Genomic DNA, 106,150 nt, shown 5'->3' with positions numbered 1-106,150 from the left:
TTTCTCTTCTTTAGAATATTTTCGGAAAATTTTCTTTTCTTTAGAATATTTTCGGAAAATTTCTCTTTTCTTTAGAAAATTTTCGGAACATTTCTCTTTTCTTTAGAAAATTTTCGGAACATTTCTCTTTTCTTTAGAAAATTTTCGGAACATTTCTCTTTTCTTTAGAAAATTTTCGGAACATTTTCTTTTCTTTAGAAAATTTTCGGAACATTTCTCTTTTCTTTAGAAAATTTTCGGAACATTTCTCTTTTCTTTAGAAAATTTTCGGAACATTTCTCTTTCTTTAGAAAATTTTCGGAACATTTCTCTTTTCTTTAGAAAATTTTCGGAACATTTCTTTTCTTTAGAAAATTTTCGGAACATTTCTCTTTACTTTAGAAAATTTTCGGAAAATTTTTCTTTTCTATAGAAAATTTTTTTTCTATTGAAAATTTTTCTTTTCTATTGAAAATTTTTCTTTTCTATTGAAAATTTCCTCAAAAAATTTGAATTAATTAAGAGAGAGTAAAAAGTTATTATCTTTTTTTAACAGATTTAGATTTATTGGGAGCCACCGCTGTTGAGGATGCCCTGCAGGACGAAGTGGCCGATACTTTAATATCCCTACAAAAAGCCGGTATTAAAATCTGGGTCTTGACTGGAGACAAAGTTGAAACTGCTCTTAACATAGCGCTCTCTTGTGGTCATATACCCCAAAATGCCTTCAATACTTCATCATTGAATGTTCACGTAAAGAAGACATGTTGACACATTTGAACTCTCTCGATCGGGAAATAATTTTCGGCATGGGTCGTGAATGTGCTCTACTTATCGATGGTAAAAGTTTAGCTGTAGCTTTGTCTGAGACACCCATGAATTTCGTGTGATGTGGCCATTAAATGTACAGCGGTATTATGTTGTCGCTTAAGTCCTTTGCAAAAAAGTGAAGTGGTATCGTTGATCAAGACAGCACCTCAGAATTATAATACTGCTGCCATAGGTGATGGTGCCAATGATGTTAGCATGATACAAGAGGCTCATGTGGGTATTGGTATAATGGGTAAAGAGGGTCGCCAGGCAGCACGTTGTGCTGATTTTGCTTTTGCCAAATTTTGTATGTTAAAAAGACTATTGCTGGTTCATGGTCATTATCATACGACACGTCTATCGTTTCTGGTTTTGTACTTTTTCTATAAAAAACATATTCTTTATGGGTATTATGTTCCTATTCCAATTTCATACGCTATTCTCCTCCTCGTCGGTCTATGATTCTTTGTTCTTGACTCTAATAATGTGATATATACTTCGTTGCCGATTTTCTTTATATCTCTAACGGAGAAAACCTATACGGAGGAGACGTTGATGAGGTAAGTTTCGAAAATGTTCAAAAGAAGTAAGATATATTTTAAAGTTCTGTTTTTCTTTGTAGGGAACCTGAGCTATACAAGAAAAACACCAATAATAAACAATTACAGTGGCCCTATTTCCTGGCTTGGATCCTTTATGCTGTATATCATACCTTGATCTGTTTCTATTTTGCCTTCTTTGTTTTCTCTACCAATGATGTTATACTTAATGTGGGACAAACGGCTGAGTTTTCTTGCTTTGGCACTCTGCTGATCCAACTAGTGGTGATAGTGGGAAATTTGAAATTATGGCTAGAATCCAAATATCTGAGCTATTGGTATATAGTCACTATTATTGGATCAATATTGGCATTTATGATTACCACTGTTGTTTACAATGTTATAGATTTGTAAGTTTTCAAAAAATTATAAAACATTTTCCGAATTTTTGTAAAATTTAATTTTCCGTTTTAGCCACTACGACACCGATATCTATTGGGCCTATAATAAACTTTTGAGCTCTATACCCGTTTGGCTGTTTTGTATTGTTACCACTGTGGCCTGTTTGCTGCCCGATTTTACCATCCGTATGGCCAAGAGAGGCTTAAATCTTCCCCAACGTAGATTCTTTCCGGGCAAAGAACGTTTACGTTTATTGCAATTGAGACGTAAAGTGGAATCAACCCATTTATAGGGTTTAAGAGAGAGAGAGAGAGAGAGAGAGAGGTAGAGTGTGTAATGAAAGTAAAGTCGTAAAGTATTGCTTTAAGAAAGTAGTTGAATTTTAACTGTTATTTAGGTTTAAGTTATTTTTTTTGTATTATTTATAGTTAAAATACGATAAGTTGTTTGTAATATGTTTATTAGCTTGTAAGAGTCTATTCAGTGCCAAAAAATAGTTTTTAAGAAAATTTTATTAATTTATTTTATACCATGACAAATCAAGTGCTGTAAATAAAGATTCCATTTGAAATATTGGACCTAGCTCTGTTCCGAAAACATTTCGGATTCAGTATAGATTTTATTCTTAAAAGACGAATATCAATTTCCCGAAATAATAGTGCAAATTGTTCAAAATAAAAAAAATCGGGAATTTTGATGAAGCAATGGACCTAGGTCTATTCTGAGTCCGGATTCAACATGTGAATTTACTAGAAAGGTGAGTTTCCAGCCTGATTCGGCCAGTAGTTTTCGAGATTTATGTTATGTTGTGGGTTCTTGTCTTGACTATTAAAAAACATTTACTAGCCAAGACAGGAACTTCAAATATTAGAAAAATCTTGATATGTAATGAAATTTCGTGGGATATTGGGTTCCAAATTTTTGAGCTGAAATTTTTAAGAAATATTGGACCTAGCTCAATTCTGAAAACATTTTCGGATTCAGCATAGATTTTAGTCTTAACTGACAAATTTCAGTTTCCCTCGGCCTTAAGATCCCAAAAAATAGTACAAATTGTTCAATATAAAAAAATTTCAGGAATTTTGATGAAACAATGGACCTAGGTCCATCATTTTATCGCATAATTTTCTTAAATTTCCTCTACATTTATGGGTTCTTGTCTTATGTATAGTAAATAATTTGCTACCTAAGGCAAGATCAGAACCATTACAGAACAAAAACTGAACTAGAACTGAAGAGAATTGATCTAAAACTGAAGTGGAATTGTTTCAGATATTGAACTGAATAAAATACTAAAAAATGTAGTTTATTTGTATCTTTATTTCGGATTGTTGTTATAATCTTAAGTATACATACATCTATTTGTATTGGCTTTATGCGATGTTTAATAAGCCTGGTTGTGATCCCATCATCATGATAGATGCTACCTACAGTTTCCAGTGGATCCACTGTAGAATCTGTTACATGCTCACCTTTAAGATCTAGTTTAAAAAACCTTGACCAAGATAAAAAAACGCTTTGGATATACAAAATCAGGGCTACTCGGGGTCAGGTAACTCACCACCCATACACAGCATTGAAGTTTAGAAGAGTAAAAAAAAACGATTGTCTAGAAATGAGGCTCTTCACTTGTTTTAAAACAAATATTTATAGTCGGACATGACAGACCATATAATACCCTACACCAGTGATGACGTTACAAATTTTGATTATTTGTTTAATAATAAAGTATTTAATTTCTATTTACCTTAAAACAGACATATTTTAAAAAGTTTTTGATAAAAAAAGAGATTTTCAAAAATAGGTGGTATATGGGGGCAGGAGGTTAATATGGTCCTATCCTTATAAAGTTTAGTAGAAGGATTTTCGTCTACGTTAGTTATTTATGCGTAATATTAGTGTTATAAAAGAATTTCAAGTCATTTTCTGAAAGTATGGGGAAAAGGGTGGAATGAGGCCCGACTTTTGAAGTGATACAAAACAGTTAACGTAAATATGAGCTCAAAAGCCCTATTCGGGAGTTAGTTAGTAGTTAGTTAGTAGTTAGTTAGTTAGTTAGTTAGTTAGTTAGTTAGTAGTTAGTTAGTTAGTTAGTTAGTTAGTTAGTTAGTTAGTTAGTTAGTTAGTTAGTTAGTAGTAGTTAGTTAGTTAGTTAGTTAGTAGTTAGTTAGTTAGTTAGTTAGTTAGTTAGTTAGTTAGTTAGTTAGTTAGTGTTAGTTAGTTAGTTAGTTAGTTAGTTAGTTAGTTAGTTAGTTAGTTAGTATTAGTTAGTAGTTAGTTAGTTAGTTAGTTAGTTAGTTAGTTAGTTAGTTAGTTAGTTAGTTAGTAGTTAGTTAGTTAGTTAGTTAGTTAGTTAGTTAGTTAGTTAGTTAGTAGTTAGTTAGTTAGTTAGTTAGTTAGTTAGTTAGTTAGTTAGTTAGTTAGTTAGTTATTAGTTAGTAGTTAGTTAGTTAGTTAGTTAGTTAGTTAGTTAGTTAGTAGTTAGTTAGTTAGTTAGTTAGTGTTAGAGTTAGTTAGTAGTTAGTTAGTTAGTTAGTTAGTTAGTTAGTTAGTTAGTTAGGTTAGTTAGTTAGTTAGTAGTTAGTTAGTAGTTAGTTAGTTAGTTAGTTAGTTAGTTAGTTAGTAGTTAGTTAGTTAGGTAGTTAGTTAGTTAGTTAGTTAGTTAGTTAGTTAGTTAGTTAGTTAGTAGTTAGTTAGTTAGTAGTTAGTTAGTTAGTTAGTAGTTAGTTAGTTAGTAGGGTGATCGATTTTTCTACATTTTCCAAAAACCGGGTTTCGAATAGTTCGAATAGTTGAAATTTAAAAAAAACCGGTTGATATTTTTCAAATTCAAAAAAACCGGTTAACCGGTTTTTCATTAAAATAAAAATATATTTTAGTTAGTTAGTTAGTTAGTTAGTTAGTTAGTTAGTTAGTTAGTTAGTTAGTTAGTTAGTTAGTTAGAGTTAGTAGTTAGTTAGTTAGTAGTTAGTTAGTTAGTTAGTTAGTTAGTAGTTAGTAGTTAGTTAGTTAGTAGTTAGTTAGGTTAGTAGTTAGTTAGTTAGTTAGTTAGTTAGTTAGTTAGTTAGTTAGTTAGTTAGTTAGTTAGTTAGTTGTTAGTTAGTTAGTTAGTTAGTTAGTTAGTTAGTTAGTTAGTTAGTTAGTTAGTTAGTAGTTAGTTAGTTAGTTAGTTAGTTAGTTAGTTAGTAGTTAGTAGTAGTTAGTAGTTAGTTAGTTAGTTAGTTAGTAGTTAGTTAGTTAGTTAGTAGTTAGTTAGTTAGTTAGTTAGTTAGTAGTAGTTAGTTAGTAGTTAGTTAGTTAGTAGTTAGTTAGTTTAGTTAGTAGTAGGTTAGTAGTTAGTTTAGTTCGGTTAGTTAGTTAGTTAGTAGTAGTTAGTTCGTTAGTAGGGTGATCGATTATTCGACATTTTCCAAAAAACGGGTTTCGAATAGTTCGAATAGTTGAAATTTAAAAAAAACCGGTGATATTTTTCAAATTCAGAAAAAACGGTTAACCGGTTTTTCATTATAAATAAAAATATATATTTTAGTTAGTAAGTTAGTTAGTTAGTAGTTAGTTAGTTAGTTAGTTAGTTAGTTAGTTAGTTAGTTAGTTAGTTAGTTAGTTAGTTAGTTAGTTAGTTAGTAGTTAGTAGTTAGTTAGTTAGTTAGTTAGTAGTTAGTTAGTTAGTTAGTTAGTTAGTTAGTTAGTTAGTTAGTTAGTTAGTTAGTTAGTTAGGTTAGTTAGTTAGTAGTTAGTAGTTAGTTAGTAGTTAGTTAGTAGTTAGTTAGTTAGTAGTTAGTAGTTAGTTAGTTAGTTAGTTAGTTAGTTAGTTAGTTAGTAGTTAGTAGTTAGTTAGTTAGTTAGTTAGTTAGTTAGTTAGTAGTAGTTAGTTAGTTAGTTAGTTAGTTAGTTAGTTAGTTAGTTCGTTAGTTAGTTAGTTAGTTAGTAGTTAGTAGTTAGTTAGTAGTTAGTTAGTTAGTTAGTAGTTAGTTAGTTAGTTAGTAGTTAGTTAGTTAGTTAGTTAGTTAGTAGTTAGTTAGTTAGTTAGTTAGGTAGTTAGTTAGTTAGTTAGTTAGTTAGTAGTTAGTTAGTTAGTTAGTAGTTAGTAGTTAGTTAGTTAGTTAGTTCGTAGTTAGTTAGTAGTTAGTTAGTTAGTTAGTTAGTTAGTTAGTTAGTTAGTTAGTTAGTTAGTTAGTTAGTTAGTTAGTTAGTTAGTAGTTAGTTAGTTAGTAGTTAGTAGTTAGTTAGTAGTTAGTTAGTTAGTTAGTAGTTAGTAGTTAGTTAGTTAGTTAGTTAGTTAGTTAGTTAGTTAGTTAGTAGTTAGTAGTTAGTTAGGTTAGTTAGTTAGTTAGTTAGTTAGTTAGTTAGTTAGTTGTTAGTAGTTAGTTAGTTGTTAGTAGTTTGTTAGTTAGTTAGGTTAGTTAGTTGTTTAGTTAGTTAGTTAGTAGTTGTTAGTTAGTTAGTTAGTTAGTTAGTTAGTAGTTAGTTAGTTAGTTAGTAGCTCTTTAATTTTTCAGTAAATGTTTTTTTTTCCAATTTTGGTTCAAGTTTTTTTATTATTAATTAAATTTTTTAAAATAAATAACAACATTAATTATAAATAAATTAGTTTATGTTAATATATAAAATTTAAATATTTTACACTAATAATTAAGTTAAAAGATATTTTTTTGTTAAGTTAAGTAATTTTTTTTAACGAAAATTCTTTTTTGAGCAAAAAATTCTTTTTAATTTTAATAGTGTGTTTTTCTATATAATTGCTAATTAATTTGCAAAGTTTTAAAGATTAGTTAACAATTTGGAAATTTTTATTATTTAAACAAATTAATAAATTATACAATATTACCTACATTTAACAATACAATATACACATACAATTTTGCAATAAATAATTGTGGCACAACGATTTTTTTTTTTCAATATGTTAAATTAATTAATTAATTTTGGAATAATTGGAAAAATTTAGTTTGTGGGAAAAAATTTTCCATTTTTAAAAAAATACAACTATATAAATTTGATTGTTTTAATATACATTGTTTAGATTTTAAGTTTATTTATTGATTGATTTTCATTAAATTAAATTTGAAAATGGAAATAAGTTTTTAACAATTACTTTTGTAAGACTATAAGTATTTAAAATAGTTTTCCATTATTTAGCAAAATTTAAATTTTCGGATAAAAATACGTTATTTTGGATTTAGAGAATATTTCCTTCGAACATTTCATAGTTTATATGATTTCAAATATTTAAGTATTAAGAATGTGAAGCTATAACTTAATATTGCATATGAATCTTTAATATGTTTTCTATTACAATCCTTTTGAATAATTTCAAAATCTACCATAGTTTTAAAGTTACAAGATTTCTTAGCAATTACTAGCATAATTAATATTAATCATACGCCACCATGAAGATATTTTTAAAATTAATTAAAATTTGTCTAAATATTCAAAAAATATAGAATTACTTTTATTTTTTATTCTAATTAAAGTAAACATTCTCCTTTTCATAATTTAAAACCAAATTTTTGTTTTAATTTTTAGAAATTATTATTAAATTTAATATAATTTTTGAGCATTTTAACAATTTTCTTATAGATTTCTCTTACTTCTATACACATTTATTATTTGCACTTTTTGTTCCAATCACTAGTTGCTAGTACCCTGAAAACCTGTGTGTGTTTTTTTAGCAAAAGAACTATAGTATAATCTTAGGTTATGTAGAAGTTATTAAAAAAAAAAAAACTGAAAGAAATTTATTAATCTATTGTTTAGTAATCTAACTGTGTGTGTATACAACTACCAACAAAATCAGGTACAACCCTCTGTTTTCTTATTTTCAATTTAAACCTTCTTGTAGAAATTTTTTTACCAGCATTCATTATTTAAGATTAATTTTATTAATTACTATTTATAATAATATATTGGTTAAGTGAGTTTTAAAAATATTAAAAACCATTTCATTTATAAAGGAATTTATAAAATGATTGTTAATTAAAAGAATATTTTATTTTTACCTCAAAAATATGTTTGCTTCTGAAAGTATGCAACATAATTTAAAATAATTAAACCTTGAAAATATGCTTTAATTTTTTAGCTTTAAATGTTTATTAATAACTCCCTTATAATGAAACTTTTCTAAAACATTTTATAATTTAATTTACTAACTCTTTTTAGAAAAATTACTTAGTTCCACAATTTAAGCACCCAGTATTTTCTTAACTGAATAACCAGGTACTGAGTAGACAAACAGCACAAAGAATAATGCCACAGCGCATAGCAGGAGAGCCTTCAGTATGGCCCATTTATAGTTGTGCCAGACTATATAACGTATGGATTTAAGGGATTTACGAACCACATAAAGGAGGCATCTGGACGACTGGAAGAAGATGCAAATAAGTTAAATTTAATATTAGTAAAATTATATATTTATGAGTCATTTCTACGAAAATTTTCTATAAAAAGAATTTTCCGATTTTTTTTATAGAAAAATAGGAATTTTCCAAAAATTTTCTACAAAAAAATGAATTTTCCGCTTTTCTTAGGAAAAGAGGTATTTTCCGAAAATTTTCTATAGAAAAGACAAATTTTCCGAAAAATGTCTATAAAAAAGAAGAATTTTCCGAAAGTTTTCTATAGAAAAAGAAAATTTTCTGAAAATATTTATAAAAAACAGAATTTTCCGAAATTTTTCTAAAGAAAAGAGGAATTTTCCGAATATTTTCTAAAGAAAAGAAGAATTTTCCAAAAAATGTCTATTGAAAAGAGTAATTTTCCGAAATTTTTTATAGAAAAGAGAAATTTTTCGAAAAATGTCTATAGAAAAGAAGAATTTTCCGAAAGTTTTCTACAAAAAAAGAAAATTTTCTGAAAAAAATTATAAAAAAAGAATTTTTCTTAAGAAAAGAGGTATTTTCCGAATATTTTCTACAGAAAAAAGGAATTTTCCGAAAATTTTCTATACAAAAAGGGAATTTTCCGAAAAATGTCTATAGAAAAGAAGAATTTTCCGAAAGTTTTCTACAAAAAAAAAAAAAAAATCTGAAAATATTTATAAAAAAGAGAATTTTCCGAAATTTTTCGTAACAAAAGAGGTGTTTTCCGAAAATTTTCTATAGAAAAGAGAAATTTTCAAAAAATTTTCTATAGAAAAGAGAAATTTTCAAAAAAAAAAATAAATTTTATAGGAAAGAGAAATTTTACAAAAATGTTCTATAGAAATGAGGAATTTTCCAAAATTTTCTATAAAAAAGATAAATTTTCCGAAAATTTTCTATAGAAAAGAGGAATTTTCCGAAAAAGAAGAACTTTCCGTTTTTCTTAATAAAAGGTATTTTCCGAATATTATCTACACAAAAGGGGAATTTTCCGAAAATTTTCTATAGAAAAAAGATATTTTCGGAAAAATCTCTAGGAAAGAGGAATTTTCCAAAAATATTCTATAGAAATGAGGAATTTTTCAAAAATTGTCTATAAAAAATTTCAATTTTCCGAAAATTTTCTATAAAGAGGAATTCTCGGAAAATTTTCTATATAAAAGAGGAATTTTCTATAGAAAAGAAAAATTGTCCGAAAAATTTCTATAGAAAAGAAGAATTTTCCGAAAAATTTCTATAGAAAAGAAGAATTTTCCGAAAAATTTCTATAGAAAAGAAGAATTTTCCGAAAATTTCTATAGAAAAGATAAATTTTCCGAAAAATTTCTATAGAAAAGATAAATTTTCCGAAAAATTTCTATAGAGAAGATAAATTTTCCGAAAAATTTCTATAGAAAAGATAAATTTTCCGAAAAATTTCTATAAAAAAGATAAATTTTCCGAAAAATTTCTATAGAAAAGATAAATTTTCCGAAAAATTTCTATAAAATAGATAAATTTTCCGAAAAATTTCTATAGAAAAGATACATTTTCCAAAAAATTTCTATAGAAAAGATACATTTTCCGAAAAATTTCTATAGAAAAGATAAATTTTCCGAAAATTTTCTGTAGAAAAGACAAATTTTCAAAAAATTTTCTACAGAAAAGACAAAAAACACAAAGAAAAGATAAATTTGCAAGAATTCTTTATAGAAAAGAGAATTTCTCTATAAAAAGACAAATTTTCCGAAAATTTTCTATATGAACGACAAATTTTCCGAAAAAGTTCTATAGAAAAGACAAATTTTCCGAAAAAGTTCTATAGAAAAGATAAATTTTCTGAAAAAGACAAATTTTCCGAAAATTGTTTTTATAGAAATGAGAAAATTTTCTATAGAAAAAACAAAAAAGAAAAATAACTTACTTTGGTTTCTCTAATGGATCGGGTTCATTGCGTCCATGACCGGCAGGATTTTGTTCGGCTTCCTCTTTAGTCAATAAATGAAATTCAGCTTCGACTTTGCCTGTCAGTTCCATTTCTTCATTTTTTCTTAATATAAAAGGGCCACCAACCTCGGACTCGTTTTTGTTTGAATATATTCACAGTGGGTACATTATCGGTTTTCAACATATCCAATGTACACAATTTGGAAGATTTAGCGCCGCGTGGAAAACGATTCAAATCGAAGGAAATGGCACCTAAGATAATACAAATATAAGTTTAGATATTGAATTTCTTTTTCATTTATTTAGTCCTACCCAAAAAGTCGTCTGCCGAAAATGATCAGCATCCCAAACTTGTAGCTCTAATCTGGCTGGAATTTTAACTTCAGTTTCATCCCAACTAAATAAGGACTCTCTGCGAGACAACACTATTCTCTCCTCGGCCGCCAAATTCAAAGGGATAAATAAAACGCCAATTGAAATTACCCTCACCGGTTAAAGAGCGATAATGGATATCGGTCGATTGACAATCTTGAGGACCCTTAAGCCATCTAAATATATGGGGAAAAATGTTTTCAAAACCAATTAAAATTCGAAATTTTAAAAATTTACCCTTTAACATAAATATCGGACATTTTTTCTCCTGTAAAGAAGGCATCATCTTCTAGAACCACATCATCTGTATTCCATATTATAATGCGCAATTCATAGGCCTTGGGTTTGCGCGGTGATATATCCACAGCTGGTCCCGGTAGCGGCATATCCATGGGAAACATATCCACCCACATTTCTATTTTACCTTGTTCTATTCCTGGTTTATCGGGATTGTAGAGCGGACGACTTTCTATATGCTCGGGAACAATCTTGAAAAATTTGTATGATTAAAAATTAGTATGGGAATACGATTTTGAATTTGACAATATCGGAATAAACATTTAATAAAAAAAAGGAATAAAATTTTGGAAAAAGTATTGCCTTAAAACATCCATCAATTCTCGATTTTTTTTTAGATAGATAAAAAATGTAGAGTAAGATAAAAATAGAGTAGAGAAAAAATGCAAAAACATATACAAAACATTTAAATACGTAGATAGTTTGATAATTAACTTGAAATTAAATAATAAAAAATAAAAGTGGCTAAAGGGAACCAATAAATAAATTGAATGAGAAATTTTCTGAACATTTTCTATAAGAAGAGAACTATTTCGAAACCTTTCTAAGTTTAAGAAGAGAAATGTTCCGAAATTTTTCTATAAAAAGAGAAAAGTTCCGAAAATGTTCTATAAATGAAATTTTCCGAAAATGTTCTATAAATGAAATTTTCCGAAAATTTTCTATAAAAAGAGAAATTTTCCGAAAATTTTCTATAAAAAGAGAAATTTTCCGAAAATTTTCTATAAAAAAGAAATTTTCCGAAAATTTTCTATAAAAAGAGAAATTTTCCGAAAATTTTCTATAAAAAGAGAAATTTTCCGAAAATTTTCTATAAAAAGAAAATTTTCCGAAAATTTTCTATAAAAAGAGAAATTTTCCGAAAATTTTCTATAAAAAGAGAAATTTTCCGAAAATTTTCTATAAAAAGAAAAATTTTCCGAAAATTTTCTATAAAAAGAAAAATTTTCCGAAAATTTTCTATAAAAAGAAAAATTTTCCGAAAATTTTCTATAAAAGAAAAATTTTCCGAAAATTTTCTATAAAAAGAAAAATTTTCCGAAAATTTTCTATAAGAGAAATTTTCTGAAAATTTTCTATACGAGAAATGTTCCGAAAATTTTCTATAAGAGAAATTTTCCGAAAATTTTGTATAAGTGAAATTTTCCGAAAATTTTCTATAAGTGAAATTTTCCGAAAATTTTCTATAAGAGAAATTTTCCGAAAATTTTCTATAAGAGAAATTTTCTGAAAATTTTCTATAAGAGAAATTTTCCGAAAATTTTCTATAAGAGAAATTTTCCGAAAATTTTCTATAAGAGAAATTTTCCGAAAATTTTCTATAAGAGAAATTTTCCGAAAATTTTCTATAAGAGAAATTTTCCGAAAATTTTCTATAAGAGAAATTTTCCGAAAATTTTCTATAAGAGAAATTTTCCGAAAATTTTCTATAAGAGAAATTTTCCGAAAATTTTCTATAAGAAAATGTTCCGAAAATTTTCTTTAAGAGAAATTTTCCGAAAATTTTCTATAAAAAGAGACGATTTCCAAAGAGTTTCTATAACAAGAGAAACTTTCCAAAAATTTTTTATAAAAATAGAAATTTTCCAAAAATTTTTTATAACAAGAGAAATTTTCCAAAAATTTTCTATAAGAAGAGAAATTTTAAGAAAATTTTCTATAAAAAGAGAAATTTTCCGAAAATGTTCAATAAAACTAAATTTATCAAAAATTTTTTATAAAAAAATGGAGAATTTCTGAATATTTTCTATAAAGAAGGAGATAATTTCAGAAAATTTTCTTAAAAAACAGAGAATTTCCCACAATTTTCTATAAAAAGGAGAATTATTTTAAAATTTTCTATAAAGTGGAGAAATTTTCTATAAAAAATACAGTTTTTCCAAAAATATTTTATGGAAAATAAACAATATTCAGAATTCTTTTTAAAGGAGAAAGTTTAAGCAACGATTCTATTATAAAGAGAAAAGTTTCTATATAAAGAGAAATGTTCCGGAAATTATCTCTAAAAGAGAAATGTCCAGAAAATTTTTCTATAAAAAAGAGAATAAATAAATTAAAAAAAGTTAAACTTTGTTCACAAAGTGGAATGGTAACTTTTGATTTCAAAATTCTTTGTTAACAAAGTATAAATCATAAACCTAACACTAAAAGAAATGCCTTCAAAACAGGCTTAGCAGTTAATTATCAAACTATCTTCGTACCTTTTTAGATGGTCGAAAAAAATACCACACCACACGAAGATCTTACCTTACAACCCACACCGGGTATTTCACTCCAACGATGTAAGCAAGCTAATGCTAAATGTTCATCGCGGTTACGGCAAGTACTGGACCATTCCAGGCTATAACCTCCTCATCGGAGAAAAGTCATACAGTACTTGCCAATAGCCACGCGATCTTGAAAATAATGTGGTGTATCCAATTTATTTTCTTTACATAATTTCGATAAGATTTGCGTAGGTTTCATGGGATCACGCCATTGGTTGTAACCGCAAACTGAAAGTAAAAGAATATACGTTAGAGGCAAACTTTAGAAGGTAACTTTCTCGATATACTTACTCTTCATATCTTAAGGCCAAACCACAAGTGGCTCGATGTCTGCTATAGAAACGATTTTCTAAATCTATGCGTGTCTCGCCTATCAAATCATCCCGAGCCCACTAGATCCCAATCAAATATCTGCACGGTCAACATGGAATCTTGAGGAAAGGTAACCTCTATTTCGAAACATTTACCAAACACCGGCATTCAGCTGTTTACTAACATAGTTATCCTTATCCGAAATACTTTACTACCCAAATGTAAAACAACATAGGGATCAGCTTTACCATTCAGATCCATGGGATGTAAATCGGTGGCCTTAACTATATAGACCCTCACTAGCACATGTATGGGTTCATTGGCTGGCAAATTGGGTATAGGATAATCTACACACCCTTGGGGTGGTGGTAGACGATATACCTTAATGGTCCCTTTGAAAAACCCACTGTGCGATTTTCATCCTCTGTAGAATCTCCCGTTTTCTTGCCTCTATATAAGGCAACGACTGTAGCCATTCACGGAAATTGTTGAATTCCGGTTGAGACTCCAAGTCGTTGGGATATATCTGAAAGTGAGGAGCACGACGTGCCACACTACGAAGTCGTTTAGACGAATTCGTTTGACCACTTACCTGACATAATGCTGTTGTACTATTGAGGGGTTTTGTTTTAGTCATATTCGTCGTATTATTAAAATCGGGCTTATTGCGCCCTATGCCTGTCATAGCTTTTGGGACTTAATTTTTGCACTAATTTAGCACCCTTTGCTCCTAGTTTATTGGAATTTTGTGTAATTTGAGATGGCGGTGGTGTTAAATATTTTTCAGTGTGATTAAGTGCTTTTTTCGGCTTTGGCATTGTCGATTAGCCGTTCATAGGACCAGAAGTATTTTGTCCACCAATCACGACTCAATTCATCGTCTGAATCTTGTTCTTGCATGAGATGATTTTCTTTGTTGCCTGCCTCGTCGAGAGGTTTTCTTTTTGGAATTTTGCTTTTTCAACCCTGTGAAATAAAAGGGGAACATGAAATTTAGTCCTGGATATAGTCCAAACTATAGTCCTGACTATAGTCCACACTATATAGACTACACTATATTAGACTATAGTACAAACTAGACTATATTCCAGGCTATAGACTAGACTATAGTCCAGACTATCGAGTAGACTATAGTCCAGAATGCAGACTATACTATAGATTAGACTAGACAGGACTAGACTATAGTCCGGACTACAGACTATACTATAGTCCAGAGTATAGACTATAGTCCAGGCTATATACTAGACAATAGTCCAAACTATAGTCCAAACTATAGTCCGAACTATTGTCCCAAACTATAGACAAGACTATAGTCCAAACTATGGACAAGACTATAGTCCAAACTATAGACAAGACTATAGTCCAGACTATAGACTAGACTATAGTCCAGACCAGAATATAGACTAGACTATAGTCCAGACCAAATATAGACTAGACTACAGTCTAGACCAGAATATAGACTAGACTATAGTACAGACTATAGACTAGACTATAGTCCAGACTATAGACTAGATTATAGTCCAGACTATAGACTAGACTATAGTCCAGACTATAGACTGTAGTCCAGACTATAGACTAGACTATAGTCCATACTATAGACTAGACTATAGTCCAGACTATAGACTGTAGTCCAGACTATAGACTAGACTATAGTCCATACTATAGACTAGACTATAGTCCAGACTATAGACGAGACTATAGTCCAGACTATAGACTAGACTATAGTCCAGACTATAAACTAGACTATAAGTCCAGACTATAAACTAGACTATAGTCCAGACTATAAACTAGACTATAGACTAGACTATAGTCCAGTCTATAGACTAGACTATAGTCCAGAATATAGACTAGACTATAGTCCAGAATATAGACTAGACTATAGTCCAGAATATAGACTAGACTATAGTCCAGACTATAGACTAGAGTATAGTCCAGACTATAGACTAGACTATAGTCCAGACTATAGACTAGACTATAGTCCAGACTATAGACTAGACTATAGTCCAGACTATAGACTAGACTATAGTCCAGACTATAGACTGGACTATAGTCCAGACTATAGACTGGACTATAGTCCAGACTATAGACTGGACTATAGTCCAGACTATAGATTAGACTATAGTCCAGACTATAGACTAGACTATAGTCCAGACTATAGACTAGACTATAGTCCAGACTATAGACTAGACTAGACTAGACTATAGTCCAGACTATAGACTAGACTAGACTATTGTCCAAACTAGACTATAGTCCAGACTATAGACTAGACTATAGTCCAGACTATAGACTAGACTATAGTCCAGACTATAGACTAGACTATAGTCCAGACTATAGACTAGACTATAGTCCAGAATATAGACTAGACTATACTATAGTCCATACTATAGACTAGACTATAGTCCAGACTATAGACTAGACTATAGACTAGACTATAGACTAGACTATAGCCCAGACTATGGCCTATTCCATTGTCTGGATATATATATAGCCCAGATTGGACTATATGTTGTTCATGTTGTCGAAATCACCTTACATTTTAGTAACACATGCCGCTCCATACAAAGTAAATTGATCACATGACGACCGGCGATTACCATAGAAATCCTTCATGCTGGCCTGTTGCAGCGAATCCAACATGGGCTGCATACCATAACCATCCACCAAATTATGAAGACTTTCCTCATTGAAAGGAGCTGATAAAAATAATTTGACCACCAATTGTTTTATACTTCGTTATATCCTCTTTAGGAGGTGGTTTATAGAGATAACGATGAATTGAAGTTATTTGATGAGTGCCCACCAATGTGTAACGGCCAAAAGAACGGCAATCTACACATCTTATGGTAATGGGAGGAGCATACATTTCTTCTAAAGGTAATTCCAATTCAATCGATTTTAACATATTGGGAAAATTGGGATTCTTCTTGGCATTCTGTATAATATTGGAACTTAAAATTTTGCCTGAACATTCCACGTCAATACGGGGTTTGTCGACAGACATTAGATGTACTCTCTTGAGATCTCTTAGGCCCCAGAAGAGCACTTCCAAACGAATTTAGCCAGATTTGGACGAACTTCTTTGGGCACTGGAAATATGGTATTCTGTGGGGTATATTATTGCGTTCTTTTTTCACTTCTGCCAAAACATTTTTAGGTTCTGTTAAACGAGGCATATCGGTGGAACCTAGTTCCAACATTTCAAAAGCAGCCAACAGTTCTCCGGCATTATCTGGTCCCCTAACAATATCAAACCATTCCAAGGTGGGTGTTATATAGGTATTCTCTCTAAGTTTAACTCTAGGTTGGGCAATGGCTCTTCCTATAAACTCTGACTTGCCCACCTTATCTTGATCGTATATTTCTATAATAATGGTAGGAGGATTTTTCTTGATTTCATCTTTAGTGCCATAAACTAATATTTCATCAAACACCAATAATTCATCCCAAGTGGGACTAAGAGTTTCTTCGATGACTTGTGTAGTTTTGGCAAATTCTGTTATATAAACCGTGGCATAAGGATCACTCAGGCCGGAGGCATCAGAGCCTATTAAAGAACGGGCTTGATAAATATGAGCTCTTAGTTGAAAAGTCTGAAAATTGTAAAAGTTATTAAGTTTTTCCCATTTCGATTAAGTTTATCTTACAGATTTCTCTAAATAGTGTATATTATTGGGTGCCATGGCTCCAGGCCTCTCAGCATTTCTCAGTTCATGTGATAAATCATATCCAATAGGTAGACCATCAAAGAAATGACCCTTATGATTTACCACTCCCAACCATAGATAAATGGAAAGTTTGGCTTGTATAAACCAACTAGCTGGTCCCGTTGATTGTTTACCCGGTAAACGTAAGGAATATCGTTTGTACCTTGCCACAATGTATGCCGCACTCTTCATCGGTAAGCGAGTAAATAAGGTCGCGGGCGGACATACGGTGATAAGCATAACGTTTGCCATTCGCTATCATCCAGAGGAATATGTCGGGTAGAGAATGTTGTGGCTGAAATGCAGTACATATAAGAACCTATAATCTGAATAGTTAGATGGGAAAACTCACATCATCAATAAGGAATTTCAGTTTTGCATATAGCTTTGAGCCTGTTTAAAGCGTTCATTGAGAGAGCTGCGCGTCACCAATGCTCTTAGATTGCGTGCTAAATTTCCTAAACTTTCCTGTTATAACGATAAAATCGTTAAGTTATTCTCTAGTTTAGCTATACTTGGTGCTACTCACTATTTCTCTTAGACACAACTTCATGCGCTCTTTATCCAATTTAGTTTACCGCTACCAGCACTCATAGAATTCGTTTTGGTTATTGTTTGATAGCGCAGACAGCAGATGCTAAATCTTCTAGAATGGATCGTAGACGTACTTCAGCTTTAGGATCTTCGTCCTCTATTAGACGTTTCGTTTCATTTATACCATCCTCCTAGATAAGATTAACCGTTTTAAAATAATTGTAGATGGGTTGTTATACTATGAAAGTTCTTGTTCGCAGGTTTCGGAATCATAATATAACTAACTAACTAACTAACTAACTAACAACTACTAACTAACTAACTAACTACTACTACTAACTAACTAACTAACTACTAACTAACTAACACTAACTACTAACTAACTAACTAACTAACTAACTAACTAACTAACTACTAACTAACTAACTAACTAACTAACTAACTAACTAACTAACTACTAACTAACTAACTAACTACTAACTACTAACTAACTAACTACTAACTAACTAACTAACTACTAACTAACTAACTAACTAACTAACTAACTAACTAACTAACTAACTAACTAACTAACTAACTAACTAACTAACTAACTAACTAACTACTAACTAACTAACTAACTAACTAACTACTAACTAACTAACTAACTAACTAACTAACTAACAACTAACTAACTAACTAACTACTAACTAACTAACTAACTAACTAACTAACTAACTAACTAACTAACTAACTAACTAACTAACTAACTAACTAACTAACTAACTAACTAACTAACTAACTAACTAACTAACTAACTAACTAACTACTAACTACTAACTAACTAACCTAACTAACTAACTAACTAACTAACTAACTAACTAACTAACTAACTAACTAACTAACTAACTAACTAACTAACTAACTAACTAACTAACTAACTAACTAACTACTAACTAACTAACTAACTAACTAACTAACTAACTAACTAACTAACTAACTAACTAACTACTACTAACTAACTAACTAACTAACTACTAACTAACTAACTAACTAACTAACTAACTAACTAACTAACTAACTACTAAACTAACTAACTAACTACTAACTACTAACTAACTAACTACTAACTAACTAACTAACTAACTAACTAACTAACTAACTAACTAACTAACTAACTAACTAACTAACTACTAACTAACTAACTAACTAACTAACTAACTAACTAACTAACTAACTAACTAACTAACTAACTAACTAACTAACTAACTAACTAACTAACTAACTAACTAACTAACTACTAACTACTAACTAACTAACTAACTAACTAACTAACTAACTGACTAACTAACTAACTAACTAACTAACTAACTAACTAACTAACTAACTAACTACTAACACTAACTAACTAACTACTAACTAACTAACTACAACTAACTAACTAACTAACTAACTAACTAACTACTAACTAACTAAGCTAACTAACTAACTAACTACTAACTAACTACTAACTAACTAACCTAACTAACTGTACTAACTACTACTAACTAACTAACTAACTACGAACTAACTAACTAACCTAACTAACTAACTAACTAACTAACTAACTAACTAACTAACTAACTACTAACTAACTACTAACTAACTAACTAACTAACTAACTAACTAACTACTAACTAACTACTACTAACTAACTAACTACTACTAACTAACTACTAACTAACTACTAACTAACTACCTACGACTAACTAACTACTAACTAACTAACTAACTAACTAACTAACTACTAACTACTAACTAACTACTAACTAACTAATACTAACTAACCTAACTAACTAACTAACTAACTAACTAACTAACTACTAACTAACTAACTAACTAACTAACTAACTAACTACTAACTAACTAACTAACTAACTAACTACTACTAACTAACTAACTAACTAACTAACTCTAACTAACTACGAAACGAACTAACTAACTAAAATATTAACCTACTAATGTGTTCAGAACCAAACTCTAGCATTATTACATGTGATTTTATATATTATAAGATTGATCTCTTGCAGGTCCAATGAGTCTTTGCACTGACTAAAGAGCTAACGCTTTCACAAATGGATTGCAGCCAATGATATTATTCAAAATTTCTGAGTAGCTAATTGATTACTCTCATTGACCTTTGTATCATTCCCCCAAAACTACTTACAAATTTCTCTGCCATTTTCGACAACATATTACTGTTATACATGCGTCTCCTTAAATCCGGCAAGGTACATCTAACATCCATACAGGGCTTATAATCCCAATATGGCAAATAATAATGATTCTTATCATGTGATATGGGTTTGCAAGCATTAGTAGTGCTACTAAACGATGTTGTATCCACCGTCTCTAATACACAACCATCTTCACCATCATCCAAAGCAGTAGCAAAACTTTCATTATGACCATCCAGTGAATTGCCAGCATTACCCATACTCAGTTCAAAGAATACGGTTTTATCACTGATTTTCTTGTCGATCATAGAGGCCTCGACAATAGAGCCAAATAAAAAGAATTCTTCATTGCGTGAATAGGAGGATTCGGATATTAGTTGGGTGGGTTCAAGTTCAACATTCTTTTCGGTGGTTATTTCGATGTTATCGGTGATTTCAGTGCGTATGGCTATAAGTAAGCGGGCTCTGTAGCTAACACCTTCCCCCAGACCGGTATTCAAATTGGAATGTTGATCTAAGAGACTGTAGTCACGTGTAGAACCATACAGGTGAATGAAAGAGGGACCAAAGGTGGGTAAGAAACCTTTTTCACCATCATTGGAGATTTGTTTTAAATCTATATAATGTGTACCGATAATAGAAGGTTTCATGGGATCGGCATCTCTAAGTTGGATCTGTAAGTAAAAAACATTTAGTGACAAAAATATATATCAATGCTTTAGTAAATATTTTACCTTAATTCTTTGACATAATGGTGGAAACATTTCGGTAAATACTAATTGTTCATTCCATACCGGAGCATAGGCATTTTTCTTTACTGTTGTTTTACCACTTAGACCCGCAAATGAAACTTGTACATAGGGGCTAACTAAATCTTTAGATTCTCCTGTAAGAGCTTTTTTAACATTAGCCATTATGGAAGAATTCATTCTAGGCAAACCATCAGCTCTATAGATTTTTACTATAAATTTAGCTCGTTGTCTTTCTATAGGTACACCATCCGGCAATAAAAGGTTTCTGAAATGATGATATAATAATTTAGAGTATAATATAGTTTGAGAGAGAAAAACTTACGCTTCGATATCATCTGGATCTTTTTCCGATTTCTGTGGCACTTTAACAGTATCACCTTTGCCAATGATACCAATATCACATTTTAAATAACCTTTAGGGCCACTATAGAAATCTTCGGGATCCGTTAATAAGGCCCATTTATGATAGAATTGATGATCTGTTTTTAATAGGGTGAGACAAATTTTATAATTATTTTTGTTTAATTATTTCACAGAGAAAGATAAGAGTAAATTTGCAGGCCTTATTAAATAAAGTCATGCTTGTGAAAAATTTGCAATAAGAAATGGATGCATTATGAGGGAACTATTATTCGAAATTTAGAGAATAAGAAGACAGAAAGGTTTGGAAAAACTAAAGCTACATTATATTAATATAGTGGAAAAGAAAAAAAGATATTATTAAATGCATTCACCTATAATATTGTATAAAACAAGGGTCTGGATAATGACTATAGAGATATATAAATATCTATAGTCTAGTCTATAGTCTAGTCTATAGTCTAGTCTATAGTCTAGTCTATAGTCTAGTCTATAGTCTAGTCTATAGTCTAGTCTATAGTCTAGTCTATAGTCTAGTCTATAGTCTAGTCTATAGTCTAGTCTATAGTCTAGTCTATAGTCTAGTCTATAGTCTAGTCTATAGTCTAGTCTATAGTCTAGTCTATAGTCTAGTCTATAGTCTAGTCTATAGTCTAGTCTATAGTCTAGTCTATAGTCTAGTCTATAGTCTAGTCTATAGTCTAGTCTATTAGTCTAGTCTATAGTCTAGTCTATAGTCTAGTCTATAGTCTAGTCTATAGTCTAGTCTATAGTCTAGTCTATAGTCTAGTCTATAGTCTAGTCTATAGTCTAGTCTATAGTCTAGTCTATAGTCTAGTCTATAGTCTAGTCTATAGTCTAGTCTATAGTCTAGTCTATAGTCTAGTCTATAGTCTAGTCCTATAGTCTAGTCTATAGTCTAGTCTATAGTCTAGTCTATAGTCTAGTCTATAGTCTAGTCTATAGTCTAGTCTATAGTCTAGTCTATAGTCTAGTCTATAGTCTAGTCTAGTAGTCTAGTCTATAGTCTAGTCTATAGTCTAGTCTATAGTCTATAGTCTAGTCTATAGTCTAGTCTATAGTCTAGTCTATAGTCTAGTCTATAGTCTAGTCTATAGTCTAGTCTATAGTCTAGTCTATAGTCTAGTCTATAGTCTAGTCTATAGTCTAGTCTATAGTCTAGTCTATAGTCTAGTCTATAGTCGTCTATAGTCTAGTCTATAGTCTAGTCTATAGTCTAGTCTATAGTCTATCTATAGTCTAGTTCTATAGTCTAGTCTATAGTCTAGTCTATAGTCTAGTCTATAGTCTAGTCTATAGTCCTAGTCTATAGTCTAGTCTATAGTCTAGTCTATAGTCCTAGTTTCTATAGTCTAGTCTATAGTCTAGTCTATAGTCCTAGTCTATAGTCTAGTCTAATAGTCTAGTCTATAGTCCTAGTCTATAGTCTAGTCTATAGGCTAGTCTATAGTCTAGTCCTATGTCTAGTCTATAGTCCTAGTCTATTAGTCTAGTCTATAGTCTAGTCTATAGTCTAGTCTATAGTCCTAGTCTATAGTCTAGTCTATTAGTCTAGTCCTATAGTCTAGTCTATAGTCTAGTCTATAGTCTAGTCTATAGTCTAGTCTATAGTCTAGTCCTATAGTCTAGTCTATAGTCTAGTCTATAGTCTAGTCTATAGTCTAGTCCTAAGTCTAGTCTAGTCTATAGTCTAGTCTATAGTCTAGTCTATAGTCTAGTCTATAGTCTAGTCTATAGTCTAGTCTATAGTCTAGTCTATAGTCTAGTCTATAGTCTAGTCTATAGTCTAGTCTAGTCTATAGTCTAGTCTATAGTCTAGTCTAGTCTATAGTCTAGTCTAGTCTATCTAGTCTAGTCTATAGTCTAGTCTAGTCTATAGTCTAGTCTAGTCTATAGTCTAGTCTATAGTCTAGTCTATAGTCTAGTCTATAGTCTAGTCTATAATCTAGTCTATAGTCTAGTATAGAGTCTAGTCTATAGTCTAGTCTATATTCCAGTTACTAGTCTAGTTTATAGTCCATAGAGTCTGAAAACCTTGTAGCGTACAATTGTTTTTTTGATATCGTTCGATGTATATAACGAATTTACGCTATCCTTCTTGGTGCTATAAAAATTTTGAAATTTTTGAAAAAAGTGCACCATATTATATCTATAGTGTGTATGTTTGGTGTAGTGTGCATAATCTAGGTGAATGTTTTTAGCAGATTTTTCTTTTACCTTTTTGATGCCACACTGTTGCTACATCCAATTAAAGTTGCCAATCAGTTTATTGCGACTAAAACATTACGACTTTGTAAAACCTTATTGTTTTGAATTATAATTTTTTACAAGTTTTGACACAATAATAGTTATTTCGTGTTTAAGTGTAATGGAAATAAAATTCAACAGGTTTTTTATATTTTTAACAGAAATCAATTTTATACATAAATGTTTTGGGGGGTTTTAAGTCGAAAAGAAAAGAAGGAATATAGAAAGAATAGAAGAAGAAAAAGAAAAGACAAGAACACCAACAATATTCATTCAAATAAATTTTTTTAAACATAGAAGAAATCAAAAAACAAAGTTATATATTAGAGATGCTATTTCACAGATATATACGTCGTAGTCTCAGACTTTCTAAGTGACTTCTGGTAAAAGTTTAAAAATGTTTTCATTTTGTATGTCAACAAGTAATTTATAATAAATATTATTAAATATTTATCTAAAGTTAGACAAAGAATTTCTAATAATTTTATCAGCAATTTTAAAACACTTTTAAGCCCCTATAACTATACTAAGAAATATCATCAAAAATTTAAATACATTTAAATTACAATATTGAAAAACAACAAACTACATGTAAAAATAATAAATACACAGAAGTTAAGGAAAAATGTATTTTATATATTTTTTTGTTTATACCCGGAGCATCGTAAACTGTTGACAAATCAATTTTAAATGAACCCACTAAAGTACCGGTACGTAAAAATTTCCTGGATTGCAATACCTTTAATATATTTTGTTTGTTAAATAAATATAAAATAATATTTTATTAATGTACGTAAAATAAATAAATTATTTATAATGTTTTATAAATAAGTTTCAGTTAAACAACAATATTTTTTTAAGATTGTCATAAATACTTAAGTATTTGTTAATACTTTATAAGTTGTTATTCGTTGTTTTTTGTTTTGTCTTTATTTCATAGAATTTTTTTCTGTTTTCTATCTTTGTTTCTTACATTTATTGAACACACATACTACTGTTTAAAATGATGGTGTTAAACAGTGGGACCGATGTTAGAAAAACTGGTAATAGATAAAATATGAATAATTTTCAATAGGCTAGACAATAGTCTGTACTATAGACTTGATATAGACTAGACTATAGACTAGACTATAGACTAGACTATAGACTAGACTATAGACTAGACTATAGACTAGACTATAGACTAGACTATAGACTAGACTATAGACTAGACTATAGACTAGACTATAGACTAGACTATAGACTAGACTATAGACTAGACTATAGACTAGACTATAGACTAGACTATAGACTAGACTATAGACTAGACTATAGACTAGACTATAGACTAGACTATAGACTAGACTATAGACTAGACTATAGACTAGACTATAGACTAGACCATAGACTAGACTATAGACTAGACTATAGACTAGACTATAGACTAGACTATAGACTAGACTATAGACTAGACTATAGACTAGACTCTAGAATGAAGACTGTACTATATACTAGACAATAGACTAGATAATAGACATGACTATGAAGTAGAGTATAGACTAGATAATAGACAAACTATAGACTGGACAATGGACAAAACTAGACAATAGAGATGGAGAACTAGACTATGGACTAGATTATGGCCTAGACTACAGTTTATTAGTTAGTTAGTTAGATAGTTTTAGTTAGTTAGTTAGTTGTAGTTAGTTAGTTAGTTCGTTAGTTAGTTAGTTAGTTAGTTAGTTAGTTCGTTAGTTAGTTCGTTAGTTAGTTTTTCGTTCGTTAGTTAGTTAGTTAGTTCGTTCGTAGTTAGTTAGTTAGTTCGTTCGTTAGTTCGTTGTTCGTTCGTTAGTTCGTTCGTTCGTTCGTTCGTTCGTTCGTTCTTCGTTTGTTCGTTAGTTCGTTCGTTCGTAGTTCGTTAGTTAGTTTCGTTCGTTCGTTCGTTCGTTCGTTCGTTCGTTCGTTCGTTAGTAGTTCGTTCGTTAGTTCGTTCGTTCGTTCTTCGTTCGTTCGTTAGTTAGTTCGTTCGTTTCGTTCGTTCGTTAGTCGTTCGTTCTTGTTCGTTCGTTCGTTCGTTCGTTCGTTCGTTCGTTCGTTCGTTCGTTCGTTGTTCGTTCGTTTCGTTCGTTATTCGTTCGTTCGTTCGTTCGTTCGTTCGTTCGTTCGTTTCGTTCGTTCGTTCGTTCGTTCGTTCGTTCGTTCGTTCGTTCGTTCGTTCGTTAGTTCGTTCGTTCGTTAGTTCGTTCGTTCGTCGTTCGTTCGTTCGTTCGTTCGTTCGTTCGTCGTTCGTTCGTTCTGTTCGTTAGTTCGTTCGTTCGTTTCGTTTCGTTCGTTCGTTCGTTCGTTCGTTCGTTCGTTCGTTCGTTCGTTCGTTTCGTTCGTTCGTTCGTTCGTTCGTTCGTTCGTTCGTTCGTTCGTTCGTTCGTCTTCGTTCGTCGTTCGTTCGTTCGTTCGTTCGTTCGTTCGTTCGTTCGTTCGTTCGTTCGTTCGTTCGTTCAGTTCGTTCGTTCGTTCGTTCGTTCGTTCGTTCGTTCGTTTCGTTGTTCGTTCTCGTTCGTTCGTTTCGTTCGTTCGTTCGTTCGTTCGTTCGTTCGTTCGTTCGTTCGTTCGTTCGTTCGTTCGTTCGTTCGTTCGTTCGTTCGTTCGTTCGTTCGTTCGTTCGTTCGTTCGTTCGTTCGTTCTTCGTTCGTTCGTTCGTTCGTTCGTTCGTTCTTCGTTCGTTCGTTCGTTCGTTCGTTCGTTCGTTCGTTCGTTCGTTCGTTCGTTCTTCGTTCGTTCTTCGTTCGTTCGTTCGTTGTTCGTTCGTTCGTTCGTTCGTCGTTCGTCCCTTTTCTCTGGTTCTCCCCCCCGTTTCTTTTCCTTTGCTTCTTCGCTTTCTTCTTCAATGGAGTCTTGTCTATTTATTCATTGAAGCTTCATTCAATACTGCTCTTAATAGTAGTGTACAATAGTGTGTGTGTTCCATATAGATTGGTCTTAACTAGGTTTCAGATTTATTGCTAGTCACGTATTTCTTTTCACTGGAAAAGGCATTAAGCATCAATGTAAAATGCAATTAATTTACACTCTTTTAAACTTATTTTTGTTGGAATGCAATTAGTTAATTAGCCACTACATTTATTAATAGCAATGGTTTTAAATTATTTATCCTGCTAGTTTATAGAGGTACAGGAATGCATGTGGTGAGGAAAAATAAATAACTAATTAATTGGAGGAAATACTTTATAAATACAAAATCTTGACTAGGTGGAGGTTTTAGTTTAAAGATTTTGATTTAAGGCTAACATTGCTCAAATCTTTAGTAATTATTTTTTAATTTATATTTGTTGGTGATTTTTAATTCAATTTTTCTCTATTAAATGAAATTTATTAAATAAATTTTATGTAATTTATGATTTCAAAAACATTTTTCTGTTAATTATATGTATGTTATGCAGGAATTTAATTATCAGCTATGACTTTAATATCTATTGTGTTAATTATTTTTTTGTACTGAAAATATTATTTAATAAAAAAACAAAAAAATTAAACAAAAAAAAATAATAAAATATTGATGAAACCATTATAATTGTCCCTAAATGAAGGTAATTTATAACAAATGTACATATAAATAATTCAGGCGAAAAATTTCATAAAAATTATTTAATTTAATACTGTTTATAAATATTACTATGAGGTCAGTCAGGTTGGAAATGTGAAAGAGTGACGAAAGGTCACAAATGTTTTAAATAAAATCTCAAATTTGTGAAAAGTTGCCTTAAATTCTCTTTTAAAATCTCTTCAAAGAAAGTTTATAGGAGTTTGTATGAAAACCCCTAACAATACCGGGTACCGAAAACCTTTATAAATTATAATTATTTACATATAATTGCTTTCACATAAATATGCAAATTAACTACTACTATTATAATCATTTCAATTCACATTAAAAATTCTCTAAGCACACTTTCGTTCAACACCTGTCGGTTCATATTATTCATACTAAATAGAAAGAAACACACCCTAATTACCCACTAACACCTAAATGACCATTTATGAATATATTCATATAATATTTATCATTTTACCTCAAAAATATTATACAAATGATAGTTTATGTTTCTTATTGAATCAACAAATCATAACGATAACTAATTATTATAATATTTACATAGATTTAATCTGTAACTTACCGACAAAGTATAATTTTATCAAACAACATCACCGGAGGCATATGAAAATCAAAAACAAAATACTTGGAAAGAGACAAACAGACAAAAAGAGAATAAACAATAAATTGAAATAAATATTTAATGTATAAAACTTATTATCTTTAACCTACTTCGTTGTAATAAGGACAATTTGTACTCTCCTTAACACTGGTATATTTCTTTTGATCTCCCACTTGTATGCAAACCACTGGATCCATATTTAAACCAGGCAGCTGACGTGCTTCGATAATTGTTATACAAACTTGAAAATCTTGCGATTTCAAATGGTCTGCGGTACGTGTCATTTGTTTGATCCTTTTAGGAGAGAATAACAACAATAGGAGTTTCTTTTTTTTACATTATGGAAAGAGAATTATTTACATTTTTCCTTGATCAAAATGCTGTAATTCTTCTACATCACTGGATTGATTTGATTGTCCACTTTCAGCTCCTGGGGTGGTTGTGGCTGTTAAAATGCCATTATTATCTCTCATATATTGTTGAGCTGCCATACTATCAGCATTTGGTGTTCCTGTTCCATTTTCATGCTCAAATATCAAGGGTGATCTAAGAATAAAAATAAAAAACTTATTTTTGAAAAAATGTCTGAAAAATATGGCAGTTTTTTTTTTAAAAAGAGTAATTTTTGGAAAATTTCCAAATAAAATGAGAAATATACTAAACTAGACTATAGACTAGACTATAGACTGGACTATAGACTAGACTAGACTATAGACTAGACTAGACTAGACTAGACTAGACTAGACTAGACTAGACTAGACTAGACTAGACTAGACTAGACTAGACTAGACTAGACTAGACTAGACTAGACTAGACTAGACTAGACTAGACTATACTAGACTAGACTAGACTAGACTATAGACTAGACTATAGACTAGACTATAGACTAGAACTATAGACTAGACTATAGACTAGACTATAGACTAGACTATAGACTAGACTATAGACTAGACTATAGACTAGACTATAGACTAGACTATAGACTAGACTATAGACTAGACTATAGACTAGACTATAGACTACTATAGACTAGACTAAGACTAGACTATAGACTAGACTATAGACTAGACTATAGACTAGACTATAGACTAGACTATAGACTAGACTATAGACTAGACTATAGACTAGACTATAGACTAGACTATAGACTAGACTATAGACTAGACTATAGACTAGACTATAGACTAGACTATAGACTAGACTATAGACTAGACTATAGACTAGACTATAGACTAGACTATAGACTAGACTATAGACTAGACTATAGACTAGACTAGACTATAGACTAGACTATAGACTAGACTATAGACTAGACTATAGACTAGACTATAGACTAGACTATAGACTAGACTATAGACTAGACTATAGACTAGACTATAGACTAGACTATAGACTAGACTATAGACCTAGACTATAGACTAGACTATAGACTAGACTATAGACTAGACTATAGACTAGACTATAGACTAGACTATAGACTAGACTATAAGACTAGACTATAGACTAGACTATAGACTAACTATAGACTAGACTATAGACTAGACTATAGACTAGACTATAGACTAGACTATAGACTAGACTATAGACTAGACGATAGACAGAGACTAATAGACTAGACTATAGACTAGACTATAGACTAGACTATACTAGACTATAGACTAGACTAATAGACTAGACTATAGACTAGACTATAGACTAGACTATAGACTAGACTATAGACTAGACTATAGACTAGACTATAGACTAGACTATAGACTAGACTATAGACTAGACTATAGACTAGACTATAGACTAGACTATAGACTAGACTATAGACTAGCTATAGACTAGACTATAGACTAGACTATAGACTAGACTATAGACTAGACTATAGACTAGACTATAGACTAGATTATAGACTAGACTAGACTATAGACTATATATAACAAGTAAGAGTGTTATATTCGCCATGTCCGAATCTTATATACCCACCATCAAATCATCCTTATTAATAAACTTTGATATTAACTATATATGTTGAATCATGTGTCGATATTATTATGAACATCAGGGAAATATTTGAAAGTGGGCCTTTAATAAGGGCTTAAGCATGGACCGTGCTCTTCCGAATTAAAAATATTAATTTTGTTTGATCCAATATTTATAAACTATAACTGTTTTTTTTGTAAGAGTGGTTATATGGAGGGTAGAGTCAATTATGGACCTATCCTTGTAGGTTTATACAATAATGATTTGCATCTAATGTCATTGTACTTGTATACAGTGGACGTCCAATAGTACGTATACGCTTTATTACGAATATTCAATAATACGAATGGCAAAATTGTTGCATTGTCTACTCTATAGTACGAATAAAGTCACAATTTTTCTGTTCGATAGTACGAATAACGCATTTTTTATGGGAATTTTGGTTTTATTTACGTATGAATGAAGTTTTTATTATGTTTTATACCCACCATCAAAAAAGATGGGGGGTATATTGATTTGTGTCATTTCGTTTGTAACACATCGAAATATTGCTCATAGACCCATAAAAGAATATATATTCCGGGTCCTTATTAAATTCTAAGACGATCTAGCCGTGTCCGTCCGTCTGTCCGTCCGTCCGTCTGTCCGTCTGTCTGTTGAAATCACGATAGGGACCACACGAGAGGAGCTAGGCAGTTGAAATTTTGCATAAATATTCTCTATTGTTAAGGTTTGTTTGGTATTGAAAATGGGCAATATCGGTCCACTTTTTCGGATAGCCCCCATACAAGTGGACCTCCAAAAAACAGCTTCAACGGGCATAACTGCTTCAGAAGTACAAGTATAGCGATGAAATTCGACATAAATAAGTTCCATATGAGCCAAAATCTTTCTACCAAATTTTTTCAGGATCGGCCCATAAATGACCCTACCCCCATATAAGGTCCCCTTCTGAAAATGACTTTAACACTCATTACTGGCCACAAAATGCAAGTATAGCGATGAAATTCGACATAAATAAGTTTCATGTGAGCCAAAATCTTTTTAACCAAATTTTTTGAGGATCGGTCCATAATTGACCCTACCCCTCATATAAGGTCCCCTTTAGAAAATTACTTTAACACTCATTACTGGTCCAAAAATGCGAGTATAGCGATGAAATTCGGTATAAATAAGTTTCTTACGAACCGAAATCGCTCTACGAATTTTTTTTAAGATCGGCCCATAAATGACCCTACCCCCCATATAAGGTCCCCTTCTGAAAATGACTTTAACGCTCATTATTGGCTAAAAAATACGAATATAGCAATAAAATTTTACACAATTAATTTCCTCGCGAGCCAAAATCTTTTTAATAACTTTAATATGGATAGGTCCATAATTGGCCCTTCTCCCCCCTATTGGGTCCACTTCAGGAAATAGCTTTAACGCTCATTACTGTCTTAAAAATAAGAGTAAAGCGATGAAATGCTACACACGTAAGTTTCTTACGAGCCAAAATCTCGGTACCAATTTTTTTTGGATCGGCCCATAAATGACCCTTCCCCCATATAAGGCCCCCTCTGCAAATAACTATACTGCTCATTACTGGCTTAAAAATATTAATGTAGTGACGAAAATTGACGCACATAAGTTTAATGCGTGCCAAAATCTCTCCACTAAATTTAGGGAGGATCGGTCCATAATTTACCCTACCGCCCATACAAGGTCCCCTTTAGAAAATTTCTTAAACGATCATTACTGGCTTAAAAATATGAGTTATGAAATACGGTTATGAAATTCGCTCCGAATTTCATGCGGAATGTGTCGGTAATTCACCCTACCACCCCCATATAAGCCACTTTATAAATTACATGAACGCTAATTGCCGGCATAAAAATGCGAGAACAGCGAATGTAAACAAGTTTTATATGAACCAAAATCAGTCTACAAAAAGTTATGAGGATAGGTCAACAATTGACCATACACCACATATGAGATCTTCTTTAGAAAATTTGATGAAGAAAACTCTGATAATTACAAGTACAGTACAAAATATTAAAAATTAATATTTTGTTAGTTCAAAAGAGCTCGGTCCATAATTGTCTTAAGCTATATTCCAAACATCACCCTGATGTTTATATGGGAGCATTCCTTTTACGGCATACGGTTTGATGGTGGGTATATGAGATTCGGCACAGCCGAATATAACACTCTTACTTGTTATTTTATTATTATGGGCCTATCATTATAAAGTTTTACGAAGAGATTTAGGTTCCCATAAAACATGTTTGTGCCGAATTTCATTGTTATTGATGCTTTTCTTAGCCAGTTATGGACGATAAAGTCATTTTCTGAAGTGGACTTTATATGGGGGGTAGGGTCAATTATGGGCCTATCCTTATAAAATTTTACGAAGAGATTTAGGTTCCCATAAAACATGTCAGTCCGAATTTCATTGTTATTGATGGTTTTCTTAGCCAGTTATGGGCGATAAAGTCATTTTCAGAAGGGGACTTTATATGGGGGGTAGGGTCAATTATGGGCCTATCCTTATAAAATTTTACGAAGAGGTTTAGGTTCCCATAAAACATATTTGTGCCGAATTTCATTGTTATTGATGCTTTTCTTAGCCAGTTATGGCCGATAAAGTCATTTTCTGAAGGGGACTTTATATGGGGGTAGGGTCAATTATGGACCGATCCTTATAAAAATTCAACAAAGAGATTTATGTTCCCATAAAACATGTTTGTGCCGAATTTCATTGTTATTGATGCTTTTCTTAGCCAATTATGGGCGATAAGACATTTTTTGAAGGGGACTTTATATGGGTCAATTATAGGCCTAATCCTTTATAGGCCTAAACCTTATAAAATTTTACAAAGTGATTTAGGTTCCCATAAAACATGTTTGTACCGAATTTCACCGCTATTGATGCTTCGCTTAGCAAGTTATGAGCGATAAAGTCATTTTCTTAAGGGGGCCTTATATGGGGGCTAGGCGAAATCATGCACCGATATTGCCCATTTTCAATACCAAACAAGCATCAACTAGAAGTATCTGTACAAAATTTTAGCTCTCTAGCTACTTTCATTTAGACTCTATCGTGTTTTTAACAGACAGACAGACGGACGGACATGGCTAGATCGTTTTAGAATCTAATAAGGGTCCAGAATATATATACTTTTATGGGTCTTAGACGAATATTTCAATGTGTTACAAACGGAATGACAAAAACAATATACCCCCCATCTTTTTTGATGGTGGGTATAAAAATAGAGAAATTTTACGAATACTTTCTATGAAAGAAATTCTCGGTAACATCAAACGAATTTTTAGTTTTCACAATCGTATTTCATGATGGTTCTCAGAAACGACCAAATTCGATTCGGTTGTTACATAGAATCAGCTTTCTCCATGAGTGATTAATATTTCTATATAAAATTTAAGTCAATCAACGATTAAAATTTCTATAGAAAAGTTAATAAAACTATGATGAAATGCTTTTTCTCCTGAAATAGGTAGCTTAAACTCAAATGAAATTTTCCGGAGAAAAAATGCTTAAACTGTATAATATTTTGAAATATTTTATTTTAATAAACTGTCATTATACATAAATACATACCCCCTTATTCACAAACAACATTTTTATTTTATAAAAGGTTTATAAAACAAAATTTCCATACAAAATCTAATTTATAAACAGTTTATAAAATAAAAATTTTGTTTGTGAATAAGGGGGATAGTATTTAATAAAATGAATATTAAATTTTTCCACTATACATCCTTTGAATCATATTTAATAAGCTAAACCCTTTTGGCACATTAATTTTTGTATGAAAATTTTACACTTAATTAATGAACTTGATAATTGATGCGTGATTATTTTACTTTTCACTTGTTAAAGGTGATTTATGACTGTAGAAAGCGGTAAAAGCAGTGGAATAATTAATATTTAAATATGCAAAAAAATACCCTTAATGAATAATTTCACAAAAATATATTTTACATTTTATTAATGTAAATATTATAAAAGTATGAATGTAATTAGAGACAGACCGACATATCTATTTAAATTGTTATTTCAAAGGTGGGGAGTAGGAATGTTAATATAATTTTATGAAATTAGGTAGGAGGATGGCTATTATTAGCTCAATATAAATTTAAATAAATAAAACTAAATGTTTATTAATTTAAATTTATATTGAGCAAATAATAAGCCATTCTTCCTGTAGAAATATTTTATTAATTAGTTTCATAAATTAAAATAATTTAAATACATACCTTCCTTTAGAAATTTTAAATGCTTAATATTTTAATGAGGTAAAGTGTGCCGTTTAATTAGTAAATTTTTGCTGATGATAGAAGTTAGAGAAAAGAGGTAAGAGTGAAGATATCAATACACATTTTGTAATGAACAATTTCGTGTGAATGAACAATTTAGAAAGAAAAATGTTGAAATTTCTCTTTTTCACAGACAAATTAACAAAAATTCGTTTTGAAAGAAAATTTTCGAAAGTTGCTAAATTTTCCATTTTTATAAAAATGAAAGAAAATTTTCGAAAGTTGCTAAATTTTCCATTTTTATAAAAATATCACTCTTTTATAGAAAATTTTCGGAAAATTTCTCTTTTTCTATAGACATTTTTTGGAAAATTTCTCTTTTCTGTAGAAAATTTTTAAAAAATTACTCTTTTCTTTAGAAAATTTTAGGAAAATTTATCTTTTTTAGAAAATATTCGGAAAATTTGTCTTTTCTATAGAAAATGTTCGGAACAGTTCTCTCTCTATTGAATATTTTCGGAAAATTTCTATTTTATATAACAAATTTCTCCTTTTTTAGAAAATATTCGGAAAATTTTTCTTTTCTGTAGAACATTTTCGGAAAATTCTACCTTCTATAGAAAATTTTCGGAAAAGTTTTCTTTTCTATAGAAAATTTTCGGAAATTTCTCTTTTCTATAGAAAATTTTCGGAAAATTTCTCTTTTCTATAGAAAATTTTCGGAAAATTTCTCTTTTCTATAGAAAATTTTCGGAAAATTTCTCTTTTCTATAGAAATTTTCGGAAAATTTCTCTTTCTATAGAAAATTTTCGGAAAATTTCTCTTTTCTATAGAAAATTTTCGGAAAATTTCTCTTTTCTATAGAAAATTTTCGGAAAATTTCTCTTTTCTATAGAAAATTTTTGGAAAATTTCTCTATTCTATAGAAAATTTTGGAAAATTTCTCTATTCTATAGAAAATTTTTGGAAAATTTCTCTATTCTACAGAATTTATTCTTAAAATTTATCTTTTCTATAGAAAATTTTCCGAAAATTTATCTTATTTATAGAAAATTTATTTTTCTATAAAATATTTTCGAAAAATTTCACTTCTCTATAGAAAATTTCCGAAAAAATTACTCTTTTCTATACAAAATTTTCGGAAAATATCTCTTTTCTAAAGAACTTTTTCTGAAATTATCTCTTTTTCTAAAGAAAATTTTCTCTTTTTTATAGAAAATTTTCGGAAAATTTTCTCTTTTCTATAAAAAATATTCGAAAATTTTCTCTTTTCTACAAAAAATATTCGAAAATGTTCTCTTTTCTACAGAAAATTTTCTCTTTTTTTTAGAAAATTTTCGGAAAATTTCCTTTTTCTATAGAAAAATTCTAAAGAAATTTCCCTTTCTATAGAAAATTTCTCTTTCCTATAGAAAATTTTCAGAAAATGTCTCTTTTTTATAAAAAATTTTTGGAAAATTTCTCTTTTCTATAGAAAATTTACGGAAAATTTCTTTTTTCTATGGAAAATTTACGGAAAATTTCTTTTTTCTATAGAAAATTTTCAGAAAATCGCTCTTTTCTAAAGAAAATTTTCAGAAAAGTTCTCTTTTTTATTCGGAAAATTCTTTGCTACGGAATTTTTTTCTTTGGAAATTTTTGGGAAATTTCTCTTTTTTATAAAAAATTTTCCTAAAATTTCTCTTTTCTATAAAAAATTTTCTTAAAACTTGCCTTTTCTATAAAAAGTTTCGGAGAACTTTGCTTTTCTATAGAAAATTTCGGAAAATTTTTTTTTTGATCAAAATTATTTGGGAAAATTTACCGAAAAATTCCATTTTATATAAAGTTTCCGTAATTTTTTCTATTTGTAGACTATGTATTTTTGTTATTATAGAAAATTATTTCACTAATTTATAACAATTTTCCCTAATTTTATAAAATTGTTTCAAAAATTCCTTTTTTTATGGCAAATTATCTTTCAGTTTCAGTTTTATAGAAATTTTCTTATTTTGGAGAAAATGTTAAAAATGTTCTTTAAAAACCATTTATCGCACTTTACAAAAACTTTAACTCAAGAAAAACTACCTGCATTTGGAAAACTTATGTATATTGTTTTTCCTGCACTTAATTTAATTACATACATAATAAAACAATTATAAATAGTAGACCTAAAATTAAACCACATATGTATGTACAAATGTGTGTATTTATGTTCGAGGTTATAAACACCTTCCCCCTCTATATATTTGACGTGTTACCAAATAACATCATAATTAATGACTACATGGCGTATAAGTGCTTTTTATTTAATTTATACATTCTGTATTACTAATACGTCATGTGGTACTTATAAATAATTCATTATATTGATTACTCTACATCTACATTTTTCTTTTTCTACATATGTTTCTTTCAAAGAGAAACAAAAAAATCATTCATAATGTATGTAATTAATTTGTTTACTTTTGTAATTTTTCTTTCTTTTATTTTCTTTTTATTTTTTTGTTTATAAGGATATGAATAATCTTCACCCTAAAAATTTTATGTAAACCAAGAAGGAGGTAAAGAGAGCTTAATAATTTGTTATATCATTATTACCGTCATTTCTTTTCATTTATAATTCTATTAGTTGTTACATACATATGTACGTTTGTAAGTAGGGTAAATGTACTTAAAGTACATAAGAATGTTGGTTAAATACATGTAAGTAGGTACTTGGAATTTGTAAACAAAATGTCAACACTTCAAGTAGAATGAATAAGGTAGACAATAGAATTTTAAAGTAAATACGCAGTATACTCATTAAACACGTGTATTAATATTAAAAATGAAGCTCATCGATTTTTAAATTCAACCAAAAGCCTCTGCACTTGAACTTGATGTCCACATACTAATCGTTTGGTAAAAATCATGGTTGATTGACCTTATGTTTAAACAATTTAATATCTGCCAGAGAAATAGATTAATGTTTAAATTATATTTACAAAATGTTTGCCTATGGCATAGAAGTATGTGCTGTATTGTTAAATGAGCTCGAAAAGTGCGATGACTTTGGTTGCTAGTTACTAAACGGCATGAACTTAGGTATTTAAGAAATTTTTCAAAATTGCCAAATAAACAGTGAAGAACCTAAGTTGCCGTAAGTAAGTATGTAATTGTGCTTAAAGCAGATGTGTCAAATCCGCACGTGTAAAATTTTCCATGTTAGTTTGTTAGAAATAATAAAGATAAATAATTAGAATTGTGTAAACTAACTAACTAACTAACTAACTAACTAACTAACTAACTAACTAACTAACTAACTAACTACTAACTACTAACTAACTAACTAACTAACTACTAACTAACTAACTAACTAACTAACTAACTACTAACTAACTAACTAACTAACTAACTAACTAACTACTAACTACTAACTAACTAACTAACTAACTAACTAACTACTAACTAACTAACTAACTAACTAACTAACTAACTAACTAACTAACTACTAACTAACTAACTAACTAACTACTAACTAACTAACTAACTACTAACTAACTACTAACTACTACTAACTAACTAACTAACTAAACTAACTAACTACTACTAACTAACTAACTAACTAACTAACTACTAACTAACTAACTAACTAACTAACTAACTAACTAACTAACTAACTAACTAACTAACTAACTAACTAACTAACTAACTAACTAACTAACTACTAACTAACTAACTAACTACTAACTAACTAACTAACTAACTACTAACTAACTACTAACTAACTACTAACTAACTACTAAAACTAACTAACTAACTAACTAACTAACTAACTAACTAACTAACTAACTAACTAACTAACTAACTAACTAACTAACTAACTAACTAACTACCTAACTAACTAACTAACTAACTAACTAACTAACAACTAACTAACTAACTAACTACTAACTAACTAACTACTAACTAACTAACTAACTACTAACTAACTAACTACTAACTAACTAACTAACTAACTAACTAACTAACTAACTACTAACTAACTAACTAACTACTAACTACTACTAACTAACTAACTAACTAACTAACTAACTAACTAACTACTAACTAACTACCTACTAACTACTACTAACTAACTACTACTAACTAACTAACTAACTAACTAACTAACTAACTAACTAACTAACTAACTAACTAACTAACTAACTAACTAACTAACTAACTAACTAACTACTAACTAACTAACTAACTACTACTAACTAACTAACTACTAACTAACTAACTAACTAACTAACTAACACTAACTACTACTAACTAACTAACTAACTAACTACTACTAACTAACTAACTAACTACTACTAACTAACTAACTAACTAACTAACTAACTAACTAACTAACTAACTAACTAACTAACTAACTAACTAACTAACTAACTAACTAACTAACTACTACCTAACTAACTACTACTAACTAACTAACTAACTAACTAACTAACTAACTAACTAACTAACTAACTAACTAACTAACTACTAACTAACTAACTACTAACTAACTAACTAACTAACTAACTAACTAACTAACTACTAACTAACTAACTAACTAACTAACTAACTAACTAACACTAACTAACTAACTAACTAACTAACTAACTAACTAACTAACTAACTAACTAACTAAACTAACTAACTAACTAACTAACTAACTACTAACTAACTAACTAACTAACTAACTAACTAACTAACTACTAACTACTACTAACTAACTAACTACTAACTACTAACTAACTAACTAACTAACTAACTACTAACTAACTAACTAACTACTAACTACTAACTAACTAACTAACTAACTAACTAACTAACTAACTAACTAACTACTAACTAACTAACTAACTAACTACTAACTACTAACTAACTAACTAACTAACTAACTAACTAACTAACTAACTAACTAACTAACTAACTAACTAACTACTAACTAACTAACTAACTAACTAACTAACTAACTAACTAACTAACTAACTAACTAACTAAACTAACTAACTAACTAACTACTACTAACTAACTAACTAACTACTAACTAACTAAACTAACTAACTACTAACTAACTACTACTAACTAACTACCTACTAACTAACTAACTAACTAACTAACTACTAACTAACTAACTAACTACTAACTAACTAACTAACTAACTACTAACTAACTAACTAACTAACTACTAACTAACTAACTAACTACTAACTAACTAACTAACTAACTAACTACTAACTAACTACTAACTAACTAACTAACTAACTAACTAACTAACTAACACTAACTAACACTAACTAACTAACTAACTACTACTAACTAACTAACTAACTAACTAACTAACTAACTAACTAAAACTAACTAACTAACTAACTAATGGTGTTGACCTCAAACAAAGCTCATAATTCTTTTAAATACAATGTATTTTAATGATTTTTACGTCACATCTGCGACTTTAGATATCGTGTCTTGAAATTTGATAAAACGCCATGTTGGGTCCATTCTGTCGTTTTATTCTGTTACCTTTAAAATAGAGGCTTATATGTTATTTAGACCAAATCAAAAACCAGTTGGGTTTTGAAAAACTAAATTTCAAAAACCAATACGTTTATACCAACGGTTTTTGATTTTGTTTACCAATACATACACACCAGAAAATCATCTTTGCCACAAAATCCACTTTTTTATTTTGGAAACCACTCTAATAATAGTTTTTAGTGAAGTTATCATTAAATTATATAAAGCTCATTTCGAGAAACCAGTGCTGGAAATTTATTTTTCACCTATTTTTATTGGGTTTTGATTGAGTTTTTATCAAAAACCAGTTGAAAGTAGTTTTTAATTTGTATGGAAAAACCAAAGAAATTTCAGTAGTTTTTCAAACAAAAACCAAATAAAGCCAAAAACTTCTAGTTTTTGGTTGGTGTAAACGGCATATTAGAATCTTCGTTCTACTTCGAGATGTCTTCATATAAAACTTGAAAACTCATGGTTTTCGGTATATTCATGCTCGGCCAAGTCTGCCTGCACTTCCCTAACGGTGGCTAAGTGATATTTTATATTAACATTTTCTTAGAAGCTTAATTTTCTATAGATTATGATTTTACTCTAATTAGATTTAAAAGTGTGTACTTTTATAATACTTTTTTTAATTTTTAATTTATATTAGACACATACATAGCAGAAGCGCTGGTATCCTTTAGCCTTATAAGACTGAATACTCCTTCTGTAGTAATGTAGAATAATCATGAAAATCAATAGCATTTTTATTAATTTTCCAAGATGTTAAAATGCACAATAAACTCCAATGATTAAATAATAGTGATCTTAAAATCGTAAAGGTTCCTAGAATTTCAGTGGCAAAATTCAAATTTCATGTGTAGGGAAATATAAACAAAGAAATTTAAAAAATATCATATAACAATTAAAATGAATTTTAAATTAACAAAAATGGAAACAGCTTAAATACTCTAGTTTTTAGATTTTATCAGAAGACCGAATATAGTAAAATGTGACATATACACGTGTGTATATTTACTTTCAAATAATTGAAAGTTAAACTTGTTGAACGATTTGGCATTAATTTTTCTATTTTTTTGGGGTTAACAGTACAAGTATTTGAAGAATAAAAGAGCAGAATAATACTGAGAATAAACATGTAAAAATAATATTATTTTTCTGCAAAATTTTTAATTATTAATTATTCATAAGAAAGTTATCAAACTGGGGAAAAGAGGATAAAAATGTTAACATATTATGAAGTACATATCGCTCATTTACTACAACACTGTCATAAAACAAAACGCGAGACTTTTTACTAAATACCAAAAGTAGAACTATTATTATTTCAAAATTTATTTAAAATTTATTTAAGAAACACGCAGTAAAATATCATAAAATATTCAATGCCGTTTTTCTCGATATAATGTTTTTTGACTTACGCCAGACTTTTAGTAAATAGACAATATATTTTGACTTATTTTGAATAATGTTTCAGCTCAATATTTTCATTTCTAAATTTTACAAAAAAAAAAAAAAAAAAACATACTCTGGGGATAACTGAAATACTCTAAGCCAATTTAGTGAAAAGGCTCAACCTATTGAATGACTGGAGCCAACAATTATTTGATCAAGCAGCACACATTTTGAACAAAACTTTACTTGACCAATTATAATACTTATACAAAAAATGTGAAATTTATTTGACATATTTTATTATTGGATCAAAAAGTATGGAACTTGAAGAATCAGAGAACATGGTTTTGACCTTTATAACATCCATCTGCCTAGTTAGTTAGCTAGTTAGTTAGTAAGTTAGTTAGTTAGTTAGTTAGTTAGTTAGTTAGTTAGTTAGTTAGTTAGTTAGTTAGTTAGTTAGTTAGTTAGTTAATTAGTTAGTTAGTTAGTTAGTTAGTTAGTTAGTTAGTTAGTAAGTTAGTTAGTTAGTAGTTAGTTAGTTAGTTAGTTAGTTAGTTAGTTAGTTAGTTAGTTAGTTAGTTAGTTAGTTAGTTAGTTAGTTAGTTAGTTAGTTAGTTAGTTAGTTAGTTAGTTAGTTAGTTAGTTAGTTAGTTAGTTAGTTAGTTAGTTAGTTAGTTAGTTAGTTAGTTAGTTAGTTAGTTAGTTAGTAGTTAGTTAGTTAGTTAGTTAGTTAGTTAGTTAGTTAGTTAGTTAGTTAGTTAGTTAGTTAGTTAGTTAGTTAGTTAGTTAGTTAGTTAGTTAGTTAGTTAGTTAGTTAGTTAGTTAGTTAGTTAGTTAGTTAGTTAGTTAGTTAGTTAGTTAGTTAGTTAGTTAGTTAGTTAGTTAGTTAGTTAGTTAGTTAGTTAGTTAGTTAGTTAGTTAGTAGTAGTTAGTTAGTTAGTTAGTTAGTTAGTTAGTTAGTTAGTTAGTTAGTTAGTTAGTTAGTTAGTTAGTTAGTTAGTTAGTTAGTTAGTTAGTTAGTTAGTTAGTTAGTTAGTTAGTTAGTTAGTTAGTTAGTTAGTTAGTTAGTAGTTAGTTAGTTAGTTAGTTAGTTAGTTAGTTAGTTAGTTAGTTAGTTAGTTAGTTAGTTAGTTAGTTAGTTAGTTAGTTAGTTAGTTAGTTAGTTAGTTAGTTAGTTAGTTAGTTAGTTAGTTAGTAGTTAGTTAGTTAGTTAGTTAGTTAGTTAGTTAGTTAGTTAGTTAGTTAGTTAGTTAGTTAGTTAGTTAGTTAGTTAGTTAGTTAGTTAGTTAGTTAGTTAGTTAGTTAGTTAGTTAGTTAGTTAGTTAGTTAGTTAGTTAGTTAGTTAGTTAGTTAGTTAGTTAGTAGTTAGTTAGTTAGTTAGTTAGTTAGTTAGTTAGTTAGTTAGTTAGTTAGTTAGTTAGTTAGTTAGTTAGTTAGTTAGTTAGTTAGTTAGTTAGTTAGTTAGTTAGTTAGTTAGTTAGTTAGTTAGTTAGTTAGTTAGTTAGTTAGTTAGTTAGTTAGTTAGTTAGTTAGTTAGTTAGTTAGTTAGTTAGTTAGTTAGTTAGTTAGTTAGTTAGTTAGTTAGTTAGTTAGTTAGTTAGTTAGTTAGTTAGTTAGTTAGTAGTTAGTTAGTTAGTTAGTTAGTTAGTTAGTTAGTTAGTTAGTTAGTTAGTTAGTTAGTTAGTTAGTTAGTTAGTTAGTTAGTTAGTTAGTTAGTTAGTTAGTTAGTTAGTTAGTTAGTTAGTTAGTTAGTTAGTTAGTTAGTTAGTTAGTTAGTTAGTTAGTTAGTTAGTTAGTAGTTAGTTAGTTAGTTAGTTAGTTAGTTAGTAGTTAGTTAGTTAGTTAGTTAGTTAGTTAGTTAGTTAGTTAGTTAGTTAGTTAGTTAGTTAGTTAGTTATATCCTCGTTAAGATATCATTAAAAAACTCCTTCAACATTTCATTTCGTCTGTTCATTACAATTTCATTAAGAAATCAATAGAAAATTTAGTCTTGCCCTACCTCTTCAGGCATTATTAAATTAACATTAGAAGTGCTTGTATCAGTTCTACTATATGTTCAATTATGGTAAACAATTTCATGTTCATTGAAGATTTCAATAAACGAATGTCGCAAAAATATCAAAGCTAAACAAAAATAAGCCTTAAGGCTTGCGGTTGTATAGAAAATATCAAAAAGGAAAAAGCACTGTTTGATTTTCAACAATTTGTTAAAGTTAACTTTGAAAAGCTGAAAAATACGTACTTTGTTGTTTACACAATTTTTGGGTTTATTGTGAACAACAACCAAAACTTTGTTTATTGCAGAAAATTAAGGCTATGTTATGTTAATTATATTAAAACTTACTTTTTTCAAAATTGTAGATTAGTTATGGATTTGATATTTAAAATTTTCAATAAAATGTAATAATAAAATTGCAAAATATTATTAAAATGATTCAACTATAAATATTTAACCCAATTAAATATCTTCCTACTTATCTGTTTCCGCTACTGTAGCAAACATGTTTAATAAAAACCAACCCTCCTTTGTAATTTTTTCTCCATGTTGTTGTGGTTACATTCCCATTGATTACCCCACCACTCTTTCCCCTTGTTAAAGCCTTATTAAAATTGCTTAAAACCAGCTGCTGTGTTGTTTTTATGTTTTGTTTTGATTATGAAGAACACGTTGTTAAACAATAGCAACAATAATAATGAGAATATTGCCAAAAATGAAGTGGGAGTAAAAAAGTAAACAAATCCAATGTTCCTATTTACATTTATGAGAAAAATTCATATGATACAGATGGCGTATACGTAATATTGTATGTATGTGTGTACTTCATACAGGAAAATACACTCACTCACTCTCTTATTCAGTCATTCGTATAGAAATAAGAGTGTTTGGAAAATACCCTTGTCAATGAATGTACATACATATGTATGTATGTTGAACTTGTAGTGTATTTGAGTTGGGGGATTTGTATTAAGTGAGTTAGAGAGTTTGGTTACAATGTCAATGTAATAAAGGTTAATAAAAGTAACCATGAGCTTATACATACATATGTATTTTTAAACATACATACATACTATGTACATATGTACCTATACGGTAAATATGTATGTATTGTTTATATTTTGATAGTGTTTATGACTGTATAATTGTGTATTTGCCTGTCTCTTAGCTAATACTCATACTACTTATTATTATCTATGAAATCGTAATATTGTCATTTAGTTAAAAATCATAATCAATGACATCTACATACATATAAACATATTTATATTTGTAATAGAGTTAAATTGAAGTAAATATGTTTGTAATAACCGCAATAGGTATGCGTTTTCATATTTTGGTTACACTTTTTTATACCCTATCCAACTTTATAATAGATCTACAAATATCAGATCATAAGGCAATAGATCATTTATCGAATGCAGAATGACAGATATGCATACCTCGTTAAAAACAATCACCAGTTAAGTGCCTAAGGAAGTGGCGTACTCAACATCAGGTGAATCTATCTTATTGATGCGATGAAAGAATGTATTATTTATAATGCAATTCCCTTCATCTATAGACTCATTTACTGGGCACTCCTTAAACTGTTAATTGGCAGACCGAAATACGGACTCGATATATAATTCGACAAGACTACTTTCCTATGTTAAGTCAAGCTTGAAGAAAAATCGCCGATAAAACCAAGATTAAAGTATTATCTACCCTGCATCCATCAATTTCAACTTCATAGGTTCACAGTTTTCGGGATTATAATGTAAATCCCCAGATGCCTATTTTCTCTCTCTTTATATCCATCCTTGTAGCAAAAGATTCTCTGAGGTTTTTGTCTAACCACGATCTGTTATCTGGGACCAAAGTTACGCAGTTCCCGAGAAATTCTATCTGTAGTATGCGATCGAACATAAATAAAAGACAATATTTAAAATATAAAAAATCTCAACTAGCTCCATGGAACACGTTCTTATATAGACAGATGCGATAAGACCTGAACAAGTATTAAGGTCTTCGAAGCATTTCCTGAGCCAGAGTTTGGTACCATTATCATCAGTTAAAGATACAAATTATCGAATTATAGTACGCGCTGCGAACTAGATCGTGTTTTATCGAATAATGATTTCCGAATATACACCGATAGTTAGGCCGCCCTAAGGGCTATAAGGGCTGAAGTTTATACAATATCGCACTTGTTTCTAGAAGAAGGGACATCCCAAAATGAGATGGTGAAACATTCCAGTGAAGGACTGTACTGTATTATTAACAGATACCTGGCAATACCATTGCAGACTCTCTTGCGAATGACAGCTCATCACTATCAACAGAGCACACCGACTTTCGGTCTACCGCTTTCAACTGCAAACGCGATTTGTGATAAACTTCTCTGAGACTACCTGTACACTGGCGAAGTGTAGCTGTAGTACGTCTCACGTAGATCACAATCCCTACTTCAGTTTCTGAGATCAAATCTACGAAACTTAAATAAAGCTCTGACTGGCCTTTCGGGTTCCATAATAACTTCTGCAAGGATATGGACCCAAGTGTGTCCCCACTGATAACAACACATGGACAACCTGCTGACCTAACCTGTAACTTTCACTCTGATGCAAATTACTACCGCCTAAGCGTCCTTGTTATCAGCTTTACAGAGATTTATGAATGTGAAGACATTGAAGGAATCCGCAGATATGATATACTCGAGCAGGTTAACCAAGACTGGATTTGGTTTAATATTGAATGAAAACCACTAATATCGAAAAACTTGCAGAGTTTGTGCTTAAAATTTACCACATAAAAGGCGTCTAAATATATATTATTTAGCTCAACTCACATGATAATCAGTAATCAGTATTTGCACTAAAAATAACGTGATTTGTATCTTTTATTAGAAGTATTTTCAATAAAACTTCGTCATGTCCATAATTCCATAAAATTGCTGTCTATTTCTATAGTCCAAAACAAATACATACAACTGTAGAGTAGTATTAAGAGTTAATAATGTCAAGTCCATATGAATGCAGTTGTTGTCTGCTGCTCTTGTGAATATGAATGTTAAAAACAGAGAAATCTGTCTAAAGGAAGAAAAAATATATAAAATTTACATACAGTTTTACTTGTACTACACCATTTCCCATAAAAAAAACACAAAATTTTCTTTTAAACCTTTTTTTGTATTATAAGAATTTTTAAATGTAAAACTTCTGAAAAACACATTGCAAACTGCGAAAATTCTTCGGGAAATGGTGTCAATGGGTAACAAGTGATGACTTGTTTATGTTTAGGTTGAGAATGTGTCTAAGAGGACTTTGTATAAAAACTAGTTACACATTCAAATGCAGAAAATATTCAGGCATTTATGCCCCATTGAGTAATACAAAGTAATGCATACATTTGCAAAACAAATTGTTTTGTTAAGAATACATCTTTTTATGCAGTCAACAGTTGAATGGCAAATATCAGTGGGTGTCAGTGGGCTATGTGGAATAAGAGACTAGAAAGTGAAATAAATATTAGAAGGTTGTTAGACGAACAACAGCTGGACATTATTAGAATTAGTCAGAATTGTATTCTCTTTTGCGTTGAATATTTGAAAGTTGTATTTTTAATTGTAAAGTAAGTGGCGGAAAAGATATGGTGATGTACAGAATATGTCTTCTCCTCATTGACCTTTATCATAACGCTCACCACCTTATGAAGTCTTATAATTCCCGCGGACCAAACTTGGCTACGGTTATGTTCTCCTAAAAGAAAAATCGATTTATGAAAAGAACAAATAATAGAAAAGTTATAGAAAAGGTCCTAAATAGCTTAGTTCCAGCGCCATTATTAGGACTCATGTGCTATCAAAGCAAAGCATATTACATAGCTGGGTACTTTAGATTCAGTGGTGGAAAATGCGATAAGTGTACAGAATTGTATTGGAGACAAATTTAGAAGCGAAAAAGAAAAATGTACCCTTCGAGGGTTGAGACTCTGAATACTCAAATAGTAATAACATCACCTTCATACCTATAGTCTGAGGCTGGAGAATTGGTTCTATAGCAGGACATTCCGAAGGATATATCGGTTTCTATCTCAGAGAATCAGAAAAGAGAATCAGATCTATCGAGAAGCTGAAAACTGAGATCAAATACCAGAAGAAAAGAGTTACCCATAGAAGGAAGCTGAATAAAATGCCCCTTCCCAACTCTCTAAATGGAGTCCCCAGTCTGAATCCTCCGAGAAAGGAAAATAAAGCCAAGCTTTTGAGTAAGCGAGCACGTCAGTTAAATAAAGCTCGAAGAAAAGGGTATCTTAAAAGCAGAAAAGTGAAAAAAGAGAAGGATGTTCAAGCAATCTCAGCCTTCAAATACAGGTTAAGGTTTGGACTCTGAAGCCTCCATTAATAATTCGTGTGCCAAGCTAAACAAAAAGCAACGGATCAATCCCAGGACACTCCGATGCTTATATCGAATCCTTCCTTAGCCTCAGAAGCGAAGAGAATCGGATCAATCGAGGGACTATAAACAGAAAAGGGAAACTCAAGAAGAAGTAGATCTTTTTGAAAAGAGTTTCCAGTCGGTATCCTATGAAGAGAAGTAATGAAGATACGATCATATCAGTCAAATAAAGCTCGAAAAAAGCATGTGAAAAGAAGTCCTTTCCAGAAAAAGCTTAACTCTGAAAACTCTAAAAACAAAGGGGTGTTTAAGCAACTTCATCCTCTAAATACAGAAGAGAGATTTTACTCTGAATCCTCTTATGAAAACTTCACAGTCATACATAACTTCTGGGCGACAGTGAAGGAAGTTTAAGAAAATGCAACATTGAACTATGTCCTGCCTGAGGTTCCTTCGGGATCCATGTAGTGGCTGTGGTTTAAACCCAAATTCGTGGGGAGATTAAGTGGCGGTTAAAGGACTGATGTAAGGTAAGTGTAAGTGTAAGTCAATATTTCGGGATAAGTTCGGTGCTGTTGCCGAGACAACAGATACCCAACAGAGGAGTGACTGTGTAACTAAGCGTTATAAGTTAGTTAGTTAGTTAGTTAGTTAGTTAGTTAGTTAGTTAGTTAGTTAGTTAGTTAGTAGTTAGTTAGTTAGTAGTTAGTTAGTTAGTTAGTTAGTTAGTTAGTTAGTTAGTTAGTTAGTTAGTTAGTTAGTTAGTTAGTTAGTAGTTAGTTAGTTAGTTAGTTAGTTAGTTAGTAGTTAGTTAGTTAGTTAGTTAGTTAGTTAGTTAGTTAGTTAGTTAGTAGTTAGTTAGTTAGTTAGTAGTTAGTAGTTAGTTAGTTAGTTAGTTAGTAGTTAGTTTAGTTAGTTAGTTAGTTAGTTAGTTAGTAGTTAGTTAGTTAGTTAGTAGTTAGTTAGTTAGTTAGTTAGTTAGTTAGTTAGTTAGTTAGTTAGTTAGTTAGTTAGTTAGTTAGTAGTTTAGTTAGTTAGTTAGTTAGTTAGTTAGTTAGTTAGTTAGTTAGTTAGTTAGTTAGTTAGTTAGTTAGTTAGTTAGTTAGTTAGTTAGTTAGTTAGTTAGTTAGTTAGTTAGTTAGTTAGTTAGTTAGTAGTTAGTTAGTTAGTTAGTTAGTTAGTTAGTTAGTTAGTTAGTAGTTAGTTAGTTAGTTAGTAGTTAGTTAGTTAGTTAGTTAGTTAGTTAGTTAGTTAGTTAGTTAGTTAGTTAGTTAGTTAGTTAGTTAGTTAGTTAGTTAGTTAGTTAGTTAGTTAGTTAGTTAGTTAGTTAGTTAGTTAGTTAGTTAGTTAGTTAGTTAGTTAGTTAGTTAGTTAGTTAGTTAGTTAGTTAGTTAGTTAGTTAGTTAGTTAGTTAGTTAGTTAGTTAGTTAGTTAGTTAGTTAGTTAGTTAGTTAGTTAGTTAGTTAGTTAGTTAGTTAGTTAGTTAGTTAGTTAGTTAGTTAGTTAGTTAGTTAGTAGTTAGTTAGTTAGTTAGTTAGTTAGTTAGTTAGTTAGTTAGTTAGTTAGTTAGTTAGTTAGTTAGTTAGTTAGTTAGTAGTTAGTTAGTTAGTTAGTTAGTTAGTTAGTTAGTTAGTTAGTTAGTTAGTTAGTTAGTTAGTTAGTTAGTTAGTTAGTTAGTTAGTTAGTTAGTTAGTTAGTTAGTAGTTAGTTAGTTAGTTAGTAGTTAGTTAGTTAGTTAGTTAGTTAGTTAGTTAGTTAGTTAGTTAGTTAGTTAGTTAGTTTGAAAGGAGGATGTATTTACATCAAATCCGAAAAAATACACCTAAGCCTCTATTGGGCCTGTTGTGCGCTCCTTAACCAGTGCCTCAGGTTGGAATCGAACTCATCACCTCCGGTCTACCAGACTAGAACACTAACCACTAACCTACCGGAGGCTACCGGGACTAAGCGTTGGAAATGAGTTGGTGAGATAGGCCAACACGGCAGGTACTCACGCAAAGCACTTCGACATTCGTCCCAAAAATTGATTTTTATAGTACCAGCTTATAATTACGCCCATAAATGTTTTCCACCAGATTTTTCCACGTAAAGGAACTAGCCCATTAATGGTTTAGGCGAATTTGCTTTTAGTATACATTTATGTAATATACGTTCTTCTTTCAAACTAAAATTTAAACAGAGATATGTACATATGTATCCTTGAACGGAAATCCTATCTATCGAACTCGCATATGATAAAAGTTTGTTTTTCGTAATTAAAAGTTAAACTAACATGTAAAATACAAAGAAGTGTTAATCAATATGACCAAGTAATTGGAAGGTCTCATCATTTAATATGATAACAAAACTGTGAATGTAATCAATACAGTTAGTCTTATTTAAAGGTAGTTAATATATATATATATGTGATCAGAAGCAATAACAACCTATGTGTAAAATTAAGACTCATTAATATATGAGTAGCTTAAGATAAAAAAGTTGTTCTCATCATTTTATTGTTAGAGAAGTGGGGATTTCTTGTACTTAAATATGCCTTAAGCCCACTTATTTGTTATTTATGGTTAACAATTTATTCAATAAAGATTTTGAGGAAACTTCCCAATATATGTATCAAATTTATGAAAACTCTAAAGGCATATTCATTGATGTGGAATATTTAATTAGGTTTGTAAAGTTTATTTAAACAAATAATTAAGCTTTGACTTTTCTTTTTCTTCTTCTTTTTTTTGTTCTAGCCACAATTTGTTTCTTTAGAGTTTCTTTCAACTTATTAAAAAGAAAATTTTCCAAATATTTATCTTGGTTTCTTATTTTACTTTAGAATAATGAAGAAAAATCACAAAGAACAATGTACAGAAATCTTAAATTTATAACAATTTACAAGCGTTTTCTTAGTAAAGAATAAATTTATACCCTACAGAACTATAGTGGGGAAGGGTATTATTCTTTTGTACCTTAAAGTATACCAATTGGCATGTCCGTCCATTGCCATAACATAGTTTAAAATTAGCATAAATAATACCACCGATTTTGATAATGATCGCTCCCTATTTGCATCTAGTTCATATAGAGATCGTTTAAGTAATGTTCGAGAGTGGACCTTATATGGTCGGAAAAACTTTGGCAGTCTAATATATATACATAATTTGAAAATTTGAAATATTATTTAGATCTTTCTGGTGTAGAGTATCATAAGGTCTACTTGGGCCAACTATACTTTCTTATTTGTTTTCTATTTTTGTTACTTTTGTTAACATTGTTTATACAAAGAATAGTTACAAACTATTTTGTTTAAACGGAACTATTCTAAGAAATATTTATGTTTATTATTACTTAGCTTTAAGGAAATGAGGGGAATAGGAGAAAGTAAATTACATAGGAAATTATTTTAATAGAAACATTAGACCCGACCTTAAAAAAGGAGATTCATTGCACAATCTATATACTATCACAGTTATTAATAGCAATACCGGTGTCTGAATAATAAGCATAGTTTTGATATTACGTATTACGAAAACCTGTTACCCGCACATCTTGTTTGTTGACGAAGACCTATCAGAGATTAATTAAGGTTAAGCTTGTCTTTCCAAAATCGCGAGAAGAAAATTTTGTTTAAAAATCTGCTAACATGACGTCACCGTATGACTTAGTGTCTGTTCAACTCTAGTGAAGGATGGCATTGAAAATGTTTTTATTGATTGATCAATAGTATTTCTCAGATCGCATATAAAATAATCCACAGTTAAGCAGTGTATATCACACAAATTTATCATATTTTATATCAGATAATACTCCCCCTGCTGGACATGTTAACAGATTTTTGAGTTATCCCGTTCTAAATTAAAAAAAACCCTGTTGTTTCCCATATTTGAGATGTTATCTGCATGTCCAATCTGGTGACTTTAAAATAAAGGTCTAATCTGTGTTATATCCTCTCACTTCTTTGAGATAAACCTAAAGTTTGAGACAACTATAAAACAAAACATTTTTCTTTTACAACAAAAACTTCAACGGTTGATATCTCAGCAATTACAAGAGATTTTTATACCCACCATCAAAAAAGATAACACATCAAAATATAGATCATAGACCCACAAAAGTATATATATTCTGGGTCCTTATTAAATTCTAAGACAATCTAGCCATGTTCGTCTGTCCGTCCGTCCGTCCATCTGTTGAAAACACGATAGAGTCCAAAAACATTCTCTATTGATAAGAGTTCCACAAACATTGTCTATTGATAAGGTTTGTTTGGTATTGAAAATGGACCATATCGGTTCACGTTTTCGGATAGCCCCCATACAAGGGTAGCCCCCCATATGAGGATTGGCCCATAATTGATCCTATCCTACATATAAGGTCCCCTTTAAAAAATGACTTTAACGCTCATTACTGGCGTAAAAATAAATGCATAGCAAAGAAATTTGACATAATCAAGTTTCTTACGAGACAAAACCTATCTAACAAATTTTGTGTAGATCGGTCCATAATTGACCCTACTCCCCATATAAGGTCCTTCAGAAAATGACTATAATGCCCATTAATGGCTTAATAATACGAATAGAGCGCTGAAATTCGACACATACGTTTTTTGCTAACTAAAATCTCTATACCAAATTTTATATGGACCGGTCCATAATTAACCCTACCCCCTATATAAGGTCCCCTTCAGAAAATTACTTTAACGCTTATTACTGACTTAAAAATACGAGTATAGCGATGAAATTTGACCCAAGAAAGGTCCTTGAAAGCAAAAATCTCTTAACTAAATTTCATGTAGATCGGTCCATAATTGACCCTACCCGCATATAGGCCCTCCTTTAGAAAATTACATTAACGATATTTTCTGGCTTACAAATACGTTTACAGTTATGAAATTTGATATAAGAAACTTTTATAGGAACGAAAATATTTTTATAAAAAAGTTTATTACAATATCATTCTGAATTTAATGAGGATTGATTTAAAACTGACTGAATTAAAAATACGAGTAGTGCAATGAAATACGAAACGAATAAGTATTTTATGAACCGAAATCTTTCGAAAAAATCTTACGACAATCGGCCCATAATGGATCCAACTGCCCATATATGCATATACATGTGTTCACAGTTTCAAAATTTAACAAAAATATTTTGTTTTTAAAAATAAATACTTTGTTAATTCAAAAGAGCGCGTTCAATAATTGACTAAGGGTACATATATTCTAAATATCACCCTGATGTTTATAGGGGTTCGACACAACCGAATATAACATTCTCACTTGTTAAGCAATTCGAAAAGTAGGTTAAGTTCAAACCCGAATAAATACATCTAAGTCACTATCGGGCTATCACACCTTCTCTTGACCAAATTTTTAATTTAACCCTCGTAGCGTCAAATGGTTTTACATACTTATGTCAAATACCTTGATCTTTTTTCCCTTTAAAGCAAATATATTCGTTATTTTATTACCGAGTGTTCTAGTACCCATATGAGGCATGAGAGAGTAATCGGTTTAAGGGTTCTTTGTAATCCAATACGGTGTTAGATTTATCCTTATCACCACTGATTGGTCATTTTTATTCTAATCTGAGTTGCGCTTTCTTTTGATAATCGGACTCCTGCCAGGAAGCTAATGCTGTGATTAGGTTGATAGTAGTATATTTCTGTATAGAACTTCAGGCCCGTTTTGTCCCCTTGTTTAAACCAACCGTGTAGCAACGGATTTCATTTTTATTCTAATCCGAGTTGCACATTCTGTTAATAAACGGATTTCTGCCTTGTTAGTAGTTAGTTAGTTAGTTAGTTAGTTAGTTAGTTAGTTAGTAGTTAGTTAGTTAGTTAGTAGTTAGTTAGTTAGTTAGTTAGTTAGTTAGTAGTTAGTAGTTAGTTAGTTAGTTAGTTAGTTAGTTAGTTAGTTAGTTAGTTAGTTAGTAGTTAGTTAGTTAGTTAGTTAGTTAGTTAGTTAGTTAGTTAGTTAGTTAGTTAGTTAGTTAGTTAGTTAGTTAGTTAGTTAGTTAGTTAGTTAGTAGTTAGTTTAGTTAGTTAGTAGTTGTTAGTTAGTTAGGTAGTTAGTTAGTTAGTTAGTTAGTTAGTTAGTTAGTTAGTTAGTAGTTAGTTAGTTAGTAGTTAGTTAGTAGTTAGTTAGTTAGTTAGTTAGTTAGTTAGTTAGTAGTAGTTAGTTAGTTAGTTAGTAGTTAGTTAGTTAGTTAGTTAGTTAGTTAGTTAGTTAGTTAGTAGTTAGTTAGTTAGTTAGTTAGTAGTAGTAGTTAGTTAGTAGTTAGTTAGTTAGTTAGTTAGTTAGTTAGTTAGTTAGTTAGTTAGTTAGTAGTTAGTTAGTTAGTTAGTTAGTTAGTAGTTAGTTAGTTAGTTAGTAGTTAGTAGTTAGTTAGTTAGTTAGTTAGTTAGTAGTTAGTTAGTAGTAGTTAGTTAGTAGTTAGTTAGTTAGTTAGTAGTAGTAGTTAGTTAGTAGTTAGTTAGTTAGTTAGTTAGTTAGTTAGTTAGTTAGTTAGTTAGTTAGTTAGTTAGTTAGTTAGTTAGTAGTTAGTTAGTAGTTTAGTTAGTTAGTTAGTTAGTTAGTAGTTAGTAGTTAGTTAGTTAGTTAGTTAGTTAGTTAGTTAGTTAGTTAGTTAGTTAGTTAGTTAGTTAGTTAGTAGTTAGTTAGTTAGTTAGTTAGTTAGTTAGTTAATAAATTAGTTTGTTTGACAGAATGCCATCATTGTAACTTTAGTAATGTCTTCCAATTTTGTAGCAGTCTAATGGTTATAATGTAAACTAATTGTACTAGACTAAAAGGTCTTAACTGTTAAACCTGTAGAAACATAAAGATCCTGACTAATGAATATGAAATGCTCTTTGAAAAGAAAATAGTCAAATAGTAAAAGTAATAGGATTAAAACAAAAATGATAATATGAAGATTTGTTCTTCAATTATCTCATCAGTTTATAAAAATACGAAAATAATGATTAGATAACAAAATTTTTTCAACGAAAAAACAATAATTTTTCCACTTTAGAAAACCTTTGATATTCAAATTAAATTTTACCAGATCTTGTTACGAGTGAAAATTACTAACAACAAAAGTCCTTGAAAATTTATTTAAATTACAGATCAAAAACAATTCCATGGATTTAAAACCACAACTAGAAGTTCTAAGGAAATTGCAAACAAAATATCATTGTCAAAAGACAATATCAATAAATTTTGGTTTTTTATGAATAAAGTATCAATTTTATGTGCTGTTTTTCCTTTTAACAGAGTTTATAAAAAAAAACAAATAACCACGAAAACATGTTAGAACATGTTGTAAAATATATGTATATTTTGTGGTATTTTATTTCTTTGAATTTTGCTAAAAGTTTTGTAATTTAGTACTTAAGTATTTTATTTGGTTTTTATTTTGTTTTCAGCTTTGTGCTTAGCAACTTACCTGCCCTCATCCTCGGTACTGCTATCACGTGTCTGTGAACTTTGACGACTGCGCCCTAAACGTATTATATTGCGTACAGCTCTCATGGTCATACGTTTTTCTTTCATCGGTTGCTGAACTGGACTTCCGCCAGGTGTGGCAGCATCACTTGAAGCTCCAGCTGATATAGTACCAACACCACCACCACCACCAGCACCTCCGCCTCCAACACCTTGCATTGTGTTGCTACCTTTTCTTGTTGGTGATTTACCATATTTATCAAATTTCAATTCAGCACGTTGACGATTAACAGCTAATGAGTTGGCAGCTGCTGCTGCTGCTGATGATGTTGTGGCATTTGGATTAGCGGCTGCCATCACGCGTCGCAGTAAATGTCGTTTCTTGTTTGATACATACGATTCACTGCCACTTGAAGCTGCACCACTGCCAGAGGCTATATTGCCACTTGATTCTAGAAATGAAGTTTAAATTACAATTAAAAACAAATTGATTAAATGTGTTCATTTGAAGGTTTTTTGTATCATTTAACATTATTTATAGCATACGTTTAGGGGTTTTTGATTTTTTTAGTCTCCTTTATTTATCTGTGTGTTAGTTAAGTTAATTGTTTTATTATTCAGATATTGATAAAAGTCTTGATTCAGAAAGAAATTTTTTCTTAAAGATTTCCCACAGAATTTTCATTTGCATATTAGAATAGTAAGTCATTACATAATTGCTTATTTTATGCATTATACATGATGTCTCTCATATTTATTTCATATTTCTGCTTGTGTGACAAAATTTATTATTTCAGCTAGACTTAATAAAAATATACATACAATAAGTGTGTACATTAGGGTGGCTTCGTTTATATGTAGAACAAAATAAGGTACTAATGTTCCCTAATTTTCGGTGGGAACATTAGTACCTTATTTTGTTCTACTTGCTTGGTTTATTCTTAAATAATGTTTCTCAAAATGTTTGTCCTGGGGATAATATTCGGTGAGCTGGTCCAATAGATAACAAGGTCCTTTTTAAAGGATTCAAGTAATTTTCTTTTTGAAAAATAAAAAATCTAAAAATGACCTCACCAAATAATGATGTAAGGACAAAAAATTTGAGAAATGTTATCTTAGAAAGAAACATCGGCGAAAACATTAGCAACTTTCATTTTAGGGCCACCCTAATGTACATATACAAATTCATAATTTTCCCTTCAAAGTCATATTTTATTAAAATGTCAACTGACCACAAACCATAATAAATTATATATGAATATATATATAAAATTACAGTCGTGCATACTTAATCAATCATATAATGTATTAAAAAAAGGCTTTTAGAAAAAAATTTAGCTGTAACATTGACACCTTTTTATACCCAGTGTGCTTCGCTACAATAAAAAAAATTATGTTAATAATAATCCTCCAATTGGTTGTCCAAATGTTAACATGAATGTCAAAGTTGTTCGTGCAAAATTTGAGGCTTCTAGCTTCAATAATTTCAGAGATATACGAATTTTTGTATTTAATTCATATGGGAGGTGCCACGCCCTATATTGCTAGTCCTGATTTTTTTTCAATTGTTTAGATTGTTTTCAAGGTTATCTTTGTTAAATTTGAGAATTCTAGCTCTAATGGTTTTCCAGATATATGAATTTTTGTATTCAATTCATATGGAAAATGCCACGCCCCCTATTGTTAGTCTGGCAATATTTTAGGACTCTAACTGTCATTATTTGTATATAAAGATGATACATATTCTGGCTCCTTATTAGATTCTGAAACATGGCTAGATTCATATCACTCTGTTGAAAACACTATAGGTCCAAAAAGGGACCGAGCTAGAAGGATGAACACTTCCTATGAGGTCCTCTTTATTATTGTTATTTAATTCCATGTATACGAAACTAAAACTTCTTTAAAGATTTCCCGAGGATTGGTCCATAATGGGCCCTACCTTAATTTTTCTATATACTTTCAATAAATTGTTTAAAAGCAATGATAATCAGCTGAAAGAAGGTCTGTAAAATTGAACTAAAAGCTTCATAAAAGTCTCTCTTACGAAAATCATCTCGTATTCTTATAAATATCGATATATTTAATTAATTTAAACTTTTGATGATCTAGATTTAGATTTATAAGACTATAGTCCAATATATATATATATACTAAAATCCAGACTATTTCAACCATTTTATAGTCTATGGCACAATTTTTATATCCAGACTTCAGTAAAGACTAAAGATCAGAATATAGTAAAGATTATAAATCAGATTACAATTAAGAATATAGACCAGAGTGTAGTCTGGTCCATGATTATAATAAAAACTATAGTTCGGAGTTATAATTAAGACTATAATCTAAAGCCTAGACTGTAGACCAGACTACGGTCCAGACTGTAGATCAGACTGTAGTAAAGATTATAGATCAGATTGAAGTCAAGACTATAAACCAGTTTATAATCAAGATTATAGACCAGACTATAGTCAAACTATGGACTAGAATATGGTCAAAACTATAAACCAGACTGTAGTCATACTTGTAGAGCAAACTATAGATTAGGCTATAGTTAAAACTAGACACCATACTTAAGACTATAGACAAGATTAAAGTAAATACTGTAGAACAGAATGTTATTTAGTCTACAGATCGAATTAAAGACCGACTGCAGTCAATACGACATGCCAGATTTTAGTAACGACTATAGTCAAGACTAAAGAGCAGACTATAGTCAAGATTATATACTAGGCTATGGCCATATGTATAAGTCTGCAAAAGAGATCAAAGCACAGCTATTAACCGTGATATAGTCCAGACCATAGATCATTATAATCCAGATATATGTAGTAAAAACTATAGACAAGATTTTATACACGACTGTGGTCCAAATTTATAGATTGGACTTAGTCTTAGTAGTCTATAGATTGGACTTAAAGCATTACTATAGACTATTGATAATACTATAGAATATAATGGCTAGACTATAGTCTTCATTTTAGATTAGTCTAAAGTACAGATTAGAGACCAATATAAAGTCCAGAATTTAGATCATACTATGGATATGACTCTAGGTTAGACATTATACCACATAATAGATCCAACTTTAAATTTATATATAGACCCGACTATAATCTAGATTCTAGACTGTAGCCCAGACTGTAAATCCGACTATAGTCAATATGAGGCTATAGTGAAGACAAAATACCAGAGTATATTTAACACTTGAGATCACAGTTTAGGGCGGACTATATTCAATACTACCGACTAAACTATATTCCAGTAACTAGACTTAGTTTAAAAGCTTTTAGTTAAGACCTTTATTATTTATTCTAAAATGAGATTGGCCTATTGGATCCTAGTGTTTCTATTGCATAATTCCAATTTAACATATTTGATATTTTGAGAAGCTAAAAAAATACATGGATTACAAAATCCCGATCATATTTCCTTGATAATATGTTATATTTCGTTTAGATTTTGAACCAGTTTCAGTGACATAAATAGGCCAAAAATTCGGCTACATTCTTGTGGATGCTAATGCTATGTTATAATGATATACATGTATGTATATGATTACATGTAAGCCATTATTAGAGTTCTTAAAAATAATGCTAATGGTATGTAGAAGGCTTTTCAGTGTAATTTTTGAATTAAAGTTTCCAAAAATCCAAATTCAAGTTAGCATTAAAGCTGGAAGCTTTTTATTAAAAATACTTTAAAAATAAACTTATTAATTGCATGTGATTTTAACATTTTATTTAAAATTAATTAAAAAATGTTTGCCAAAATTCATGGAAATTAAGACAGCATAATAATGTTCAATGATTTTCTGGTTATCTGTAGAAATAATTCACAAAAAACACCATTATATTTCTTTTTTATTGAAAACTATATCACTTTTCAATTGAAGTCATTTATGAGGCATTTTTACGCAAATTTAAGTTTTGGATTTATTTTCATTTCCCTGTTAAATTTCCTTTCCTTAGAAAGTTTATTTCCTGCGATTGTTATATAAATAGGGGTTAAATGAAATTTAATTTTAATATAAATGTTTAAATTATAACAGTTGCTGTATAAAGAGTTCAAATTATTAGGCTTCTTCTAGCACTTGTTTCATAATTTTTTTCTAATTCATCATAAAATTTGAAAAATTATTTGCCTTTGATGTTTAGAAGGCCTTTGCAGCTTAAGTTTTAAATATAAAATAATTAGGTCACAAAGTAAGTGGGTACTTATATTACTTGGTTGTATACAAATTTGATTCAAACACTCTACAGCTGATATTAGAAGGCTAAACATGGTCAGGCCTGCAACTAGCCAAAATTGCGGGTTAAGTGACAGTTTTACAAGGTTTAATAACCTTTCACTTAACCCTACAACAAAACAAATTTTATTTCATTTTAAAAATTAAACTTTTTTTCAACAATTAACTAATGATTATGACATGAATTTCAAAAAAAGATTTATCTTTTAACTTTTGCTCCTTTTTATTTTAATACAATCCTTTTACAAAATACTACTTAATAAGAGACAAACAAAATTAAAAAGGCAAAAATATTAAAATATAAGAAAACAACATAAATGATAAATCAGCATTTTGTTGCAAATTAAGAAGAGAATGTAATAATTTATGAGACGGAAAAAAAGAAGGGTCCTTGCAGTGACGCGCTGAAAAAAAAGGTTGCTGATGCTGCTGATGACATGCTTAAATGTTTGTTTTCGTTTAAAACAATTTTAATTTGTTATAAATTATATTTTTGAGAAGGAAGTTGGGTAATGTTATAACTTAATTATATGGCTTTTGATGACTGGAAAATGAGATTTGGTGAACCTTTGTGCGGATTTATAAGAGATCAAACGTTATGTTAAAGTTTAATGTTTGCAAAAGCCACTCAAAATTTTGTATATTTGTGTTTTAACTTGTATATCAGTTTTAATCCAGTTCTAGTTTACTCCTAGTTCAGTTCTAGTTCATATCTAGTTCAGTTCTAGTTCAGTTCTAGTCAGTTCTAGTTCAGTTCTAGTTCAGTTGTAGTTCAGTTGTAGTTCAGTTGTAGTTCAGTTCTAGTTCAGTTCTAGTTCAGTTCTAGTTCAGTTCTAGTTCTAGTTCAGTTCTAGTTCAGTTCTAGTTCAGTTCTAGTTCAGTTCTAGTTCAGTTCTAGTTCAGTTCTAGTTCAGTTCTAGTTCAGTTCTAGTTCAGTTCTAGTTCAGTTCTAGTTCAGTTCTAGTTCAGTTCTAGTTCAGTTCTAGTCAGTTCTAGTTCAGTTCTAGTTCAGTTCTAGTTCAGTTCTAGTTCAGTTCTAGTTCAGTTCTAGTTCAGTCTAGTTCAGTTCTAGTTCAGTTCTAGTTCAGTTCTAGTTCAGTTCTAGTTCAGTTCTAGTTCAGTTCTAGTTCAGTTCTAGTTCAGTTCTAGTTCAGTTTCTAGTTCAGTTCTAGTTCAGTTCTAGTTCAGTTAGTTCAGTTCTAGTTCAGTTCTAGTTCAGTTCTAGTTCAGTCTAGTTCAGTTCTAGTTCAGTTCTAGTTCAGTTCTAGTTCAGTTCTAGTTCAGTTCTAGTTCAGTTCTAGTTCAGTTCTAGTTCAGTCTAGTTCAGTTCTAGTTCAGTTCTAGTTCAGTTCTAGTTCAGTTCTAGTTCAGTTCTAGTTCAGTTCTAGTTCAGTTCTAGTTCAGTTCTAGTTCAGTTCTAGTTCAGTTCTAGTTCAGTTCTAGTTCAGTTCTAGTTCAGTTCTAGTTCAGTTCTAGTTCAGTTCTAGTCAGTCTAGTTCAGTTCTAGTTCAGTTCTAGTTCAGTTCTAGTTCAGTTCTAGTTCAGTTCTAGTTCAGTTCTAGTTCAGTTCTAGTTCAGTTCTAGTTCAGTTCTAGTTCAGTTCTAGTTCAGTTCTAGTTCAGTTCTAGTTCAGTTCTAGTTCAGTTCTAGTTCAGTTCTAGTTCAGTTCTAGTTCAGTTCTAGTTCAGTTCTAGTTCAGTTCTAGTTCAGTTCTAGTTCAGTTCTAGTTCAGTTCTAGTTCAGTTCTAGTTCAGTTCTAGTTCAGTTCTAGTTCAGTTCTAGTTCAGTTCTAGTTCAGTTCTAGTTCAGTTCTTTCAGTTCTAGTTCAGTTCTAGTTCAGTTCTAGTTCAGTTCTAGTTCAGTTCTAGTTCAGTTCTAGTTCAGTTCTAGTTCAGTTCTAGTTCAGTTCTAGTTCAGTTCTAGTTCAGTTCTAGTTCAGTTCTAGTTCAGTTCAGTTCTAGTTCAGTTCTAGTTCAGTTCTAGTTCAGTTCTAGTTCAGTTCTAGTTCAGTTCTAGTTCAGTTCTAGTCCAGTTCTAGTTCAGTTCTAGTTCAGTTCTAGTTCAGTTCTAGTTCAGTTCTAGTTCAGTTCTAGTTCAGTTCTAGTTCAGTTCTAGTTCAGTTCTAGTTCAGATCTTACTTGATCCTACTTCTCCCGGAGAAAATTTTTGCAAAAATACACTCATATGAAAAGTAATCCTTCGAGCAAATTGCTGTCTACATTCATGACGAAGGTGCATCCAATAATGTACAAATTGAAACACTTATCTAATCCTTAGTCCAATTCCAGGTTTATCTGGTGTTTCATGACTCGATCAACCGTATGCTAAGCCATAGGTGGATAAGCTGAGAGATGTACTATATAACTATCAGTAAACGTGTATTTCGCTGTAAATCACATCCTTCTGGAAGACTGTTTGGAAAATTCTAGTAAATTATGATCAGAAAAATTGAGTTTCTGAATATTATAGTGTAATTGTGCATAGGTTTTTTTTCGGATCAGATGTCATAAACAATCAGATGTAATAAACAATACATTTTCCTTCTAACCTAAGCGAATTGTACAAGTTTGACAAATTTTTTAATATTGCTGTTGTATGTGTGTTACTTAATACACATGTAAATTCCATATTTTACATTCTAACTTTATATGTCCTTTTCAATACAATTTGTTTTAAACTAATCTTTATCCTATTATTACTTACAAACAAATACATGCATGAAAATTTATTTATCACCTCCGTGGTAAAAGTTTTAATATGTCTTTATGGTATAATAAAAACTTCAAATAAATCTTAATTATTATCTGTGATTCGTATGTGCAAATATAATGGTAGCAAAAAGAAAGGATTTGTATTGATAAAATCAGTTAATAAAAGTTTGTGAATGTTGTCTACGAACTTGTTTAAAGTTATTTTAATTTTTTTTTTAAATGCAGCAATTTGAAAGTTATTCATTTAGATCACAACTAAACAGAAACCTTTAGTTTTTGCCCTTTTGACTCTTAAACAGGTGTGTGCATATGAATAATGTGAGTTGATTAAAGTTTTTCGCATATATTTCTTAGGGCGTTTTTCTTATTAACATACTTACATATGTAAGTAGTCGCAATGAAGTTTGTAGTAAAGCTATGAAGACTGATTTGCATATATATGTAACATATGTATATGTAACATATGTATATGTAACATATTTGATCTCGATAGCGTTTTTAGTTCATCGATTTTGCTGATTATACCCTACACCACTTTAGTGGGGTGGGTATATTGGATTTGTGCTGATGTTTGTAACATACAAAAATATTCGCCCTAGACCCACCTTAAAGTATACCAATCGGCTTAGAATCGTTTTCTGAGTCGATTAAGCTATGTCCGTCCGTCTGGCTGGCTGGCTGTCCATGGAAACCTTGTGCGCAAGGTAATTGGATGAAATTTGGCACGCACGTTTTATTTGGACGAAGCCTGTTGAAAATGGTTAAAATCGGTCCATTATTTCACCTAGCCCCCATAGAACATAACCCCCCGAAAAGGGCTTCTGAGTTCATAATTATGTTAAATATACAGATATATCGATAAAATACGGCACAACAAAGTTTTATAGAAGTCTTGATGACCCTGCCAAATTTCATAAAGATCGGGCCCCATTTGACCCTAGCTCTCATACAAAGTCCCCTTCAGAAAATTACTTGAATGTCCCAAATTAACTTATAAACACAAATATCGCGATGAAATTCAGCACAATAAAATATTATGTAAATATAAATATATTCACAAAATTTTATCGGGCTTGGTCCATATTTACCCCTAGCCCCCATATAAAGCCTCTTTCAGAAAATTAGTTTTTCATCCATAAATTGCATAAATGTATCGGAACAAGAGAATATTGAAGATAAATGCTTTATTATGAAAAATAAATCACATTTAATATTCATAACTGGTGTAGGGTATCATATGGTCGGCCACGCCCGACTATACTTTCTTACTTGTTTTAAATTGAAAACTTTTCGAAAGCATTATTGTAGATTTGTATTCCGAATATATCGAGGATCTTCAGAAAATTCATTTTAAAAAGACATAAACACGGACAGACATATAGACATAAAGACAGACATATAGACAGACGGACATATAGACATAAAGACAGGCATATAGATAGACAGACTGACCGACAGTCAGACGGACATAGAGACAGACAGATATATAGACAGACAGACAGACAGACAGACAGACAGGCAGACAGACGGACATAGAGACAGACATATAGACAGACAGACAGACGGACATAGAGACAGACATATAGACATAAAGACAGGCATATAGACAGATAGACAGACGGACCGACAGTCAGAAGGACATAGAGACAGACAGACATACAGACAGACGGACATAGAGACAGACAGATATATAGACATACAGACTGACAGATATATAGACATACAGACAGACAGACGGACAAAGAGACAGAAAGACACATCAACTCCGATAGAGTGGGACAAACTTAACATTTTCACTTTATGAGCTTAAAACTCCAAACTCTCTATCTCGAATTATAATATTTCAGTTTAGAGGTGTCGATATGTTCAATGAAATCTCCTGCTAGTTTAACATCGTATTAAAGTTCTTAGAAATTATATCTCCATCACACATATGACACTTTAATCTAGTAAGAACAGACTTTACCGTAAAAACTTTCTTTAACTTTTCTTATCATCCGTTGTTTTTTGACAGATTGTTTTTATTACATATTTGTACAATTTTATTCCATTTAATTTCCTTGATGTGTTTTTTTCCCTTCTTTTTTATGTCAAATTTTTCCTTTAGAATCTCTCTGGAGATTCTTTTTGTCTTTATAAGTTAAATTATTTGTTTTAGTAACAATTTTTTTAAATCCACATAGAGATTTATTGTAAATCCAAAAAAACAGTTTGTATTACTATTTAATATAGAGCTGATGTTTTTGTTGGCCCAACAATGTAGGTGAATGTAGGTATGGAAATGTGTCGTTTTTTCTAATGTATAAGTAATTCATTTAATATGTACATATGTATGTATGTATGCATGAGCATAAACATTTACATATTATATAATCACATAAATTACCCTGAAAAGCAAATTCTTAGAAAATCCTCTTTAATTTTCTCCCATAATATAATATTTGTTTTACAACATTTTATTATTCACATTTACCAGAGAGAAATTAATTTGTTAAGGCCCTACTAACCGGCCTAGTACCACAATTTGTTGCAAATGTTAAATAAAATAATTTCTTTTTTGTTTTTGATTTCTTTTGCCTTTAAATCTATTGACTAATGTTTTATTTAAATTGAATTATTTTTGTTTAACCTTAACATACACTTGACTACATTTCTTTGAGTAAATATTTATTTTTACACAGCATACTTGTTATTGTTTAGAAAACACATTTTTTCTTAGCCTACTTTAAGGCAGTGAGTGCTAAACAAATTGTTTAGTTAAGCCAACAAAATAATGTTATGATGGTAACTAGAAATATTTGCTTTAATGGAGTAAATACTTTTTATTTTAAAATATTTGTGAAAATATTTCGAAAAAGTTTTTGCCATGCAAAGCATTAAAGGAAAATAATTTGTAACAAAATGGCAAAAGAAAAAAATTATATTCGTAAAAATGTCTCTCAGAAAGTATTTTTTGTTGTAATATACAAAAAAAAACATAATTTTAAAAATTTTTCTTTTTTTTTCTTATATAAATAACTTGATTAAGGTTATTTTGTAGTACAAGTATGACTATGTATGTATGTGTTCTTATATGCATTGTGTAAATATGTTAACATTGCATACTTTTAGGTATTTGAACTCTATACAAAACAGTATGCATATGTTAAGGAAATTAATTGTAATGCTTTGAATGGAGTTTTGAGTTTATAATGGATAATTTATAATTTATATGAAACTAGCTATACCTAGTGTGCTTTGCTAGCCTAAAATAATATCGATAATAACCCATATTAGGAATTTGAAGATTCTAGCTTTGTATTTAATTCATATGAGAGATTCACACACCCCCTAAAGAAAGTCCGAAATGTTCAAATGTATGTGACAGTTCTTGGTGCAAAATTTGAAGATTCTAGCTCTAATAGTTTCCGAGATACATGAATTTTGTATTTAATTCATATGATAGGTGCCACGCCCTCTATTTCTAGTTCGCCTATTTTTTGTCCTAAATACTAAAATGGCTTTGATTTGAGCACTTTAGCTATTATATTTTATCAGAAACATTTTTATATCCTTTACATGCATGAGAAGGGTATGAACACCTGCCTTTACGCTCTTATTCCACTGTGGTCTTTTTCAACAGAGTAAGCTACAGTCCACCAACTAAGGAACATGTCTGACACCGAGCTATGTATAAGCTCTTTTCTAGATTACTTAAGCTAACTAATCTTTTAACATTGCTGTTCCGTTGCATATTTTTCGGGATATTTCAGAAGCATTACTTCCATTAACAACCAAGCAGATGGAATGGCCTCAGAACCTAGAACCATTCAATTTCTTATAGATAGCGAAGTCGATTCAGCTATGTCCGTCTGTATGTTAGTAAATATAAATTTTCTGAAAGTCCATGATAACCATCGTCGTTTAACCCAACACACAGCTCTTTTGTCTGATACATTCCAGAGAAAATATTCGACACATTCTGTAAAAATATATATAGATGTGATAAGGTCCATATACATACTTCTATATACATAAGTTTGACATTAATTTTCTTATAAATAGCTAAGTCAATTCAGCGATGTCCGTCTGTATGTTAGTTAATATCAATATTCTGGAGGATCATTATACACACATTTCTTTTCTCTGACCCATTCCAGAGAAAATATTCGACACATTTTGCAAAAACATATACAGATGTGATAAGGTCCATATACTTCTATATAAGGTTGACATTCAATTTCCTATAGATAGCGAAGCCGATTCTGCTATGTTCGTCTGAATGTTAGTTAAAATCAAGATTCTGCAGGTTCATTATATTAATGGCCGTTTAACCCAACACACATCTGATTTATCCGACCCATTCCAGAGAAAATATTCGGTAAATTCAGTAAAAACATATACAGATGTGATAAGGTCCATATCATTTTCTATATAAGTTTGACATTCAAATTCTTATAGATAGCGAAGTCGATTCAAAGTTATTCATCTGTATGTGATTTAAAATCAAATTCGTGAAGGGGTTTATATCCATCTCGGTTTGAAACCAGCGCACAACACTTTTATTCGACCTATTCCAGAGACACATTTAGTAAAAACATATACAGCTATGATAAGTCCATATACTTCTATATAAGTTTGTCATTCAATTCCTTATAGATAGCGAAGTCGATTCAGCGATGTCCGTCTGTATGTTTGTTAAAATCAATTTTCTGAGGGACCGTTATATCCATGGCCGTTTAAAACCATCACACAATTATTTTATTCGACCCATTCCAGAGAAAACAGGTGTTGCAAGGTCCCTATACATCTGATTCTTATTGCATCTCATTCATTACCTTATCCCCAGAGTCCCCCCTCATCAGAGAGTTCTCTGTTGTCTTGTCCCAACAAGAGAACAGAGAACAAGCACTAGATGCGTTATTTTTTGGTACTTTTTCGTTCTTTAACTGGTACTTTTTTAGTTTTCTATAAAATTGAATTTAGAAACATAAAAGTAAGCATTTAGAACTTGGAGTTAATGAGTACCTATAGACTTTTTGATACTTTTTTGATCTTCAGAAGAAACTTTTTTAATTTTGTAATAGATATAGAAGTCGGTTTAGCGATATCCGTCTGTCCAACTACGCAACCCTCTTGCTTAGATAAGTTTGTTTTCAAATGTCCTTCTGCCTGCCTGACTGTCTGTCTGTCTGTCTGCCCGTCCGTCTGTGTGTGTGTCTGTTGAAATCAATTTTCTGACGAACCCAGATATCTTCGGGATGCAAACCTTAAATAATTCTGTTAGACATACTTTCGAAAAGTTTCCTATTTAAAATCTCTGATATCCGTCTATAGATAAAGGAGATATGTTGAAAAATCCGAGACAAAGTTTGAAAATTTCTTCAAAAAAAGAAAGTTTTTTTAATGCTTTGACAAAAAAAGCAACAACAAAAAACGTATGTTTGGATGCGTGTTAGTTTTGTTTCATTTGCTGTTAGATGTTGCCGTTTTAAATTGTCCGATTTAATAGCAAAAAAAATAATTCTGTCCTCCTGTGCGCTGTAAAGTCCTATTGTTTTGTATTTAGATTAGAAAATAACTCTTTTTATAAAAGATTTGCTCAAGGATGCTTATTATTTTTTATTAAATTATAATTCAAAAAGCAGTCATATATTCAAAAAGGAATTTTTTGCATTAAATTAAAATAATTGCATTATTTAACACTTGTCTAGTTTTTAATTTAAATTAAATGTATTTTTCCTAGCAAGACTATGCCTTCGCTGTAAACTTTCTATAAAATTTTGTATAAAATATATATTTTCCTTTATCCATTTGTAAGGATTTTTAAATGAAAAAAACATATGTATGTATGTATTTCATTTGAAGTGTTATAGGGCAAAGTGATTGTTGAGAGACATGTTAAGACACTTGTGTTTGTTTATTTATTATTTATAATATTTTAACACTTTTCTTGTTTCTTACCAAATTTCACTTTCGTATTACTGGGATAGGTGTGCATTGTAATATTTCTATATAAACAGCCTTAGTCTAGTTAGTAGAATTTTGACATTTAATATTTTCGTTTTGTTTTTCACATAAGCTACTTAAAATATATTTTTAAGTAAAAAGTTGTTTAAAAGCTAGATTTTTAAATTTTAGCACCTTAAGGTAGGCTTCACTTTTTGTGTTTAAAATAAGGCTTTAAGGTAGGCTATATATTATATATTTTTAAATACAACAATTTCTTCATATTTATTAAACCATTTCAAATATACTTTTTATTTATATTTTTTCTCCAGGAAACTTTTTATATTTTTCTATTCTTTTAATATATTTTTCACGGTAATTACTTGATTTTAATTCTTTGAATTTATTATATTTTTTTTTTTTGTAATAATCACATTTTTCCATTTTGTTTATTATTTCTTTTTATTTTCTTAAAAATTTTGTTATTTCAGGTTATTTATTTATTTTTCTTTTCTTTTGTTTTGCTATTTTGCATACTTTTTTTCCTTTTAACCCTAAACTATGCTACATTTCTTTCATTATATTTCACAGCACTGTTAAAGAAATTTAAATTCCTTGAAATTCACGTTAAATTTTTTTGTAAACTTCTTTTTTTCGTTATTTTTTTTCATTATTTTTCACATATTCACCTTTATTTAGACTGCGCTCCAGGTTCGCTATGTTCTGTTCGATGTCAAGTAGCATCTGTTGATCATCATCCAAACTTTGACTGCTGCAACTTATGCTTTGCTGTTGTATGGAGCGTACCAAATTGGTTGGCTCAAAATTGCCAGCAGCATCATCGGGAGATATATATTTAGCTTCAAATGTGACTACAACCTGTAAGTAAATGAAGAGAAAACAACAACATTACATAAATATATATATACAATAGACGCATACACACACACACATTTTCATAAAAACAAGAGAGCAATTAAGTCATGCATGTGACGAAACCAGCAAGATATCAAACCGACTGAATGTTACACTACACCGCGATAAATCGTTAAACCAAAGTTTACAGAGGTAGGCTAATAGTTCAATAGTCTAGACTATAGAATAAACAATAGATTAGACCATACTCTAGGCTATAGTCTAGCCTATAGGCTACTCTATATTGTAGTCCATAGTGTAGTCTATAATGACTAGACCAGGTTATGTATTACACTATAAACTAGACTATAGCCTAGACTATAAACTTGGTAGCAGACTATAGTCTAGTCTATAGTCTAGTCTATAGTCTAGTCTATAGTCTAGTCTATAGTCTAGTCTATAGTCTAGTCTATAGTCTAGTCTATAGTCTAGTCTATAGTCTAGTCTATAGTCTAGTCTATAGTCTAGTCTATAGTCTAGTCTATAGTCTAGTCTATAGTCTAGTCTATAGTCTAGTCTATAGTCTAGTCTATAGTCTAGTCTATAGTCTAGTCTATAGTCTAGTCTATAGTCTAGTCTATAGTCTAGTCTATAGTCTAGTCTATAGTCTAGTCTATAGTCTAGTCTATAGTCTAGTCTATAGTCTAGTCTATAGTCTAGTCTATAGTCTAGTCTATAGTCTAGTCTATAGTCTAGTCTATAGTCTAGTCTATAGTCTAGTCTATAGTCTAGTCTATAGTCTAGTCTATAGTCTAGTCTACAGTCTAGTCTATAGTCTAGTCTATAGTCTAGTCTATAGTCTAGTCTATAGTCTAGTCTATAGTCTAGTCTATAGTCTAGTCTATAGTCTAGTCTATAGTCTAGTCTATAGTCTAGTCTATAGTCTAGTCTATAGTCTAGTCTATAGTCTAGTCTATAGTCTAGTCTATAGTCTAGTCTATAGTCTAGTCTATAGTCTAGTCTATAGTCTAGTCTATAGTCTAGTCTATAGTCTAGTCTATAGTCTAGTCTATAGTCTAGTCTATAGTCTAGTCTATAGTCTAGTCTATAGTCTAGTCTATAGTCTAGTCTATAGTCTAGTCTATAGTCTAGTCTATAGTCTAGTCTATAGTCTAGTCTATAGTCTAGTCTATAGTCTAGTCTAGTCTATAGTCTAGTCTATAGTCTAGTCTATAGTCTAGTCTATAGTCTAGTCTATAGTCTAGTCTATAGTCTAGTCTATAGTCTAGTCTATAGTCTAGTCTATAGTCTAGTCTATAGTCTAGTCTATAGTCTAGTCTATAGTCTAGTCTATAGTCTAGTCTATAGTCTAGTCTATAGTCTAGTCTATAGTCTAGTCTATAGTCTAGTCTATAGTCTAGTCTATAGTCTAGTCTATAGTCTAGTCTATAGTCTAGTCTATAGTCTAGTCTATAGTCTAGTCTATAGTCTAGTCTATAGTCTAGTCTATAGTCTAGTCTATAGTCTAGTCTATAGTCTAGTCTATAGTCTAGTCTATAGTCTAGTCTATAGTCTAGTCTATAGTCTAGTCTATAGTCTAGTCTATAGTCTAGTCTAAGTAGTCTATAGTCTAGTCTATAGTCTAGTCTATAGTCTAGTCTATAGTCTAGTCTATAGTCTAGTCTATAGTCTAGTCTATAGTCTAGTCTATAGTCTAGTCTATAGTCTAGTCTATAGTCTAGTCTATAGTCTAGTCTATAGTCTAGTCTATAGTCTAGTCTATAGTCTAGTCTATAGTCTAGTCTATAGTCTAGTCTAGTCTATAGTCTAGTCTATAGTCTAGTCTATAGTCTAGTCTATAGTCTAGTCTATAGTCTAGTCTATAGTCTAGTCTATAGTCTAGTCTATAGTCTAGTCTATAGTCTAGTCTATAGTCTAGTCTATAGTCTAGTCTATAGTCTAGTCTATAGTCTAGTCTATAGTCTAGTCTATAGTCTAGTCCATAGTCTAGTCTATAGTCTAATCTATAGTCTAGTCTATGGTCTAGTCTATAGTCCATAGTGCCCGCTACAATGATGTAGAGTATAATAGCGACGAAATCCCAAACAAAAAGAGCATGACACAAATAAATGGTAAACAAGTATGTGTGGATGTGTATGTGAGAGTTTGTGTGGTTGTTTGTCCTTTTTACTCCCGATGGTATGAGCTGGAGTTGTACAAATTTATTACCGAAGCAACAAGTGCGCACAACAAGTGTTTGGTGGCTCTTTACTCCAAATACTCTCTTATTTACTGTTAAATCTACGGCTCTCCCTCTCTTTTTTTCACATTTCCTTCTAAACCAAAACAAATGTAAATAAAACGAGTTTGTGTGAACATTTCTACTACAACATGTCACGTTTTCATTTTACCGGGATAAGGTCATTGTTAAAACACAGTCAAGAAGATGAGATTTCCTTGACTTTTCATTAACGGAAGTAGTAAGTTTATTGTTGTTGCATTCAAATCCAGTCTGTGTCGTTTTCGGTGTCTGCGTATTCTTCTTTGTTCGTGTGTGTGTGAGTGTGTTTATCAATGTTTGTTCAGTTTATTAGTTACATATAAACCGAGAACGAGGTCACAAGCAACAGGTTAAATGTTAATAATAATTTGTCATACTTTATTAAAAGTACTTTTACTCCTACAGTCTGTGTAAAATTAACAAGTGCCAGTCGAGAGTCAAGTTAAATATTTAAATAGGAAGGTAAACGAGAGAGATTGTTTACCTTAATTGTACACTTACAATGAAAAGATTTATTGTTTATCTTGAAAATCAAAAAAAAAGGTTGTCAGTAAAGAAAAGAAAATGAACATTAATAAAAAATTAATTAGATTTTAATAAGAAACAAATCCTAAAAATTGTTGGAAAATTAATGTTTTTGTTCAAATTTTTTAAACTAATTTTAAAATTGATTTATAATATTGAAACACAAACTTTGCCTGAAGTAATAGATGCTAAGTTTAAGAACTCCCAAAAATAGGCAACGTTTTTTGTGTTAAAAGAGCAAATATATTATTTAAACATGTTTTTTAAACGTAAAGTCATTAATAATTTCTATTTGAAACAAATTTACATTTGCACATAAATATTTCATTAAGTTACAAATACAACAAAGACCAACTAAAGAAAACACTTGTTCTTTCTCTTTTTATTTTTTTTGTCTGTCTACTATAATTTATTCTATATAGTATTTTTATGTATTTTTGGTTATAGACAAAAATACTTATGGCCAAAAATATATGTATGTTAGCTGTTTTGTTTGACTGTTAAGCTCATGTATTTTTCAATTGCTTGCCAACCGCCCCAGTGGCCCAATGGATACGGCATCGGCCTCCTAAGCCGGGGATTGTGGGTTCGAGTCCCATCTGGGGTAAAGTGTGTGTAAGAATTTTTTTCAATATATAATTTCTATTGAATTATAAATTTAGTTTAAACATTATATAAATTTGTTATTAAATAGTTCATTAATATTTAAAAGATACATAAGAAAATAAATAAGTTAATTCATTAGACTTAGCAGTATCTATAGCATATTTATGGGGATTTAAAATGTTTTGGGCAGTAAACATTTATAATTGTTATTTTCCATTATAGAAGGATTAAAATTAAGATAGAAAGATTAAAAATTATAAAAAACCAGAATTGTTATACAAAATCTTTTCTCTAGATATAACTGTTATACAATGGAAAACTGTTATACAACGGAAAACTGTTATACAGAATATTTCTATAAAAATCTGTGCCAATAGAAAGTACATTTTTAAACACAAATTTTTCTATAGAAGAACTGTTATATAAACACTTTTCTCAGGATAAAACTGTTATACAAAGTTTTTTTTCTACAGAAAGACTGAAATTATATTTAAAAAGTCATATACAGGACATTTCTGACGGTCGTGACGAACCCCTCATGTGATTTGTTTTTATACCCTTTATCTTCAAGGAGGTATATATAAGTTGTAATGACAAACTTCTGTCTGTAATTTCTATAATATAATTTTCCGACTAGGTATACTCTTACTGCCTTATTCATAAACATTTATCAAAGGTTTATAGAACAAATTTTGTATGAAAATTTGATTTATGAACCTTTGACAAAAGTTTATGAATAGACCCTTAGTCTTTATAGATAACGGAGTCGATTCAGCTATATTCGTCTGTCTGTCCGCCCTTGTGTATGTCTGTGTATGTTATTATACCAGACATGCTCTATCCGCTTGTGTGTCTGCTGTCTGTCTGTTTGTTTATTAAAATATATTCTTTGAAGACCCTAGATATCTTCGCAACCCAAATCTTAAACAATTCTATCAGACATGCTTTCCAAAAGATTTTCGTTTAAAATCAGCTAAATCGGTCTATAAATAACTGAGATACGAGCAAAAATCCGAGACAACCTCTGAAATTTTTCCAACAAAATTAGCATTTTGCTGCATATTTTGACAAAAAGAAACAATAATTCCTTATAGCCAACGTCTGTCTGTCAGTCTGTCTTTCCGCACGTGTGTGTGTGTGTCTGTCAGTCTGTCTTTCCGCACGTGTGTGTCTGTCCATCTGACTGTCTTTCCGCCAGTGTGTCTGTTTGTTTGTCTTTCCGACCGTCTGCCTGTTTCCTACGGGGCATGTTTCCTTGATGAAAGACCCTCATCCCAAGGTAAAGAGGTGCTACTAGTACTTCTAGTCTGCCGGAACTATAAACTGGTGATGTCACATCACTCCTCGACTAGTCCTTGGTACGATTTGACATAGGGTCTAACCAGAGAACCACATAATCTGGTACTACAATCTGGCCACTCGCCTGCAGGACTTGTCCTGGCTGGTCAGTTGGTTGAGGTTCTTTCGGGATCCACGTAGTGGCTGTAGTTTAAACCCAAATTCGCGGGAAGAGTGAGTTGCGGTTGTTGTGAGTTGCACGGTGAAATCTTTTTTTCGGCAACGGCGCTGTTGCCGAATGACAACATATACCCCACAGAGGAGTGACTGTGGGACTAGGCTTTGGAAATGAGTTGGTGTTAATTGTATATGATACAGGGACTTGCCAACCCACATACCTAGAGTAAGTGCGACGATTGTTGTTCTCTTATGAGTGTGTCGGATAAATGAGAAGTGTGCTGGGTTGAATGGTGATGGATGAAAGGTATCTTATACAAGTGAGACCACTGAATTTTTCTTCCCTGTCCAGGAATGTTCAGAGAAAACTCTGTTCATACCAGATTTACCACAGTATGTCACTGTGAGTAAGAACAAAGTCTCGCCTTATTTGATGGATTAGTACTTCGGTCTACCGTTTAAGTCTCTAGATGCTGTTGCCGATTCAACAGAGGCCAACCCTTCTGCGTGGTTGTAAACGGAAGTTAAGCAATAGGGCAGAAATGGTCGAGCACTCAAGCAAAGTTCATGTATACTGGAACGGAAATTCCTTATGCGTAAATTGCCACCGGCGTGTAAGAAACACAATAGGGCGGTAGTGAGTCATTGGAAAAACTCATCCGTTGGTTCTTTTGAGTTTTCCATAACACTGAACCTAGAAACAAGAAATTAAACATATAGAGCCCCTGACAAAGAAAAACCTATAAGAGAGGACTTTTTGCTACTTTCCGTACTTTTAAAAGTACTTTTTATACCCTACACCACTTTAGTGGGGTGGGTATATTGGGTTTGTGCTGATGTTTGTAACGCACAATAATATTGGTCCTATACCCACCTTAAAGTATACCAATCGGCTCAGAATCATTTTCTGAGTCGATTTAGCTATGTCCGTCCGTCTGTCCGTCCGTCCATGTAAACCTTATAATCAAACTACAGGTCGCAATTTTGAAGATAATTCAATGAAATATGGTACATGATCTTCTATTGTCCCAGGGACGAAGCCTATTGAAAATGGTTAAGATCGGTCCATTATTTCACCTAGCCCCCATACAACTGAACCCCCCAATAGGGCTTGTAATCCTTGTAATCAAACTACAAGTCGCAATTTTGGAGATAATTCAATGAAATTTGGCACTTGATCTTTTATGGTATCGTAGATGAAGCCTGTTGAAAATGGTTTACATCGGTCCTTTATTTCACCTAGCCCCCATACAACTGAACCCGCCGAATAGGGCTTTTAAGTTCATAATTATGTTTAATATACTCATATCTCGACAAAAAGCTGCAAACACCAAGTTCTATACAAGACTTGATGACCCTTACGAATTCCATAATAATAGGTTTTCATATGACCCTAGCCCCTATGAAAAGCCCCCATCAAAATTTCACTTAAATGCCCACAATTTTATTCAACAATAAACGGCTTAAGTATGTATATCTAAGGCATGGTACAATTCAACTTATGGCAACTAAATCACATTATATTTTTGTCAAAGGTGTAGGGTATTATATGGTCGGCCTCGCCCGACTATAATTTCTTACTTGTTTTAATTTACTATAATATTGAACCTAGAAAATATTTTAAGATTCAGAGTTCTGAGTGCATTAAAAGGATTTTATAAGTATTTTTATAAAATTTATCTAACATTGAAATGTAAAAACTATGTATAATTCTATTTATAAAATTGCCTCCAAACTACAATTCTCTTAAAAAATATCATCTGAAAATCTACTCTTCAACTACAACACTCTCAAACAACTCTTAAACAAATACAAATGAACAAAAAAAATGAAAAAAGAATTTTGTATAATTCAAAATAAACCATTAAATTAGCAATAACTGAAATATCAGCCTTAAAAGATAAAACGAGCAACAAAAATGTTTGCACAACATTTCAATGACAACAGCAGCTGTAACAGCAACAGCACTTTTGAATTAGCGATACCAGCAACAACAGAAATTGTCTGTTCATGTGTATTAAAATAAATGACTTTATTTCAAAAACCATATTCTCAACCACAAGTCATAAGTTTTTTTCTTCTATATTTCTTACATATCTTGCGACTGACTACTAGCGCTTGTCTAGAAAGTTAAACCAAGCGACGGCAGCTTGTCATGGCTAAAAGAAACATGACTAAAAAGCCTACTTGTCTACCGTTTAACAAGATAAAAAATTAAATAAAAAAAGGGGGGAAAAATGTGACACAGACAAATTGGCCATGGCTAAGACAATATAGTACATGAATATGAAGAAGAATGATTCCTAAACATACACATACGTACATTGAGGGTAAGAGGAGTGTTTGATGAATGAAGTACATTGCAAAAAGGGTTCCTTTGGTAATTTTAATTTAAGAATTCTAAAAATATCATTTGGCATTGGGGACAATTTTTTAAATGAGAAAAAATGTACTCTATTTATTAGAATTCTTCAAGGAAATAGGAAATACAAATAACAAATTGTTGTCTATTTAAAATTAAGAGCGAAAATTAAATGAGCAAAATCTGGCCTAGATTTCAGAAAAGTAACTATTTATAAATCAAAAAGTTTTATCTGGAAATGAAATAATAAACCTAGAAGTATGCTTTTAAAAACGTACCACCCTCGTATATTTCCCTTCTAAAGCTTACACTAAAGCTGCCTAACACCAATGTATAAAGTGTAGATGACATTTTATTTCAAAAATAAAAGAAAAATGAAAGCGAAGAAAAAAAAATGTCTGTAAACTAAAACATAAAAATCATGTTTAAACATGCCTGCCACTTGCACAACAATCTTTACGGTTCTTTCTTTTTTTCTATAATAAATTCAAAAAAAAAAACAGACAACGACAACTTAAAACAAAAAAGAAATAATGCCTAGAACACAAACACATAATACTATTTAAATTGTTTTCAACTTTTATTATTTACTCTGATAAAAATGGCAGCTAATTGCCTTGGGTAAACTTACGTTTTTTTTTTTAAATATTTTAACAAAAATAAAAAGTTTCTGGCTCTAAGCTAAAAGGAGCATAAAAAATAATAAAAAAATATAAATTAATTTAACACTTAAATTATTTGGGCCATGTATGTATAAAGCAAATTTTAAAAGTTTTTTTCTATAAACTTTTGATAAATAGTAATAAACTTTATATTAAGCTCCATAATTTGACTGCATTGAAAATTTTCAATGTCAACTCTAACGTATGATTTATATATTTAATTGTATGTTATTTATTTGCTGTTTGTTTAGGGCGACGTATGATTAATATTTTGCAGACTGTTAATTGTCAGCAACAAAATATCAATTATACCAACTGTTGGTCTTTACAATTTTGTTCTTAATTGAAAATAATTATTACTGCTAATAATTATGTATTGGTAAATGCTAATCGGAGTTCAAACTAATTTATGAACAAAGTGAAGAAAAAATTATAGAAAAATTAAAAAAAAAACAGTATGTCGAAATCTAGACAATAAAAGATTAGACTATAGGCCAGACTATAGATCGGAAAATAGACTAGACTATAGACTAGACTATAGACTAGACTATAGACTAGACTATAGACTAGAACTATAGACTATACTAGGACTAGACTATAGACTAGCTATAGACTAGACTATAGACTAGACTATAGACTAGACTATAGGACTAGACTATAGACTAGACTATAGACTAGACTATAGACTAGACTATGAGACTAGACTATAGACTAGACTATAGACTAGACTATAGACTAGACTATAGACTAGACTATAGATCAGACTATAGACTAGACTATAGACTAGACTATAGACTAGACTATAGACTAGACTATAGACTAGACTATAGACTAGACTATAGACTAGACTATAGACTAGACTATAGACTAGACTATAGACTAGACTATAGACTAGACTATGACTAGACTATAGACTAGACTATAGACTAGACTATAGACTAGACTATAGACTAGACTATAGACTAGACTATAGACTAGACTATAGACTAGACTATAGACTAGACTATAGACTAGACTATAGACTAGACTATAGACTAGACTATAGACTAGACTATAGACTAGACTATAGACTAGACTATAGACTAGATAGACTAGACTAGATTATAGACTAGACTATAGACTAGACTATAGACTAGACTATAGACTAGACTATAGACTAGACTATAGACTAGACTATAGACTAGACTATAGACTAGACTATAGACTAGACTATAGACTAGACTATAGACTAGACTATAGACTAGACTATAGACTAGACTATAGACTAGATAGACTAGACTAGACTAGACTATAGACTAGACTATAGACTAGACTATAGACTAGACTATAGACTAGACTATAGACTAGACTATAGACTAGACTATAGACTAGACTATAGACTAGACTATAGACTAGACTATAGACTAGACTATAGACTAGACTATAGACTAGACTAGACTAGACTAGACTATAGACTAGACTAGACTAGACTAGACTAGACTAGACTATAGACTAGACTAGACCATAGACTAGACTATAGACTAGTCTATAGACTAGACTATAGACTAGACTATAGACTAGACTATAGACTAGACTATAGACTAGACTATAGACGACTATAGACTAGACTATAGACTAGACTATAGACTAGACTATAGACTAGACTATAGACTAGACTATAGACTAGACTATAGACTAGACTATAGACTAGACTATAGACTAGACTATAGACTAGACTATAGACTAGACTATAGACTAGACTATAGACTAGACTATAGACTAGACTATAGACTAGACTATAGACTAGACTATAGACTAGACTATAGACTAGACTATAGACTAGACTATAGACTAGACTATAGACTAGACTATAGACTAGACTATAGACTAGACTATAGACTAGACTATAGACTAGACTATAGACTAGACTATAGACTAGACTATAGACTAGACTATAGACTAGACTATAGACTAGACTATAGACTAGACTATAGACTAGACTATAGACTAGACTATAGACTAGACTATAGACTAGACTATAGACTAGACTATAGACTAGACTATAGACTAGACTATAGACTAGACTAAGACTAGACTATAGACTAGACTATAGACTAGACTATAGACTAGACTATAGACTAGACTATAGACTGGACTATAGACTAGACTATACACTAGTCTATAGTCTATACTATAGTCTATTCTATAGTGTAGTCTATAGACTATAGTCTAGTCTATAGTATATAGACTATAGACTTTTCTATAGTCTAGTCTATAGAATTAAATATGGACTAGAATATAGACTAGACTATACAACAGACTATAGACTAGTCTATACACTGGACTGTAGTGTATACTATAGTATATACTATAGACTATTCTATAGGCTATACTTTAATCTGAACTATGAACTAGATTATAATCTGGACTATATTAGACTGGGCTGGTCTAATCTTTGACTTTTGACAGAAGTATAACACTGACCGTTAAACATGGAAGAATACTGAGATAAGGGACCTCCTGTTCGTGTTGTCTGTGTTTGTTTTTAGTAATAAATCAGATTTATGGCATTTTATTTTGTTTTATTTTTCATAATACACACAGAAAAAAATATGCACAATTCTTTTCTTAACAATCGTTTGCTTAAATTTAATTTCGATTTTTATAAATATTTTTATTTGGGTTTGTAACGAATTTGTTTGATGTTCACACAGAAGGAAAATATTTTCTAACAAACACTTTATTGAAATAAATTTAATTTTCAGTAAATATTTTTACTGATTCAATACATGTTTTTGTTTGAGTTTTATTTTTATGTCAGCATATGGAATACAGCAATAAAACCAGTTTTGGAATGTACTAAAATGAATTGATATAATTCTTATTTGGTTTATAACATTTAATGTATAAGTGTTTCACTTTTCACAGTACAAAATAATAGTTTCTAGAATTAGAAACGTTTTCTTTAAAAAGTTGTAAGTATATATGTAATTTTTTACTACTTTTAGTTTTAAATGTTTTTTTTTAAATTTTTGTAAAAATTTAATATATTTTTTAACAAAATTTTATAGATTCAATAAAAAAATTTGCTTATTATTATTGCCAAAATACAATAAATAATTTAACTGTTTCAGATAACATATTTGCTTGAATTTCAGTACAAATACTAATAACTTGTGTTATTGTTTTAGTAAAATAATTGTTTGGAAATGTTTATTAAAGTTTTTCGTAAATAGTATATTATTTTAATAAGAAAAATCCTGAAATTTTTTCAATAAAGAATTTACGAATTTGAGTAACTTGATTTACGAATTTCGTGATAAGTCCTATTTAGTAAAAAAAATAATTGGCTTTATGAATTTTTGTTTGATTTTGAATTCCATTTTTTCTGTGCACTCATTGAAGAGAACTTTAAAAAATTATTTTCCGTATTATAAAGTAAATTGCCAGTAGAATATTTTAATAAATTAACAAAAAACCTGCCTGGCAAACATAATTAAACAAATACATAAATTTAATTAATTTAATGGTGGCAATTTATATAATTTCCACTTAAATATATGACATTTGATGTGTATTATTTCATTTATATTCATTTCGTCTGTCTGTTTGTCTGTCATTTTTTTATTAAAGTTTATGGGTTGGCCTTACATCCCGGAAGGAATTTCAATAGAACACTTTGTAGTTGTTGTTATGTTGATATTTTGTAAATGTGTATTAAAATTGTAATATCTATTTCCTTGAAGACAAAAACTCACTAACATATCTACATTAACAAGGTATGTGGGTATATTTGCAACTATTTGTTGAATTCTTTAGAGAGTTTATATCAAACCAACATTCACGTTTCTTACGTGACTGTCTACTGAAGCACACATACGCTCATGCGGAAGTGATTGAAAAGTGCTTGAATATTTTTTTTTTTTTTTTGAGGAATGAAAACCCCACAGCGTATTTTTTCGTTTCCTTTTATAATTTTTATTTAAAACGATGTCAATGGCACGCGAAATTTACAGGATGCTGAACTTGAATACAATGTTTCCTTCATATTTTTCCTTTTTTTTTGTAACATATTTTAACATAAACATTTTTGTTTATTTATTTTTCTTGTAGTTGTTTTTCTGCTTTTGGCTTTTGGGTTTTTTCTGTTTTCTTTTATGGAAAAATAAACATTTGGGGTAGTTTTTCTATATACAAACTTTGGAACACGTTAAAGTTGATATAATGCTTGCACGAGCAAGAAGGGTGAACATTTCTAGGACAACATTATGGATTGTGTATGTACTATGTTGTTTTTCATAACATGTTGCCTATTTTTAGGCAATGTTTTTTTTTAGTTTTTAGCTGGATAATAATCTCAAAGGAGTAGCAGTAAATAATTTGTAGTTAAATATTTAATGAGGAATTGTTTAACTAAAGTAAAAGTAAGTCGTTAAAAGGGAATATACACATAAATGGCTTTAAGGTGTAATGATATGAAGACAGTTAATTATGTACAAACTACTAGACCATAAAAGACAAGGTATTAGTTTTTATTAAATAAATTATTTGACTTTTAATGGAAGATTTTTGTTAATTTGTGCCATTTATTGTTAGAGTCTTAAAGTTATGGGTTTGCAAAAGAATACTAACAAGATAATGAACATTTTACTAAGTAACTGTTACCGAGTGATTATAATAGACTTTAACTGGCAGATCGTATTGAAATTTTAAGCATTTCAACGGCATATTTATAAGCGAACTTGTAAATGACTTATTTAATACCCTACAATGACACAGCCTTAAGTAAAGGAAGTAAAAGCAAACTGTTGATGTGAGTAGTATACATTCTTCAACGTCAAAAGAAACAAAATATTCCATGAATTTAGTTTCTTACATACACATTTATATGAAATATTTTTCGCTTGTAAAACATAATTCACTCAGAAAGCTGAAAAGGATTTTAAGGAATGCATAAAATTATTATTAAAAGAATTTCATCTTAAGGGACTTAAAAATACTCAGTGGTAGAACCACAGGAAAACGGAATATCAAATTGAGAAGATTTGCGAAGCCTTTAAGTTAGTCAGGGTAGTTAGTTAGTTGGTTAGTTAGTTAGTTAGTTAGTTAGTTAGTTGGTTAGTTAGTTAGTTAGTTAGTTAGTTAGTTAGTTAGTTAGGTAGTTAGTTAGTTAGTTAGTTAGTTAGTTAGTTAGTTAGTTAGTTAGTTAGTTAGTAGTTAGTTAGTTAGTTAGTTAGTTAGTTAGTTAGTTAGTAGTTAGTAGTTAGGTTAGTTAGTTAGGTAGTTAGTTAGTTAGTAGTTAGTAGTTAGTTAGTAGTTAGTTAGTTAGTTAGTTAGTTAGTAGTTAGTTAGTTAGTTAGTTAGTTAGTTAGTTAGTTAGTTAGTAGTAGTAGTAGTTAGTTAGTGTGTTAGTTAGTCTAGTTAGTTAGTTAGTTAGTTAGTTAGTTAGTTAGTTAGTTAGTTAGTTAGTTAGTTAGTAGTTAGTTAGTTAGTTAGTTAGTTAGTAGTTAGTTAGTAGTTAGTTAGTTAGTAGTAGTTAGTAGTTAGTTAGTTAGTAGTTAGTTAGTAGTTAGTTAGTTAGTAGTTAGTTAGTAGTTAGTTAGTTAGTTAGTTAGTTAGTTAGTTAGTTAGTTAGTTAGTTAGTTAGTTAGTTAGTTAGTTAGTTAGTAGTTAGTTAGTAGTTAGTTAGTAGTAGTTAGTTAGTTAGTTAGTTAGTTAGTTAGTTAGTTAGTTAGTAGTAGTAGTTAGTTAGTTAGTTGGTTAGTTAGTAGTTAGTTAGTTAGTTAGTTAGTTAGTAGTTAGTTAGTTAGTTAGTAGTTGTTAGTTGTTAGTTAGTTAGTTAGTTAGTAGTTAGTTAGTTAGTTAGTTAGTTAGTTAGTTAGTTAGTTAGTTAGTAGTTAGTTAGTTAGTGTTAGTTAGTTAGTTAGTTAGTTAGTAGTAGTTAGTTAGTTAGTTAGTTAGTTAGTTAGTTAGTTAGTTAGTTAGTTAGTTAGTTAGTTAGTTAGTAGTTAGTTAGTTAGTTAGTTAGTTAGTAGTTAGTTAGTTAGTGTTAGTTAGTTAGTTAGTTAGTTAGTTAGTTAGTTAGTTAGTTAGTTAGTTAGTTAGTTAGTTAGTTAGTTAGTTAGTTAGTTGTAGTTAGTTAGTTAGTTAGTTAGTTAGTTAGTTAGTAGTTAGTTAGTTAGTTAGTAGTTAGTTAGTTAGTTAGTTATTAGTTAGTTAGTTAGTTAGTTAGTTAGTAGTTAGTTAGTTAGTTAGTTAGTTAGTTAGTTAGTTAGTTAGTTAGTTATTAGTTAGTTAGTTAGTTAGTTAGTTAGTTAGTTAGTTAGTTAGTTAGTTAGTTAGTTAGTTAGTTAGTTAGTTAGTTAGTTAGTTAGTTAGTTAGTTAGTTAGTTAGTTAGTTAGTTAGTTAGTTAGTTAGTTAGTTAGTTAGTTAGTAGTTAGTTAGTTAGTTAGTTAGTTAGTTAGTTAGTTAGTTAGTTAGTTAGTTAGTTAGTTAGTAAGTTAGTTAGTTAGTTAGTTAGTTAGTAGTAGTTAGTTAGTAGTTAGTTATGTTAGTTAGTTAGTCAGTTAGTTAGTTAGTTAGTTCGTTAGTTAGTAGTTAGTTAGTTAGTAGTTAGTTAGTTAGTTAGTTAGTTAGTTAGTTAGTAGTTAGTTAGTTAGTTAGTTAGTTAGTAGTTAGTTAGTTAGTTAGTTAGTTAGTTAGTTAGGTAGTTAGTTAGTTAGTTAGTTAGTTAGTAGTTAGTTAGTTAGTTAGTTAGTTTAGTAGTTAGTTAGTTAGTTAGTTAGTTAGTTAGTTAGTGTTAGTTAGTAGTTAGTTAGTTAGTTAGTTAGTTAGTTAGTTAGTAGTTTAGTAGTGTTAGTTAGTAGTTAGTTAGTTAGTTAGTTAGTAGTTAGTTAGTAGTTAGTTAGTTAGTTAGTTAGTTAGTAGTTAGTTAGTGTAGTTAGTTAGTTAGTTAGTTAGTTAGTTAGTTAGTTAGTTAGTTAGTAGTTAGTTAGTTAGGTAGTTAGTTAGTTAGTTAGTTAGTTAGTTAGTTAGTTAGTTAGTTAGTTAGTTAGTTAGTTAGTAGTAGTAGTTAGTTAGTTAGTTAGTTAGTAGTTAGTTAGTTAGTTAGTAGTTAGTAGTTAGTTAGTAGTAGTTAGTTAGTTAGTTAGTTAGTTAGTTAGTAGTTAGTTAGTTAGTTAGTTAGTAGTTAGTTAGTATTAGTTAGTTAGTTAGTTAGTTAGTTAGTTAGTTAGTTAGTTATTTAGTAGTAGTTAGTAGTTAGTTAGTTAGTTAGTTAGTTAGTTAGTAGTTAGTTAGTTAGTTAGTAGTTAGTTAGTTAGTAGTTAGTTACATAAAAACATAAAAGCTTGCGGCAAATCCTTCAAGATCTTTTTACAACGAACTCCACCCTATTTACCATAACATTGAACTTAACGTCCACCCACGCAAAACCTTTTAAATACTGACAGACCATCAAAGAAATTATCGACTACATACTATGCATTAACAAGAAACCTTAATCTTTTGAATACTTCGAAATCGTATAATTCCTGCAGATTCTTTAAACATAATCCTCAACAAGTTTATGGTCTAATCGTTTGAACAAAAAATAATATTCAGTGTTTACCTTGATTTTGTATTATTTTTCACAGCCATTATCTAAGCTTAATAATTCATGTGAATTTCCATTAGTATGTTTCTCTTTATATCCGTATTCGTATATTCGTAGTGGCAAAAAAAAACTTTTCAATTTTGTTGTTGAATCCACTTACCAAAAAAATACTTCAGAACGACAAAAAAAAAAAAAAAAAAAAAAAATAATAGTAACTACTTATATGTACATACAATATTGTATATGTATGTATTGTAAGTAAGTATGCAGCATTTGTCTATTAAATTTCCTTTTGTAAAAATAAGATTTTTCAATGTTTAATTTTTAAGTTTTCTGTTTTCATCTGTTGAACTTAATGTTGTTTCTTGTTTATTGTATTGTAGTTCCATGTATAATACTTATTGATCATATTTATGTGTTGTGTTATAAAATTTTATTTTAATATCTTCCGGCTATTGTTTTGGTACTTTTTTGAGAAAAAAAGGAAAAAGTTTCGTTTGTGTACACACTATATTCAAGTAGAAAGAGGAAATATATTTTGTTTATCTTATTACAGTTACAACACAATAAGAGAGTTTTTTTATAGAATTAAAATTACTAGAAATTTTTTAAAGATTCAAGGCATTCGTGGCAGAGAATATTTTTCTATTGATTCGCATAAAGATAAAATTATCTATAAGTAATCAAGATGGATACACCTTAAAGTTTGGTTTTATATAAGTAAAAGTAATTTCAATTTGTTTGTTCAACCGAATATGTGTTTTGTAGGCTTGACTAGTTGTATTTTTTTACAGAATTAGCTAGTATATCATACTCATTGTAGGGTATATGTCTTCCTTAACTTTGCTGCTGTTTTATTACTTTTTATTACGTTTTACAGTCAGTCTCTTTTCTTTTATTGCATCCGTTATACCTTCGAGGTGTCTTATTACTTTTTATAGTTTATAATTTTATTTTTTTAAGTCGAAAATTACGGAAAAGTTAAATTGGATAAAACATTAAAAGTTTTTATCAGAAAATATAATAAAATGTTTGATAATATCCACAATAAAACATAAACAACATACAGTATTAGTCAAATATTGAAGGAGTAATGAACTCAACAAAAGTGTTGGAAAATAATCTAAAATCTAAGTATAAATTTGGAAGCATAACTAACTAACTAACTAACTAACTAACTAACTAACTAACTAACTAACTACTAACTAACTAACTACTACTAACTAACTAACTAACTAACTAACTACTAACTAACTAACTAACTACTAACTAACTAACTAACTAACTAACTAACTAACTAACTAACTAACTACTAACTAACTAACTAACTAACTAACTAACTAACTAACTAACTAACTACTAACTAACTAACTAACTAACTACTAACTAACTAACTAACTAACTAACTAACTAACTAACTAACTAACTAACTAACTAACTAACTAACTAACTAACTAACTAACTAACTACTAACTAACTAACTAACTAACTACTAACTACTAACTACTAACTACTAACTAACTAACTAACTAACTACTAACTAACTAACTAACTAACTAACTAACTAACTAACAACTAACTAACTAACTAACTAACTAACAACTAACTAACTAACTAACTAACTAACTAACTAACTACTAACTAACTAACTAACTAACTAACTAACTAACTAACTAACTAACTAACTAACTAACTAACTAACTAACTAACTAACTAACTAACTAACTAACTACTAACTAACTAACTACTAACTAACTAACTAACTAACTAACTACTAACTAACTAACTAACTAACTAACTAACTAACTAACTACTACTAACTAACTAACTAACTAACTAACTAACTACTAACTAACTAACTAACTAACTAACTAACTAACTAACTAACTAACTAACTAACTAACTAACTAACTAACTAACTAACTAACTAACTAACTACTAACTACTAACTAACTACTAACTAACTAACTACTAACTAACGAACTAACTAATAACTAACTAACTAACTAACGAAACGAACTAACGAACTAACTAACGAAACGAACTAACGAACGAAACGAACGAACGAACTAACTAACGAACTAACTAACTAACTAACAACGAACTAACTAACTAACTAACTAACTAACTAACTAACTAACTAAACTAACTAACTAACTAACGAACTAAACTAACAACTAACTAAAACAAACAAAACAAACAAACTAACTAACTAACTAACTAACTAACTAACTAACTAACTAACTAACTAACTAACTAACTATCTTCACTGGCATCACTAAAAACTTATTAAAGATCAGCTCTGAGAGCGTTAACTAAATGGCGAGAACTTATCCTCTCGAACAGCTAAAAATACGTAAGCTTTGTCCGAGATGAAAACTTATCATGCATATAGTCAGATCTATGAAGGCGTAGAGAGTACTTTAATACTTTATGCAAGACGATTGAGTCCTCCAGATTAGATGTTTTCATAAGAGGAGATGTTCAATTTTCCAATATTAGAAATAATTAGCGATCGGGCATACTTTTCTGATCTATCTAATATTCAATTAGAACTATTAACTACTAATTTTGTCTTTCACACTTCTGCAATTTCAGTCTGATCTTTATATCTTACGTGCTGATACCAATAAGCGTTACTGGCGCTTATGTTTCTTACAGGTTCTAAAATGCTACAGCCGTATCACAGCAACCGGTGTAAATACATGTCATGACAGATATTGTCTAGAAAATCGACGACCTCTACGAATATCTTATTTATTATTGTTATTATTATTATTATTATTATTATTATTATTATTATTATTATTATTATTATTATTATTATTATTATTATATTATTATTATTATTATTATTATTATTATTATTATTATTATTATTTTGCAAGCTCAAATATGCAAAATTAAGAGGTACTTTAAATTATGTAAGTATGTATATGTGAATGTACTGTCAAAATGTAACTTGATATAATTTAAAGTATTTAAATATATTCACAAAGCACTTGCATAATACACTTGCTAAACAATTCAAACACTTAAGAAGTGAAAGTAATAACCACCACAACAATCTTCATTTAGTTTAAATTTTAAGTTAAAACTTAAACTAAGTGTAGATCATTGTAAAACCATATTTCAAAAGTTAACGCCCATGATGACCTATTTTACGCAAGTTCAAGTTCAACAAATTTAAATGAAATTTAACTAAAAATACTTTTACTTTTTAAAAAGTTTAAAATCTAAGGTAAAAAGTTTTGTTAACTATAAATAACCTGGCTAACAGCCAATTAGAATCACAGTTGAAGTTTGAATTGTTTTAAACAATTATCCTAAAATTAGTTAAAATAAATTTAATTATTTTATACTTTAAGTAATTAAAATGAATTCCTGGTCTAGTTTTGCTGTGCTTTTAGCAGTTTGTGGTCTAGCAGCTGCAGGACATTATCATCATGACGGTGGTCATGATGGACATGGTGATAATGGTGGTGCTGGTGTCGCAGTACATTATTCTGTAGTCACAGAACATAAGGCTGATCATCATGGTCATGGCGGTGGAGCTGGTGGTCATGATGCTGGACATGCTACTGTACATACTTGGGGACAAGATGCTGCTGCTGGTCATGATGAAGGACACTCTGATGATGGTCATGATGCCGGTTATTATGGTGGTCACGATGATGGTCATTCTTATGGTGAACATGTTGTAGAATATTATGGTGGACATGATGATGGTCACTCTTATGGAGGACATGATTCAGGACATTACGGTGGTCATGATGGCGGCCATGATGATGGTCATGATCATCATGCTTATCCCAAATACGAATTTTCTTATGGTGTTAAGGACCCCAAAACTGGCGACATTAAAAGTCAATCCGAAACCAGAGATGGTGGCAATGTTAAAGGTAATTATATAGACTTTGTTGCAAATAATGGTTAACTTTTAATATTTTTCTTTCAATACGTATTTTTAGGCAGCTACACTGTTAAGGAAGCTGATGGCACTACACGTCATGTAGAATATTCCGCTGATAAACATAAGGGTTTCAATGCTGTCGTTCATACCTCCGGTAAAGCTAATGCCGATCATGATGCTGAATATGCTCATGGTGGACATGATAATGGATATGAACACGGCTATAGCCATGGTCATGGCAAAGCCAGCAGTTATGTCATTGTTAAGAAACAAGAAGAAACCAAGCATTAAGGGAGTAGTATTTTTTATGTCGAACATTAAGGATGTATTATATTTTTGTTGAACATGTATTTTAAATAAAAGAAATTTTAATAAAGAAGAAAACGAAAATTTAAACTTGGATGCTTTTTATAAGAACAACCAGATCGATCTACTATAATTTTATCTTAAGTCTAGTCTATAGTCTAGTCTACAGTCTAGTCTATAGTCTAGTCTATAGTGTAGTCTATAGTCTAGTCTATAGTGTAGTCTATAGTCTAGTCTATAGTCTAGTCTATAGTCTAGTTTATAGTCTAGTCTATAGTCTAGTCTATAGTCTAGTCTATAGTCTAGTCTATAGTCTAGTCTATAGTCTAGTCTATAGTCTAGTCTATAGTCTAGTCTATAGTCTAGTCTATAGTCTAGTCTATAGTCTAGTCTATAGTCTAGTCTATAGTCTAGTCTATAGTCTAGTCTATAGTCTAGTCTATAGTCTAGTCTATAGTCTAGTCTATAGTCTAGTCTATAGTCTAGTCTATAGTCTAGTCTATAGTCTAGTCTATAGTCTAGTCTATAGTCTAGTCTATAGTCTAGTCTATAGTCTAGTCTATAGTCTAGTCTATAGTCTAGTCTATAGTCTAGTCTATAGTCTAGTCTATAGTCTAGTCTATAGTCTAGTCTATAGTCTAGTCTATAGTCTAGTCTATAGTCTAGTCTATAGTCTAGTCTATAGTCTAGTCTATAGTCTAGTCTATAGTCTAGTCTATAGTCTAGTCTATAGTCTAGTCTATAGTCTAGTCTATAGTCTAGTCTATAGTCTAGTCTATAGTCTAGTCTAGTCTAGTCTATAGTCTAGTCTATAGTCTAGTCTATAGTCTAGTCTATAGTCTAGTCTATAGTCTAGTCTATAGTCTAGTCTATAGTCTAGCTATAGTCTAGTCTATAGTCTAGTCTATAGTCTAGTCTATAGTCTAGTCTATAGGTCTAGTCTATAGTCTAGTCTATCAGTCTAGTCTAGTAGTCCTGTCTATAGTCTAGTCTAAGTCTAGTCTATAGGTCTAGTCTATAGTCTAGTCTATAGTCAGTCTAGTCTAGTAGTCTAGTCTATAGTCTAGTCTATAGTCTAGTCTATAGTCTAGTCTATAGTCTAGTCTATAGTCTAGTCTATAGTCTAGTCTATAGTCTAGTCTATAGTTGTCTATAGTCTAGTCTATAGTCTAGTCTATAGTCTAGTCTATAGTCTAGTCTATAGTCTAGTCTATAGTCTAGTCTATAGTCTAGTCTATAGTCTAGTCTATAGTCTAGTCTATAGTCTAGTCTATAGTCTAGTCTATAGTCTAGTCTATAGTCTAGTCTATAGTCTAGTCTATAGTCTAGTCTATAGTCTAGTCTTTAGTCTAGTCTATAGTCTAGTCTATAGTCTAGTCTATAGTGTAGTCTATAGTCTAGTCTATAGTCTAGTCTATAGTCTAGTCTATAGTCTAGTCTATAGTCTAGTCTATAGTCTAGTCTATAGTCTAGTCTATAGTCTAGTCTATAGTCTAGTCTATAGTCTAGTCTATAGTCTAGTCTATAGTCTAGTCTATAGTCTAGTCTATAGTCTAGTCTATAGTCTAGTCTATAGTCTAGTCTATAGTCTAGTCTATAGTCTAGTCTATAGTCTAGTCTATAGTCTAGTCTATAGTCTAGTCTATAGTCTAGTCTATAGTCTAGTCTATAGTCTAGTCTATAGTCTAGTCTAGTCTAGTCTAGTCTATAGTCTAGTCTATAGTCTAGTCTATAGTCTAGTCTATAGTCTAGTCTATAGTCTAGTCTATAGTCTAGTCTATAGTCTAGTCTATAGTCTAGTCTATAGTCTAGTCTATAGTCTAGTCTATAGTCTAGTCTATAGTCTAGTCTATAGTCTAGTCTATAGTCTAGTCTATAGTCTAGTCTATAGTCTAGTCTATAGTCTAGTCTATAGTCTAGTCTATAGTCTAGTCTATAGTCTAGTCTATAGTCTAGTCTATAGTCTAGTCTATAGTCTAGTCTAGATCTATAGTCTAGTCTATAGTCTAGTCTATAGTCTAGTCTATAGTCTAGTCTATAGTCTAGTCTATAGTCTAGTCTATAGTCTAGTCTATAGTCTAGTCTATAGTCTAGTCCTATAGTCTAGTCTATAGTCTAGTCTATAGTCTAGTCTATAGTCTAGTCTATAGTCTAGTCTATAGTCTAGTCTATAGTCTAGTCTATAGTCTAGTCTATAGTCTAGTCTATAGTCTAGTCTATAGTCTAGTCTATAGTCTAGTCTATAGTCTAGTCTATAGTCTAGTCTATAGTCTAGTCTATAGTCTAGTCTATAGTCTAGTCTATAGTCTAGTCTATAGTCTAGTCTATAGTCTAGTCTATAGTCTAGTCTATAGTCTAGTCTATAGTCTAGTCTATAGTCTAGTCTCTAGTCTAGTCTAGTCTAGTCCTATAGTCTAGTCTATAGTCTAGTCTATAGTCTAGTCTATAGTCTAGTCTATAGTCTAGTCTATAGTCTAGTCTATAGTCTAGTCTATAGTCTAGTCTATAGTCTAGTCTATAGTCTAGTCTATAGTCTAGTCTATAGTCTAGTCTATAGTCTATATCTAGTCTATAGTCTAGTCTATAGTCTAGTCTATAGTCTAGTCTATAGTCTAGTCTATAGTCTAGTCTATAGTCTAGTCTATAGTCTAGTCTATAGTCTAGTCTATAGTCTAGTCTATAGTCTAGTCTATAGTCTTATAGTTTTTATAAACTAGCCTATATTTTAGTCTATAATCTAGCATATAGTCTAGCCTATAGTGTAGCCTATAATCTAGTATGTACTCTAATATAGAAACTAGTCTGTGTATATACTTAATTATGTCTTTTATATAGACTAGTGTATAACCTTGTCTATAATATGTTCTCGTATATATTCGGATAGATAACTTTATGATCAATGAAGTGTTGAATATTTCAAATATTTAGTTGAAAATATAAATTTTGAAACTAAAGTTATATAAAAAGTTTGTACATTCCAAAAAATATGTTAAGCTATCTCCTCTCACATATTCACCAACACATATCAGTTGCAAATTCTAAACTAATTCTGAACCATTTCGAATAGAAAGGATAAAACTTTCTAACTTTAATTAATTTTCTTTAAAATTTCTTTTAATTACAAAGAAATTTTATAAACAAAAAATTCTTACAAATCTTTACCCCAGATGGGACTCGAACCCACAATCCCCGGCTTAGGAGGCCGATGCCGTATCCATTGGGCCACTGGGGCGGTTAGCAACAAGCAGACAGAAATACATATTAAATCACAACCAGCAATATAAAGGAGTCAACAGCAGCACTTGTTGGCCATAAATATTTGTCTATAACCAAAAATACTATAAAATAAATAAAAGATAAAAAAAAACAAACTAAAAGAAAAAAAGAATGTATAAAAAATGTTCTCATTCACACACAAAAGACACTATGTAGTATAGTGTTATTTATTATGTTTTTGGCCAAAACAAAAAGAAACAATGTATCTCTTAAATATTAGAGAATTTAACAAACGCAATAGAAACAATCTATGACAACAACAACAACTACAACAATCCATGAAATAATACCAAGAACACTAGCAAATAAAGTGAAAATGACGTAAACTAACCAGCTAGTTTTCATTGAATATGTATGTATGTTTGTATGTATATATCTATCTACGATATTACGTACACATGACTAACTAATATCTTATAGATACTTTAACTTGGAATGTGCTTCAAAACATATGGTCTCTCTTATTTAGTCATGCTTCTTTCATATTTTTTCTGCTTTTTGTTTTGCTAAGTATTTTCTTATAATTTGCTGTGTTTGTTGAGTATTTGTTGCTGTTGGCTGAGTGAGTATTTACCAAAAACAACCACTATCTGTGTATCTCTACACGTTAAGAGTATCTTATAGAAAGTAAGCACATGGTTTGGTATTAAACATGTTTGGGTCGATTGTATATACAAGTTTACAAACATTCATACATAAATACATACTCATGTGAGTGCTTTCGTTTAAAAGCAGTGGTTCTCAAAGTGTTCTTTGAAAACCATGGCATATTCTTATTAATAAGAATCTGCAATTATGTATGTAGTTAGCAATATTAGGTAACGGCAATGCCATTATATATGTTAGGAGTGAGAATATGTTTTGTAGTCGAATTGCTTGACGTAAACACCTGCTGTGTTGGCCTTATTACACGGTGGTACTCTTTCAACCTCAGGGTGAGCGGAATAGATGACTCATCACCGCACCCTTTGTACTTCTTGCCGGTCTATGTGGTCAAGTACTATATTTATCTAATCTCTGGCCATAATTGCCTTGTTGCTTAACCTATAACCACACAGATGGGATTGTAGGCAATAGCACCTAGAGACATTTTCGGTAGACCGAAACACGAATCCATCAAATAAGCTGAGAACTTGTTCTTATTCACAGAATATACCCTGGACATAACCAAACAAAGATGTTATCACATTCATCCAACAACATCCGACCTAACACACTTCTCATTCATCCGACACACTCATTGTATACGGTTTGGTAAGGTAAGGTCCAAATGCCCCTACATCCAGTCCGTAGCATATACACATAACACTAACTCATTGCAACGTTAAGTCCCACAGTCACTGCGGGGTATCTGTTGTCTCGACAACATAACCGAACTTATCCCGAATTGTAAACTCTACCGGGCATAAGTCTTTTAACCGACATTTTCTTTCTGTGAATCCACGTGCACCCCGAAGCGACCACTCCAAAACCGAGACAAGAAAACTTTCGAAACCGGTTCCCGAGGTACCAGATTATGTGGTTCTCTGGTTTGACTAAGTCATACTAAGGAAAGACAGAGGATACATTTGATCATTACCAGCTTGGTAGCATCTCTTTTCCCCGATATTGCAATAACATCAAGATGAGGATCTTTCATCAGGGGAACATGCCCCTGGGTTGGAAGATTAAGTTAAATATATGTATCTTAAACCGTTCAACACAAAAAATGTAAATTTATTCAAATTGCATTTTTAGACAGGGTGGTCCACGGTCCGCTTAAAGTTGGGCATATCCGGGGACTTCTTTCCTATCTTCCATAACAATTTTTTTACAGATGTCTAAGTTCTTGACTGTTTTGAGGATTTACCTCTCGTAGTATAAAACTGTCATTATTGTTTGAATAGCATTTTTTTCAATAGTTGTATGATGAAAAGTCGGTCCAGAAATATGAAGTTACTCTGTTCTGTTACAAAGTTTGCTATGTATACCCCCTTATGCAAATGGCTTGACGCTTATAAAACATCGTCCATCAACTATGTAATAATCTTGTCCCGATAGTTATGAAAACTCTCCCATTATATCAATTCATCAGCATCATTTAAGACAAAAACTGAGGAACCAGCTATAGAGAGTGCGGCACCTACCAAATGAGTTTTTCACTAAAATTATTATATCCGTATAACTATAAAACCTAGAGTCCACAACTTTTATACTTAAATGTCAAAAAATGAGTGGACTAGCAATAATAGGCGTGGTATCTGTCATGCGAAATAATTCGACGACCATTAAAGAACTTTAGCTGTAAATTCTTGAATGCTCGGCCAAACAATAGTGGACGCGGGACCTCCTGAAATATAATCAGGAAAGAATAATGAAATAAGTTCTTAAATTTTGTAAGAATACATTGCGGCAAACAATAATGGACTGACTAACGGTCGACAGAAGATCTACGAAAGACTTTTGGGGGAGATGGTGTCACTACATTTTGATGAAAGTAAAGTGGTGGCTTTGGATATTTCCAAGGTAAGTGTGACATGATATACTTCTATTATAACTTATTGCATTTGGTTTTGGTTATAATTTCACTCGATTTATTTCGATCTTTCTTAGAGATGTCTCTCATATTTTCTAGAGATCTCACCGGTACATCAAACGAGTTCAAGATATATTCTTTCCCGTACTGTCTTTCTTACTTTTATAACGAGCTTCTTTATCAAATTTTGAACTCTATCTACTCTTTCGGGTAGATAATTTATTATAATATTTGATCCAGCTCACCAAATATTTTCGTCATAACAAACATTTCCATAAATTCCACAATTACTCTTCAACAATTTAATATAATTTTTATCGTTACAATCCCCACATAAACGTTTGGGAATCACTACTTGCCCTACACATAATTAGTTGGTTGTTTTAATTCATACAATAGTTTGTTGCTGCTACGAATATTCTTCGTCGCACCACAAATGTTACTCTACAACAAATACCTTCATTATAATCATATTTGTAGAGATTATGGTTTTGTAGAGATAACAATGTTGCCAAAGAATGGAAATAATATCAAGGAAAATCAAGAAGGGGAATCAAAAGATTGTGTAATACACACCTACACAAAAATGAAATTAAATGTATTTTTAAACAATTGCAAATTTAGAGATAACAAGTATTTTTGAAAACATTTATATAAAAAATACATTTTACAAAATCTATCAGAGTTTTGGAGATTAATCAAACTGTAATATTAAAAGAAAAAGTACCAAACTGGCAACACTGTTTATAAACAAAGTTGAAATAATTCTCTTCTACGCAATAAACTTCTATTCTCTCTATAAACATCTCTCTCATTTAGCTTTCTTTTGCATATTTCTTGTATTTCTTCTTTTCTATATGTTTTTGTTTTTATAGTGAAAAAAAGCACGTGTAAGTTGAGTGTTTTTTTTGCGGCTGTTGTTGTTGTCATCATGTTTCGATTCTAAAAATAATACTTGTGATGTTTTTATTCTTTTTTCCGTTGTATTTAACGCTGTGTGTAGAGTTGAGTGAGTGTAATGAATGGTGTTTTAATGCGTAGTGGTTGAAACATTTTTGCTGTTGGGCGTTGTCTTGTTATAAGCATTTGTCTCTGCCAGCGCTAACTGCCCCAGTGGCCCAATGGATACGGCATCGGCCTCCTAAGCCGGGGATTGTGGGTTCGAGTCCCATCTGGGGTAAAGCTTTGTGTAAGATTTTTTTATTTTTCTTTTTAATTAATTTTATTAATTTAAAAATTAATTTTATTTTTAGTGTTTTCTTTTTAGTAAAAGCTGAATGTATTTTCTTTGATAACTTACCGGTATTGAACGACTGGTTGATATATCAACTAATTGATCTTCCACATGTATAAAACCGGTATGAATTAGACCTGTAAATTAAATAAAAAATTATTTATACATATTTGTATTTTTTTTAAATTATTACAATAAATTTCCTTTTTATACATAGTAAATTTACGATAAATGTTTCTTTTTTAGAAAATTTACGAAAAATTTCATTTTTATAGAAAATTTACGATAAATTTCATTTTTATAGGAAATTTACGATAAATTCCTTTTTATAGGAAATTTGCGATAAAATTTCTTTCTTTTGGATAATTTCTATATTTACGATAAATTTCCCTTTTATAGGAAATTTACGATAAATTTCCTTTTTATATGAAATTTACGATAAATTTCCTTTTTATAGGAAATTTTCCATAAATATCCTTTTTATAGGAAATTTTCCATAAATATCCTTTTTATAGGAAATTTTCCATAAATTTCCTTTTTATAGGAAATTTTCCATAAATATCCTTTTATAGGAAATTTTCCATAAATTTCCTTTTTATAGGAAATTTTCCATAAATTTTCTTTTTATAGGAAATTTTCCATAAATTTCCTTTTTATAGGAAATTTTCCACAAATTTCCTTTTTAAAGGAAATTTTCCATAAATTTCCTTTTTATAGGAAATTTACGATAAATTTCCTTATTATAGGAAATTTACGATAAATTTCCTTTTTATAGGAAATTTACGATAAATTTCCTTTTTATAGGAAATTTTCCATAAATTTCCTTTTTGTAGGAAATTTTCCATAAATTTCCTTTTTATAGGAAATTTACTATAAATTTCCTTTTTATAGGAAATTTACGAAAAATTTTCTTTTATAGGAAATTTACGATAAATTTTCTTTTTATAGGAAATTTACGATAAATTTTCTTTTTATAGGAAATTTACGATAAATTTTCTTTTTATAGGAAATTTACGATAAATTTTCTTTTTATAGGAAATTTACGATAAATTTTCTTATTATAGGAAATTTACGATACATTTTCTTATTATAGGAAATTTACGATAAATTTTCTTTTTATAGGAAATTTACGATAAATTTTCTCTTTATAGGAAATTTACGATAAATTTTCTTTTTATAGGAAATTTACGATAAATTTTCATTTTAAAGGAAATTTACGATAAATTTTCTTTTTAAAGGAAATTTACAATAAATTTCCTTTTTATAGGAAATTTACGATAAATTTCCTTTTTATAGGAAATTTACTATAAATTTCGTTTTTATAGGAAATTCACTATAAATTTCGTTTTTATAGGAAATTCACTATAATTTTTTTTTTTTTTTTTAAAGAAATTTACGATAAATTTCGTTTTTAAAGGAAATTTACTATAAATTTCCTTTTAAAAGAAATTTACGATAAATTTCCTTTTTAAAGGAAATTTACGATAAATTACCTTTTTATAGGAAATTTACGATAAATTTCCTTTTTATAGGAAATTTACGATAAATTTCTTTTTTAAAGGAAATTTACGATAAATTTCTTTTTTAAAGGAAATTTTCCATAAATTTTAGATAAATTTCCTTTAATTACGTCTGATGTGGTTAAAGAGGCAATGAAGAGCTTCGCTCCCTATAAAGCTACAGGGCCGGATGGCATTTTCGCGGCACTCTTACAGATGGAGGCGGGACTGGTTTCGTACATCTGTCACAGATATTCACTGCATGCTTGAAATTCACATATGCCCCCATTAAATGGCAGGATGCAAGGGTAATATTTATACCTAAACCAGGGAAACCTAGCTATTCGACACCTAAGTCTTATCGACCTATAAGCTTTACGTCCTTCCTACTTAAAACCTTGGAACGGATAGTTGATAGTATGGTTAAAAGCAGTATACCCGACAAAGACCTTATGTAAAGGGACGATCGGTGGAAACCACTTAAATCGAAGGCGCCTTCAATAACGTGCACACTGATACTCTTATCCAATCCCTAGACCAGTTTTATGTTGACCGGGTGCTCCGTAACTGGATGAACCACATGCTAAGGAATAGATGGATAAGCTGCAAGATGTACGATATAACTATCAGGAAAAAGGTATTTCGCGATATACCACAGGGTGGTAATTTGTCACCTTTACTCTGGGTTACCACAATTAATAGCCTCCTAAGGACCCTAACCGTGAAAGGACTTAGACTTGTCTGCTATGCAGACGATGTCGTAATACTTTTAATGGGAAAGGATCCAAATTATTTGTGTAGAAGAGCTGAGGTGGCTCTGAATAAGGCCTTGAGCTGGGCTCAACCGAGAGGTCTAAATGTTAACCCTGCAAAAACGGAAATCTGTCTGTTCTACGTATACTGAACCTTGCTTCCTGGGCAAGAAGATACCAGTGACAAAGTTAAGTACTTAGGTGTAATCCTCGACCGGAAATTGAAATGGAGACATCACATAGAGGATACGATCAACAAGGCACATCGGTGCTGGGCTGAATTTAGGATAACTATAGGCATGAAATGGGATCTTAGTCCTACTATGACAAATTGGCTTTATAAAAGTGTAATTAGAACAATTCTAGCTTATGCTTCAATAATCTGGTGGACTGCTTTAAACAAAAAGTGCAATATCAAACTACTACAGGGAGTTCAGCGTACATGCTGCTTGGGTATAAGTGGTGCCATGTGTACTACTTCAATCAAGGCTCTGGAAACGTTGCTAGATATTCCACCCATTGAAACATATTTAAGATATGAGGCGGCGCTTACAGCCGAACGGCTCTTTACTTTAGGCGAACTGGCCTAAAGCGGTTATAGGACACGTCATCGATGTATACTGGACACATTGGGAGGTTATACACAATCATCGGAAGTACCAGATCGCATACCAGACACTGAATATGTCGGAAACTTTGAAACGCTGATCCCAGATAGAATGTCTTGGTCAAGTGGAATATTAGAGCAAATACCATTAGGAATCCGTTGTTACACGGATGACACTAAATTCGGGGACAAAGTGGGGCTGGGGTTCTATATTGAAGACCCAGAAACAGAAATATACTACCGTTTACCAAATCATAACACAAGCTTCCAGGCAGAAGTACGAGCAATAACGGAATGCGTACATTGGATTAGAATAAATATGGCGCCCACAGCGCTTAATATATTTACCGACAGCCAGAAGGCAATTAGGGCGATATCAGGCGATAGAACTAAATCTAAGACCGTATTGGATTGTAAAAAAGCTTTAACTGAATACTCTCCCAGAGGTAAGGTTCACATCATATGCGTACGAATGTAATAGCTTTAAAGGGAAAGGAGCTCGAAGCAGTTAACCTGACAAATGCAAAACCATTCGACGCAACAAAAGCTGAACTAAAAATATGGGTGAGAGAATCCCATATGGCCTCTTGGAATAATGAAACAGTGGGTAGAACCACGAAGATCCTATGGGGTACAAGACAAAAAATCTCCTCAAAATGAGCAAGCCTGAAGTTAGTATGATGGTACGTATTCTGAGTGAACACACAGGATTACGAGCACATCTCTGCAAAATTGGACGTGCGGATTCAGACGATTGTAGAGCATGTGTAGAGTACAGTGAAACTCTGGAGCACTTTCTTGGCCACTGCCAGGCATTCGTCGAAGTTAGATCCAAATATATTGGAAGTGATGTTATTCCGGAAATAACATTCCTGACTAACACTGATTGGAAGATTCTTAGGAATTACGTTCGGAAACTGAGTTTCTGAACACTGAAAAATAATTCATTCAGTTCTTTAGATCTTAAATGATCACTTTATATAACACAAAACGATAACGACTGTTTGCGCCGTATTCAATCCAATCTATTTTAAACGTAATAGCAAGTCTAATCTAAACTATCCCCAGTTTATCCCCAACCCCGTTCCGTACGAGAAGAGTACGACCTTCTATCTGGGATCTAAAACTAACTATTTGTGTATCAACTTAAAACTTCATATCTCTAGCAAAATAATTGGTTTGAAATAACGGTAGTTCATTTTTAACCTCCAATTACTCTGTAATTTTACACATTTTTAGAAACATAACAAGTATGTACTACAACCAACTAACAGCTAAAATAGCTTTTCCTATTAAAATAGTCAACATTAACAAGTGTTGCATGTTAACGAGTGTTAGCGTTAGTAGTATATGACTGTGTATGATAATATCAAATAATGTATTTCAAGGATATTTTGCCTAAAGGAACCTTGTTCATACACAACACTTATCACAAGAGAACTCTTAGACACATTGATGTGTTTATAAACAACTCATGAAATGTTTGCCTATAAACACATCAGCATCAATGTTGCTCAACACAGTCATTTAATGCTAAATAAGAGCAACATGTTTACTTTTTTAAATGGCCAGAACTTTTGTTTGTTTGTGAAGTAATGTGTACTAGGAAATAAATTTTGAAACTTTTATGATTATTTCGAACTCAATTTAAATACTAAATGAGTTTTTTTTAAACAGATTTTCAACCCATCAATGTTGTGCTTACAAATAACATCATTTTGCAGATAATTACAAAAGTATTTTTCTATAGTATTTGAAACCTTTCAAGTTTGAAGACCAATCAGCTCAATGAACTTGACCTACATTCAGTTTATTGTAGTCATGCGGCTTTTTTCTAGGGGGTACGGGTGGAATGGGAATTTTATATTTTTGGTATTTTGCTAAAAATATGTTTGGTTTATTTTGCTAGTTAAAATTTTTGTAGAATTTTAAGCAAATATAAATAACTGCAATTGATGTACATATGTATGTATATACATATGTAGGATGATTAGCAACGAATTAGAAGTACAGTATGTGTAGGTGTATCTCTACCTATAAAAGGTCAACAACCTAAACTGCAGAACCTAACATTGAATCTGAAATGGTTTGGAATCCATCAGCCTGCAACGTTACTCTTAAGGTATCATGGTCCAAAAGAATTCAAGCTTCTAATCACAAAACCCTAATATCGATTCAGACATTTGCGGATTTTCTACGCATGGAACTACAAGCTCCAAAGTAAGTTCTCTTTTCTATATGTTTATCAACTCAAGGCCCTCTAATAGCTTTACAAACCACTTGTAACAGCCCCGCATATCTATCACAGCTGTTGCTTTTAACCTTAGGATAACAGCAGGTACAACAACCGCTATATCTGTGATAAAATCTTCGAAATCATTTTACATTTCATTACAACTTTTGTATTCGTACCAGTGAACTGCGGGTGCAGTTTTACACAGAAAAATCCCTTGCTACTACTACTATAGCTTTGGAATGACCTTGCACTTGTATAAAAGTATTCATGTTGCATGTGCAACAACAATTACAAAAACACAAACAAATTCATAGATACACATGATAAGGGAAATAAAAAAATGCCCTGCAGTTCGTAATCCAATTGTACTACGGAAGTTTTTGATATATTTCCCTTTTTGGACAATTTTAAATAAATATCTTCCTTTATTTCCACTTTAAAGGAAATTTTTTTATATTTTTCCACATTTTAAGAAATTTTGGATAAATTTCCTTTTTTATAGGAAATTTTGGATAAATTTCCTTTTTTATAGGAAATTTTGGATAAATTTCCATTTTATAGGAAATTTTGGATAAATTTCCTTTTTTATAGGAAATTTTGGATAAATTTCCTTTTGGTAGGAAATTTTGGATAAATTTCTTTTTGGTAGGAAAATTTCGATAAATTTCCTTTTTATAGGAAATTTTCGATAAATTTCCTTTTTATAGGATATGTCGGATGAATTCCCTTTTTATAGGCAATTTTCGATAAATTTCCTTTTTATATTCAATTTTCGATAAATTTCATGTTTATAGGGAATTTTCGATAAATTTCCTTTTTATAGGGAATTTTCGATAAATTTCCTTTTTATAGGTAATTTTCGATAAATTTCCTTTTTATAGGTAATTTTCGATAAATTTCCTTTTTATAGGAAATTTTCGATAAATTTCCTTTTTATAGGAAATTTTCGATAAATTTCCTTTTTATAGGAAATTTTCGATAAATTTCCTTTTTATAGGAAATTTTCGATAAATTTCCTTTTTATAGGAAATTTTCGATAAATTTCCTTTTTATAGGAAATTTTCGATAAATTTCCTTTTTATAGGAAATTTTCGATAAATTTCCTTTTTATAGGAAATTTTCGATAAATTTCCTTTTTATAGGAAATTTTCGATAAATTTCCTTTTTATAGGAAATTTTCGATAAATTTCCTTTTATAGGAAATTTTCGATAAATTTCCATTTTATAGGAAATTTTCGATAAATTTCCTTTTTATAGGAAATTTTCGATAAATTTCCTTTTTATAGGAAATTTTCGATAAATTTCCTTTTTATAGGAAATTTTCGATAAATTTCCTTTTTATAGGAAATTTTCGATAAATTTCCTTTTTATAGGAAATTTTCGATAAATTTCCTTTTTATAGGAAATTCTCGATAAATTTCCTTTTTATAGGAAATTTTCGATAAATTTCCTTTTTATAGGAAATTTTCGATAAATTTCCTTTTTATAGGAAATTTTCGATAAATTTCCTTTTTATAGGAAATTTTCGATAAATTTCCTTTTTATAGGAAATTCTCGATAAATTTCCTTTTTATAGGAAATTCTCGATAAATTTCCTTTTTATAGGAAATTCTCGATAAATTTCCTTTTATAGGAAATTCTCGATAAATTTCCTTTTATAGGAAATTCTCGATAAATTTCCTTTTTATAGGAAATTTGTATCAAATTCTCGATAAATTTCCTTTTTGTATCAAATTCTCGATAAATTTCCTTTTTGTATCAAATTCTCAATAAATTTCCTTTTAATAGGAAATTCTCGATAAATTTCCTTTTTATAGGAAATTCTCGATAAATTTCCTTTTTGTATCAAATTCACGATAAATTTCCTTGTTGTGTCAAATTTTCGATAAATTTCCTTTTTGTATCAAATTTTCGATAAATTTCCTTTTTGTATTAAATTTTCGATAAATTTCCTTTTTGTTTCAAATTTTCGATAAATTTCCTTTTTGTATCAAATTTTCGATAAATTTCCTGTTTGTATCAAATTTTCGATAAATTTCCTTTTTATAGGAATTTTACGATAATTTTAATTTTTGTAGGAAATTGTCGATAAATATCCTTTTTGTGGGAAATTTGCGATAAATTTCCTTTTTGTGGGAAATTTGCGATAAATTTCGTTTTTATAGGAAATTTTCAATAAATTTTCTTTTGATGTGGAATTTTCGATAAATTTTCCTTTTATAGGATATTTCCTTTCGATAAATTTCCTTTTTATAGGATTTTCGATAATAAGAAATTATTATAGGACAATTTCGATAAATTTCCTTTTGATAGGGAATTTTCGATAAATTTCCTTTTCATTAGGAAATTTTCGATAAATTTTCTTTTCATTAGGAAATTTTCGATAAATTTGTTGATTTTCATGACGAGAGCTTGTCTGCCCAGTTGTTTACTTTAGAACATAACTTTTGGCATTAGTGTAACTGTATTAGAGACGTTTACTTATTTAGAACTACCGGATTATTTCTGTTTGTAAATTTATACTTCGGTTTCATTTCTCTGTTGAGGTTATAAACTTTTTTTACTTTATACAATATATTATTTCGGTTTAACTATTCTTTTTGTGGGTCAAGGGTTTAGAGGTATAGTTTTATACACATTATGTTTTCCAAAAGCTTCTTTTTTATTTAAATATTTTTTTTTACATTTATACAATTTGTTTTTATTTGCTGTTTGTTCTTAATGCAATCTGTTTCATTCATTCTTTTGCATCCATTACTTTTGTAGCTTTTTAATGAGTTGTGCATAATTTAAGGAGCATGACGACAAAAGGTTTACATAAAATGCAGCAGGTTAGTTGAAATTAAGAAGAACAAATATATGTAAATGTTGAGATTTATAAATTATGGAACTAATAAGGATGTTTTTCTTTCTTAATAAAACATTGAGAAAGAGAACCTTGGAACTCTCAAGACCTAATCAGATAATATTATCAAGTTCCACTAAAATAAAAACCTGAAATACTTTTTAAACACAGACTAACATATCTACATCTTAAAGGGAGGTTTCCTTGTAGTGAGGGTTGGAAGTACAAAGGTTAATATTATTAAAATGTCTTAAATTATATTCTTAACGAAAGATACCTTTATTCTAAAAAGTAGTACATTACAAAAAAGCGTACATTTGTGGCCACAAAAACAACTATGTACTTTGAAGGATTTGTACTTTTTCTTCTACATACCTAACTTATCATAAATTTAATTTAATGGTAGACAAAGAATTTTTACCGACTTAGTCAGTAATTCAAGTGAAAGATATGCCAGGGATTTAAAAATTCTTTAGAATCCTTTTGAGATGTTATGAAGGAAAAAATACTAAATAAAAAATGTCTAAATGTGCACCATCACAAACAGATAAAGTAGAAAAAGAATAAGAATAAATAAATTTTAATTTGTTAAAAGTTTTTAACCTTCATTACTTAAAGGATACATTTATTTTCTGAATAAATTTTTTCTATATAAGAAATGGTTAAAAATGAATTAACAATGTCGCCTTATGAAATAAAAGAAAGGTTGGAAGTTTTTAAATTTGATTAAAAGTTGGATTGAAGGTATATAACTAACTAACTAACTAACTAACTAACTAACTAACTAACTACTAACTAACTAACTAACTAACTAACTAACTAACTAACTAACTAACTAACTAACTAACTAACTAACTAACTAACTAACTAACTAACTAACTAACTAACTAACTAACTAACTAACTAACTAACTAACTAACTACTAACTAACTAACTAACTAACTAACTAACTAACTAACTAACTAACTAACTAACTAACTAACTAACTAACTAACTAACTACTAACTAACTAACTAACTAACTAACTACTAACTAACTAACTAACTAACTAACTAACTAACTAACTAACTACTAACTAACTAACTAACTAACTACTAACTAACTAACTAACTAACTAACTAACTAACTAACTAACTAACTAACTAACTACTAACTAACTAACTAACTAACTAACTAACTAACTAACTAACTAACTAACTAACTAACTAACTACTAACTAACTAACTAACTAACTAACTAACTAACTAACTAACTACTAACTAACTAACTAACTAACTAACTAACTAACTAACTAACTAACTAACTAACTAACTAACTAACTAACTAACTAACTACTAACTAACTAACTAACTAACTAACTAACTAACTAACTAACTAACTAACTAACTAACTAACTAACTAACTAACTAACTAACTAACTAACTAACTAACTAACTAACTAACTAACTAACTAACTAACTAACTAACTAACTAACTAACTAACTAACTAACTAACTAACTAACTAACTAACTAACTAACTAACTAACTAACTAACTAACTAACTAACTAACTAACTAACTAACTAACTAACTAACTAACTAACTAACTAACTAACTAACTACTAACTAACTAACTACTAACTAACTAACTAACTAACTAACTAACTAACTAACTAACTAACTAACTAACTAACTAACTACTAACTAACTAACTAACTAACTAACTACTAACTAACTAACTAACTAACTAACTAACTAACTACTAACTAACTAACTACTAACTAACTAACTAACTAACTAACTACTAACTACTAACTAACTAACTAACTAACTAACTAACTAACTAACTAACTAACTAACTAACTAACTAACTAACTACTAACTAACTAACTAACTAACTACTAACTAACTAACTAACTAACTAACTAACTAACTAACTAACTACTAACTAACTAACTAACTAACTAACTACTAACTAACTAACTAACTAACTACTAACTACTAACTACTAACTAACTAACTAACTAACTAACTAACTACTAACTAACTAACTAACTAACTAACTAACTACCTAACTAACTAACTAACTAACTAACTAACTACTAACTAACTACTAACTAACTAACTAACTAACTAACTACTAACTACTACTAACTAACTAACTAACTAACTATACTAACTAACTAACTAACTAACTAACTACTAACTAACTAACTACTAACTAAACTAAGTAACTAACTTCTAGATGGGTTCGGATCTCGTCCAACGAGTTCAAGATTAACTCAGGGGTATCTGTGTCAAACTTCCAACTCTATCAACTCTTCTACAAATGAGATCAACATTGCCATTCCTCTTCATTCAATTACATGCCAATCTCTTTGAAGACTGGGGAGACAAAAGTTGAATGAATAGCATTTTCAATTGTAGAAAAAAAAGCATTCAAGAGTCTCGGTTTTCTAAAACCCTACTCACTCAATCTAATCTCCTTACTAATTACACCACCACAACGGAATGCAACTCTTATGTATGGGCCGATGCCTCAAAGTCTATTTTGGGACTTCTCGACCGAGTAGGGTATCCAACTCTACAGATTCTCTGGAGCACCGTTGCAATGTTCACTGTTCTATCGGTACGGCAATGTGTTCCACTGAAATAAGGGATCTTATTTCCAATATACAAAAACTTATACTTGTGTATGTATATAGAACACATACATAAATTTATATTTGATTGGCCAATGCATTATATACTCTCTTTCTTTAGTGGTACTGTCCGTAGATGGAATAAACTTCCAGCAGTGGTCTTGTCTGTCACTTAAATCGAAAGTTAATAAACACTATTCCACATATCCTTCCTCCCAAAACCAACATATTTTCCTAGTTGCATTACTATTTACTGCTTGAGTAAGGATCATCACCGGAGTGATGGTCTTAATAAGAAAAGTATCTTTTAGGAAATTTTCATTTTTTAGAAAACTTTTAAAAATTGTTCGTAAGTTTTTAATAAAAGTTTATTTTTATGAAAATGTTTTTATCTTGAGTAATTTCTCGTTAAATACCAGGAAATATTCTGTTAAAATCTCTAGTTTTAAGCCACTATTTTTCAACTTTTATTAACAGCTAATTTTGGTTTGGTCGTAGCATTTCATTCACGTATACAACAATTTCCGACACTATTTTTAACTTAGTTCTAACACAGTTAAATTATGCACAATATGCATTTCCTGTATTCCATTTCACATTTACACACTTAAAATGTTGAGTACATCACATCAGTTTCACCAAATGTATATAAGTACATACATATGGATGTGTACATTAAAAATTCTGTTTAATTAGTACCAAACAACCTACATATACTTGGCAGTTCGTATAGAATGATTCCACTCAAAAGTCCATTGAAAATGTTGCACTTAGACAAGTGCACCATTAGGCAAATACAAATACATACTCGTGTCGTCTTAAACAACTAGAAATGTTTTTCTTCTTCTTCTTTTGAACTTACCTTGCATTAACATCATGTATTGTCCGATACATTTGCTGCTGCTAGTGATGGTGCCAGTGGCTGTGCCACCCATTAAA

The 106,150-nt window shown here is 30.3% G+C and overlaps 1 protein-coding gene, 3 non-coding genes and 2 pseudogenes across 4 annotated transcripts; 4 read left to right on the top strand and 2 right to left on the bottom strand.

The window, feature by feature from the left end:
• The first annotated feature begins 535 nt into the window (after positions 1–535).
• Positions 536–2,327, top strand: LOC119612040 (annotated as a pseudogene).
• A 5,446-nt stretch (positions 2,328–7,773) lies between these two features.
• Positions 7,774–106,146, bottom strand: LOC119612039 (annotated as a pseudogene).
• On the top strand, positions 71,283–71,355 carry Trnar-ccu. The gene has a single exon. It is a non-coding gene; the product is annotated as a tRNA-Arg (tRNA).
• On the top strand, positions 86,696–87,716 carry LOC119612041 (adult-specific cuticular protein ACP-22-like). Its single transcript, XM_037967754.1, has 2 exons — positions 86,696–87,309; positions 87,379–87,716. The coding sequence occupies exons 1-2, from the start codon at positions 86,784–86,786 to the stop codon at positions 87,609–87,611; spliced, it is 759 nt and encodes a 252-aa protein (XP_037823682.1). The 5' UTR covers positions 86,696–86,783; the 3' UTR covers positions 87,612–87,716.
• On the bottom strand, positions 90,786–90,858 carry Trnar-ccu. Its single transcript has one exon. It is a non-coding gene; the product is annotated as a tRNA-Arg (tRNA).
• Trnar-ccu lies at positions 94,525–94,597 on the top strand. Its single transcript has one exon. It is a non-coding gene; the product is annotated as a tRNA-Arg (tRNA).
• Positions 106,147–106,150: the final 4 nt, after the last annotated feature.

The sequence above is a fragment of the Lucilia sericata genome, unplaced genomic scaffold (assembly GCF_015586225.1).
Source record: "Lucilia sericata isolate MDLA Ls3-8-SP2 unplaced genomic scaffold, ASM1558622v1 Contig001586F_arrow, whole genome shotgun sequence".
Classification (NCBI taxonomy): Eukaryota; Metazoa; Arthropoda; class Insecta; order Diptera; family Calliphoridae; genus Lucilia; species Lucilia sericata.
Note: the sequence above shows the minus strand (reverse complement) of the source record. Positions and strands in the feature narration are given on the sequence as shown.

Coding starts and splice junctions, on each gene's coding strand:
- LOC119612041 (XM_037967754.1), top strand. CDS start 86,784: ATGAATTCCTGGTCTAGTTTTGCTGTGCTTTTAGCAGTTTGTGGTCTA. Junction 87,310..87,378: donor AGATGGTGGCAATGTTAAAG/GTAATTATATAG, acceptor ACGTATTTTTAG/GCAGCTACACTGTTAAGGAA.